We start from the raw sequence: 109,866 nt of genomic DNA on the forward strand, positions 1-109,866 counted from the left end.
GCCCTTAACTGCAATATTTAACAAATAAAAGTTGAAAACGAAATAAAATTGAATATTTTTCATACCTCTCAGATGAATACAATTGCAATATTTCTTGCTTTAAAATCTAACCCTGAATGGCAATTCAAAACTTTACCTATCTAGCATCGTTTTTACAAAACGTAGCAGCTTAAAAATAATTTTCTACGGATATGAAGCAACTTTTCCTAGATCCCCGATATACTTGCCTTCAATTCGCTGTTCACATATAGCGCCATTGTCTTCATCACATTCCTTTTGTTCATACTTAAAATCTAGATCTGGTTTAGTTTTGTAGCATTGTTTGCTGGAATCGAAATACATGTGATTAGAATCTTTAAAGTAAACAAATGTTGAAAAATTGAATGGTGTACAATCCTGCCATTCCATGCCAGAGGCTGTATTGGTCAAACCGATCCAGGCATAGTCGTGCCTGAAATAAAAAGGACAATTAAAGGATTATTATTTTTCTATATTTCTACCAACCTGGGTAAGCTTTAAAATTAATATCAAAATCTTATTCAAATGATATCATAATACTCAAATCATTAATATAAGTAAAAAAAAAATGAAAAAAATCATACTATTTTTCTTGAATATAAAATGTTTAAAGCAAGGTTTATCCTTAATTATGCACTTGAGAAAAAAAAATATATATAGTACTTTATTCTAATGTGTTTATTCAATAAAATGTAGTCCTTTTTAAATCCACCATGTGCTTCTTGTCATGATCGGAAAATAACGGGGAAAAAATTGTAAATTCAGAGTGTAAATAATGGAGGATCAATTAGTATGCAAACTGTCGGTCAGCATTTGACTCAATAGTAAATTGTATTTACTGACAAAACCATTGTATCGACCATAGACTTACGAAATGACGACTTAAAACGAGACTGCTGAAATCCTTGTTTAATCAACTTGTTTGTCAATAATTTACCTCTTTTTAGAAATTGTACATACGTAGAGCATGCTCTATATACAGTAAAAAAATATATGAGAATTATTTTTCATTTTCATCGGTTCTAATTTTTTTTCAGATCTACAATCGTACTTTAATCCATTAGATTTACAACGCCCGCGTGGTGCAATGGTTAGAATGTGTACTGGATATAATTGAACTGCTGCGCATGGAGACCTTTTATTTTGGTTGAGACCATATTAGGTCCCATGTCGCTGTAAAACTTCCTTAGTGCTCATTGAATACCGATTATGGATCTAAATTTTCAGCCTTAACTGACAGGTGTTGACGCATGTGCAAAAAATTCCCTAACAAACAGTACCATTATAGTTAATCATATCTAGTAAACTAAGTTTTACATTAGTAAATCAAAGTATTTTTACTATTAATTCGTTCATATATATATATATATATATATATATATATATATATATATATATATATATATATAAATTATTATATATATATATATATATATATATATATATATATATATATATATATATATATATATATATATATATATATATATATATATATATATATATATATATATATATATATATATATATATTCCTTCAAGTAATTTTCTGATGTTAAGAATTACTATTATATCTATATGTACATTTAAAAAGAAATTCATTGACATGTTATTTCAGAAATATGTAAAGAATAAACAAACTACCCATTAACTTACGGTACATTATCCCAGAACATTGAGCTTTTTTGAAGTCTACGCATTCTAACAAACATCTCCCAGCTGTCCAGGTTTACAAGAGAACCATTCAAACTAGCACACACTTCTTGAGCTTCTTGCCAAGTGTATTTTCTACTTTTGATGTATATGTAGTTTTTTGTGTAGGCTTTATCTGAAAAAAAAATTTTAAAAATCATTTTTCTACATTTTTGTTAATTGTAAATTAAATGATACGCTGTTTTTTTTTTCTTTGAAAGATGAAATGAATAAAGTTAATGAAGTGATCATACAGCATTCATTTTTTGTTTTTGACAACGAAAATGATTTTGCCTACGAGAACACATCGATAAAGAATGCTTACTCTTAATAGTTCTTGTTTAAACCTTTATTCTCAAACATCCGCGTTGGCTTTGTGCATAATTTGTTTTCATGTCAACTCAGTGACTAATTCTAATTTTACTTTGGATTTTTGTTTTAATCTGAGACCATGGTTCGATATTTTTTGGGTCCGGTCATCAGAAATCCAGAATCATGAATTATGACAAGGCAGGAAAAGCACAGTCTTCCAAAAAAAAGAACAAAGTGAGTTCAAAGAGATATGGTAAGGCAATACATGCAAATGCATGTAAATCTGATATAAAAGCTTATTAGGATGACGTGGTTTTAATTACACAAATCATTTACATAATCTTTATTGGTTCTTTTTTTCCAATAATATTCTTAATGTTGCACTGCATTGTAAGGAGCCTGTGTATGTGTGTGTGTCTGTGCATCTTAATCTTTGAATTTATATCTATAACTTGTTATCTTGCAAAATAAATAAATTGACATTGTAAAACAATTTCATTTTAGAAAAAAGAATTAAAGTCTATTTATAACATAAATACAAACAAGAAAATCAGGAGATTCGTTAAACAGTGTTAAAAGCCATGATTTCGAGATATCTGTGGCAGATACAATGACCTTGACAGTAAACAAAGTCTAATTATTAAGAAAAAAGCTGACTGAAATTTTTCATACTGATTGTTATGCCATTAATTTATAAACTGTACTTTAGACGGATTTCACGTTATATCCCGATTATGACAAAGAGCACACGGCGTGTTGGCATGGAATGTCACTCCTCTATGGCGCCTGATCCCTGATGTTTTAGAGCTCTGTGTTTGTTCTGTCCATGATTTGCATTGTTTGAAATCGCTTATGAGCTTGAATGAAATATACGGAGATAACGAATAGTATTCAAGCTCAAAAGTCCATTAAATAATACAAAAAGGAGCAGAGGAAATACGGACCTCGAAAACATAAGGTGGGATCAGGTTCCATGGAGGAGTGGGCATTCCCTTCCTATGGGTCACACCTGGTGTGTGATCGTAAATAGATCGTGAAATAACAGACAAAACTTTCGACAATTCAGTGTGTAAATAATGGTCTAATAATTAGTATGAAAAACGCCAGAGATGAGATGTATCTTTAGATGACTTTAAATGACTTATAATGTTCATTCCTTTTTAAAGCCACTGCAATGAGAAAGCTTTACCAGTACCTTTGACAATTCTGTTGCGAAATTGGAAGGCACTGGGTCAAGTATAATTTAGAATCAAATTTAAAACAGCAGTGCATGTGTACATTTAAGACAGAATGCAATTTAAACAAAATTTTACACTTAAATACTCGGTAAAGCTCTTAAATTGTTCTTTTCTCCACTTACAAGTTTTAAACCACGTCAAATTGAAAATCTCTTCATGTATATTAATGTTTCTTTTTTTATATTCCAGCATATATCATATTGATTCTTAAAATTTGCAGCTTCGGTATTAATTTTCAAGAGCTAATCCATTCCGTAAAAACATTTATTCAATAGGGGAACAATTAAATGCAATTTCATATTAAAATTCATGAGTTTCAGAAATTTTGAAGTGTATATTACCGAGAACATGGTTTTCAAGTTACTGTAGACAAGAAGGCAAACTGCTGATATTTTCATTTTGTAGCAGTAAAATAATCATCATGAACGATATGTGAAATCTTTTACTCTATACAAAACCATATCTAGTTTTTTTTAAATCTATCATTCACTTGTGGGCTATATTCTTGATGCATGCTTTCTCTGGTCAGCCATCTACGCAAATTCATAGAGTTAAGAATTGAATTTGAAGATGTTTCCTATTATTCTACGAGTGTTTATTATTAAAATAAAAATAAAAATATATTTTTCTTATTTTTCACCAACATGCATCATTCAAGTGACGTATTTTTATGACTTGTGGCCGCTGTGTCCATTGTGTGTATTTTTGTTCTGTCATTTTGCTAGTGTAACCCTCCCAGTAAAGCGAGAAATATTGTATTTTTAACGGAAATTAAACATTTCAATGAAAAATCTTTCTACACGAAATTACATTTAAAACATGCAAAGATATTTTAGTCATTCATGCAAATATTTGAATGTTTCATGCAGAGAACTTATTTATTTTAACGACTCGGAGGAAACTGATATAACAGTGGGATGGACAATTTCGGAATGGCAATTTTTACGAACTTGCGCACCTTTTTCCATTAATCAAAGTTATCTTCTTGGGATGTTTTAATTGGCGTGGTTTTTCCATCTAAATTCATTGATGAAATACAACATACATTTTCTGTTAGTTTTGGAAATATTTAGTGACATAATTACAAATTCCATGTATTGATTTATCATAAATTTTTTTCTCATTTACTGATCGATTTTATAGAAATAAAGCTAATGGGTGGGGGATGGTCTGCGGCAACAACAAATTGAACACGTCTTAACTTTCTCCTAATCAGAAAGAATTTACGTCAAACAGCACATACACAGAAATTTTTAGGAATTTTTCCGTTTCCTAGATCAAGATCAAGAGCAGCACATGGCGGATGTGACTGATCGAAAGAGAATGGTTACTCCTTTTTGGCACCTCATCCAATCTCCGTCTGTGTCCATACTGCATTATTCCAATGAACTTTTAAGTCTGATTACTGTTTGTTATCTCCACTTTTTATTAATTTGAGGAAAAAAAAACAAACACTTTACATGTAAAAATATGAATCTGAAATGATCTTATAATAAGTAGCTGAACGACGAAATAAGAAGAATCAGTGAAATTGGAAGGCTACAATCATTGAATTTTTACATCTTCCAGATATTTTTTTTTGTGCGGGAATACTGAAAACATATGCAACTAAACGAACAACAAACTTCTTTTCCTAAACTTACACATACGAACTGTTTTTTACGGTTGATTGCAAATTTCATCAAATGCTTGTGTTCGTATATCAAATTTGTTTTGTACTGCATGCAGCATAATATATACAGTATACCTACTAGTACCCCTGTATATCTTTTGTTATTAAAACAGGTTGATGATATAAAAAAAACCTTGATGGAAAAATTACAGGAACATGCAAAAAGCATGGTAAGCTATCGTTCGTGTCGTGTTTGGAAATTTTTTTCTAGTCGTTGCGGGATGAAAGCAATATTCAATAGCCGAAGTAAATTACAAAAAACACAAAATATGAGATTAGAATGAATAGCAACATATTATTAAATATTTAATAAACCTACATATGAATTAGTACCTAGTTAACATGCATTAGTAGCATAAGAGTATTGTATTTATAATTAATTCAACTAGAATAAAAAAATAAAACGCTTACCTGGTACTATAGGTTCAACATAGAGATAACATTTTGCATACAAAAAGATTGAAAACATAATCAAAATAGAAGTGAAGTACATCATTTTAAAACGCAACAGCTTCTTCTAGTCAAATAACATTGCGTGCATATTTTTCCTCCATCAAAATGCATCTGTAACTATTGGCTGAAGAAATAATCGATATAGGTATACATTCCAGTTTTTTTTTTCAGGACTTTATATTATACCTTTTGACTGCTTAAATAAGCTGAATGTAGCTTGCTGCCATTGTGCAATAACATGGTTATAAGATATATCAATGTTAAATGCAAAGATAAATTGTATCTTAAATGACATCGAGTTGCAATTGTGCAATATACATTGTGTGCCTGACCATTCCCTGAGATAAAAATAATAATGCATGAATTTCATCGTTAAAGGTGGAAAAACACGTTCATGCTATTATGATTCAATATCATTGTGTAATAATTTACCATAGGAATGCAATTTACATGTTCAAAGACACAAGTATAAAGTTTATTGTAATAGTAAGATATTTTTTTATCATTTACTGATATACAGCATGCTTAAAAGGAGTAAAATAACTTTTTCAAACTCAAAAATATGTTTACTAGTATTTGTGATCGGTCAAGAGGGCTGCTTGCTCAAATATGGCCCCTGCTCCCTACCCTGATTCCTTAGTAACAAATTCTATTGTTGCATGTATATATTTTGTTGAAAGTTATATCTATAATTGAAAATGACGGGCATTCTCCCCCTTCATCTAAACAAATAAGTTGATGGTTTGCCTACCTACATAGCATGACAAGGATAATAGGGTAGTATTAAGGTTAGAATTTGCATGAAGAAGAAAGCTTTTGACATTCAAATTGCCATTCTTTCTCGTTCTATATTAATCCATTTTCACTGAACTCAAACAAATCTAATCCAATAATCCAATATCGACACAAGTGTGTTTTTTATCATGAAATGCCATATCATATTGATATTAGGGGATATCTGAAAATGTAATACTTTCATATAATATCATTTATTATTATAACTTATATTAAAATTTCATTACCATTTGTCTGAATCAAAAATTATTGAATAGAAATATATTTCGTGAAGGAATATTAAATTATTAAAATTGATTATAAAAATAAAAATATCAAAGGCTGTGGAAAAAATAGAAAAAGAAATCTTGAATATTATTAAACACCGTCCATCGAAAATATGTTTGATTTTGACGTAGTTTATTTTTAAAACTAAAAACACGCTTATAACGAAGTGCTTGCGATGGAATGTTTTGCTTCGTTTTAAGCGTAATACGTTATATCTTTAAGTTTAATTATATTTTGAAGTCACATTGAATGAAAACAAATTCGTTGAAACCATTCTTTATAATCGTGTCCGCTATAACCGTGTTTTACTCTAGTACTTTGAAAGCAGACCCAAACTGTAGCATACTATTATCTCAATTTCAACAAAAAATTCAAACAAACAGAAAATTATGGTCTTAGATTTTGTCCAAAAGAATGTCATAGCCAGTGAATTCATTGTTTCACAAATGGAAATCAATTAGTAATCACAAATTTTCTACAACTTTAAAAACTCTTCAAATTAATTCAAAATGATGGTTTTTTTAATTAAAGTCATTTGTGTTCCGGAAATTGGAATGATTACCACAACCTTAAAAGAAAACATCATTACTGCAATTGATTAATATACAATTACATGCATAACTATTGGTCTCGCGTATTTTCTTTCCAGAACATTCACAGCTTAATTGCCCGAAGTGCCAAGTATAGGTCTGAATTTGAAAACCTACACCGGAATATGGTGACGTCTCTACATGGATGAAGAAAATTCTAAAATACAAATTAAAGCATTATAACGTCAGCCAATGTCTATTGTTTTTTTTTCTTATCGATTCAGTAAATGTCGAAAGATTTCAGAGTTTCAATATATCAATTCTCATTTTAACGTTAAAGGTAGGAGGATTGCTACTTTTACTTAAGATCTGCTGAGGTGTAAACCAAGGCCATGGTTTTTATTAACAATGACCTCGGAAATGATGTATATATCCAGTTTTCAAATTTCATTGTATGGGATTCTACATATAATGTCTTTGCTAAAGGTCAGCAAGAGCATATGCAGTTATGTGTATTGATTTTGTGAAAGCTCACTTCAATTTAATGTTATAACATGGTATTGCATATTATAAAGAGGCTTTCCACTTTACTAGGAGTTTTCAAGCTAGACTAGGGTATGAGCCTTTTTATACTTCCGAGAGATCGACTTGTCTGGAGTAAATGTTGCATTCAAATTGTAGAAGACCTTGAAAAGTTGAGGCTATAAAACACCGAAAAGGCATTAGTTAGAAATTGTTTAAAGGGTTATATATTTTTAAACAAGGGATCCATGGGTCACAACGCCATACATTGATTTCATACAACTTAGGTGTATTTTTCTCATAAATACATGTACCGGTATATGATTAGGAATGGCCTTAAGCTTGCCACTCTGGGGATTTTTGCCCTGTACATTCCCCATGAAACTCATTTTTAAACAACAGTCCAACTCCAAGGCCGTAATTTGCACAAACTTGAATCTTTACTACCTGAGGATCTTTGTGTTTTAATATGACTTACCATGTTTTTGCAATTGGTGCTCATTGGAGGGAAAATTTTTACGATATTTTCCACTCCTTTCTGGACCATCCTACGCCCAAAGGTCATTATTTGAATAATAAAAATTGAATCTAAACTATCGATAAAGGTGCTTACAGAATTGATGTCGTCCGATGGTGTTTCTAGTATTTCTGTTAAAATTAGCATTTTTCGAATTTTATGGTCGTTATAATGTCATTGTTTGCGAATGAAACATATTTTGGGGTAATACATTGTTTGATATGTTTCATACAGTGAGGTTGGTTTAATCTAAATTCAACTACGTATTACCCGGTCTACCTGATCAACTCAAAGAGCTCAAAGCGGTTGTTACTGGTCGAATAGGGATGCTTACTCCTCCTTGGCACCAGATCCCAATTCAGGTATTTTAGGGGATCTGTGTTTATGCATTAGTCGTGATCTGTATTCCCTTTATTGTTGGAAGAATTGATCAATGTTCTTTGTCTTTAATCTCTGTATTCTGCTTTGTGTATAATGATGCTTCATTTAAGTTTAATTTTTCCGACCCGATGGTTCTTTAGAAGATGTGAATGATTTTTTTTATTTGCATGTTCCTCTTCAGAGCGATTGGTCCTTTAGCATTCTCTTTTCATTTTTTTTTTCGAATGTTATTTTGAATAGAAAATGATATGCCTTACGTATATGTAAAAGCATTATCACACACACAGAGAGAGGGGGGGGGGGAGAGAGAGAGAGAGAGAGAGAGAGAGAGTATGTATGGGCGTTTGTCCGTCCGTCTGTCTGTCTGTCTGCCGTGTATTGTCTGTTTGTGTTATCTGTAAACATTCTCTGTCTGAAATAATTATAATGAAAAGTATTGAGATAAGAACAATATTCAAGGTCAAAAGTTCATTAAAGAAAACAAAATTGGATCAGAACAACGGACCTCTTAAACATCAGAGGTGGGATTAGGTGCCATGGAGGAGTAAGCATCCCCTGCCGACCGGTCCTATTTGCAGTGTGCCCCTTGTCATGGAAATAACAGGAAAATCAGTTAACAATTTAGTGTATGTATATATAAACTCCAGTTACCATGCATTTGACTTGATAATTTTACTTACCCTTCTACAAGAATGACACGTATGGAGATAACGAAGGATATCAAAGTTTATAAAACAATACAAAATAGGAGCAGAGCAAACACGGAAATCCAAAACATCAGAAATGTGATCATGTGCCATGGAGGAGTGAGCATCCCCTGCCGACCGGCCCCACCCGCCGTGTTCCCCTTATCATGATCGGGAAATAACGGAAAATTCCGTCGTCAATCCAATCTGTAGATAATGGAATAACAATTTGTATGAAAAGAGTTAGTCAGCATTTTACTCACTGATAAATGTATTTGCTGACAAGGTCATTGTATCGACCATAGAACTTATGAAATAATGACTTTAAACGAGGCTGCTGATATTCTTGTTTTATCAAGTTGTTTGTCAATAATTTACTAATTTAATTGTTCATACATGAGCATGCTCTTGCGTATCGAATCAACTAAGATTTTTAAACACCGTATGCAGGTGATGAAGGTATATTACTGCATAAGTAAGGGAAGTAAAAGCCACCACGTTTATCACAGAGCTTAATTTGTTGTTAGATTACCATAAACATCTTTTTCAAGTATAATATCCAAATAGGAAACAGATGTGTCAGACTCTGTGGTGTCTTTTATCTGGAGCTCACAATTAAAAAAAAAATTCCCTACCAATATTGTTGCACTGCGTTAATACTTATATGGGTTAATTGTACATGTATTTGTATTTTTGAGCACAATCAGGAGTGTTTGTCTCTTACATTCAGAGTTAGATATCAGAACATGCTAATTTATTAAATTAATTTAAAAATAATAATTAGTTACGGCTAAGGTACAACAAAAAGTCGATTGTTCTGTACAGGAACCAGTTAATCCTTCTTAATTAAAAAAAATTAAGACTGTATAGATTAAAATCAGATATATCTTTGTTTTCTAAAAATACTCATCTTACAATGCTCTACTGTTGTAGACATATAAAATTGTCATTTCCTTCTTAAGATTATTAAATTGCTCGAGAATTTAAAAAAAAAAACCAATGCGCATTTCTTTTCAAGGGGATAAAAAATTTTATGCATGTAATTACAGAATTTCTTATAGAATCTGCTTCACAGGTGTCCATTTTCCTCATTTAACAAAAGAAACTAAAAGTGCATTGAAAAATATCTGCTAATTCGCTGAACTTATGACACAGGGTGTGTAAATATTACTTATAAAGTAGGAGACAGACAAAACATTTACAAGTTCTAATAGTACAAAAAATAATAATAAGATATTGGCTTAACTTCGGGTTAATCTTAAAGTTTGATTTTACAATCGTATGTGAATATTGACGCATTCTTTTCATGAAAAAAGATTTTGGAAAAACCATTGTTTAAAATTCTGATATCCATTCTTTATATCCGAATGATGTGGAAATTTCTGCTACTTTGAAAGTAACACAGCAAAGCTAAACAAAAGGTAAAATCAATGTACCATTTTAAATTATGGAACTAAACAAAACACCATTCCGTCTTTTCAAAATTATTTTAAATTTAGTAGAGTTCAACCGTGTTCTCAAAAATGTACATATTGATAAAACATCACGATGGATTCAGCAGCCGAGAGCATTTGTTTGTATTCAAAAGTCAAGAAGTCGTCTGCAAATTAAATTAGATTAAATAAAATCCATGTAAAAATCAATTTTTTTTGTTCACTCTTTTCTTTTTGGACAAATTAAGTTTTTTTTTTGTTTGGATACGTCAAACGTAAAGTCCATGTGTCGATTCTGCATTAAATTCTTCTTTCTTTAAAGTATTTGGTGTCAATAACTGGATACAAGTACACTTTTCCAAAATTTAAAGTATTCATTTTGTATTCATTATTTTAAAGATTTTTCAACGCTTTGTTCCAAAAAAATGTAACTATAATCGTTCCTGAAAAAAATGTTTTAGATCGACAATGTTATTTTTCTTTCTTGTACGTTTTGATTATCATTTTTAGATTAAATTTATTTCGGTGGTCAACACGAAGCTGCACATTTGAAGATCGTTGTTGTCAAAATGAATACATCAAATTAACCAAACAACCTATTTTCCAAATAACTAATATTATGGTTTTTTTAATATATAATTTTTATCACTCACAGCAAAGAAACAAAATAAGCTGAAATGACAAATCGTCCTGTGCAGTAATCTGTTAAAGAATGAATCCTGCAGAAATTATTCATTTGGAAGTTAGCATTTGAGAACAGTGTCTTTCTGATTCGTTTTCTATTTATATATCAATAAAAATATGCATATTTTCATTGATAAATAGAACATTTATCAGAAAGACAACGGCTTTGTCACCCCAGATTAACTAGACATTTACAATTCCTATTGTGCCACTTCAATGAAAAAGGGAAAATGAAAAAAGAGAAAATCTGATGTCTTATCTGCATGACACAAACAAATCACACCGAAAAAAGATAAAGGTTACAACTTTAAAAGTTGAAATGGAAAGACAGACATACAGAGAGACCTGCAAAACAACAGTACTAAAAAGTATACCTGACCTTCCTTAAATCAAAGTACTGAAAGTACTGAAAAGCGGTTAGCATGCTTTCATCTAATATGTACCGGAAAAAGTGCATAAAATGATGATGTTTAAGTATGCATATCTTTGTCCAATGTCATCAGAGAAAAAAACCCAGACATTCTGTTTTTGTAATACTTTACTTAATAGTAAAACCAATAACATTTCAATCAGATGTCACAGATGGATGCAATCTAATTAAAATTAGATGTTCCGAATCCGCTACTGCTTCTCAAACATCTAACAACATCCTATTTGGGACCATGTAAGAATGAATCTTCGATTTCCTCCGAAAACTTGGCTTATATTTCAGATGGGTTTTCTTGTTTTTACCACCGAACCAAAACACCCGAGGATCGAGTTTAGTAGTAAACAAAATATGCATTGCAAAAGCTGTGTTATGTATGACGTGTGGGGTATCTTGTGTAGTTTGCGCTCTTTCGTTTGCATTATTCACGTTCAGATGTCAGACTGTAGACTATACATAAAATTTATTCCAAAATTACTTTAATTCAATGTAAGACAGTATCAATAATGATGATACATGTATGTAGCCGTGGAATTAATTTGAGAATTGTTTACCGAGGCTTGAATCTACATGGCCAAAGTGTTTGTGTTTACTTGTACGTGTATTCATAATCGAAAGGTCGCTCTGATGTGACCCCAAACGGGATGTTAGATGTTTCAGAAACGGTAGCGGATTTGGAACATTTAAATAAATTTTAATTAGATTGAAATGCATGTTTCAAAATTTAAACATGAGATTTCTTCAGTTTGAAAGACAGGAAGTGCATTTTTAACTGTTCTCTCTTGATGGCATCCAATTGTTCTCTGGATGAAAACAATTATGTTGATGTTGAAAATTTAATTGTCTTTTATGCTCTATTTAATCTGAAATAAGGTAATTGTAAAGCCTACTATAGCAAACAACTAAAAAAATGACAAGTTAAATTCTTTAGATTAGTGTAGATCTACAGCTGGCTAGTCAGAGAAAAAAGGATGGCTGAGCAGAGACTTTGTAAATGAATTGATATCAGAGAACTCCAGTTGTGTAGGCTCATCGCGGCTATATAATTAACCTGTCAACGAGGGATGCTTACTTCTTCTAGGGAACGGATCCCACCTCTTGAACTTTCAGGAGTCAGCTTTTCTTCTTAAATTGATCATTGATCATTCTGTATTTTGATACAGATACTGAATACTGCCGTTTAGTAATATTATAAACTATTACTTCTACGGGAAGACTGGCGAGTAAACAAGATTATCAAGCTTTATGGAATGTACTTTATTGACTTTCAAACAAGTAAATGTTCGAATAAAGTAAATGGTTTAAGAGAATCATTTAAAAGAAGTCTTGCACAATATGCCTAGATAAGGACAGTCATATAATGTGTATTTGCCATATACTCTTCATGCAATATTGTTCTCAAATAAAACGTGAAAAGGAAAGTTGTCTAATCAATCAATACTAGTATTTAAAAATTCAAATATACACTAAAAATCAGTGCAACTTAAGAAGTTATCAGTGTCACTTTCTTCAATATGTCGGTTAAACAATATACACTAATTTCTTTTCTATCAATGTGCCTCTAAACACCTGTATTTTAATTTAATTCTTCTCAAACGCTCAAAATAATAATCGACAAATTGAACAAATTCAAATTCAAAAAGTATTTTCACAGCTAATAATACGTTCCTTAGGAATCGATCAAATTTTCAAAACTTATAAATAAGCAGTAAGTATATATTTTAAATTTTTGCTAATTGCCAAGATTTTTCAAACCTCATTCTTCTGTGAATAATAATATCGGTTGACTTCTAGAAGAGGATCACAATGCTGATTAAAATTAATATATATTTCTCCATTTTTTTTTTTGAATTAATTTTACTACTTTAAGTGCCCCATTATTTTTTCTTTTCAAAACTAAAAGTAAGTGATCCCTTGTGATCGTTTGTAATAGATTATCAAAGACGGTGTAGAGAATTAACCCCTGGGAGCAGAGCTTTTATAATCTATTTATTAGACAGAGAAGAAAAGAAAGGAAAAACAAACGTTTCATTGTGGAGGTAATCCTATTGTTTCCATAAAAACGTTACAAAAAGAGTAAAACTTACAGATGCTTTCGGTGTTTTTATAAAAGCGTTTTTCAGTTATTACTTACTAGTAATTGGCAAGGAAAATCAAACTCGATCGAGAGATTTGCTGATGTTTTTGCAGTTTGTAATAACCTTCAACCTGCTGTATACTTAACCGTATCGTTCAACTTTCGAAAATAAACAGACGTCTCCATATCAGTGAAATATTCTGGAGAGGGACGTTAAACAATATTCAATCAATCAATCGAAAATAAACGAACAGTTGCTATAAATCGCGATCGCACGATGTACATGTAATAAGGACCTAATTCTCAGTTCTTTGAAGTAAGGGTTCTAAGTATTGTCAATGGTTTAGTAAATACTAATAAGAATTCGATATAATCGTTATACCACTCTTGTTCATACACAGCATATTGTCAGTCTCTCACCAGGGGTCATATTACGCCAACAGTGTACAAATCATAGGAAGCGCTTTGCTGAAGTTACCGTTGTCGATAGGCAGCGCCTTGTGGAAGTTTCCGGTTTTGGTTGCAGAAGGATAAGGTTACGTGCGATAAAGCGATGTCGATAGGTAGCGCCTTATGGAAGTTTTTTGAAGCCCATGCCATGAAGCGGTTAGCTAGCTAACCGCTTAAAAAGGGTGGATATTTTAAAATAAGGGTAATGATGCAGTTCGATAAACTGCCTTGTGTATTTTCTCCATGTAAAAACAAAATACTTAGAAATGAATGAAGACGAAGGGTTTGTGTGTTTGAAAATAAAAGGTCAAATGCTGTTACATGTTATGTGTTTCTATACAAGTAAACACAAAGCGATCATTCTCTATGGTTGATTTCCAGCTCTATTGAACCTGAAGCCCCTGTTACAAATCCGATCTCTTACAGGGATAAATCAGAAGCAGCAATCGAGCGCATGAAAGCGTTCCAATACCCCCTACCTTTGATTCTTTGAATTGTTCTTTAGATGGTTAATATAAAATTATGGGTACAAGAAATAAATCAATATTCAATTAAAATAGTCAAAAGGAAAAGCTCAAATGAAAGCTAATCGCAAATTATAATGTTTTATTTTGCATTCATTCGTAAAATCCAATACAAACCTAGTGATAAAATACTGAAACTTATTTAAGATTCTTGTCCTATTTTCTAATAAAGTGATAATTTCTAATCACTGTTGATGGATTAATCTGTCTTTCAGTATGAGCTTATGTTATGTTTTGCTACAAACATTTTTCCATCACATTGTAAGTTGTTACCAATGTCAAAGACATCCTCCGATAAGAATTGTTTTTGTAAATTATGAATAAGATTAAGTAATTCGAATGTTGACTTAATATATCCTAGTGAACTCGAAATAACAGACACCACACAGTCTACAACATCTTTTTTATATTCCAATGTTTAACAATGGTTTAGACCAAATACATGTGTATAACTGCCAAGTAACAAGTTAACTAATTTACAAATTCGATGATTTCAGCATTACCCTCTTTTAAAACTTCTCCTATTTATGTAAAGTGCACTATTACTGCATCATGTGTTTTAAGTCTCGAAGCTTATTTGGTACGCAAGAGCAGGTTCTCGGGTACAATTAATTTTTAAGTTGAAGTACATGTAGTTTTACAGACAAATAAGTTGATGAGTACAAGTTCGTTTAAAGGCTGCAAAACGTATGGTCGAATTAATGGCCTTATTTGCAAATACAAATACAATCTATCGTTGGATCGTTTTGTACTTGTATAAATACTCAGTATATGTACACATAAATCCTTCACACCGATTGTTTTGCTGTCATTTTTTAATTGTTTGATTTGTTTCCTATTATTTTGACAAGGAATTTCCCTAATTTGACTGATACAAAGGATTGTGGCTTGCCCAATCTTGATCTTGAATGCTGTTCGTTATCTCCATACGTTTCATACAGGATTCAATCCTTGCGCGACACAGGATTTAATAATAAAAAAACAGTGTTCACTTTTATCCCTTCTACGGCAAATTTGGTGAGCTTATTTATATAATGATCTGGTGAAAATAATAACCTTGAGTTACAAGTCATGATATCCTTTTCATCTTCCAAAATTCATTAATAATCATCGTAAGATACAGTTTAACAGAGAAATCCTAATGGTCAAATTTACTGAGCGGAAAGACTTCCAAGAGAAGAATGAATTATAGAAACTATATATCATCCTCTGACATAATAATAATTATAGAGAACATTACTTTAAATTGAACAGTTTTAAGATACTGTAGTTCAGGCTTGTAATTAACTTGTGACAATAATGATAGTAATCTATAACCTCAGTTTGACGGTGAGTTTCATTTATATCTGTATACATGTATTAGCATCCGTAACACACTGTCGGTTAAATATTACTTCCCAACATGCTAGACTGGTATTCTTCATAGGGTGTTCCAGTCACTGAGCAGGCATATTGAAATTGGATATTAAGCCCAACATAAAAGATATCAATAATTTTTAACCTTTTTCATCATTGATATGTGAAATGCAAACAATTTCAAAAACCCAGTTAAACCTAGACCTAATTACAATTTCCGTGGAAGCACAAGATGAACAAAGTGTAAACATGCATAACAACAAGTCATCATTTGCCATTGTTATTTGCCTCACGCTAAACCTCTCCATTAAAATAACGTTTTCCTGCAAAACAATTATTTCAGAGACCAACTCATTCATAATTTAGTCCTCAAAACATTGGCATTTTCAAACGCTGATACGAAATACGGAAGATGTTCCTGAATAAGTGACAATGTTTGTAAAGTTGAAAATGAAGACTAAAATCAAGCATCATAAAAGGTCCTAAATACTGGGAGCGACAATCTTTCAACGGCCGAAAAAAAATCATTTTATTATGAATTCTTTCAAAGATTTTGTCAGACGAAAACAGGGACTTGCTTATACAACAATACCAAGGTACAAGTTTATAACTTTATCACCTGCATACGGATTTTACATCTCATAGTTGATTCCACTGATGAGGGACGTGGAGACTGGTCCTTCGGATGAGACCGTATAAACCGAGACCCTGTGTCGCAGTAAGTGCTGGTACGAAAAAGACCCCACCCTGCTCGATGACTCTGATAACATTTGCAGCTCTCCAGCGGCAAGTGGTGGCGTCTCCATGTGAGTGAAAAATTCTCGATGGGGACGTTAAACAACATATAATCAATCATCTATTGTTGATTCGATAAACAAGGGCATGCCTCTACATATAAACATTTTCTAAAAAGATGCAAGTTTTTGACAAGCAAGTTGATGAAACAGATGACGAAACACATGAAAGGATAGCAGCAGTCTCGTTAAAAGTCGTCCTTTCGTAAGTTCTATGGTCGATACAATAACCTTCACTTTAAGCCAAATGCTGACTGAGTTTTTCATACTAATTATTATGTAATATTTCCACTTCTAGTTTTGTTCTCTGTAATAACTCTTTGAAAGTAAGCAGAGTTGATTTCTTGATAATTCTACCGGAATGTAAATTAGGCAGGTCCATAGGCCAGGAGCTAAGGAGGCCTAATATGCATGAAAATCTCGTGCGGCTGCCTTTGTGTTTGACGTCAGTGGGCGAGGACTGTTGAAATAAGCATAGGAGTCCTTGTATAATTTAAATCTATGTCTACATTTTTAAAGTCTAAATCTACAATTTTATTTCACAATGAAATGGAAATATAAGGAATCACTGTCTAGTTAGTATAGTATGGCAGGGACATCAACAATAGTGGGAAACATGGGATAATTTACGCATAACCGGTTGGCAGGGGATACTCACTCTTCCATGGCACCTTATCCCACCTCTGATGTTTAAGAGGTCTGTGTTTGCTCTGCTCCTGATTTGGTTTGTTAAATGGACTTTAAATACTGTTCGATATCTCCATTTATTTCATTTTTTTCAGTGGATTAAGTGTTTTAGGAATATACTAAAGAATAGCAAAAGAACTTTGTTTGCTTGTTGTTTATAAAAAGAAAAAGTCACTCTCGCGAATTTTTCACCCTTATGAAGACGTCACCACTTGCCGGTGGAGGGCTGCAAATTTAGTCTTATATACTCAACATGCACACTCAGAGTCATTGAGTTGTGAGGGATCTTTTTGTTCCAGCACCTACTGCGACACGGGACAGTGATTTATACCCGTCGCTCTTTTCCATTGGACCGATCTCTGCGTCCTGCAGTGAAATACAAATCCACGACGTATTAGGATCAACTCCTTACTCAGCAACTCAAAGCACTGCGTCATGGCCATCCAGGCGTAGGAATTCGGGATTTGATATTAGGCAATATCGTTATTTTTACAATGCTCATTGCTCATTGTAATAACTGAATTGTAAAAGCAACTTTCTCTCTCTTTCTATAATGAAAAAATTACACCTTCTGCATTTGTTATTCATCATTTATTGTATTAAATAACAGAATGTGTAAAACAAAAATAAAGAATTATAAAAAAATATATATTTACATTATACATATGTTTTTGCATATAAAGTGAATGGAAATCTATTTCATTCAAAACACCATAACACAGACAGGGTACCAAGACCTTAAAGCATGCGTTTTAGTTTGACGACATAATCGTTGAACGCAGAGGAAGTGCGACGTCACGCCACAAGCGAAAATAAAAAAAAATCACGCTCAAATTGACCAGAAGCTTTTACGTTGCATGGCTGATCCATTATAAAAGTAGCTTACACGAAGGAAAATACATACGTTTTTAATTAGAAATCACATTTGCAGTTAAGGTAGACAGTTAAAAATGTAAATATAAGCAATGAGTCAGTCTTTTTTGAAAGATATATAGTCTCATAACTGCAACGGTGTGTGCAAATAAATTGAGTAACGCGCGTTACTCAGTTTGTTTGCACACACCGTAGCAGTTATGAGACTATCTTTCAAAAAAGAATGATTCATTGTTTAATAATAATTAAATCCCTAAAATATCGTTTAATTTAGACTTTAAACATATCAGATATGATAAAAAGAAGATACCCATACTTTATCCACATTGAATAAACGACGAATAAAAGACAGAGGACTTGGGTTTTATGGTCACCATGCTCAATCTGGAAAAGGATATCATTATCCATCCAAACTATTGCCGAGATTTGGCCATTTCTGTCAAATGGACTGATTTTATGTTGTTAAAATAACGTGCATGGTAAGAAATATAAGAGTCGGAAAAATCTTTAAACTTCTATGACAGAAGTGACAAAACTCTATAAGGAGCTTGACACGTGACTGCCTATATCACGTGATCCGCGCATGGACAGAACGGTTGCAGATGCGCATTAGAATTGGAGTGGACTACTTTGAAAACTTTTCAAAACTGAAACCCTATATCATTTCTTTTTTTTTCCATAAAATTATCACGCATGCCAATCAATTGATCACCTTCATGAAATCGAAAAACAAGACAGTGGAAAGTACATCGTCGTATTCCTTATATTTACATGCTTTTGATTCCGCCAATGCACGTGCTACAAGCCCTGCTTCTGTCTAGCTATTCGTCCGTGCCTATTGATGAACCAGTACATTCATATACAAATAAAGTACATTAACTATATATTTGTAATTCTATCTCGGACAAAGACACTGGAAGTGTAAATATTGTAACACAAACAGATTTCAACAGCCAAATGCGGTTTCAAAAGGAGATAGTAGTATCTATCAATCAGAGACCAGATTTTGTTATTTGGTCTCCCACATCCCAGCTTGTTATTATGCTGGAACTTACAGTACCGTGGTAGTGCAAAATCGAAGAAGCCCATGAGCGGAAAATGAATAAGTACCAGGATCTAGTTGCAGATTGACAACAACGGGCCGGAGGGTGTGGTGTCTCCTGGTGGAGTTGGATGCCGTGTATTTGTAGGGCAATCTATATGTGGAGGGCCTTGCGGATTGTCGGTGTAATAGGCACCGAGAGACGATTAACCACTGGACGCCTGGACAGAGAGGCAGAAATGGCATCCATGTGGATATGGAAGAAGAGAGAGGAGCAGTGGAAAGTGCAACACTAAGACTCAGTGTGTTTGCTTGTGAATGAACATTTATTAAGTAAATGTGTTGCGCTGTAGGCGGAGAGATGAGTGGTTCCGGGCTTGGACTTGATCACTCCAGTCAGCATACCTCTGGAGATTGTAGAGGACAACGCCGAAACAACCAATGAAGGAGGATCCACCTGAGGACGGGACCATATGACGCATCATACATACACTATGATGGTTCCACGATAGGTTGTTGGAGATGTTGACCCCTAGGTACTTGGCCTTGGTGGTAGTGGCTAGCTCCTTCCCATGGATGTAATATGGGGTTATGCGTTGCTTCCGTTTGGTGGTGATACGGATAACCTCGCACTTGCCTGGGTTGAAATGCATTAGCCAGTCTGTTTCCCAATCTTGGAGGTTGTCAAGGTCCATCTGGAGTTGTCTGGCAAAAGAGAAACTTTAGTATATGTTGCTACAATTAACAAAGTCCACAAGTGATGTTCAAATCCGCTTAAAGTACAACCTTTAAAAATGATCATTCCAATCATTTAGTGAGCTCGGTGCTCACAGTACCTCTTCTTCTTCTTCCGGTAAAGTGAAGGGCCGCTGCTGCGGCATATTCTCACTATGTTTAAAAACGTGTATGTGAGGGGGAGTCCACGCATCTATTTACAATATTAAAAACTGATAAAAACATGTCCTGCATGATTTATGGTGTTTTATATCCCTGAATCCTGGTCTTAAAGGACTCCAGGGACATGGCCGTGATGGTGTTTTCTGGCAGCTGGTTCCATATCCTGATGGTAGTAGGAAAGAACGATTCCTTGTAGACGTTGGTACGGCAGAATGGGATCCTGTACCGGTGTTGGTGTCCCCTGGTGGCTGCTCCTGTTTGGCAGAATTGGGGAGGCAGGTCTATGGCAACAAGGGAATGGACAACACGGTACATCATAATAGCCTTTGCTTTAATTCTGCGTTGTTGTAGACTTTCCCATTCTAGCCTGTCGATCATCGTTGTGACACTACTGGTGGTGTTGTAGTTATTGGTCACGAACCTAGCTGCCCTTCTTTGCACAGCTTCTAGTTTGTCGATGTTTTTCTTTGTGTGAGGGTCCCAGACAGTGGATGCATATTCTACCTGGGGTCTGACCAATGTCTTGTAACACTTGTCCTTGATGTTGCTGGGACAGGACGAAAGGTTCCTCCTTAAAAAGGCAGTGGTGTTGTTTGCCTTCTTACATACACTATCAATATGATGGTTCCACGATAGGTTGTTGGAGATGTTGACCCCTAGGTACTTGGCCTTGGTGGTAGTGGCTAGCTCCTTCCCATGGATGTAATATGGGGTTATGCGTTGCTTCCGTTTGGTGGTGATACGGATAACCTCGCACTTGCCTGGGTTGAAATGCATTAGCCAGTCTGTTTCCCAATCTTGGAGGTTGTCAAGGTCCATCTGGAGTTGTCTGGCATTCGCCTCTGTAGTGACGGTCCTATACAGAAGGCAGTCGTCCGCGAATAACCTGGCCTTGGACCTCACTCTGGAGGGTAAATCATTTATGTATGTCAGGAATAGCAGTGGGCCGAGGACTGTTCCTTGGGGCACTCCAGATGTTACCGGTGCGGTTGGTGAAAAATGGCCCTCGACCAATACCTTTTGTGTTCGTCCGGACAAGAAACTCCTGATCCAATTGAGTACGTTGCCTCGTACCCCGTAGTGGTCTAGTTTGGCTAGCAATCTCTCATGTGGGACCTTGTCAAATGCTTTGGAAAAGTCCAGTAGCACTGCATCGACCTGGGTGTTGTTTTCAATACTCATGGCGAGGTCCTGGATTGTTGTTATTAGTTGGGACTCACAGGATCGCTTCTTCCTGAACCCATGCTGGTAGTCTGTTAGGATACTGTGATGCTCGAAGAAATTCATCAGGTGGCTGTGGATGATGTGCTCTATTACCTTGCAACACACAGAAGTCAGGGACACAGGACGATAGTTTGCAAGCTTGATCTTATCACCCTTCTTGAATATAGGAGAGACATTCGCGGTTTTCCAGTCCTCAGGTGTTTGACCTTGGTCAATGGATGCCTGGAAAATCTTGGTGAGTGCTGGTGTAACAGGGTGAGCCATCTCTTTCAGAAATCTAGTGGAGATCTCATCCGGTCCAGTCGCCTTATTGGGGTTGAGTCCTTGCAGGAGCTTCAATACGCCCTTCTCTGTGACTCTAATGTCAGGTGCCGATGGGGTGGAACTAGTGCCTAGGGATGGAATATCGGATGTATCCTCTGTGGTGAACACTGACGAAAATTGTTGGTTCAGGAGAGAGGCTTTTGTTTGTGGATCTCCATGAAGGTTCCCGTCAGATCGAAGTGGAGCGATCCCATCACTGTCACACTTCTTACCCTTAATGAAGGAGTAGAGTTTCTTACTGTTGGAATCCTCCTGCACCATGTCTGATACGTACGAGTTATAGGCACTTTTGCATTCATGTTGGGTTGATTTCTGCAGGCGCCTGTATCTCTGTCGATCCTTATCCTTGCCTGATCTTTTATATGTGTTGTAAGCTCTTCGTTTTCGTCTTGACAGTTGCTTGATCTTTCTGTTACACCATGGCTGGTTAAATCTACTTGAAGTCCACTTTGTTGGTACGTGCTTCCTGATTGTGTTGAGGCAGACTGTCTTGAAGGTGATCCAAAGGTCATTTATGGGGGTGTCATGTGTAGAGCCATCAAGGAGGTGTGCCAGGTCGCTGTCAAGGTCTTCTGCCATCTTCGCTGTGTTTGCTTTCTTCCATAAGTGGATGAGGCGTCTGACCGGTTTCTGTCTGGAAGGCACTATGTTTGTGTCATGACCATGTCATGGTCACTAAGGCCCGGGCAAGGTATGCACCTGTTTAATAAGGAGGGGCGATTTGTGATGAAGACATCTAAGGTGTTGGTACCTCTGGTAGGAAAGTCTACCATCTGGTTCTGGTATTACTTCCTGAACTGTATCAGGGCGACCAGGATGTAGAGTTTTCAAATTTCCCGCGGAAAAAACTGAAAGGCTAATTTAACATTCCGATGAAACTCTTTTTATTAATAATATTTGTTAAGCACGTTCATAAATTTTTATTTATTTATTTTATTCCCATGCTTTTATTCAAAAGCACACATGATTAATGAATTCAAATTTTTTTGATCAAAAATTTCAATCTTTTGTGCAAAGAAGGTAAAATTGGTCTGTTACTAGTAAAAACAACATGGCGTCCGCATGGATTGAGAAATTGAAGACGGCACAGAAAACGTGCATGATACAAGATGGTGAGAAGTAGAATATTTTTAAATGTCCCATCACTTAGCGAAGGAAGCTTGGTTAAAGCTAAAAATTTTATTACATTATTCATGATATGATGTCTTTTGTTGTGTGTGTGTGTTATTATAGTCAATGTGACATGGAAAAGGAGCTTAGTTTACTTGTAATCATTGTTAAAATGATTTATGTCAATTACTTATTGTATAATTGTTTTGTTGTTCATTGGCTTATCTTTTCCTTATTATTATAACAATCTCATACTTGTCTGTTATGGGCTCTAAATTAGAAATAAAATGTTTTGTTCTGTTCTGTTCTGTAATCATGTCTTGTCGTTCTTATGTATCTCTCACCTGTAAGACAACACCTCAGAGTGGACAGAAGAAGTTCAGCCGCCGGGTTGACAACTTTATATCACGACAAATAAAGTCCAAGACATTATATTTCTCTTCTGATATTTTTAGGAAGAAGAAAAATTCATTTCGTATTTCCAGACGGTACAGAAATGGCAGAAGAATATGACCTGAAAACATCAGAACTTGTTTGTATGTACTATTAAACATGAGTTAATCTTTGGATTCTTTTAAATTTTTTGTTAAATGATTGATTAATGAAAATCTGCAAAATTATTTTTGTTCTAAATTGATATTTATTTTTTTCTTAAAGTGGCTTTCATAAAAAAAAAAAAATGCTTCAAAATGGTAGAAAAAACAAAGAGATTGAATTAACTCTAGTGACATGTATGCAACTATATATAGTGTCATGATATGTTTTTCATTTGAATATTTTAAAGAACTTTTATTTTCAAAACAACACAATAGCAATCTATTAAGCATGTTAAAAGTTATATGTTCCCAATCCACTAAGTACTTCTTATCCTAATTTTAATTTGACTGAACAGGAACAATAATGGCATAATATACAAATCAATGTAACATAATACATGTACAGCTGTAGATCACTAAATTTTCGTGACACCTTATTTTCACGAGATAGCCGTCGACTCTTTATTAGCGAAAACATATTTTTCACGAATTGTTGTTTTCCTCTATATAATCGTAAGGAATACTTTTATACACGAGAATGAAATTTTCGCGAGGTCATTGTCTCGCGTAATTACGCGAAAATAAAGTTCACGCAAATAAAACATGATTTACAGTAATGTTGGAATTTTATTTTATTTTAGCAAGAAAATGGAGAAGAAAAGCAACACTGGGGGTGAAGGAGTCAAAATGGGAGTTTGAAGTTGGAGAGCAGCTAGTGCCAAGGAACTTGGACTCAGAGGGCTTGTTGGAGAGTGCAGCAAATGTTAGTATCTAAGAAAAGGATAAGCAAAGAGTTATAAAGTAGGTTTTCAGCACTGGGCATGTGTGTAGTCCCTGCTCATAAAACTTTTAGGCTATCTGTAAAATAATGTTTGCTTGCCTTCTCCATGTTCTCCCAACACAGGTTAAAAAAAAGTTGGGTTGGTACGTAGGTGGGAAACTCTTTTTTTTTTCCCAGAAAATTTCAACATATATGTTGATGGAATCAAAAATTGAAGAGCAAAAAGGGGGAGAATTATGATATTAATTCCTGGAGGTTGAAAAAAGTTAGAGTCAGGCCATTTTTAGCCAGTCAGTTGGGAGAGGGCAAACAAACCATTTCTTTTTGTGTTACAAACATGTACGGTTGCACCTCTAAATAAAATGATACACTGGCACTGAATTTGACTGAATTTAAAAATGAATACTTGAGAAAAGAAAACTTTTACCTTTGTTTTCAGCCTTTTGATTTGTAAGATATTTAATTTTTTTTTTCTTTTGTAGCCAATTTTTGCCAGAAAAGACACAGCTGTATCATTTCAGTGGAGAATCAGAAACTTACCCTACCCAATAGAAACATACAATGTAACTGTTGACCCTGAGAATAGGACAATTACCATTAGAACCACTAATAAAAAGTAAGTGATTACTTTCTAAACAACGAAAAATGTGAAAAAAGAAACATAAAATAGGGTGACTTTTGGTAATGATTAAGAGTATTTATTAAGACAAATTGTGTGCAAAATAATAATTTTTATAACTTTTATATGATGGATATATTTGAGTACAGTATGCATTGTAATCTCAAATGTTTTCCTGGGAATTTTTTTTAACTTTTTGATGTAAATATATAATTTCACTGCAAATTGTAGTCATGAAATTAAATAAACAGCTGCAGAAGTGGGAAATGAAAGCTTATTTGCATCTGATTAAAGAATTTATTGAAGAGGAGAGAGAATTTCTCACAGTAGAATATACTTGTAGGTATTTTAAGAAGTTCTCTATACCAGACATGGACAGAGCACAGCTACCTCTTGAACAAAAAGCACTGAGTATAGCACATGCCAACAATACCCTCATAATAACAGTAAGTTTCTGTACAGTTATATTTACATACTGAATATAGCACATGCCAACAATACCCTCATAATAACAGTAAGTTTCTGTAGCATTTATATACTGAGTATAGCACATGCCAATAATACTCTCATAATAACAGTAAGTTTCTGTACAGTAGTATTTATATTAATAGGTTAATTTTTCAATTCTGTTCAGTTGATTGGAATAATATGGTAATACCAGAAATACTGTAGATCACTGGGCTGAGAAACAACACATTTTTTGTGCACAATAAATGTACAGTTTTTTCAATGGGTGGCTTGTTACTTAAGCTCTCTGGTCATCCATCCCAATTTTATCAGACCAGCAAACTACTAATTTGCAGCCATGTTTAATATAATGTATTAAAAGTACTCTACATAAACATGATAAACTGAATAGATAAAATGGATAGTGGAGAAGTTTATTTTTGTGTATCAAAATATTCACACATTAAAACTGTAAATGAACTATTTATAGTACAAGAAGCCTAAGGAAATTCTACAGATGGAAAAAGAAATCCAAGAAGAATTCAAGAAGTTAAAGGCAGCAAAAGATGGTGATGTAGACTGCACACCTAGTTGATCAAATTATTCATAGGCCAAAGGTCAACTTCCAAGTCATGTGATCTCAGAAAATCTGTGATGCATAACAACTGCTGATGAAGGAAATAATCTGAAAAAAAACTAAGGACTGTTTCGGATGATTTACTCCAGTAAGAAAAATGACAGCTGACCTGTCAAACTCATTAGAATTGCAGGCCAAGATTAATGCAAAAAAAGGTTGAATATTTATTGATGCATTTTGTTTTTGTTAATGGTCTATTTATTCCATGTCTATATATTTTTATTTTTTTAGAACTGTCAATTCATTAAAATTTTGAACTAATTCATCTTTGCAGAATGCAAGGACATTTGCATGTACTTTGTCTTAAGTGCTTCTGAGAAGAGAAAAAATAAAATGTTAAATCTCCCAACTCCTAAGGAATTGTGTGTTGTATTGGAAAGTAGCATCACCAGCATTGTTTGTGAAATTATAAAAGGTGATGATAATGAAGTACAGTTATCGATCTCAAAAAATATATATAAACAATACTAATATGTAAAGAGCGCACAAAACATAGACCCCTTGAAATTTAATTCCAGAATTGGGATGAAGTGCCTAGCAGGAGAAAGCATCCCCTGTTGACCATTTTGAGCCCTATGTATTGAACAGGTAGACTTACCTTACCCTAGTCAAATTCCACTTTATTTCTGCTCTTCCTTGATGACAAAGGTGTTCCAATGTATGTTCAATCATATGTTGATAGTTCATTAAGAACTAGTACAATATTAAATATACTTAGATTCTTATTGTAGAATATAGTATCCCGCATGGTCCTGATATACAGGCAATGTTTCAGTGTTTGTGAGGCAGTATGATGCAATACTGTGAAATTACCCATTTTTGTAAGAGGGAGGGTTGATTTTAGTTGTTTTCGAGGCATGGAGAGACCGACAAATTTAATACCACCACCAAATTTTAAATTTCATATGCATTACACCGAAACATTCTCTCTCCAACCATAAAATCAAGTCTACAAAATTCAATATATATATTTCCTTAAACCTCCAAACAAAATACAATGACCTTTTCAGCAAATACAATTTACCATTGAGTCAAATGCTGACTGACGTCTTTCATACTAATTGTTAGTCTATTATATTTACACTTAATTGACGATGGATTTTTGTCATTTCCCAATCATGACAAGGAGCACACAGCGGATGTGACCGGTCAGCAGGGGATGCTCACTCCTCCATGGCACCTGATCCCACCTCTGATGTTTTGGAGGTCCATGTTTGCTCGACTCCTATTTTGTATTGTTTTATTAACCTTGAATATTGTTGGTTATCTCTATATGTTTCATGTAACTTGTTTACCCAACTGTGCCACTCCCACAAGCCCAGCAGACCATAATCTAAACAAAGTAGTGTTGGCAACGAGTACCCGGTTAACCGGTTAACCGTCGAACGATGCGAGTATCGGTTAGTAAAACTGCTATTCGGTTACTCGCATGAAAAAAAAAATCTACAAAGAAATGCATATAAAATGATTGTTTTATAATTTATAAATGTATATACTTACACATTTCCCTAATTTTAGTTACCGTTAGACTTGATCTAATACATGGTTGCAGTAAATCAAATTGTTTTGATTAGTTTTCACAGTTTATATAATAGCTTTGATTGCTTGGGGGTATACAACTTTTGAAGGCCTGAGTTATGATTACCTCATTTGATAATTTAATGAGATGCCGCCTCAGACAAATTAATTATTGGAGTGTAACTGTAAGAAAGAACAGTTGATTCAAAATCTCAACAAATTAAGTATTAATTACGGAGTATGTAGATAATTATTATTCTCCTTGATAGCGACATATTTCGGGGGCTGAAAAGGAAAGCATAAGGAAAGCAATAGTGAGACCGTGATTGACGATGTCTTTATTTGTCTTCTTCATGTGTCAAATTTCTTATTTTCTTTAATCTAAAATCAAAATTCGTTGACAATATCGCATGTGTTTATTGTAAATATAATGCCCATATATATACAGTTTTTTTGTATATTACTACTACCGATAAGTAAAGCATAAGATGAATAAAAGATGTGGTTGCTTTTACGAAAAATCATCCGAGTAACCGGGTACTCGATCGGAAGATGAAGCGAGTAACCGGTTACTAAAAATCGTCCGATTTGCCAACACTAAAACAAAGTTGAATATGCATAATGTGGGAATGGCTGAATTTACGTCTCCATGTGCTTCTGTGGGAAAACTTTTTTGCAGACACCAGCATATCTGTTAATAAAATTGTCATGTTCATATAAAAAAAAAATCAAGAGGAGGTTCAGATGAAGAACAAACAAGGGCACCGCAAAGTGGAGTGTACACTCACAAAGAGCATGTCTACATTTCACAGACATCTGACCAATCACAGGAGTCTGAAGTTTTTATCACACAAAAAAAAAAAAATCTGGAAAAAAAAATTCCCACCCCCAACTAACAAAAACACATGTTTTTTTTTAGTTGAGGGTGGGAATTTTTTTTCTGCATTTTTTTTTTTTTTTTTGACGATAAAAACTTCAGACTCCTGTGGACCAATGCATAATATTAAATTAATAGATAAATCTCTAATTATTTATGACAAAATTTTACAAAATTAAAATATTTATTGTTTTAACATACAAGTAACGATGTATCAAAATCTTGCAATAAAAAGCAGTACATCACTGTAAAACCAATAACTCAGCAACAGCAGGAAAAAATAAGTAAATAATATCATATTATGCCAATATGTCTAGGAATATAGTAACATCAGTTTGAATTACTTCTATGTTTGATGTGGGAAAAGTCTGTTAGGTATTCTAAAGACAGGAATGAGTAAACAACTGTGTTTGTGAGGCTTGGTATAACGTCAATTACAGCCTCATTGTGAATAAATCCATACATCAGCTGAACGGGACGCGCCACCAAGATCCCAACACCCATGTAAAACAGGACTATCTGAACAGTGTAATTCATTTTATGGCAGCGATTGCAGAATGAGTTGGAATTAGCACAGGATTTTAGAATGTTTATGTTCCAGAATGAGATTCCTGAAAAAGAAAACAGCCATTTTTATGCATACATATATGTTCAAAATACTTAATTTTTGAAGGTTGTATTCTAAGGGAAACAATCCTTCTGCTCTCTATATACATGTAGACATGAGGAGGATGGTTTCAACAAGGTTGAAGATAAAAAAAATTAGGCAAATTGTTTTAGTTTACAATGCTGAGCAAAATTAGAAGATGCACTTCAAATTTAAATTTATCAACTTAAACTCAAGGTCCACAGACCTCTAACAAGGGAGATGACTTTTACAATGAAATAACTGTCAAATAACCATCACTTACAACTCTTGGAAAATTAAAAGCAATAAAGTATGGAATGATAAACCTTAAAGTATTGTCTGTCATTGCTTGGTCATTTTATTTTATGTATGTGAGCAAATAATGAGTGTATACCTGTGTCACTGGTAGCATTTATTACAGCAATCCAGAAATAAAACAATGCAATTGGAAGATAAAACACTGCATACTCCATCACAGTGTATAAACAATTTATAACCACGTCATTCCTACATACAGTAAAATAAACTTGTACATCAGTTGTCAAGTTCATGGATGCCGTCTGTTGCAGAGATTTTTCAGGATTTTGCCATATAAGAAGAGAAACAGATAACAGTGAATATAAAATCACAGCCCTTTTGATGAGCTTTTTATATGGTATTAAGGTTCCAGTGGAGATGACATATTTTGTAATGATGGTAAAAAATATAGCGTTGGCAATTAACGTTGGTACATAAAAGTCCCGACATCCATCGTCCTTGGGTCGAAGGCTCGAGATCTGCATCAAACGCTTGAAGTACCCTAACACAGAGGCGCAGTACAGTTCGTGTACAAGACCAGTTGTGACAATGACTACAGTTATCACAGTGTGTTTACAATCATCCAGCATCAGGAACAACAACACCAGGAAACCCGCCGAGAGAGTCCCGAACAGCACCAAAGACTGCAGAATCTCCACCACAAAAAATGTCAGCTCCATGTTTGATGTTTACTCTTCCTCCTCATACCATTAATTTGATTTTTTTTCAGGGGTTGTCTGGTCTTCTGCTAAAGAAAGGAATACGGAAAAGCATAAACAATATGTATAAGGTGATTGGAGTTTTCTCTAGTTTTATGGACTTGTAAAATTCTGTGGTGATTAAAAATAAAGATACTTTAGGCCATATAAAATTAATCTTTAGATTCTCATCCCCGCCCGCCCCTCTCAAAATGTCCCGCCCCGATGTTTTTTATTTTGATTTTTTGGGTATTTTTATTCAGTAAGAATTTGGGTCAAAGTTTAAGAGTTATCTCCTGTCTGTATTAACTCTTTACAACTTACTGAACTGTTATGCAACATACACTTAATGTTCACGTCATAGAAAAAGAAATTTACCATTTCCCCGCAAGCACCTTATAGCGTGGTGCAAGTTTCTCTAAAATTTAGCGTAAATTATGTTATGACGTAGAGTTTTAATACAAATATGACTTTTCTTATTTTATAAGATTTTTGCAAGAATAAAATAGAATGAAATTAGCATTAAATTAAAGCTTATATGAACTTTTTAAAGTGCGTGAAAAATGCGTGATTGCGGGGAAACGGTATATGCGTGATTTTGCGTTAGAAATAGGAAATGGTATATGCGTTAAAATGCGTGACTGCGGGGAAGGGGGTTAAAAGTCGTGTGCCGCTATTTATAGCAAAAACGCCATGTGAAGAATGGAGAAAAATCGGCAATAAAAGCAGTTTAAATGTGTAAGGAAAAGATAATTTGTCAGTATAGAGAAGACAGAGAAGAAAAAATAGCATAAACACATATAGATACCATCACTGGCAGGAGCAAGTATGTAGAGAGATTGTAACTACCTAAGTAAAAATAGACGAGGAAAATGACACCTGGTCAAGTTCTATATGAATAACGATCTCCAGCTGTGTGACTTAGCTTTGAAATAAAAAAAAATCTACAACATCGTACAGGGTTCGACACTAACGCTAGCCCGCTGGCCCGGGACAACTGAATATTGAGGTCGGGCTACCAAACATGTCTTTAAACTAGCCCTGCAGGGCTACAGTAAATTTTAACAATTACTAAGAGCAAGAAAATAATTATAATTTACACACAACATACCTGATAATTGTTAAATTTATTTTCAAACATGTTTTATCATCATAATTATTATTTTTGTAAGTCAAAATGTAAACTTAAAGGGTGAATCGAAATACCCTAAATGATTATAAATATTGAATTTTTTGAATAGAAAAATGTCTTAGGTACAATCATAGAGTGACATATAATTTTTACCCAAAATACAGCCAGCATGCAGGATATTGCATCTCTATTTTCAAAATTTCCCGGGGGAGGCCCCCCGTACCCCCACCAGCAGGAGGGGGAAACCCCCTCCCGCACCTACCCCCTCGTCGCTTCGCGACTCGGCCACCAGCCTTCGGCTTTTGGACAAGTAATACATGAACAGGGCTAGTAGAAATTAGAAATGGCTAGCCCTGCTGACAACTATGGTTTTAAAGTTAGTGTCGATCCCTGTCTTAGACAGACTTAAGAGAAGGCCTATATTTTTCAGTAGAATAATTATTAGAACATTTATATAGATTTTGCAAAATAAGAAGTCACGCATACACAATTTATTGGTATCCCCACCTCATTTTGTTCAGGGTGTGCCGTATAATGTGTACTTGATAATTTGTTAATTAACAATAAACATTTAACTTTTAAAGCAAAAATTTTCTTTAAATATTTAAAAGAATATGAAAAGAATTAAATCTATTCATATTTGCATTAAGGTAATGAAAAAAATGTGTACGGGGCGTCCATTGTTTTGTTGATACTTAGCCTATATATATAAATTAACAATTATAAAAAATAAAAAATAAAATCCGCCCACCCGCCCCAATTTTTTTGCAAATTAGGATGAGAATCTAAAGATTAATTTTACCTGGCCTTAAGGACCTTCAGTTCATACAAAATTTTAAATGCACTGATATCAACATGATCAACGTTAAAAAAAAGAATATATCCAACTTATTCAAATTTTTGAGCTAACAAATGCTAACAACTGAATCATTTTTATTGATACCAAATGTAAAACATGCATCTCTAGCAACAACTCGATCAATGTCATTAAAGTTTTCGCCTTCCACTGATCGTCCATAACATCTATCATATCTACAATATGCCAGGATAATAAAAAAGTTTATAAAAATACAGAGAAACTTCATTACAATACACAAAGCAAATACCTGTGAGTCCACATGAATCTACTTTCATTTTCAAAGAGCGGTTGTGAGGTAACTTTTAGATACATGTATTTCGGTCCGTACTTTTTTTGAGTTGTCCTAATTGTCAATTTCGTTTATGTTGTCAACATGCTTATTTGATGACATGTGAAAAAATATAGTGGGAGATCTTTTATTAATTTTAGCAACAAATTACATTTAAAAATGTGATGGGTCCGAAATTAAAGAGAGACTATACCAAAGAGAGACCCGCAAAAAACTGGTTCTTCAATCAAAAAAAGAGAACCAAATTTTTGCACAATGGAGAAAAAAGAATCAAGTAAGTATTTTACGATTCTTCAAAACTTAACTCACCAGAGTCTCTCAAAAAATATTTTTTTTTAATTAATAATGTGTGATTTAAGTTATTGACCAAGTGAAACACATCATTAAAATTAATATACTATGAAAATCAAGATTTAAAACTCCATCAAATCGAGGAAATTCGAAAGTGGTATGGTTTTATTGATGTGTAAAGTATTATTTTATAGATTATGAGTTTTAAAATAGTAGATTAATTTATTTTCCTATAAATAATTAGAATCTTGTAATATACTGAATCTGAAAACCCACTGGCTACATTTATACCACCAGTAAGATGACGAAATAAATACATAATTATTATTTGTGTGCATGTGTTTTTCATCAAATTTAAGCTGGATAATTCAACCTGATTAAGGTGCATCTCTGCAGTTGAATCAAGAGGCAGTAGCATAATCATTGCAAATATAAGTGACATCACAATGTTTTTAGAACACCGGATTACATGCACAAATTTTGTTAGGGCATTGACCAAATAAAGCTTTCAAATAGGTTTATTAGGTAACCTTTATTGGGTCAACATGGTCAATGCAAGAGGTAGCTGCAGGATAAATAAAATTTCACATTATTATTAAATTAATCCACGATTCCACATTGACATATTTTGTATAAAGGTAGAATTAAGGACCTCCAACAGAAGCGAGTGCTGGATGACGCGGCCCGCAGGAGAAGACAGAGGAAGGCGCTCGAGGCCCTGGAGCAGGATAATTTTCAGGACGACCCTCACGCTGACCTCAAAATGAGTAAAAAGGCTCCCAAGTTTGAGGAGTCGATGGAATCACCAGGTAAACAATGGCCGAGGCCAAAAATGTGACTTCACAATGTCCGATACCATTCATGATGAGGTCAGTAATCCACTAAGGATAATTAAGAAATACTTTTCAAGAGTTTTGAAAAATTGATAAATTTAACTCATGCAGGGAGAATCGGACGTATTAGTGTTGGATAATCGGGAAAATTTCATAATCGATAATCGGTCAAAATCGGAGAAGCTTAATCGATCAATGATCGACTTAATTGGTAATCAAGTACAAAATTCCATTTCTTTATAGCATTTATCATTTATAGAACAAACTAAAAATAAAATTTTATCAAGTTTATTCTAAAGACAACTTTTTGTTGTATAAGTAACAAAGAAATAGAAAAAAAATCAAATATTTACTCATAAAAACGAAAAATGTTTGTCATGACATCAGACTTTGCATTCCGCAGTTAGAATAATCTAACTGTGTCTCGGTACAAGTCCTCACCACAGTTAAAATACGTCCCATATATGTACTTGCAATGTAGCAAATCGGAGCGAATCAAGCTCCGAAACGATTTTGAAGAATATGAAAGGATTTGCACTGGAAATAACTTCCAAATTAATCAAAAAAACCTTTTTGAGATTGCTAATTCCTTTTATCCCAAAAAAAAATCCATCTAAAGACGAAAATCCAATGAATGTTCTCAACGTTTTTCTCTCACTTCAAATTTACCTGCCATGTTTACATTCGGAACTCTCTAGTTTGTCCGTAGTAAATGCACTGAGAACGAGTTATTGCCCGTGTTTCTTTTGCTACATTACGAATGGATAGAATAATCTGAATTTTATCGTTAAACCGGGTCCGTAGGACAATATTATTTTAATGATAGAACGTTCTATCTATGCATTCACTGGATATGGGTAAATTTCTAATTGATTGTTGTTAATTTCGTCTTCGGACGCCATTTTTGTTGACCACCTTTCGTTTTACATGTATTTTTAATGTGTACGTATTTGTTTTGTTCAAATAGTACAAGTTTATTTAGGCGAGTTTATTTGGGCGACAATCGATTATGAAAAACGTAATCGATAATCTGAATCGAACACCCAAAAACGATCGACAATCGATCGTCGGCGACAGTCGTTTCATCACTAGGACGTATTGTTTTAGTTATATAATTTTAGTTATATAACTAGGCTAGACTGAGTGCAACACCTGAGTGAAATACAAAATATACAATAATCATTTAGTTGTTGAATAAATACTATGCTTTTTCAGTAGAATAAGTGTCCTAGGATAAGGATACATAAATTTTCTTTGTTCAATATGTTTGTCTACTCGTCTAAATTATTTTTTTATATCTGTAGCACCAACAGGAAAGAAAAAGCGTAAAAGTAAAGCAGACAACTTCAAATTTCGATACAAGAAAAGTTTTGCTGCATTACTTGAAGAGGAGGTAATTTCAAAAGAGATTTAAAAATTCTCTTTGATTTTTTGGCCAGGAAATTCGTAAATACATGTATTATATTGTTTTGGTTAGTAGAAAATAATTCTTATAAAAATATTTGAGTCCAAATTTCAAGAGAATAAAATATGGAATTATTATTCATGAGGGATCAATGTTTGTGGATTTCATTGGTTCATGTCCAAATATGTTTATTATGTTTATTTTGAAAACATATTAATTCATTAAGTGTATAAAGAAGTTATACACAAAATAACTTCCCCACTAACAAGTAAAAATTTTGCTTGACCATAAAAATTGACCCCCACAAACTAAAATGGTTCCACATTATTTTAATGCATTTTACATTTCTTGTGAAACTGATATTTTTAAGGAATGTCTGATATTTAATTTTGTAATCTTCATGATTTTATCATTTCAGCACATGTTGAACAAAGATCCTCCAAACTACAACACAGCAGGGGTTCCCCCCTCGCGATTCCCCGACAGAAAGTTCTGTGCCGTTTGTGGATATCCTTTTTTATTTATCTGTGTTATGTATTAAGGTTCATAAACCCTCTGCTACATGTGTAACTTGTATAAATGTTGATTTAACCTTAATGATTTTCTGAGAAATAAATTTTATAAGTAAATTGCAAACAATTATTGCATAGCTTGTGGGGTAAAATTGGACATAAAAAAACTTCAACTTGGCAAATTTATAAACGAATAATAGACATTTGTGTCATCAAGAGTTATCTCTCTTATCAGAGTATCAATGAACCTTAAATGCTTTAAGCATCTGAATCAGTACCAAAAGAATAAGGTATTGCATGAAGAATGTAATCATAATACATTTCATCCACATGAATTTCACATGAAAAGAACAGATGAAATATATGTGAATTTTTTTTTTTACATGAAATTCTCTTTAAAGGTTAGGGATGTTTGATGCTTGTTATTATGACAATCTTTTAGTGACAAATATGCAATGAAAAATAATGCATCTAAGTCAGTTCTGAAAAGTAAAATTTTAATAAATGACATAGTTAATTAATTTTAAATTAAAGTACAATGAATATTTTTACAGTTTTTACCTGTCCAGACATATTGATAACAATATGAAGGATATTTTGTTTGAATTTTTCTTTGAAAAAAAAAGTAGCTTTTCAATCTTATAAGGTAGCTTTTATATTTTTATATTACTGTACAAAGTTTTTTCAGTTGCAAATAGATTAGCGATTTACAAATTACAATATACAGTTGTGTTTTCCTTAATGGTCTAACTTTTCCCTCTAATTACATGTGTGTACAGTGTACAGTTGTCTTTTCCTTAACAGTCTAACATTCCCCTCTAATTACACGTGTGTACAGTGTGGGGCCAGGTACTGTTGTGTGAGGTGTCTCGGCACACATCAGGATACAAGGTAGGAAGCTTCATTATATGTTGTTTGTAATTTCTTAATCGCCTTAAAAAACATCAGCATGTCCGGACATTTTAGCTATAGAACTGTAGCACTCTGGTTGACAAAAAAGGACATTCTGAATTTTCTCAACAGTCTGCAGAGCTAAATTAAGTTCTGCAGCCAAGAGGTCTTTTAGGATAAAGTCAGAGTTCATAAAGTAGATGTGCCATGATTTTTAATGCTAGATCTCTGGAAGTTCAAACTCTCAAACTCGGTACCCCTGGTATGTGGGTTTCATATAGGGGTTATAACCTTTTGTTTTAACAAGGCTACAAAGTTTAATTTGTAGCATAATTTTTTGCTAGATGGCAAAGTTTTTTAAAGGCTATTTCATATGTGCGTGGTGCAATGGTTCGAGCATCTGCTCGAAATTCGCGAAGTAAGGAGTTGATCCTTACTTAACGGGTTCAAATCCCCAATGGCCCTGAGTACGTACATATGTACAAGCATATGACAAAATTTGCAGCTTTCCACTGGGAAGTGGTAGCATCTCCATATGAATGAAAAATTCTCGAGAGGGACGTTAAACAATATACAATCAATCAATCATATGTGCTCTTTCTATTGGCATTAACATCAGATTTGATTGTAAAATTTAATATATCAGTGTACATTTTTTTTTTATTTTAAGGTGCCTGAAGTGGACGGCCTGATGATCTCTTTCTTTCTATAAGGAAACTGTGCCCTCATGGAATCAGTTGACTGAAAATATAAATGGATGGCAAAACACTGCTGTGATAGACAAGACATGTGCTTCACAAAATCAATCCTTGGAGACCTATCGTCACAGAAAGAAAGCCATTTGGTGAAGCATGTACAAACTGAGAGCTGTTCACATCTTGGACAGAGTCAGAAGTGGGGCAGTTGTTTTTCTCATTATAATATAGTGTGTCTATATGCCCTTAACTGAAAGTGAAAATCAAAAGATAAATTATTGTAATTGATTACTTTAGCTGACAGTTTATTTTTATGTAGGTCACTTTCAAAGACCCATTGGCTACTGTGCTCACCTTAATCATGATGAAAAATAAAAATGTAATGTTGTGACTAAGCATATGCCAAGATATGTAAAATTGTCATGTTTTGAATAATAATTTTTGCATATAAATGTTGCAAATCACAAATTTAAAGGTCATAGTGTTTTTTTAAAACAATAATAACATCCCTAAATATCTGTATGTGTGTGATTTATTTCCACGGGGGGGGGGGGGGGGGGGGGCATGCTTTATGCACTCTTCTCATTTTTGTTTTGTTTACAGAATGTTTTATATCAACCACTTGTAAATTTTACCTTTTGCATTCTTCTCATGTAGAAGCTTCTAATGAACTCTGCTTCATGAATGTACAAACAGGTAGGCAAGTAAGTTAGCACAACTAGTGCACATTGGGATTGAATCCAACAGTTTGGTTTCTTTAAAAAGCCAAGTGCCTGTGATTCACCTATGAAAGCCTTCCTTTGAGAAATATATTTTGTGTAGGCTACATTACAATAATATAAACTTAGATGAACATTTTGTTTTAAAGGCTGTGCTATTGTTACTTTGTTGTTACAGCTTCATGGTGAACAATTTACATGAAATCTATTTTAAATTACACATTTTTCCAATACAGCCAAGAAACTTCTCTTCAGGTATTTCTTTTGTATTTTTATTAGAACACATGCATATTGCTTTTTCCATATTCTGATATTGATAACTTTTGAGCTCACCTGAGCCTTTGGCTCAAGTGAGCTTATCTGATCAAAACATATCCATTAACTGTTGTCATCATTGTTGTCATCTTCATTGTCATAAACTTTTGAAATTTCCTCTTTTCCTCAAGAACCACTGGGTCACTTTCAACCAAACTTGCCACAAAGTATCTTTGGATAAAGGGGATTCAAGTGTGTGCAAAAGAAGGGCCACACCCTCTTCCAAGGGGAGATAATTATGAATTAATGAAAAAATAATGGCACAATTTCTAAAATTTTTCTCAAGAAACACCGGGCCAGAAAAGATGAAACTCATGTGGAATCATCCTCTGGTAGTGTAAATTCAAGTTTGTTCAAATCATGAACCCTGGAAATTGGATGGGGCCACAATGGACGATCAAAGTTTAAAATTGGAATATATAGGAAAAATCTCAAGAACAGCAAAGCCATGATTGGTGATATTATTATGGAAGCATCCTAAGGTAATGTTGATTCAACTTTATGATATTATTATGGAAACATCCTAAGGTAATGTTGGTTCAACTTTATTCAAATCATGACCCCCAGGGGTAGGGTGGGGCCACAATTGATGATCAAAGTTTAATATAGGAATTTATAGGAAAAATCTGAAGAAAAGCCATGATTGGTGATATTTAAATGGAAGCATCCTCAGGTAGTGAAGATTCAAGATTGTTCAAACCAGAACTCCATTGGGGTAGGGTGCATCTGCATGTAGTTAAGATTCTTATTTTTCAAATCGTGACCCTCGGGGGAGGGGCCACAATGGGAGATCAATTTTTAGAAAGTAATATGTAGGGAAAAAAATCTTTTCAATATTTGTATGCTATTCATGTATTGATATGGTGGCATTTTCAAGTAGTATCCCCCCTTCCTCTCCTATAGCTTTTAAACTTTTCAATACTGAACTGATTTGCGCTTTACAAGCCCATGTGCTCAGGTGAGCGATGTGGCCCATGGACCTTTTTGTTTTAATATCTGCATATACATGGATGTTAAAAGACGTAAAAGATTTTTTGAATGAAACTCTGGTCTGAGATTAGGACTAAGGGCGCTGTGTTTATATTCATATTATGGAAATTAATATGCTGGCGGCAGATTAGGCACAGGCATGTAGACAAACAAAAAAAATAGGAAAATTGATTGCCCAACTCAAACATCCTGTTTGGAGGGCTTGGGTGCCCATCTTCTTTTGTAAGCAAACTTTATTCACACATTGCCACATTATCCTGATCCTGCTGTAACAAAAGGTGTAAGGGAGACCAGCCTTCCATAACAAAGTATTGCCCCACCCCCCCACCCCTTCACCCACTATACCCCCCCCTTCACCCACTATACCCCCCCCCCCCCCAATACTACATGGATGAAGGTTTTAGAAAATGGCGGTTAGCAAGCTGTATATCTGCAGTGAATGGAAGAGATTAAATCAATCTAGGAAGAAAACAATATTGATGCTTTGTGTTGTATTATTTTCAAAATAATGTAATGTAGATCAGATAAAACAAAATCTTCACCAGGATGTCACTTGTGCATTGATAGAGTCCGTCGGTACGCAAAAGAACAGCATATGTTTAGGGAGAAAATACAAAGCATTATTAAGGCTAATTATAATTCCTTACGGTTGACTATTGACAACCAATTTTATTTGATATTTTAGCATTCTGTCGACTGACATCTCTTTTCTCCTTTTTTCAATGAACGTGTTCTAGTTCTTTCTCGCTGTTTTTCTATTATTATTTTTTTTTTGGTTTGAGGGGTGGGGTAATCAATGATAAATAATATACAGGCACGTAGCAATTTTTTATATATTTTTTCCCTGAACATTACCTTATCTATTGAAAATGTTAATTTAATGGTTGGTTGCCCCACCTCCCCCCCCCCCCTACTTTTTACCACAGTAAAGTGATATCAAGGAAATGTAGTATTAAATGTTAAAAAGAAATTGGAGGTGAAAGGAAGTTGGCATTGAAAAAAGTTTGCTTGTCAACTTTTACATGTACGTAAAAAAAATTCTTTGGCTGCCCCCCCCCCCCCCCCCCTTTCAAGAACGTTGCCACGTGCCTGGTATACACATGTAAATGACTGTTAGTATTTTTTTTTTAAATTTCATTGAAAATTTAAACAGAAATCATCCTATTTTTATTAATTTCGAAATATGCCTTGGGAAACACGTATCAATATCCTCACGGTTACATAGGTTATTGAGGGGAGGATATTGACCTTGTGGAAAATAACAATTAAATTTGTTTAAAACTAGATCTTTGTATATTTTTTCCTCAAAAGATATGTAGTACAAAGTTGGGTTTTTTTTCAAATGGGAAGGGCATTGCTTAACAAGGAAAAAAGATCAGTCAAAAAAAGCCAGAAAATTAATGTTTGAACCAAAGAAAAAAAAGAAAGAAAAAATTAATTAAAAACTTAAAATGCATGGAAAACCCAATTTATTGGCAGGAAAAATAATCCTTTAAGTGTTTTCCTATGGTATTATGTTACATGGTGTAGTGATATGATGTGTGATACATGTATATGTTTTCTAATACTTAAGAAATTATTGGCGATTCATTACTACCAAATTTGGATATGATATGACGTATAGTAAAGAGTTATATATGACAGCGATTTTTCCGAACAACCCTCGTTTTTATATATAATAAAATGGAATTACATGTTAAAAAAAAAAGATATGCCTCTAAGTTTCACAGATTTTACAATCTTATTGATCAACCAATCACGTGATGACAAAAACAAAGTCAGCGAAAAAGGATACGCGTATATATATATAGTGATAAATTAATACTCCTATAGAAGCTAACGAGAAGACAGAGCGTGGTAAGGGTATAAGGTAAGGATTTTATTAGTCTCACGTGAAATTACAAGTTCATTTTTTCCCCTAATTGTATACCGGTACTGAGAATCGAATAGCCTTAATATTATATTTGCAGAATCATGTTACCTGTAAGATTTTTCAAAAATAAAAAAAGTCATTTAATAGGTATGATGTATATGCGAGGGGTTGTCCCAGAAAAACGCGAACATTTTCAACATCTTTTGCTTCTTTAAGACTATCAAGGTAAATATTGGCATTTAGAAAAAAAATTGAATGTTGCCTGAAAATTTCAATGAAATATCTCTATATAAACATAGGCCTATGACGTCCTGCTCCAGTCTTTTCAGTTAGTCTTCATTTTAGTGGTCTATTCTCTTCTATCGGAAACCAGTCAAATCAACTTAAAACCCTTTTAACTAGATATAAATCTGTTTCCCATACTTATGTTTTTTTTATCGTTAACATCTTATTTCCTTTTTTTTTATTTCCCTTTTTATTTATTATGTACAGGAGTCATATCCCGCTCTGACAATATGATGTTGTTTGATAGTTTGGTGCTCCACATTACCACCAAACGTCACCATTTTTGACAATGTCTAACTTAAAATGCTTTGGTACATATCGATATCGTTATATATTTTGTCATTAATAATGTCATATGACAAATAAATGAATTTTTAAACACAAGTACACCAAATTGTAGAATACTTTTGTCGATAAATTTTGTGACATTATATTTCCGTAAAGCCTGATAACAAAGAAAACTTCATGAATTGACAATGCTATTTGTAAAGTTCAAAAAATTGTCATGCGCCGACCACCGATATTCAACACCCTTTAAATGTTGTGCATATGACATCACAGACCCATATAGTATTTTGTCAAAATAACAAAAAGACCATTTTCAAACAACATGCTAAAAATTATGTTTTTGTTGAATGGTATTTGATATATTCAAAAAGTTCGCGTTTTTCTGGGACAACACCCCCCCTCCTCCCGATATGTATCATTAATAGTAATTTAGGTCCTTAATGATCAAAATTCGAGGAAAGCTAGGTCATCGAAACGCACACACATCTATTCAATCTCAAAGTCGTGGTTAATGCTCTCTCTCTCTCTCTCTCATTCAAACGCTTTCTCTCCACCGTCCAAGTTACGAGGCCGCGGTTGAATTGCTGGAGAAGTAATATGTAATTTGTTCGGAAAGTTTGCAGACCATGTTATTTTTTGATACATCATGTACTAGTATACGCGGTTTTGAAGAAATTTAAAATGAGCACATTATCATGATATTATGTAAAAATATTTTTTGTGTGTAAAATGTGTATGTTTTCATTCCTTGTAATTTGATAGAAGGTCAAAAAAAAAAATCCCTAATACATTTCATTCAAAATGGACCAATATCCACACATCATGCATGGACAGATAGTAATCGCAACTTCACGGGCCTTTCCGTCTAGCGGAAAAGCAATTTTTTTTCCGACCTCTGACGGAAAGACCCAAGATGATGCGACATTGGAACACATAGGTGACCTGCAATAATGTTTGCCAGGCATAAAGTGGGAACTTTTTGGCGTCTACTAAAATCCCTTATTTGTCCAGATAACTTCTCCAGCAGCTTTATATATCCGAAATGTTCATCTTACTTGAGTTTATTTTTTTTGGACAAAATATGAAAAAAAAAATTAATACCCATTCGGCAATCCCCATGACAAAAATTCCAGCAAGTTTACGAACTTTGTTATTTTTAGGCAAAATATTGCAAATAGTGTACCCCATCGTCGCAAGCCACGAGTTCTGTGTCCATTCTATTCCTACAAGTAATAGCTTGTCAGTTGCAATTCTGTTTACATTGGGAGGAGGGGGGGTTAAATTATTTCACAAGAGTGAATTATGTATATAGATATTGCACAAAACATCATGCATTCATTTTAAGTTGTATGCTATATACTCAACAGAGCAAATGGAAAAAGGACAACTTCTAGGAATTCGTGCAAGTTCTAAGTCACCGATAGAAAAGGATAAAACCCTTGTCTGGACTATATTTTTATGATTTGCGTTAAATAAAAACTTTCTCTAGCTGATCTACTGCACAAAAAATCTGAAATCTATTCATTATTATTTTTTTGTTTTTGAAAAATCTGTTCAATTCTTATATGCTCATGCACAGTTTTGGTCTTTGTGTATAGTTGGAATTGTCGAGGTAATGCAAAATACATTTTCATTGATTTCTAATTTGTTTTCTGTTTCCTCTTTTCTCGTTAAAGGTAATAGATTTTAATATTTTAATTATTCAGACCACTTTGCAAATATAGAACGTCAAATACTGTTTTTTTTTCTTCTCTCCATTCTTTTCAATTGTAATGTACCATATCACTTTCAGATACCAGTACTATACGTTTTGAAAACAGACATTACAGAACAAAATTTTACAAAATATAGCCAATTATCACTCCCTTGAGCACAGTAATTTTTATATTTCAAAAGACAAGTTACATGTGGTATTCAGCAAGCAAGAATACACTGTAGCTATTTTATGAAATATTTTACATGTAATGCACATCAATAGAAGCAAATTCGGAAGGTAAACAAACTCAGTGTCGGGGGAAATCCCAGCCCCTTATCAATGAGATCTTGCGGCTCTCACAAGCAGCAAAAGAGATTAAGTTTCTCTGACTGGAGTGTGGTATCTGCATCATGCATTGAAATTTGGTTATATTCATTTGAAAGAACCAGGGATGAAAAATGTAGTCTGACATTTTGGAATCTGTCGCATAACCAATATGTGTTTTTTCTGTGTGTATGTGTAAAAAACCACTAATTAGCATGGAAATACGAAAAGGTGGGTTCAGAATACAGATGACAGGTTGACAAAGTCAGAACGAAATGTGATAATAGAAAGGATGGTGTCAAACTTATTGATTCAGTTCCTGGAACCAAACTGACGTTTTGAAACGTAATGCTAAGATTCTATGTGTTAGAACAGATAATGGCGGCTGAAAAGGCAAAGAAATTCCAGCAGGAGGGAAACCAGAGGGATGTAGCAGCGTACGCCCAGAATTATGGGGCCCACAGAGAGGGAATCTCGATGAAGGAAGTAGCCGATTACTACACAGAATGGGCCAACTCTAATAAATATGACGTGGTAATTGTTATTTCAAAAGTCTGTTCATTTTGGGTACATTTTATTGAATTACATATGTAAAAACATTCTGTGTATAAAGTGTAATGCAATACTCAAATATTGTTTCGAAAATATTTATCTTAATATAATGTATTTAAATTATATGTATAAAAGGGGTATCATTATTATCTTATTCATTAATGTACATGAGTATGATTTTTCTTAGAATTTAGCGAAGTGTAAAATTAAAAGAAACCTTTCATGAAGGGCTTTGACCCCATAATTCCGTCATACATGCATTCATAAGAGTTTTGGTTGTGCATAGAAAAATTATTCAGATAAAAAATGAGCATTTGGTTTTTCCTTTTGTAAAAATTTCAAGAATAATAAAAATTTCTTCAGATCATAACTTTGGTAAAATTTGATCGTACATGCAGCTGTACAAGAATAACTAAAGTTCGAAATATCGAAATATCTGACGTTTCCCTGGCTTTTTTGAACGATTTTGATATTTAACGTGCGAGACACAGACACTTGTTTCGTATATGGGGCACCCCCTACTTCTTTGTGGAAAAAATAAGGTGGGGGTACCCCGGAAACGAAACAAGTGCCCATGGTACAAAACCCTCCATGTAAAAATCCAGGGAAAGTTAAGATATTTCGGATACAGAATGATCTGTATGCCTTTAATTGTGTATAAGTATCTAGGACCAGACCGGTATACCAGTATGACCTGTATGACTTTTATTGTGTATATAGGATCTGGGACCAGACCGGTATCAAGGACCAAAGCTGGCCGCTGAAAGTCTCTGTGACCTGATTTCTGAACATCGTGAGAGTGTTAGAATTCTAGACATTGCTTCTGGAACTGGATTTCTTGGACAAGAGGTTAAGCACAGATCTAATTTTGTTTTCATTCCTAACCAAGTTATTTTTCGAAATCTGTGTGTTTTGGCATGGTATCAAATTTAACAAGTTTGAAGGGGATAGAAATTAACTTTTTCTATTCGAGATTTTCTGCAAGAAATCGTATTGTTTATCAAAATTATTTTGCAAGTAAATATATCTTATTTTTTTATATTGAAATAAATTTTATTTCATTTTATTAAAACATGGTGGGTGCATTATGCTTCTCAAAAGAGAATAATGGTGTTGTCCTTTACTTAGAGCATCTTTTGCTTTATAGCTCTGGGACAGAGGGTTTCGCCTAATTGACGGCTTAGACCCTTCAGAAGGAATGATTGAGGCGTCCAGGAAAAGAAACGTATATTCCAAGCTCATCTGTGATTTCATGAGTGACAAAATGCTCAATGTTCAAACAGGTATTCATAAAATATCACGGAAAGTATACCTTAATACATGTATGTTTATGATAATTTTGGATATTCTTGAATTTGACGAAAAAAATAGTACATTTCTCGGATTACCTTGGACTTTCAGGAGGGCGTGGCTTTCTCGACACTGCGTAATTAGTGTCTCTCAAATGGCGAAAAGATTCTCATTGGTTTAGAAATTAATAACATCAACAACTTTAAATTGCTGTTGACAACGATGAGAAGACTTAAGCCCCGCCTCTTTGTCATACGAAAAACTATCATTGGATCATTTCTACAGTCGTTGACATTCGCCGAAATGTATATTTAGACCGTGAGTGTAAGGCTATTTAATTTCAGACGCTAATTAGGTAACGTCGAGAATACCACGCCTTACTAAAAGTCCAAGGTTGATTGAGATTTGTACTATAATTAGTTTTTATCTTAAAATGAAGCATTTCCCCTCCTGTAGATACTTATGATGCAGCTGCCATTGCAGGCGGTATGGGGGAGGGACACATTCCATGCAATGCTCTGTACGAGATGATTCGTATTGTAAAACCTGGTAAGTCGTTCTTCCTGGTTCAAAGCAAAGTCCAGTTGGTAAGATGCAATCATTGGTTTATTAAATATAGTAAATTCACTCCATTTGCAATCACTGGTTCAAAGTTAAACCGGTGAAAGATTCTTCATGGAAAAGTTTGGAAAAGGTGTCTTTTTTAGTTCATGTTGAAATATGATATTTTGCTCTTTATGAAAATCTGATAGGTTGCTTTTTTGTGGTGAATTCTGGAGAGCATATTACTAGTTTATTATGAAAAACTGCTTTTTCTAATTGCACGTAATAATCAATTGAATGGGTTATATTTGTAAAGTTTTTAAAAATAAAATATGGAGTTAAAGAACGAAAATTAAGCTCTAAAGTCCTTTGAAATACAAGAAATTTGGATGAGAGCAAACACGGATCTCTAGAAACACCAGAAATGGGATCAGGTGCCATGAAGGAGAGAGAGTCCCCTGTGGACTGGTCTCACCCGCCGTGAATTCCTAATCAAAGCAAATCTGTAGACAATGCAGTGTGTAAACAATGGCCTAGGATAACGAACAGTATAAAAAAAGATGTTTTCTTCAGCTTACTATTGTTTGCAGCTGACTGTAAAGTTTCACGTTACGTCACGATCTAGTTGACAGCTGCACTCAAGGTAAATTGTACACGCCTCCTAACCGCAAGCTTTACGACTGGAACTTTCTTTTTGATTGGTTGCTCGTGCAACAGACTATTTCCCTATCAATGTTGATAATTTGAGTTGACCAATCACGTGAATTGTTTACGCTGGATGCATCTGATAAAAAAGATCGTGACGAAACGTGAAACTTTACAGTCAGCTGCAAACAATTGTAAATTGTAAACAGAGTGCCTTTTTGTTTTTTACGATATTTTACTGATTTTTGACATTTTCTGTATTGGTGGAATTGTAACTGTAAAAGCTTTATTTGGTTTGTGACATTTCTAAGTGCTTACCTTCTTTCTAACTTTGTAATCTTTGATATTTTCAGGTAGTTACAATATAACTGTAATCTTTGATATTTTCAGATTGATTTATTGTAACTTTAATGTCTGATATCTCTACGTGGATACATTGTAATTGTAATCTTTGATTTTTTTTCAGGTGGTTACATTGTAATTGATATTTCTGTGTGGTTACATTGTAATTGTTATCTTTGATTTTTCCAGGTGGTTACATTGTAATTGATATTTCTATGTGATTACATTGTAATTGTTATCTTTGATTTTTCCAGGTGGTTACATTGTATATTGATATTTCTATGTGGTTACATTGTAATTGTAATCTCTGATATTTTTATTTGATTACATTGTAATTGTAATCTTTGATTTTTCCAGGTGGTTACATTGTATTTGTAATCTCTGATATTTCTAGTTACATTGTAATTGTAATCGTTGACATTTCTATGTGGTTACATTGTAATTGTAATCTTTGATTTTTCCAGATGGTTACATTGTAAATGTAATCTCTGTGTGATTACATTGTAATTGTGAATGGTTACATTGTATTTGTAATCTCTGATATTTCTAGTTACATTGTAATTGTAATCGTTGACATTTCTGTGTGATTACATTGTAATTGTTATCTTTGATTTTTCCAGGTGGTTACATTGTATTTGTAATCTCTGATATTTCTAGTTACATTGTATGTGGTTACATTGTAATTGTAATCTTTGATTTTTCCAGATGGTTACATTGTAAATGTAATCTCTGAAATTTCTATGTGGTTACATTGTATTTGTAATCTTTGATTTTTCCAGGTGGTTACATTGTAATTGTAATCATTGATTTTTACAGGTGGTTACATTGTAATTGTAATCTTTGATTTTCCCAGATGGTTACATTGTAATTGTATTCTTTGATTTTCCAGGTGGTTACATTGTAATTGTGATGAGAGAAGAATATCTAGAACACGTGCAGGACTACAAAGACAAACTAGAACCATTAATGAAGGAACTTGAAATTTCCGGAAAATGGAGTAAACTATCCAGAAAAGTCGTACCAAATTACTCATTCCAAAATAATGGTGTCATTTTTATATTTCAAAAATGCTAATTTAAAATCAAAAAGATGGTAAATATCAAAAGTTTATATATTTGGAGGTATATTATTAAATATTTTTCGTTTGTGTTCAAAAATTTTGAGTAAAGACTTTCATTACAAAGTATATGTTTTATTGTATAACATGTATCAACGGTATATATTTTACTGGTTTATATATCAATAAATGGTTGAATACGAGTATTTGTCTTATATCCACACTATTGTGTTGCAAAATAATATTAGTGATCTCAGGATCTGTTGCCTTGACAACGGAAGCGACTGCATGCTGATTGATAATTACATCTTTTCTTTGTTACCTTCTATGTACCTTATAAACGATAAGAACACGTGTAATCTCCCAGTAAAATTGATTCAAACGACAAAGTACTGCAATGCTCTTGTATTGAACACGTGGAAACTAAAATAGGGATTTTATTTTTTTTTTTTTAGTTTTCAGCGATATTGAGAGGTCAATTAGAGGTCTTTTGTGACGAAGAGTATTTTTTCCCTGTTTTTCACATGATATACGTCAATTTCTTTTTTTTTTATATAGTAATAGTCTGTCATATCGACTAACAGTTATTTTTCCTTCATTATTTCATACACAAGTTGAAGTTTTGTCATATCGACTAGCAATTATTCTTTTCTATACTGATTATTTTATGAACAATGTCAGGTGGTAGTTTTGGTAACATACAGTACAGTAGTTTATCTAATTTCTTTTAATTTCCCACAAGAAAATCGAGATAATTATATTTGTATTGAGCTGATCAACATCATTAGTACATGAACAATGATATCATGACAAGGAGTGTCGAATTTCAAGCTAATTCTGAGGTTTTATATATACAACGGTTTTCTTACAGAAGAAACTGTCTCGTGAACAAAAAAATTAAAACAACGGCTGTACATATGTTAGATAAGGTTCGATAAAAAATAATTATGTTGACTTTTACCAGCATCTGTCAGCTACGTATTACGTAATACATCGCGTGATTTCAAACGAAGGAAACTGCTGAGCATCGAATAACAATAATTTGCATTAAGAAACCAGGAGGCATGATAGACATTCTGTCAAAAGAAGTAATAGATATTTTAAAACTTTTTTTAAAAATTGGTGTTGTCATCTGTTACATAATCCCATCTTTGATAAGTTCAACATTTTTTACTTCTGATAACCTTTGAACTGAAACCCGTCATCTGCTATGCTATATAGTTTCATATCTTCGATTATAAGGATTTTCTTATCATGCACATACGAGTAGTTTTTTTTTTTTTTTTAAAAAACTTAAAATATTTGAAGGAATATAGTTTAGCTCAATCTGATTAAAATCCTTTGATCCGCTCACAATGATCGCAACCTTGTGTACTAGTGATCTACATGCGGGTGGATCAAAGGATCTGATTTTAATCAGACTGAGTTCAACTGGGACTAGCTTTGTAGATTTCTGAGTTTTTTTCTGTTAATTCAGGCACAGTCTGCTCTACAGGTTTATGTTTCAACCAGGCACTTGATTCGCGGAAATTATACATGCCAGATTAAAACTTTCATTACAAAAACAAGTGCGCCGGTGACTGCAACTCATATAGCTGTGTAGAAAAATCACACACAACCACACACACATGCACACCCTCTTTAATAATAGAGATTTATTTTGATAATTATGATTTCAAGAAATTTAAATTGCTTGTTTTATTTACTTGTATTTTTATTATTATTAAACGAATTCATTATTTTTTCTTACTTAGTAAAGATTTTTTTAATGTAACTAAAATCATCCATATATGCTTGACATTTGAAAAATTAATAATTATAAAAACCTTATGTTTACTATATTTTTGTTCGTCATTTAAAAAAAAAGAAATATTAAAGCTGACTTTTGGAGAGAAAAAATATACCACGTATCAGGGTGAAATTATGTAGTATCTGATTGCCCAGTTTTAAGCTTACATGGAGTTCTTGATCTTTGAAATACCAAAAACTCTAGTTTATTTTAATTCGATTCAGAAGTAACCCGAAAGGGTACCATCGTCACACCCTCACAAAGGCTTGGAATTAAAAGACTGGGTACTTTTTGGCAATATTGCATGCGCGGATCTAACGGGGAACCGGACACCACCTCCCTCTCGAATTTGCAGAATTATTAAATGTATATAATAAACCAACCGAAAGTGACCTTGGATCCCCTAGGTAACGCAGACCTCACCTCGAAAACACAGATCTGTTGGTATAAATATGAAGCTTTAAATGACAATGAATTAATTCTCATAAACTGACAGAAGTACAGTGTTCAGAAAGATTACAAGTATAGTTAAACATATGTGAAAAAGAAAAAAGAGTACAAAGTAACAAAACTAACAATGAGCTAACCAGGAGAGCCAACTCTCTCAAAAATAATTTTTATAAATTTACACAGTTTTGTAAATTTAACTGAATTTTTTGTAAAAGTCAATGACAAACCTCCCACCCCAACCCTGACAAACCTCCCACCCCAACCCTGGAAATAGGTTTTTAACTACTGGAAAAGGAGTTAACTTTTTTGTTGCTACTCTAAGATGTATAAGGTGACCTTCAAGACTTTGATTTCAGAATCAGGTCGCGTACGCGTCGTAAGACAACAGTGCACTTCATTCTAAATGGTTATCAAGTTAAACCCATAAACCCAAACACAATCTCATTTTTTTCCAATTCATTTTGTCATTGCAGATTTTTTCCTTGGCTGTGTGATATTCCGTTTTTACATTTTTCATTGAAAGTTTATAAGTGACGTTAACTGAAAAAAGGGAAAATTAATTCAAATAATGAGTACACAATTCGAGAATTTTGTAACTCCAAAAGAGTTATTCTTCTTTACCTATGAGCAGATGTTTTAAGGATGTAGACCGCTTGTGGGGATCGATTTTATTACAAACAGATTGGGTATTTAAAGATAATAGCGACTACGGTTACAATTCAGGACCTCCTTGCTTTAAAAAGTTTCTTTTTTCCTTGATTCATTGAACTCTGAATAAAACTGCAAAACAGCACCCACATAGCTACAATAGTTACAGAGTAATTTTCATGAAGCCACTATAGCGATGCTTAAATCAACCCAACCCCTTAATAACGAATAAAATTTTCTTTTTTAAGTAATAATTTGAGGACCAATTTATTTGGCCCTAATTAAAATAAAAAGAAACACAAGATTTGTTTGCATAAAGGGCGATGCCACCGTATGGCAACAGTGGCAACTCATTGCCAAGGTCAAAGTTTTTCAAATGAAGGTCAACCTCCAAGGTCAAGAGGTCAAAATGTCGATACCAACAGAAAAGTCTTGTCACAAGAAATGCACACGTAAAATATAATAGCCAGTGTAACAACTTGGAAAATATGAGCAAGGTTAACGATTTTCAAAAAACATCAGCTATGAAAAACATAAAGGTACCAAAGGAAAGGAATTGTCACAAGGAATGTCTATAGGTGATTACTGAAACACGAATCAGTGAAGGCCCTGCCACCATCCAATCAAACAATATAGGTAAGATTAAATTAAGATACATGTCTCTCCTTTTCACCTTCTTGAAATTCAAGTTATATTTATAGTGAGGAAAAGAAATAAAGTATTTGATACCAGCAGCAGTTAAATCTAAAGATATCTTTAAATTAAATACATATAATAAAAAGTAGACATTCACATGATTTTTTTCTGCTAAAGTGCAATAAGCTTATAATGGGTGTCAATATTTTTTTAACACCTGCGTGTTTGTTATTCAAATAATTATTTTAAAAATATTTTAATCTATCAATATTTGGGGGGCTTGTCGGTCCGATAACATCAACAACTTCGAATCCGACTTTGACATGAAAAAAAAAACGTTGACGCGAAGCAGAGAATGCAAGTGACAAAATCTCGATAATTAAACACACAATCTTTTTTAAAAGCTCTCCATTTTTTAATGATCAAGTGTTCTTGAATGTCGAGCTTTGTACATTCCACGTTTCTATTGAGAAAACACCGGGTGATCGGCGTGTGTGAATGCAACTGTTTACAATTAAAATTTCCGTCTTTCATCCCTTTTGAGCCTCTATTGAACTTTTCCCCATTCAAACTGGAGAGAAATTTTGTTTCTTCATCCGTGAACACTTCCCTCACACTCTCGATGTGTTAATGCTTTTTGTCGTCAAATGTCAATAAGATTGGAATAAAAACGCCAATCCGGTCTTCTTAATCATGGAGGATTTCTGAAATGAAATTTGGAAACGCCGCGCAACATTCTCAATAAAAGCATTGACAAAAAAGGGGTTAACTGCATTCTTTGAATGTAGTGACTGCATTTGGGATCGAAAACCGATATTTAACCCATTGGAATAACTTTAATGGCTTCCGAAGACGTGTTATCCGAATTATCCCTATCCAAAGCAACGGTTTTGTAAGTATACTGACATTTAACATTCTCTTTAATTTGTATCGTGTCCTTCTTGTTCTTCTGAGGAAGATTTTTTTATTTTTTATATTTAATATTTTGAGAAAAAAAATGTAAACTGTGATAAACATCTTTTCTTCTTTTGATAATTTTTCTGTATCAATTTGTTTCCAGCTCAGGGAAGCAGAAAATTAAAACTACCTTAATCTAAATTCTGAACAGCATATTAAATTTTACTCAAATATTTAATATCCATGTACCATATATTGACAAAAATTGATCCCCATGTTATTGTGAGGTTCTCTTCGTATGAATAATACATGAGATTTTAATTGTATTGACCATACTAATTCAGGGATTGAAAAATGTTTTGCCATTTAAAGAGATGTAATACTTTTGACTTTTCAACCGTTATGTAACAGTGTTTTCCATTAAACATCCCCTTTTTGATGTGAGCATCTACTTCTTTAAAAGATTGTATAAAAAGGAAATGATCGGTGTGTTTGGATACATTAACTTCATGAAAAGTTTTCTCCGGTGGTAAATATTTTGTATAAAGAATTCTAAAGTCGGCATTATACTTTTGCTGTGTCCAATTCATCAATTTTTCAATATATCATTGATGTCAAAACTTCTCCCAATCTTAATTCCTTTTTTCCTGATATGCTTTTAGGTTGGCGAAAAGAGAGTAACTGTTTCTACTAACAGGAAGCCATTCCAACAGAGTCTAAAGGTAGCGCCATGGTTCAGCGAAAAATAACTCAATTTCCTGTCGGTTCACATTAGGCACTTTGTAGATAATCAGCCCGAAGAACAAAGAATGGTAAAAGACTAACTGTCAAATAGAGGGCCTTGTCCGTAGAAGTTTAGCGCTACAAAGGAAAAGAATATTGTGAAAGCTGACGGGGCGAGCGCGAGCTAGACAAATTTGATTTATAAAGCGGGGGAAGTTAACTGCAACTCCCCACGTGCAGTATAACACAAACCATCTGAATGCGCGTTACCGAAACTGCAGCAACGAGAATGGCGGAGCATTGGCATATCAGAAGTCAACTCAAACTGCGTCTTTGAGTAGCGTGGAAATAAGTTGTCAACATGGTAGTGCTAAAACCTAAAAGTAGCAGCTTCAATTCCTTGTGGTGTATCGTGTACTGTGTCATTGCCGTGGGAGTGCAGTGTTTTATTTCCTACAGGAACATTTCCGATTATCAGGAATCTCTCCGGAACCAGTGGAATCGTGACACTCCGTCAGGGGTCGGGGTAAAACTAGGACTAACTATTGTGTCTTTCATTATCCTTCCGTTTTTCATTTTATCCTCTGTGTTTAGGACGGGTAACTATGGAAATGACGGGTTTAAACTTGGCCGGGATCATGCCATCTGTCCGGCCTCTGTGGGTATATTGGAACACATAGGGTCTGATTTGGGGCGTCGTCTGTGGAAATACGCCCCACCCTTCTCTCCGACCCTACACGTGTTATCAGCATTTTGTCTTCTGTTTCCTGACGTTTTGATAACAGCAAAGGAAATCCAACTCTATATTCAATCAACAGGTATGTACTCTCTCTCTCTCTTTCCGACAGTTTCTGTATAACCTGTCTAAAGCAATCAACTACCTAGAAGCGATATCAGATAATTTGATAATAACATAATCAAATTTTGGTCATAAACTAGATCGTGTAATCCTGTTGTGAATTTATCTTTTAAATATACATTGATGCTGTATCAAAGATCTTGATAACAATTCAAAAATCACGAATGATAATGATGTATTTTCTGTTCGTGATCAAATGTTTTATGCCATGTATCCCTTAGTTCGGATCACCGTGAATTGGGAATTACGATCTCCTGAATAGTACAGAAACTTTATACATCTGAAGCACAGGTATAAAAAAAATTGTGTGTGTTTTTTTCACTGGGTACCTAGTTTCGCTAATAAAATATTTTTTATTCGAATAAAATTTATTTCATAAACTATGTTAATGTCAAAGCTCATTCCGAAATTCCATATATTTCTTGAGATATTCTGAAATCAATTTCAAAAATGACCTACTTTCTTTTACTCGACAATTTGGCCATTCACATGTAAACAGACGGTGTTTGAAGTGCGGCGAAGAAAGTATTTGCAAAATCTTTCAACAATTTAAAGTTGATTTCTTACTACAGATTGTAACGTTAAGTCCGTAATAATATTCCATTCACGAAAAATTAATTTGAAAACGTCTACATCAACAACTACCGCCATGTTGATTACGAATGTAAATGAAGCCATGGTAGAACGAATTTTTCCCGGAATGCATTATATACCTTTCGATTTTCAAAACAATTAGACCACTAAAATGTTGTTTATGACTTAGTCACACTATATGTTCAAATTAAAGAAAAACCTTGTAAAGCTTGAATGCAAATGAGCAAATATTCATTGAGTTTAGATAAATTGGGGTCAGCTTTACAATTAGTGAAGGCCCAAGCTGATGTCGAGTAAAAAAATTATTGTCAATTTGGGAATTGATTTCAGAATATCTCGAGAAGTATAAGGAATTACGGAATGGACTTTGGTAGTAATGAAGATTGTTTAGTTTTGAATAGATATGGATAGAAAGTAAAATTGTAAAGCATTTGATTTAAAAGAATTTTATTGGCGAAAGGCTCCCATGAAAAGAGTTCCATACCTTTATTTTTTTTTTTCAACACCTCAACAGAAAATCTAAAGTATAATTTTATCACCCGACGTGCAGATCAGTTTTATTTCACTATGTCAAGGCATTCAATGTACATGTATAATGAACAGGTTTTGAATGATTTTAAATAAATTAGTTGCATAATTTAATAAAGAGAGGGTTTATGCATATTTTCACCAAGAGATTTGTTTGCTATTCAAATTACTTTTACAATATTTGGTATGTGCTTATATTCAATGTGTTGCAAATAATCAAAATTTTGTAAATTCCTTTGGTGGAGCATTTTTATTTGATAACATCTTCAAAATGCTACCATGATTAAAGATATCGGATCATTCATTTATTAGATACAAAATATGGTTGTTATACATTGAATACCTTAATGTAAATACAAGTATCACGCCTGTTCAAATGCTGGTATACAATCTCCATAGAGATAAAAAGTTTTTTTTAAATTTTTTTTTCATCAGCCGCGACCAAGGATCAATACCCTATGATATCTACCAAGCTTGTCTTACAAATCTATACATCTCGGGCGTACTTAATCAGATTTGGGGTCAGGATTTCTCGCACCTGCTTGTCTTCAGTCAGTGACCAGTGGTCAGACTGACCAGACACAGAAAATAAACAAGTGGTTCTCCTTGATGGCAATCTCCTGGAAGTCGTACATTTCAAACAATGTGGGATATGATATTTTGTGTTTGCATCTTTGCATTATATTCTTTGTTGCAAATATTCTTTTTTCCCCCTATTTTGAGAGGAAATAATAATTTTATAAAATCATTTTTATTCGATTTTTTATTCCATTAGATTATAAAGAATGTATCACTGTCACCCAGTTTTAGCGCCCCTATATGCTTTTGTAGATTTAACATCATAATCCCATTTTGCAAGTTTTATAATGTTTTTCGCCAATTGCAATGTATGACAAGAGAGCACAATATGAAATCTAAGACCATCTTTCAAATTATACATTGTATCATATGACGAAGGACTCTTGGTCTCTCACAAGTTACAAATTAAGAAGATTTCATTCGATAAAATAATTAAAGAAAAGTCTTCAGAAGATTTTCAACATTTTAAAGGTGTTTTGAAGTTAACGACAAAAACTTTTTATCAGGAGCTATTAGAAGCAATTAAGCAATATTTCCTTTATCTAAATCATCAGTAAAATATTTAAATATGTGACATTTTTTGTTACGGGGTTAACTTTTAAATTAAAGGTATGCCATGTGTGCGTCATTTACTTGTTAAACCTGTCTGAAATTTGATTTTAAAAACCCACACTTTTTATTTTGAAATCTAAATGTGAGGTGTTTTTTTATATAAATAATTTTCTTTCTTCATTTCTTTCTTATTACTAGAATGTACATACTACATGCACTGGGGTATCTAAATTGGAGGTGTTTCTTATTTGTTGAACAAAATAAATACATGGGACGGAACATCTAAGTTTTATCAATTGATGTCCCAATTCAGATCAAACCCAAAACACACAGAAAAAATTACACCTTTGATTCATTTGTGTTAGGTTTTCTTAGTCTTGTTCCTCTTTCTTTAAGGATTCGGTTGCGGAGAATTAATCAATAATCAAAATACGCCTTTAATATTTACCTGTCCCCTAACCTTTTTTCCCTCTGCGTTTATTTTTTAATTAGCGAGTACACCTTATTCACAGTGTTTTCTATTCTGAATGAAAAGAGATTATTGTTCCATGTTTGCTTTTTGAAATGCACATGATAAGGTAAAGGCTGGTTGAAACACAGCCATTACAGAGTAAATATAATATTTCTTCATGAATATATTCCTGTCAGCAAATATTTCTGCCTCATAAATAAAACTCAGATAACGAAAATAGTTTTGAATAGAAGCAGTTGTAATCAGCATTGAGAACATGTGATCTTTCTCAGTTTTTTTGCCGATGTTAGCTCCAAGAATTCCAGAGCGTCGGATTGTTCTCTTATTTCTGTAATCACAAAAGATATAGATATGTATACAATAGAACAAGGTGTATTTTCGCAGCCCATCACCTGCCTTGGTGAGAAAACACAAACTGCTTCTTCTTCTGAAAGCAAACCCTGGGGTAATATAAACGTTTATGGGAGCCTGACCCTAAAGATCGCGAACATGTTTGTAAGACTTGGCACGGTAGAACACAAGCCAAGGTCTATACGGATTTGGAATTTTATCATTTTCTGTATCTTTAATGATTACATGACACATGTTTTTTACCCTTCCCATGCTGCTAATTTTACAATTTCTGATTTGCATCAACAGCTTTTAATTTCGTGAAGTTATTAAAAGGTAACAGACCCTTACAAGATTTTGGGTTTTATGGGTTCATTCATCTCTTTGTAGTTTTATTTTCGTTTTAATCTTAGAAAATCTTATTACTTCAAGAAATCAGGAATAAGCCTCTGAAATTGGTGTTTATACATATGTATATAATTGGAAAAGAATGATTTTTCCGACTGTAAATAAATTCTGTTCTGGTATAGAAAATGATTTACTAAAATACAATGCCGGGCACTGTAACTTCTTTCTTGGCTTAAAATTGACTTTTTGAATTTATCAGCATGCCCTTTTGTCTCGTTTATTTCTCTAGAACCTCCATTTCCAGATAATTTGACTGATCTATGGCCTTTTCTTGATACACTTCGTTGACCTTAAACTGTTCTGGCAGCTATTTTGTTGCGATAAATAACTCTATCACTGATATGTAACGTCCTGGAACTTGAAGCTGGAAAACGGAACAGAAAAAAATATTACTGTACAATTTTATTAGTGTTCATGCAAAATGTTCTAAAACTGATTAAGTATAATATACAGCGATTTTTATCCTTAGCTGACTCCGCTTGCATATGATAATGTTTAATTTTGATGTTTCTCTTGTATTACGGTCTTGTTATAGAGAAAAATATTCCGTAAATAAAAGCAAAAACAAACAAACAAAAAATGCTTCTCATGTATCATTTGTAAAATTTTAGATTCATTGGTAAAATTTAAATTCACTTCGTGAAAAAGACATTTGTCAATTTCATATTTATACTTTGTTCAATAACGTGAAAATTCAAAGTTCACAACATGATCGGTTCATTTTTAGGTGAAATTGCCTGGAATCATTGAAAAACAGTAAAAAAAAAACTTTACTGCACTATAAAACAGAAACTGGCGTTACGTAAGGTGTTTATTTATCCGCTAAAATCTCGTGAAATGGGAGATAGGTTATGTATATCTTGAAGAAAATAGATAACATGCTTCATCCATGCCATTCAAGAGAAGAGCGATCTACTGTGTGTTAATCAGCCAAAGATTCCTACACGTGGCCTGATGAACCGCTAAGACATATTAATTGTTTAGTCACAAATTTTGCGTTCTTGCAGGTATTTATAGATAAATAAAACAGATCATAGAAAGTATTTTTGACATATCTTCACAAACCAGTCTAAACTAAAGTTTTAAAAGTGCCTCGCCAGGGTTGTAATGTTAGTTAAATGTTGGCTCCTCGGAAAATTTTAAGAATATGCTTTTTCTTCAATGAGATACTCAGACTGACACATCGATGGGTCTCGCCAGATCACATTAAATAGGCATGATAAGAATGTTAAAACAAGGAAAAATCACTAATGTATGAAGTATAAAGAAACGCAATCTTGCATCTTGTGGTTAACAAGAGGGAACCGATTGGCAGGTATCCATTTCTTTACGAGGATTCTTGTAGCAAATATAACTTTCTTCGGAAATATAAGTAGTGTGAGGAGGATATACATATACATGTATCTGAAATTTAACGAAAATACTTTTATGGTCATTTATTCCTCGAATGGAAGTCTTAGTTATAGTATATATAGAAATAACTTTTGCGATATATTTCAGATACTTTCAAAATATTCTTTAAAGGGATACAGTGAAATATGGATAATCCGGATATAGTGTATTTCGAAAATTTTGGCTAATACGATTTAAATATCAGTTCCCTTTCAATTAATTCAATAATTATTTAAAATGTTTTCTAAACCGAATGTTCGGTCTGCAATCTGACCAATTTCTTTGGAATCAGTGCCGTCCAATTTAGTCAATTTTCATTGTATTTCTTTCCAACGTTTTACTCAGCAAATTCAGAAGAAAGATCACACACGACTTTGAAAATAGATAAACGCTTTATATATTTATCAGCAAAGACGGCACACTAAATGTACCAAAACAAAAACTGAAAGCTTTTAAACACGATCCGGTTGCTTTGCTATGTGATGCTCTGCTTATATTTGTTGAGTAAATACAAACATATAGTGGTAGATATTGATTACTAAAGGGTGTTTTGAAAACTTGTTAAACGATATCTTCATTGTTTGAACAAGGACTCGTTCATCCCTGAAAACAACCATTTACAAAGAATCGGGCGCGGAAAGAGGATTTCGTAGCATGGCGCCTTTCCTCAGCATTCCTTGCAATAAATATGCAGTGGATTGCATACAGAGATGTTTATCGCTCGACGGAATTCCATGTTGCTCTGTAATATTCTATTGTAAATTTTCTACTTCTGGTTTTACTTTCAACGCTTGAGGAATAAAAAGATTCATCTCGCCACAAGAGTAACATATGATAAATGGAGAAGTTTGATGTTTCTTTTGACAATTAAATATCGATCATTGACTTTTTCCCTTTTTTGGCTTCAATTTTGTCTGAAGTTTGTCATGAATTTCAAAAAAGACCAACTTGGATTTACTTTCTTTCGATGTTCTTTCATCTCATATAAATACATGTAGACGCATGGTTCAAATAAACGAACAAAGGACACGTGCATACATCATGCTTAGTTCACTATGACACGTGACAAACGTTTGTTACCATCACAGCTGCCGTATTACGTAATAATGTCATCATTTACAATTCCTAGAATTCTATAGTGACTGCAGTCAACGTTTACTATGTAATGATATTTTCGACGAAAATGATACTAAATGTACATATTCACTGATGCAAATGCTCCTGCAAGTTACTATCTACAATGTGCAAAATATTATAGATTCAGAAAAATAATAGAACAGTACATGTTTAAAAAAGTGTACATGTATTCGCTTGTAAATTGAGTAATGAAATATTCGTAAAGGGATAATAAATTCGAATACGATATTTTGTCATAGCAAATAACCTCCACATGCCATCTTCCAGTAGTACAGTACCTATTACTTAGCAGCGAAACGCTATTCGCAGCGACCAAAACCAAATTACATCCTAGAATTACAGCCTTGTACTTTTTGGCACAGGAAACAATAAGATATACATGTAGTGGTGTTTTTCTTCTTCTTGCTCATATTTTATGTACAGTTACGTTCGGCTGCAAGCATGCATGCATTGATGAATATAATATAACTACCGCTAAATTTATCATTTTTTGTATAAAGAATATAGACAAAGTCTAGTCACTTCTTGAAAGAGAGCAGGGATTTATAAAGAACCATGATTCAATAATAAAATAACTAGACGTTTTACCAAAGAACGTCTTCCATTTGTCACAATTAACAAATGAATCGAACATCGTTAACATATAATTAATACATGTACTTCGAAAAGATCAAAGTCAATCTGACCATAAACTTATTCCTTTATTTTAAAATTGATAAGAGTTTCAAAATTTAACTTTTGATACGATTTAAAATTGTATGTAAGCTTTAAAAGGAAATATGGAACCTATATTCAACTCAGAAGTAAAAGTACTTGTCGTTTGACCTAAACAAATCCGCAGCTGACCAAACAAGTATCTCTGAAAATTCGGTGTCAAGGAGGAGTGAGCATCCCCTGCCCACTGTCATGATCGGGAAAGAAAGGAAATCCGTAAACAATTTAGTGTGTAAATGGCCTAACAATAGTCTGAAAAAGTCCATCAGCATTTGACTCAGTGATACATTGTATTTTCTGACAAGGGCATCATGTCGACCATAGAACTTGCAAAATGATACCTTGAACGAGATTGTTGATATTCTTGTTAAAAACTCATATTTTTCGAGTTAATTTAAAAATAAACTTTTACCACTCTAACCAGATAACAATATGATGAGCTTTTCGTGTATTTTATAACTGTAAAGGGCTGTGAAGCCTCGGGAATCTTAGACAGGTTCAAATACACGCGTTACGTACAAACAAAACATTTCCTGTGATTCTTCGCTATCTTAAGGAAAACAACGGGTTATTCTGGTTATTAAATTAAGGTTTTTCCCCTGAAGTTTGTTATACAATATTATCAAGTTCAACTAAGATAGTTCAAAGTATTTAAATTTAAAGACATTAAAATCTCCATAGGATGTAAAATGTTCAGACATTTTGATACCTGCTCAAGTGCTTTCAATTTCGTTTGTAAATTTGTTAAAAAGTTTTTTCGTCGCTTTGAGATAGGGTGGTGTGTAAATCAAAATTTAACAAAGTTAGTGGTTCCAATTTGTCGTGGCTCACGTAATGTGTATCGCAGTAAAGCTCTACAACTAATCGTAATAAATGGAGCATTCACAACTGATCTACAAGAAACAATCCAGACCTCATTTAACAGAAATCAAAATAGAAAGTTTAACTTCGTCGTGTGTCTTAAGTTATCTGATTGACACGTTCTAATGTAATCGGTTATTTAAATTCAAACAAATCTGTTCCAGTGTACTGACATACACTTTGTTGTAGATGCACTTTCCAAAATAGTTAGGGAAAACTTTAAGTTTTTACCCCTGTCGTCCTGTATACTAACTTTTTCCTTAAACTTTTTTTACAGTAAGTTCCATCAGTTTAATCTTTGGCAGTATATTTTATGGTGTCCTTAACATGCACAATAAAGGTTTTGAGCTCATGTGTCCAGTTCTTTTACCGCTGAAATCAATTGGTGTTTGAAAACAAATGTTTTCAATTTGTACCAAAAAATCAGGTTCTCGGAACTCCATACATTTCACATAGAAGCCAAAGTAGCCTTTGGAAATGTGATTGATGATTTCCTGTAGGTATATGCTATACGGTTTTTGGAATTTTTATACAGGAGCTTGATCGGGGGCCGAAAAGGACGTTTTTCTTCAAAACCCCATTCATGGAGAACTTCTATACATTTCGCACAGAAACAAACTTTACTTTTCATATATTACAATATAATTGATGTGTTCTCGCAGATGTGCAGTAAGTTTAGGAATTTAATTTTCATATTCATCTGGGAGACCAATATTAACCGAAAACAACGTTTTCCTACCCCAGAAAATGGCCACGATTGATTATATGGACTTTTGTCCATTTTGTACGAGGTCCAAGATCCACATGCTCACCTGAACATTTTGTATTCAATTTTCACATGTACATGATATAATTTCTATTGTGGCTTCTTTGTTATAGCTTAGCTAGCTTAGATGGTCCACCTAATCGCTGGTATTAGTGACAGCTTCTAAGTCCTACGGAGTTTATAACTATTGTGCCGCAATATGAATCTACACTTAAATATTTAAGTGCCAAATCCTGTCTTCTTGAAATATGAAGCTATTTGGAAGGGAAAAGAAGTCTTTGAGACACCTGTTCTTTCTGAGTGCCTTACTCCAGACAGGTGTTTTCAATGACTTTGTTCCGATGATGTGTGCATGTATGTACGGATGTTTGCTTTTACAAACCTGTTGATCTGTGAAACTGAGAGAAACTGTTTAGAATAAGCAAAGTTTATCTGATCACCGTAAAAGAATCTGTTTGATCTGAAAAAACTTGTTATGTAATGCCAACATAAATATCCCGACCACTATGAAGTTCTATCCATTCCCATTTGTTTAATGAGTAGGTACATGACTTTTCTTGTTTGTTTAAAACTCGTGTCTAATCTTCAATTAAACAAAAAAAGATTTCAAATGTCAAATTGCCTAGAACTTTTCAAAACAGCTAAATTACTTGCCGTATATTGGAATATTGAAAGTTACTTTAAAAAATAATAAATTATGCTGAGTTGCCCATTTCCTTTATTTTTCATTCTCTCTTTTTATTTTGCAATATTTCTAACCAAACATATAAACACCGTTAAAAAGGGTGAAGCCTTGGCACAAATTCGGAACACCCACTCAGAGGGACCATGTGTTCTATTGTTTTTAATTGATTTTTCTCACGTTTGTTTCACGGTTCGTTAAAATCCTGACGATCCGTCACATGACTGTTCAGCGTAACCAGAGGGGCTTCTCTTTCTGGGTCTTCCCCCCATTGTCTTCATGTATCTTTGGCAGATTCCCATTCCTTATTAACGAAAATGTTCGTCGTCAAAACAAATCTGCAGATTTTGCAGTACGCTCGGCTTGTTTGAGTGGATATCGACAAAATACAATACAGACGGATTGGTCTTAATGAATTTGTAACCTACCGTATCAGAGCCTATCACGATCTCTGCTGATGGACAAGCAATCATTTCCAATCATAGTTTCAAGGGGGTTAAACTATATTCATACTTTCTAGTGCTTTTGTATCGCATGTTGGAAGTTTTTGTACATTCATTTTCTCCAAAAATCAATTTAATTTACTCTCTAATTAGTATTTAGAACAAACACCCATCAGAATTGAAAAATGAAATTTGCAACCTATCTCTTTATATTTTCGTTCCTGCTATTTGCGAGGTGAGGAGAAGACATAATTTATTTGTGTTGCATGTGGTCCTGGTGCCTTTCATTAGAATGAAAGTCATCGTGTTGGAATTCGGTTTATTTTGGCCAAGTGTTTTTTAAACAAATTAATGTAACAGGTGATATGTTGTTTAAAGGCAGTCTGCTTGAATTTCTAAGTAACATTATTAACAATTTTATTCTTTAAAACGGGTTTCTATATCTATAAATGACTGGGCTGTTTAGAATTATGCAAAATTGTGGCTATAGTATCTAGTTAACCTTATATTCAGATAAACATTGTGTTTCTTTGAACCATTATTTCTATCTGGGTCTCCGTAGAAAGTGTTCAAAATTGCTTAAATTGCCGAAATACCGGTAAATAAGATTCAATTCACGAGCTTTAATTAAGAAATGGTTCTTTCACTTTACCCATTCAACCTTTTCAATTAAGGACGACCAGGAAATTTAGATTTAAGCTTCATCAGCTGTTCATTCATTTGCTTGTAATGGTACTGTATCACTGCAGATGTTGCTCCACTGATGCTGAGTTTGTCAATCGTGACGATATCTGAGCTTTCGCAATAATAACGTTTTATTCTTCATAACTACCCAATGGCTAAAAAAACCATATAAATTATTGATTTTGAGGTCAAAGGTCATCACAAATCCATACATTTTGTATGTTTGTATCGCTTTCATTTCAAACATTAAAGATATTTTTTTAAAACTTAATTTTAATATCATGAAATAACTTTTTTTTACCTCAAGGAGAGCCCATATTTATTTTGTGTAAAAATAGCAAAGGTCAAGGTCAGAGTTCATATATAAGATCAAGCTTTCAAAGTTCATATATACATTCTGTCAATGTGTAACAATTGTTTCCGGAAAGCCATCCTTAAAAGCCTTTGAGGTTTTTGCAATGAAATTTGGAATTTTTAGTAAATACTAGTACATATTTGAAATTTGGAATGTTTAAAATGACATATATCTGTTAATTTTAATTTTTAGGTCAAAAAGTTAAAAAAAAAAAAAAACAGGTCAAAAATTTGTATTTTGCATATAAACACTTCATATTCCTTCTCGTTCAAAGCTTTTGCAATGAAACATAAGGTCATGAATTTCTTTAACCTAAAAGATTTTTTTCCTGGACCGTGGATGGTGCAGAAATTTTCTGAATTAGCTTGTATTTTATTGATTTTTTTAACATTATAAAAAAAAATTGCACATTAAATATTTGTGGCATCACAATTGGTATCGGAACTCTCATTTGTTATGAACAAACGTCTTGTGACCGATATAAAGGGATAAACAAAATTATGAAACGATATACATATTTAGGTAAATATATACACAGATGGCTTTATTCAATATCTACTCCAAAGTTTTGAGAACCTGTCCTTTGTAACAGAAATAACTTGTATTATTCATCTTATTTTCAGAGTCAATATGGAGGACAGAAATTGACTTCCTGTATTCTGACGTCAGATCATTAACCAGTGATTTCCTCGCAAAAAATATCAGCGCCGTGGGATTGGCCAACTTCACGGGTTATTCTCCAGAAACTGCTTACATCACTCCGAATTTCCTCAACTTTGTGTTCGCGTTTGTGACGTTCGCAATGCGTTACTCTGCAGTTTTCTGGTATACAAACAAAACTCTCTCATTTATTTTCGCCATTGAGCTTCTTTTCATGACCTTTGATTCAATTTTTATGTATGCAGGATTTTCTATTTTGTACAAATTAAGTTCATCATCAAACCGATTCGAACACCCCCTTGACCTTATTTTGAATTCAAATGGAATTCTGGGATTGTATATTGTGAGCGGTGTCGTTGTGTTTTTCTCGTCGTATGTTGTGTTTGAATACAGTGCTTATCATTTCATGGAAAAATTCAGGAAAGTGGACAGAAAACACAATCCAGATAATTACAAAAACGAATCTGTGATTTCAAAAGGAACCTGTAATGGGTATTTCTCACATTCGAGTGCTGTTGTGATTTTTATTTTACTGGCGGTCTTCCGTGGTCCTATTTATTATGACGTTATAGCAGTTTACCGTCTGACGTCAGACGGCTGTCTTTTGGCATGCCTGGTAGTGGGTGTCTGCTACTTAGTCACGTGGATTTTCTTGTGGACTTTATTAACAATCAAGCAGGAATGGATGTTCCGAATTCTTGACTACGCCAACGTTGGTCAGCCGATATTTGTGATAAAGAGCGACCGACTTTCAAAAACGAACTCCATCTCGATAGGTTCGGTTGAGCTTAAAGACATGAGTCTGGACAGAAGGCGAGGACCAGGGTCTGTGCCGAGTATTGACATCACGCCGAGTGAGAGTGGATTTGATGAATGTGAGGTAGGATTATCATCAGAGGACGATCGCTACGGAACAGCGTTATCTCCCGTAAATGAGGACAGTATTGAAAATGTCTTCCCTAATGACGTTATAGTGCGCAGAAATCGACACAGACGAAGCGGACCGCGTTGCGTCACATTCCACGACCCAGTGCGTCATTCTCTTGGAAGTTTGTGTGACAGAGATACTGGGCGGAGTCGATCACCGGTTCAGGGCGATAATAAAGTTAACGTGGTGGCGGATGTTCACCGCCTCGGGCCTCGGTCTCAGTTTCAGAGGCGGAGCTCGGATCCGGAAATGAAACAAGTATCCAAAAGACGCCATAACAACATAATGCTAGCTGCCATGAGAAACAGCACAATAAATTCTGAAAATAAGACTAATGCTGACTATTTGACAAATATAAATGACTTGTCTACCAGTTCAGATGATATTAGAAGTAATGCATCAGAGCCTCTTTTAAGTCGGCCAATGAGATCGTCCGAAAGTCGAAGGTGCGCTAGTCAAATTGGCAATAAAGCGCCATCTGGTGAACTATCTCCTTACAAACCTTCAAATATAGTTACAGCGGAAGAACTCACTTCGCCAAAGAGGATATCACAGAGTAATGAAACGTCGATGGACACGTCGCTATCACTGACAGAGAGTGGGATGGCGCAGTCAAATGTAACAGACATTACAGCAGTATTGTCGGAAGACGAGTATGAAAACTTTAAAGGTGCTAAGCAGCCTGATATAGTGCCAAACCAACATTCTGGGTCACCCCACAGGGTTTACCCTAAACCTCAGACTTTCATATCGAACACGAAGGGAGTGTCGAGACGCGATTCGGCGAACTACTCGATGACGTCATCACAAGATACGTCTTCCAACGATTCTGACCCCGTGCGACAGCCCGCTTTGTGCAGCCAAGTATGACAATTTTTTTCTGCATGGTGGTGTGAGCATTGCGATCATAGCTGTGTTATTTATATAGAACTGTAGTGAAGCAATTCGCGAGCATGAACAAAAATTATTGTTTATTGATTGTTTTATTTATATATAACTATTGCAATAGTTTTTGCATATTCAATTTGTAAATAAGTTTTGAGTCTGAGTAATGTAGTGTTTTGTTTTATTTTCAGTGACTGAGAACAAACATGAAATTTTACGTTGTGTGACTTTCGTTCACAAAATGTGAAAGTAGAAAAAATATATATCTATAGTTTCTTTTTTATATGAATACATAAAAGTAACTTCATTAATGATATGATAAGTTCTTGTTTTTTTTCAAAGAGTTAGCGTTTTTGATACGTTGCTTGTAAAGTTTTTGTGGATTGCGCATGTGTAGCGTAGTTTGGAGTGACATGCTGCATTTTGCACGGAAGGATAGTTTTCATTATGAAATATTTCATAAATTGAAAATAAGCCGAAAAGGTATTTTTATATAGAAGAACGTATATGTCATTCCAGTGTGGATGATATACCGGGATATGACATTTCCAGCAATGGTTGGACTTTCAAGTATTGCTGTCAGAACATTGAAATGAGGTCAGACATCTCTTAATCGTAGAAAATTGACGATGCACAGATAGAACTAAAGAAAGGTTACCATATGATACTTTTTATTGTATGCTACCACTGTTTGCCGGTGTTTGGCTATAAAGAATGACGTTGATAAAAGAAGAATGTCTCTGACAAACCAGTGAAATAAGAAAGACTTTGCACTCACCATTTTTAAGTTATACTAAAGATTTTCAAAAGCAGGTCAAACTCAAAGGTCTTGGATCAAAACTGGTGGTTTTCAAATTTGTTTGTTTGTTACAAAGTACATAACATATTTGTACACAGGCGCGTAGCATCGTTTTTGAAAGTGGGAGGCCAGCCAGAGAAAATTTTCTTTTTTACTAACCTGAAAAAGTTGAGAAGCAACAAAAAAAAAAAAATTCAAAATCTTAGGTCACGGAGCATAAAAATAACCACTCTTCTGTATCAGTTACTACTTTTACTCTGTGTTTTACTTTAAAAATAAGAATCGTCTTTTAGTGAAAGGAGGAGGGTGTTAAAGAGTACATAAAGATATGGTCTATATATATGATAACATAGATATCAAAATGGTAACAAAGAAATAAGGTAGAACGCCATTGTTACGGTATAGTTTCAATTTTCGTTTATAAAACATCTTTAAAAAATTCCTTATTACAGTATATATTCTTATGATCGCAGATTCCGACGGTTGTAGTTAGCAATTTTCTCCAGAATATTGAGAATACTTATTCTTCTTCTAGATCAAAGCGTACAAGGTTTTCAGTGCGATTAGAAAACTTGTTGAATGACGAAAACCGCAGAATGAGAGACTATTTAACCACTAGATTGATAGCATCACAGAACCGACATTACATGCTGCATTGAGTTACACCCAGAGCAAGCTAGGATACACTGTAATTGGTCCTTAATCAAAGAGACGTAACCCAGATTCCACCATAAAACACAACAAAGCTAATTTCTGGAGTAATGTTTTGTGACAAACAAAATTAGACGCAATTTGTATTGACGTTTATAACCTAAGAATAATCCTGTTTTCTTTCATAATTCCAAAAGAAAAAACGGAAATCGGTGACCTCGTGTCTGACATAATAACTCGGGACTTTTTTGTTACGCCATCTTTGTAACATCCGAAGTCTGATTGAGATGGCGGTATTATATGACAGTGATGGATACATTGATATGATAGTAATTTGTTCGTGTTCATTGTAAGCCAAACAATTAAATATAAGGAATCACACCGTCTGGAAGAAAGTTGTATTTTTCGAGACGAGACAACTTCGAGTTATCGACATTCATTTTCGTTAATCTGATTTATGACAGGAACTGCTCATCGTATCTCGGATAGTTATGCTGTTATTGATTGGGAAGTGTGTGTCATAACATTTTATACTTAGACTAATTTGACACAGAGGATACTTATGTTTTAGGGCGGAATTATGATCGACTTCACTACTTTGGTCCACTCTTACTACAGTACAATGTACTCTTTTTCAATGTAATATTGACTGTTTCAATTTACTAAGGAGAGGGTTTAATAATAATGTGGAATAGTTGATAATCTCTTACATTGTTTGTTTCTTTTATAATACGAAAACTATTTTTTAAAACTTGACATAAAAAGGAGTAGATCGTTATTTTTTTTTTAAATGTCCCTCGTAAAAGATTAAGGATGCTCTCTCTCTCTGTCTCTCTGAAAAAAAAAAACAAAATGTATGATTAGCTATGGATATGTATACTCACCGTCAATGGAAACGCAACACCCTAAATTTAGGATGAAAATTATATACAGGTTATAACTATGTACCAAAAAAGTTAGGACATCTTTTACTTTGCCAAATCAGTAATTTAACGCTTGAATGAATTTCTTTCCATTACCGGAAGTTGCTTTTTAGCCCTCTTAACAGAATTCAAAATTTTCCATTTTTAATAAAATTTTTAACAATATTTTGGGTTTTCAAGGCTTTGAAACTGTTAATCATAAGTATTGTTCTAAAAGGCCAGGAAAAAAATCTTTCTTTCTTTACCAAATGTGATGCCTTCATTTCCTCAAAATGACTGATTTTCATTGCTAATGCTAGAAATTCTCAAAATAAAGAAAAAAAGAGATGTAGATGCAAATATACACTATATAACAACTCATCAGGTTCATGTGTTTCAATAGCATAAATGGCAGTTTCTTGACCGGAAGTCAAAAAGTTGCTACACTACGCAAGGTTAGAGAAAATTCGACCGCAATATCTGAAAAACTTGTATTTAAAAATGCCCAAGAATATTAATTTCGCTTAGATTAAGACATTAATAAACTTAATGCATGGTAGAAATCGGGCTGCATTTGTTGTATATGGCGGTGAGTATATATTCTTTTAAATTTTCTTTGTTTAGCCCAATGGAGAATGTTACATACTTTTGACTTGGCTTGCTGGTTTGTATCCATCTAGTAGACTAAACTTTGGAGCAAGTGATGAAGTTAAAAAAAAGGTCGGAGACCGCATCGATTTGAATTTCTCATTTTTAACAAAACATCTTACTAACCTACTCGTTGTTTATGTGTTCTGTGTGTTTGTTTGCCTCGTTAGTTTTTTGTTTGTGTGTGAGGGTGAAGGAGTAAGGGTGTGTTGCTGTGTGTCTTAAGTTCTGTGTTGTAACTTATATAAATGATATTGGTGATGTTACACATATGACAAATAAAGTGCAAATTAAGATATAGAAGTGTGACCTGCACCCTCTAATGAGGGACGAGAATACATTTCTTGCAAAAGTGAAAAAAAAAATTTAATTCATATATAAATTCGCGAAAAAGATTAAAATGAAAATAGCCATTAAACCTCTCTCTCTCTCTCTCAGCTCACACACACACACAATACTATATAGTATATTGACATCCATGAATTTACAGCATGAATTATTCAATTAGAATGAAACTTTTTTTCCTTAGTCCCTGCTTTGTAGATATCGATAAGTTCATGTATCGATTAGTAAATAAGGTGTACTGTACTTGAGAATGACCCCTCTTCTTCATTTTTTCTAGGCTCCAAAAACATCGGAATCTTGACAGGGAAAACGACTAGGTATTTTGTTATCCAGTGAAGATTGAGAGAAGAGGCAAAGATTTCTACAAATAATTATACCTCAAAAAAAATCATTACTTGTATCGTGACATAATATTACTCATTCAATAGCGCGTCGCATAATTGACTGACTTTTATACAGAGTTGATGAGAACGGAACACGCCCTTTTCGTGTTTTTTTAGGACCCCCCCCCCCCTGATGTGGGGTCACGTCACTTTCAATTTATAATTCCTAAAAATCGTTGAAATATTCATACATTCAATCAGGAATCTTATCGAATTTACGATGAGTTTAATGTGGCTAAAAAATGCAGTTTTAAAAATTGGGAGAATGAAGTTTTTAATTTGAACATTGCATTTACTGGACTACAATTAGAGTCCGAAAAAAGTTTACTATTCATTGTTTGAAAATTGAGTCCTTGTGTTACAGATGTTTATATATTTCTTAAAATAAGAAACATAATTTATCTTACTTTCATTTCATTTTTTTTTTTTCTTTTCTCCCTTCTATTTTCAACTGACATCTTATATTTTTCTCCGAGTTTTATGTATTATGGTGACTTTTAGTAAGATTTTTATAATGAGACAATTCCATGTGAACTAATTTACACTTCGATTTTTTAATTCAAGGTTGTTACGCGTGTAAAATAATAACGCACCTGCAACTAAGTATGGAGTTTTTCAGTCTCTGACAAGAGAATCGATTATTATAGTTTTAAAAGAAAAATCTGCAATAAATATAGATAAAATACTTCTTTGTGTTTGGTTATTTTTACGATGACAATGTGTTTTTCTAGAATAAAATTTCAGAAAAATCTTTGTACATATGTGTGTGTAACAGAGGTTCACTCAATGATCATCTCAGACGTGTCATTTTAATTAGGAAAAATCAGTTAATCACTCCGTCTGTCGCCTGTTCTCATTAATGCTCTTGGGGTGTCAATCCCATTAACAGAACGTCACCGACTAAATTTTATATACACAGACAAAAGAAATCATATGAGGTCTGTTTGAAATAATCTCTGTTACAAGTAGAATTCACAGTATTCATGAAAAAAAAAATGTAGAATTTACCCAGATTAAAAATTTACACTATGTTTTATTTAATATATGTTTTGTATCCAATGTTCGCCCATAACATAAGTTGAATGTTTGCAATTTCGTTGTTCTTGGTTTCCCATCGTTTTATACTTTGAATGACTTTGTTTATATATAATTGAATTAAATGAATTGCGAAGAATTTTTATTTGGAATATTTTTTTAAAAAATATTATATACATGTATGTATCCCAAACATTTTTTTAATGATTTTGTCTTTTTTTTCAACTGAACTAAAGTTAAGTTTTTCTTTTTAAGTTTGAATATTACGATTTCCTCATCTATTGTTTTTCAAAAGAAATATTTAGCTTAGAGACATTATTTATTGGGAGTACAATGTATGTTTAACATAATATTCTTATATAAATAAATTTGCACAAACTATTTTAAGAAATCGGTTTGGTTCAATTATGTTGAACAACATTTAAACAAGTCATCCATAATCCTGTATTGTAACAAAATAGTGGCAATTTCACATCTTTCATAAATCGGCCATTGTTCGAACTCCGTGGTCGATCGGTCTCGCTTCAGAAGCGAGGTCGTCGGTGAGTTACCAACGATGTAAATCTTGATGCACTTCTTGGAGAATGTTCGACAACTCTACGAGAGAAAAATGGCATGCTTTCACTTTTAATATGAATAAAATTTGTATACATTCATACATTATACAAAAGAAATCGATTATTCATTTTAACAATTATCGTGTCTTTTTGGACCATCATTGTTTTGCAATAGTTAGACTTTTGAAATTAAATATTTATATATATATACATCTTGTACATGTAGAAATTTTGATTAGTTTTCTTTGTACACCTTCTTTCTGCAATTTTTCATATTACTGTAAAACTAAGCCTAGTCCTAAAACTCGTCTTCTTTCATTAAGATTTGTTCTGTATTTGAAATTACAAATAGTTATGCTTGAAGTAAATAAAATAAAGGAAGTAAAACCACAACATATTTCAGATTTTTATAAAATATATTTATTCACATTTGGCACATAAAACACGCTTGTGATTAGCAAATATCACACATAAGTTCTCTCAACAGAGTTCAGAAATTAGCAAATATCACACACAAGTAATGTTCAGAAATAAATAAATTAAATGTTCAAACACCACTCTTCTCCTGCCCTCGTGGGATCTGTCCTAGTTTTGGTGATGGAAGATTTGGCGAGAGGCTCATGTACGGGACCGGATGTGGATACGACTGTCTCTGTAAGTAGGCAGGGCTGACAGGAAATGACGCGTGGTGAGGAAGCACTGCTGGAAAATGTCCCGGAGATGACGTCATAGGATACTGAGGGGAATGATGTGTGAATCCAGGAAGTTGTGCGAAGTTTGTGGCACTCATGTTGTATGGTGGCGGGCAGGGCAGGCCAAGAGCGGTCAGTTGGGAGACATCCACGCCACCTGTTGGCAAGCTGAATGTCCGTGCGTGTTCGTCGTCCCTCTTCTGTCTCTTTTCCTTCATACGTCTGTTCTGGAACCAAGTCTTGACCTAAAAGCATAATAAAAATATAAATACTATATCATATGAATAAAAAATTAATTATTATGTTTTTTTATGATCAAAATATTTTTAAATGTTATACTAGTATTTTTTTTTATGTAATATTATGAATTTTGTAGAGAAAATGAACTTTTGAAATAATCAGAACATTTTGGTTCATTCATTATAAGAGAATACGTTACCTGCTGATCTGAGAGGCCTAGTTTCTCTGCTAAGGCTTGGCGCTCGTTGGCGGGTAGGTATTTCTGAAACTGGTATCTCTTTTCAAGGTCGTTAATCTGTTCTGTAGAAAATGCTGTGCGGGCTTTCTTCCTTTTGTGCAGATCGTCACTATCATCGAGATCTAAAATAAATATAGAAAATTATTTTTAAAATGCAAAAAAATAATAATAATAATAATAATAATAATAAAAAAATAATTTTAAAAAAAAATTTTCTAAAAAAAAATTTGTAACAAAATTTTATAATATTATCAAATTAAATAATCTTATACTCAATAGTATGGGTTCATTTTAATGTATAGTTTCCAAAGGTTTTTGTTTTATACCTGAAATATAGGAACAGTTGCTGGATGAGTTGCTAGCCTCGCTGATGTGACGAAATCGATCTGGGGAGGGACTCTCTACCCCGGAGTCGCACGAATCCTCCCGCTTCCTCTTTACAGATGAATTTGTTGGCGAGATCAGAGGCAACTTTAGAGGATAACCGTTTCCCATGGTATGTGGCGACACAGTTTTTGTATTTGTAAACCTCTCTGGAGTTAAAAAAGGTGAACCAATCAAGTCCGATCTCTTTATAGGCTGAAAAACAACATCTGAAACAATCTTTGGGGACACGAATTGTTGAACTTTCACCTCCTCTTTCTCCTCATCATGACTGCTTCTGGCCAGGAACTCAATCGAAAACGAGGCCCTCTTCGGTTTGGATTCGGACAACATTGTTCGATTTGTATTTCTTGTAAATCCCAAATATATTTTTAAATGTGTGCTTTTCAATGTTAGCTCAGTGAATGACAGTGAAGGAATGATCTGCTCTTGGTCTGAGATGTTATTAAATACCCGGGATTTTAATTTGTTTAATTACTTCCGTAACTTCGTTCATCCCCCAATTGACACTTAATCCTATTGTTAATCTTCAATGCTGTCTTAATGAGTGGAAAGTATCACCCTTTGTTTAATTTGGCTTGGCTAAAAGGCTGCTTAAACAAACACAAGCCGTGTTTGTCCTATAATGGATAATTACCACGGCCCGTTGATTTTGGCCTTTTTCTGCAATTGACGGTGATTAAGCTAATTTTTCTACACTGTTGTTGTGTAAACAACTTGCTAATCGGTGTTACAATGGGTTCACACTTCTCGTCTTCGATTCCGTTTGAAGTAGCTGATCACGGATTGTTAAGCAAGCCACAAGATTTCAATTATAACTGCTTCATACAATAGATATAATTTACAGGTTTTGAACCATTAGAGCAAAATTATCACATTTTTTCTTAAATCCATAAGAAATTTGTCAAATCTTGTAAAAACTATGTTTATCGAGGTCTATCGATTATTGACTTCACATTCCAAAAATAAAAAGGAAGAACTATAATTTAACAGATAGACGATAAATATTTTCAAATTAAAAAAAGGTTTAGTTAAAAAAAAGCTTATCAGTGGCATTTGTTAGCTCATTTAAAAAAAAAAATTAAATTGGATTTTTCTCAAAGCTTGTGAGACATATTAAATGTTAGATAATTCATTTTCATACAGATCAAATTTTTATTTTTAAATGAATAAAATTAATTTTATTTTCTTCAATTTCAAAATTTAAACTTACAAAGGAAAATTATGAAATCAAAGAAAATATACATACATTTAGTTCCTATTTTAACCCCTCTCCCCCTCTCGATCATTTTAGTAATAAGTATCATGCACATTAAGCATTATTTTCAAAATTAGATTTTTTGCAAAGAATTGAAATTCTTTACTTTTTTTATTTTTAAATTTATTTTACTTAAATATTTTATTGATTTTGAAAATATTCTTTTATCTTAAAATAACAGTTTTTCAACATTATATACTCTGAAAATAATTAGTTGAATTTGGTATTCAAATATATGCATAGTTTGAATAACACACGGTAAGTATATAAATTCATATATTTTCTCTATAAGTAAGTAAGTAATCATTTATTGTAGTGACATTGTGCATTATGGACATTTCAATATACATTGTAAACAAAATACGTCAAACAGAATCTGTACCCGGTCCACTGGATCGATAAGTCACTTTTTTCATTAATAACATTTATATCAATTTACAGAATATCAATTCTTTGTCTCTAGCTACAAATGTACATGTATACACAAAAATAACTCAAAGATTTAATTAATGTGTTTGATGCTTATACATCTGATGGTATAGATTTTGCATTGTATTTTTTTCTTTTAGATATTTTATTAATTTTTTGATTTTTTAAATTCGTTTTACGCTGTAATATACGTATTTTTAATTAGTTTTTTGAGGTAGATTTCAAGAAATCCCTGAATTATAATCATTGCTTCAAAGAAATCTTAATTAAAATAATTCAGTTAATTCCTCAACTGTCTTCATACCTTGTTTATCGGATGATAAATTCTTTAATGAGTTTAAAATTACACTTGATTAAACACCCAACAAGATTATAAAACATCAAAGAAGCTAAGCCAATTGTGCTAATGTCTTTACGCGGAGTTAACAATCGTGTCAATTAGTTGCTAATCATATGTCAATTATTCAACAAAAATTTCTCACCTTTCACCTTAATAAAGTGATAAAACAGCTTTTTAAAAAACCTTAAACCAATAGCACGTAAACTTGAAAATAAATAAAATGTAGCGCAACCATTCAACACATAGAATGTCAGATAAAGGGGGATAATCTGTAACAAAGGGGAGACAATTAGTCTAAATCTGATAGGAACCTGTTTATTGATTTAGTTCTGAAAATATTAAATCACGTTAGTCAATAAACTTGAGTAAAACCTCCAGTATGCGACTTTGACCCGCGAGTAGAAGTGTGAGAAACAAACAGTAGGTGTATTATTGTAATAAAAACACGATCAAGTGACATCAGATGTTTTATTGTTGACTCTGATTATATATTGGCTTGTGTGTGTGAAGAAGAGGGGGTGAGGGAGGGAGGGGGCATGATTCAATCACTGTCATTCTCTTTTAAAAACAACACAGTTTATTTGACAAAAATATTCTCATTTAGAAAAAATAGACAGAATTCTTCAAATATTAATTACTGCATAACAGCGATGATTTTTATAAATAAATCCGATAGCAATAATCAAATCGACTGTTCAAAAAACAATAATAGCATATTGTTTTTTATTGTCAGTTGATTGCCAAATTATTAGGGTTTATCTCATTAAACCGGAACCCTGTGTTTAGGATTTCATATGGGAAAAAATATTAAATTTTCTTCGGATAAATCAGATTCTAGTTGTTAATGGGGTTTTCCCCCTTAAATTTGGCTGCATTTCATTTCCGGAAATTTAGGTAATTATCAATTTTTCATTTCCGACATTTTTTTGTTTTCATTTCCGACATTTTTTTGTTTTCATTTCCGACATTTTTCATATACCGGTACATATGTAGTACCTATAGATTTAATAGCTTTACTTATGAAAAATTTAAAGGAATAAATCATAAATAAATCATTTAATTCTAATTTTGTAAATTAATCTGTCAGTGACTTGGACATAAGTATGATGCTGTCACTGACATTTAATTTAGTGCACATTAAACGTGTTGAAAATTATTTATACTCATTGAACTCTTTTACCTAGACTTGGTGCTACATGTATGCATATATTATGCATAGATGATTTTATTATTTTTATTAATATTTTGGTATAAATACTTTCAAAATTCCATTTTCTTTTACTTAGAAAACATTGAATTGTCGCACGGGTAAATTCCGGAAATGAAAAAGAAATTATGTCGGAAATGAAAACAAAAAATGTCGGAAATGAAATAAAAAAAAATGTCGGAAATGCTATGCATATTTCCGGAAATGAAATGCAGCGAAATTTGTCCATGCCGAACTTGCGTCTGTGGGTGGGGCGGGGGAAGGTTTTTTGTTTTGTTTTGTTTTTTTGTTAATAATTTTGTTTGAAAAAAAAAAACGGCTTAAGTAAAATAAGTCTAGATAAAATTTATAAATTTTTTCGCCTGAAAATCACATATTTTGACCAATAATTTAAAACCTTTTCTTTCGTTTTTTTTTTAAAGTACTCAATAATTGTTACTGATTAGCACTTAAGTCGTTAAAATCTTGATTTAAGGAAAGGTTTTTATTGCTTACTAAGTATTTATTTTTTTTACACCCCCGAATATGTTACTTTTTAGTGCAAAAAGGTCACGCAATAACCTATGCGCATTGATTTGCAGGATTTGTTCAATGATAAATATTATTCAAACTATATTTATCACCATGGTAACATCTGATAAAATATGATCAAATTTAACATGTTTAAAGTAATTTACTAAAAAGTTTAAGTGCAAAAAGATCAAATTAATTGTACCCTAGATAAGTATGATGCACACTGACCCCTTATTTTTTTCTACCATTTTGAGTCGCATATGAGTACTTAAAAAAAAAATCTTTAAAAATCCTTGATTTAAAGAATTTCACGAGTGACATATCTTAAGGACCACTTATAATACACGATTCAAGAAAGTTCGAACACATGGACAATTAGATTTTATAATGCGGTCCGTATTTCAGTAATTTGTACATAAATATGGGAGTTGAAAGGAGATTTAAAAAAAAACAGATCTTATTTCTCATGATTTCTCGAATGTACTATCACCATTGGCGTAGTCACAGGGGGGGGGGGGGGGCAGCGGGGGCACTAGCCCCCCTTTCAATCTTGTTTTTTTTGCTTGTCAAAGAATTTCAGGAGTTGAGCCCCCCCCCCTTTAAGTTTGTGCTTACGCCTCTGAGTATCACGCTGATATAATATTCCTCCAAACATTAAATAAAAATTAGAAAGTAACAAACACAAGATGAAATAAGGAAACATTTTGAAAACACAAGTACTTGACATGCACCTAAAGACTGAATCTTTATTTTGAAATACACGACACTGTATCTGATGCATGCCTTTATTATATCTATACATAAACAGTAAACAAATTTTAAATCAAATAATAGTTTAACCCCGGAATCCGGTGACGAATTGATAAAAAGTGGAGATGTCTGATTATTCCTCAACGTGCTATTCATTTGATATCACTGGGTGTAATTTCTGACTTATTGTGAACTATGGTGTATACGATAGGCTCCCTGTTAATTCTAGCCGGATTTTCTACGGCATTTCGGTTAGGGAGCCGAGATTTATGTACGATCAATTTTTGGTGAGTACGTTTAAGTTGTTGGCATTATATCTATAATAAATATAATTCAATAAATTCAGGGCTCATTCATCAAAATACATGTATACTAGTACAAGCACGGATCCATAAATTTTTCAAAAAGGGGAGAGGGAGAAGAAGAGAGTTATCATATCGTACAATTAACATTTATACATGTAGTTAAAGCAATACGAGCTGCATGTTTGACATCGGAAAAAAATGTTGCAAATTTTGTAATGAACTATTTCAAGGACAGAAAAATAGAACATTTATAAACTTCTGTTGGTCATTTTTGCTATGAAAGAACTTTTTATACGCGTCGATTAAAGTAAAATTGAATTATTGTCGTCCTGTACAATAATTATTTCTTATATAATATTGTATATTCGATTATACAAAAAAAAATTCTTCTGAAACATTTTTTTAACTTTATTTTGGTTTTATTGATCATAAAGGTCTAGATTACATACAGATTAATAATATAATAATACAAATAAATTCTCAAAGCAGCTCATATTGCTTTTTAAAACTAACTCAATAGGATGCAGGTTGGAGTGTGGACATACCAAGAGATTTCAATATTTTATTATCTGGTTATCATGTAGTCTATTTCATAGAGAAAATACGTTTTTCTTTGACCAAGTTCATTATTTTATTTAAAAACCACTAAGAGATTTAAGAATTTGAAAATATACTAAGTCATGTCTTTCAATTGGCTGTGTATATTACATTAGACTTTTGCTGAACATTCTCTATAGTAAAAATACCGAAAAAAATTTGGAACATTCTTCTCTCTCTCTCTCTCTCTCTTTCGCAAATCCAAAGAGAGTGGACTGCAATTTTTGTTCGCCTCCGGATCAACCACTGCTAGTATATACAATTCAACTTCAAATCAATCATGTTCTCTAATTTTTTATACTGCAAAGAGTTTAGTAATGAAACAATATTTACCGGTCCCTTTACGCAACACATGCGTGTTCTATAAAAAAAACAACACCAAAATATGATTATTTATGTAAGTAAAATAATAATATAAAGTATATGATTGAATTTATTTTCCAGGAGTAGTAACAATCCTCTAACTCGGGGTGTGCAAACAAAGAATTCGACCTGCACCTCTGGTAGTATACTATGGAATTATCCAGAGGGACGTATTCGAGTACATTTCTCTGACGTCCCGGATCAACTCTGTATCACACGTGGTATAGCTGCCGAGGATGACGTCATCACAAATGTTTATTACGAAGATGGAGAAATAGCCCGGGACCTTCAATTCAACGCCGGTTAGTACACCCCAATTCTATTTAAAAACAATTGGCGTAAACGAAGGGTGGGTTGAAGTGTGCCCACATATTGAAAAGTCGGAATATTTAATATGTAACTTATACTTTCTTAGGGCGTAATAGTAAATGTATGGGTCAGCGCATTTAAATAAAATATGAAATTCATCTCCTATTTCCTTATATTACAAATTCTTCTTTCTCTTGCAATATCATACCATCTTCCTGCTTCAATTGGAAGCTTAGCATTTCCTGTTCTAAAAATACAATATTTCATAGAAAGTTTAGAAGGTAAATTCTACAAATATTTCTCAAAAGTTATTGATTTTGAATTCCATTAAACATATCTATCTTTCATTTTGTTTGATTTTCTTTTCATCGACCACAACTCCATTGAACATTGTACTCAATCTTGCTGACCAAAAAGTGTTTTATTACATTTTGCGTTCTTGACTTTTGCAACAACGCAAAATGTAATAATCCAAAAATCGTGTCATTCCTACTTTCAATTTGCTTCCGACGCCTATGCCCATTCTATTTCCATTGTAGACATAGTGGTATGTCACGTACTAATCAAAACTTGTTTCTTTATTTTTCTGTACACTACAGATGGTAGATCCTGCTTCAATCCCACCGGTATGGAAACATCAGTAGTGTTTGAGGGGCCTACAAGAATGCGCACGTACATGGCATCATTTGCGTACGAGTTGATCATGACCTCAAGTGACCTCGGTTTAGTGGACAGAATGCAGTCTATGTTAAACAATTTTATTCACACAGCAATTCGTCCATTTGGCAATCTTCTACGAAAATGGAATATCCAAATAAACATTGATCAAATGTAAAATTTGAGATGATAAAAGAAACTGTTCCCTTGGTTGAAACCGTTAATAATACTAATGATTTATGTATAACAGTAATATAGGTATTCACAAAAATAATAATTTTAATGGCTATTTTTTGTTTTGTTCAAATAAAAAATACATATACTTCATATAGTTTTTGTCCACTTTATTTTTTCAAGTTCAAGCTTGGTTCAAGCATGATTAAGTTATCTGGGAACGGATCTGCTTAAAAACTGTTTACTCACCCAGAAAATGTAGGTCAGAACCAACATCTACAGCAAGTCTGGTATTGTCTATCCCCTATTTTCATTACCCATGTCGGTTTAATCACAACAAATATTATCTTTGTCATTTATCTTGAAAATGTAGGTCTAACTCAGCAGTCAAGGCTCATAAGTACATCTTCGCTAGCCAAGAGTTTCTGATACGCTACTCTCCTCACAAACCCTTGACCTACGGTGTTCATAGAAACGGAATTTTTTTTCCAGAGTTCTGATTGGATTTCAGTAGACCCAGGTCGACCAATCAGCAATCGTTTTTGGTAAATGACGATATTTGCGTTGGGGATACATCTTCACTCTTTAATCCCGGAAATGAAAAAAGCAAGTAAACAACGATCCGTACGAAAACATTCAATTCTATGAATAGCCATGGTGTCATCCAATATCTTCTAAATATGTTATTAAGAATCTATATTGAAGCTTCAGTTTTGTTCTATAAATAATAAATAATCATAATTCAATTATTGATTGATTGATTTTATATTGTTTAACGTCTCTCTCGAGAATTTTTCACTCATATGGAAACGCCACCACTTGCCGGTGGAGGGCTACAAATTTTGACCTATGCTCGGCACTTAGGGCCTTTGAGCAGTGAGGGATCTTTTTCGTGCCAACACCTACTGCGACACGGGGCTTCGGTTTATAGGTCTCATCCGAAGGACCGGTCTCCACGTCCCTCAATGGGATTCGAACCAGCGACGTAAGGATTGACTCCTTACTTCGCGACTCTAGAGCAGACGCTCTAACCACTGCGCCACGCGGGCGACTAATTCAATTATTGCATGCTTCTTAATTTTTCTTGAAAAAAAAAACATTGATTTAATTTTTTAAACACGTGTCTTTATTTTTGGCGATAACGTAATCTGTGCGTACCTGGTAGATTCGAGATCACGTGACGAAAAACAATCCCGTCTTTTGACTTCACCGTATGCCAAGGGTTTATATGATGAGAGGAGCGTATCAGAAACCCTTTGGCTAGCGAAGATGCATAAGTAGAAACGCCATCTTTACTTATTTGGTTTAAATGTGGCTAAAATTTACTATTCTACTTTGACCTGGTTACTCATCTGGAAAATGTAGGTCAGAACCAACAACTGAAGCAAGTCTGATACATGTAATATCCATCCCTAGAGACATCATTTAGGCTAGTTTGTTTTTTTTTTTTTTGGGGGGGGGGGGAGAAGCTAGAAAGTATAGGAGTGTTGTTTTAAGCGTATGGGGTATAGATTTTCACAGCTTCGGAGTTAGAAGCGAATTAGGTCAAGTCTTTTTTTCGGCATTTGAAAGATGTAGTATTCCATCAGCACGGAGGGTAGCAATAGTTAAGCTTTGTATCGATTCTTTGTCCAAGTTTCATATACGTCTTTTCGATAGATTACATATATACTGAGTATTTACGGTGACCGAGTGGTCAAAAAATGCATGGTTCTGCTTTGCACAATCTACGACTTGTATGGGGCTTGTTACTGTTAAAAAAGCGAAAGAAAACGTGTTTTATTTAGATCCTATAAATAAAACTTAACTAAACTTGTTTAAAATGTAAACATTGTAATTCCAACATTTTCCCATTCAGTCTGTAATTGTAACGGGAAACACACGGCATTGAGGAAACGCAAATTAAAATCAAATGTATACCTGGGTTTGTTTTTTTGTATGATTTTCTAACTTACCTGAGCTTTAACCAATCTTCAATCAACAAGTAAACTTTTATAACTTTGCAAATTAAACCAAAGTCAAGAAAATTATTTACCACAGAAGTTGTGAAAGGAAAGGATTTTTTTCCCCAAGAAAAGTACATCTTTCAGTAAGAATGAGAAGATATAACCTGATAGTAAAGAAAATAAACTGTAGCAGGTCAAGTCGTCTCTAGAGATATCTCCCTGTCTTGAGTTTTTTGATCTGCTGATAGAGAACAGACGAGCCTTTTGACTTGGATGAGGATTGTAGCCCAATACATCGGATATGTAGGTTGTCTATTTCTGTTTCTTAGCAATACATAGGAATATACCAAAAGAGAAAAAAATCTTTTGTTTAAGAGCAGCAGGGTCTACTTAACTCAAATGAACATGGTGGTCCATGGGCCCATTTTTTATGAAAATGACATGGAACATGAAATCTTTTTCTCTCCTAGCTTCTAAGGATCTTAAATGAAAGTACACAGTTTGGTGGCATTATCTGCAAAGAATTTAAGGTGGACCAAAACCCCTTTTGCCAGCAAAGATCCATTCCTTAGGACTAATTAATGCTATATATATTGTCAAAAAGTAATTCAGTGACATATTAATATACATATAGTGTAAAGCAACCTCTATCTATTTAGATTTATTAACGCGCACCTGACTGCTCACGTGCATATCATGTAATGTGTTATCAGACAAAGTCCAAATAACATCAGGGTATAAATACCTTACCTGTACATCTGATATAAGTCATAGGTAGGAGGCTCCCAACAAAAATGGCTGCCAGTAAACAAAATATCCACTGGGCTCTCCCCAAGAGCATATCGAAATGTGTAAAACCCACGATCTACCCATTGATATGTTATGTGAGGATTGTGATGAATTCATTTGTGGTAAATGTGCTAAAACAGATCATAATGAACATGAATTGAGCACTATACCCACGGCAGCCACCAAAAGGAGGAGAGGTTTGCTTTCATTTCTGAAGAAGATCGAGGAAGAGGATCTGCCTGGAATTGATGAGAAGATGGAGGAAGTGTCCGAACAGATAACAGAAAATGAAGAACTATGCGACTCTGAGATAAAAAAAATTCAGAAGCATGTTGAAGAGATAATTGCCAAATTGACAGAAATCAAGAAAAATAATGAACAAAGACTGAGAGATAATTTGGAGGGAAAAAATAAAAATTTGGATGAAATGAAATATGAGCTAAACAAAAAGAAGAAAGAAATAGAAGAGATGGTAAAGTTTATGGAGGAAAACAGCAGCACCATGTCAGATTACGGCTTCATGGACAGCCACAGGGAACTGACAAAAATGCTTTCTGATCAGGATGTCGATATAAAGGACTGTAAACATTCAGTGAGATACGTTAAAGGAGAAATCAGTGATGAGGTACTGGTGAAGATGATTGGGAAAACTCTGGATTTTGATGATATCAGTTTGACTGAAACAAATTCATTTAAATTTGAAGATAAACATATAGGTGTATTGAGGGCATTGTGTGAAGATCAGTGTTACATACAACAATTAGGGTCGGATAACATTGAACAAGTAAATAAACAAGGTGAGATAAAACAGAAATATAATATCAAAGCTGCTAACGACATTTGTGTAACTGATACTGGTGATGTTTATTTCACTGACTATTATAACAATTCCATCGGCCGTCTGTCACCATCAGGATCTGTGTCTACAGTCATCAGTACAGATCCACTGGAACCAGTAGGAATCTGTCAGTCAGTGGACGGTGGACTATTGGTCACCTTGAAAGACAAGGAATCGGCTGAATGCAAATTAGAGCCTCAAAGTAGACGTCTGGTGAGACACATCACAATGACAGGTGTCATCCATGAGTATGAGTACCAGGAGGACGGTCAGACCAGACTGTTTACATTTCCATACAGAGTCACACAGAACAATAACAGTGATATCTGTGTTGTGAACATAACAGATATTTTAACTGGTGATCTACCGATTTTGTCTCCCTCTGGTCGTATGAAGTCTGTCTACCGTGGACAGAACCCGGCAGAGGTCTTTTTTCCAGGTGATGTGGTGTGTGACTCCCTCTGTAACATCCTTGTTACTGACGAAATTAACAAACAGATTCATCTTCTGAGTCCCGACGGGGAGTTCTTGAAGTTCCTAATGACGGAAAATGAAGTGAACCATCCAATCAAATTAACCTTCTGCAAGTCTACACTGTGGGTCGGATATGTTGAACAAGTTGTCAAAGTGTTTCAGTACAGAGTATAATGTACGTGAATTGAAGACCGAGTCCAGGGAATTTTGATGTCAAGTCAATGAAAATCATTTAAGAAGCCTGATCGGCTTGCTGAATACCAAAATTATACACATTCAATGCAGTATATATAATCAAACTGTCTTTATTGCATTAATTTCATTCATGTATTATTTTTACTTATCGTAACAGATGGTTTGTTCAGTAGTGAGTATTTGAAAAAGTTATTGTAATGTACCAGTAATCTATCAGTCTGGTATTGTGTTAAAATACTCATGACAGTTTATGGAGGAAAAATAAAACATATATATTAATGCATATAGTCTTTATTCATTCAACGCAACAAATGAAAATAAATTATAAGTTACATAAATTTAATGATGTATAGGTAAATATGGTCTCAGATATTTCTTCCTCGGACTTGCCTAAAATTTACTTTTTAAGTCCTGGACTTGACCATGACAAAAACAATTTTTGAACCCCTGTTTCATACCAATTGTTAGTCCATTATTTATACACTGAATTGACCACGGATTTTTTTCCGTTATTTCCTGATTATGACAACGAGCACACGGCGGGTGTGACCGGTCGGCAGGGGATGCTCACTCCTACATGGCACCTGATCCCACCTCTGATGTTTCGGTGGTCCGTGTTTGCTCTGCTCTTATTTTGTATATTTGTTTAATGGACGTTGAGATTGAATACTGTTCATTATTTCCATATCCTTCTCATAAAAAGAACAAGCATGTGTTGTCAAATTGTATTGCAATGACCTGGGGCCCGTTTCATCAAAAGTCGTACATTTAAGCCTTAACTTAGGCGTACTTCCGGGGCTTACGCCACAATTTAGTCGGGTGTAATTTGCGTTTCACCAAGTGGCGTAAGTCTAGCCGTAAAAGATACGCTTAGTCGCAGGACTAAGTCCTTGACAACGTGGCATTGCGTAGGCGCAAAAACATGTACATTGCCCAATGCGTACTTAAATTGTAGCACGTTCAAAGTACAGAATAGCACAAATTATAGATAAATGAACACTTCAGCATTTGAAACATGCATGGAGTTATAGTTTCAAGTAGGAGACTTGTATCTTATAAGAAATCTATAATAATTATAAAAGTCCTTTAAATTGAAAGGAATAAAAGGACAAAACATGTACATGCATTTCAGAATTAAGCCAAATTATTTATTTTGGAATTTTTATTACAGCCCACCCATCCCCCTCTTCCCGAAATTGATACAAGTCAATGAATTTGCCTTTGATAATAAATTTCATGATTCGATTAATACTGATTCAACTGATAAATACTTAAGAAATAAAGTCCGCGTTTTCGTGAATATTGCAGAATAACCTCCTCGGTCTCGAAATGTTGTTTGAAATATAAAAGTCGAGGCTTTTATATTTCAAACAACAGTTTGAGACCGTGGAGGTTATTCTACATCATTCATGACAACAAGGACTTTATTTCTATTCTACTAAGGGCGATAAATACGGCCGATTGTTTCCTCTATAGAGAAACGAATTAGGTCACCATGTCTCGATTACGCTGTTCTATTTAACACCAGAGAGAAATTTTGCTGACTTACCTATATATAGAATGCAGATGATTTCAGCTTTCGTTGCATTAAAAACAGTCTTGTTTAATTACAAATTTGTTTGTTATATGTATTGATCAGTTAAAATGAATAAACAAAAACAAACAAAATCATGTTCTTGTTTTACTGCTAAAATCCATAGGCACTTGGGGTAAGGACCCCCCCCCCCACCTTTCCATTTTTTTTCTTTTTAAATCAGGATTCAAGTCATCTTTTTCCTCTTTTTCTAATCTAATATGCACTATATGTTATCAAAAATGCAACTATTTTGTCTCTACAAGCTGTTTTTAAAAATGCCGTTTTCCACTGATACATATAAAGAGAGAAGGCTTGCAACTCTTTTCTAGTCATCCGCCTCACCTCGCTCAAACTTTATTTATTTATTTATCTAAATCAGTATAAAACATGGGATATGCATACATCAATAAATTTGTTATACATTCCTCTTCCTTTTCATATTTCGATTTAATTTTTATATGCCCCCGATTTGTAAATATTTCGATGAAATCACCCGCATCTAGGGTAAATTTTTTCATGTGCACCAACCGGGACGGAAGTACCCGGTATTTTAGGGCGTCATCATAATGTGTAATGTTATTCGGAACATTAAATTCGAGAGGGATTCAATCCCAAATTTTCTCGTCATGTTACATGTAACGGTAAGTTCGATATATCACAAGAAAGCTGTAACTAGTAGATTCTGATGGATACAGATTCACTTTCAACACACGATATAATCAACCAAATATCGCAATATTGTTATTACAAATCCTGAATTTTTTTTAATACAGAACATTTGTAAAATAGAGTTATCGTTCTTTGGTACTTCCGTCCCGGTTGGTGCACATGAAAAAATTTACCCTAGATGCGGGTGATTTCAATGTGTTCAATGATATTGAGTTCAATGAGTTCAATAAAAGATACCCCCACCCCACCTCCCATATCAATATAGTGACATTGTCCATGTTTTGCTATGGGAAACCCAAAATATGTGTCGAATCAAAAAGTATACAATAAGACACAATGGCAATATGCAATAAAGATGATGTGAAAGTTTCATCAAATTTCAATCAGTGGTATGAGAGGAGTTGCGAATTGTGCATGCCTTCATTATCTTTGCATGTTACTGTATTTTACTTGATTATTTAAGAGTCAAATAAGCACTTGACATAGCCATAATTGCACACGATTGTTGGAGTCATAGAAGTTGTTTTCATCCCGCCGCCATCTTATTTGTATTAGCCAGAGTTTCGTATTTGATTAAGTTGTATTTTGTTATGCGATTCTATGTTATAATTGCTTGTGAATAACCACAAAATTAATGTTTGAATATGTTTTACTAAGATTTATCAAGGGTTTTACGTCAAATGGAATTTTGTGGTAGTTACACATTTTCACTATGACAGAGCTATTTGAATATCGTCTGCTACACGATTGCAGTTTTCTATCATGAAATACGGATTTAATTTACATGCCTAAATGTTTACTTACTAATTATAAACACATCTTTGTAATCCATATTTATTGGGTTTTTTTCTTATATTAATTCCGTATTGTAGTCATTATCCTCATTGTGCGACAGCTTTTTAATGCCAAATCAACTTTCTTACCATTTTTTACCATAGGGCCAAAACGAATATAAATTATCTATATGTATCCAATATAGATGTGTGTTTATCTACTGTTATTTTCTGTTGAATGACCAATTTATAAACCAATTATTAAACTGATACCATGTTGACGTAAAGTTACTATAAAACCCCTTGGTCAACACATTGTCATCAGTTTTGTGACGTAAACCAGGTTATTGTGACGTCTTCTACTCTTGGGAGTTTTCGTTCAACGAACGAGAACTATATTGCGGGAAAAGTCATTTGGTGTTTCGAATAGGTGGAATATGACGAAAAGCGTACGTGCCGACGACGGGAAATATGAAGGCACGATCACGTGATAACCTTAAACCAATCAGATAACGCGTTGTGTAGAATATTTATTTTAGAAATAAGGTATCATTTTTTAAGATCTATCGGGATATAAATACGGGTTGGTCACGAGATTAAATGAATGTAATCTTGTACCAACCCGTATTCATAGCCCGATAGATGTTTTAAAATGATACCTTGTTACTTATATTTACATTTGTGACTTATTCATACTTTATATTTACCTGATTGTGACTTTTAACCTGTGAAATGCATTATTTTTTAAACCAAACGGCATGTATGTTATCCACTGAACGCGCATCGACCCTTTATGACGTCACTGAGAAATTACGTCGAACTATTATCTATACGCACATCTATGACCTCTTGACCCCCTACTTGTATTTATACACTTATAGATGCGCATTGCTTTCATTAGTGTTATATACAGGAAAACATTTGCAAATGTAAATATGATAAAGTATAATAATAATTTTTCTGTATTTTTATTTATTTCCTGAAATATTTTTTTTCCTTTGTTAACAAAAAGTTAAAAGGGCATGAAATTCCAGAATTGTTTTCATTTATTAATAAATTAAAAATACTTTTTAAAAGAAAATGCTATTATATTTTCAAGGCGAGTAAATCATTGTCAGGGCCAATTACCTGAAGTCAGTCCTTATTTTCATCAACTATTAGTCTTTTTACCTTCGGGTCAAGTACAAAATAAGACGAATATAGTCTGATCCACATAATCTGCAGTAAATCAGTTTTGTTATTATAATATTTTTGTAAGATCATAAATATTTATGTATAATTATAACAATTATATTCTAATATAAATATATGAACAAAACATTAAATGCAAATTACTTTTTAATGAATATTAAACAAATGAAATTGTTTTCAGAACAACAATTTGAAAGGTCGACAGGTTGACAGGTCAACAGTTCAAAGTAAGAACAACAATTTGGCAGGTTTGACAGGTCGACGGGTAGACAGGTCAACAGTTTGAATGAAGAACAACAATTTGACAGGTCGACAAGTTGACAGGTAGACAGGTTATAGATACATGTATATTGAATGCCTGAAAGTCTAAATTTTATTCTCATTATATATGCGCAATGTCTGATAACAGTTAGATGTATATACATCTCCATTTGACACAGAAATCAAATTACCTCAACAATGTGTACATGTATTATGCTGACTTATTTTAGTATAATTGAGCAGAATATATAAATATTGTCAACACGTCTTATTGTCAACTCAAAATACATATGAATAATGTTGTCTACCTGTCAACCAGTTATAAAAGCACATTTATAAGCAAATTTACTTTCAAATTTCACAGTATTATTGATGTCAGCCTGTCGACCTGTCAACATGTCTACGTGTCGACCTGTCTACCTGTCAAGCAGACGTATAAGGATTTTTTTGAACAAATAATATTTTCTGATTTCGAAATATATATTTACACTATTATTAAATAATAAGGAATTTTGGTGCTCTCTGATTGGTCTAGACGTCATTTACTGGTGTGTACCTCAGAGTGAGATCACCTCAAATGACGTTCTGGGAGGTTTATTCGGGTTTTTCCTCTCGACCAACCATAGATTTGCTTACAGCTTTTTTGACCAATCAGATTGCATGTTTCAAAGCATGTGTTTGTGTAAATGTAAACATGTCAGACGTGGACAGAATACAGTCAATGTTTAAAGGTACTTGGACACAGATTTGAAGTTATTATTTTCTCTATAATATTACGACTTATATATTTTAATAGCATTTCACACAAAAATTAATGAAAAATCTTATTTCGTTTAAAAGATATTGAAATTTCAAATTTTTCGGCGGGTTTGATTGACATATCCTTGCACTTTCACAAATTTAATTTTATTCTTAATCCTTAGGAAAAGTGGCAATCTCGTTTTGTATAAATGAGAAATATTAATACTATAATCCAGAAAATTCAGAGTAGACACGTTCTAAAGCAAAACAAACACACAATATAATGTCAGTCCGTGCAGTTGTGGTAAGCAGACTGTGACGATTAAACGCACCTGGTGAATTCTAAATAAAAACAATAACAGAACTCGAGCCCTGTTTACAAAAACTGTGTACATAACACAAGTGTGCTCGATTTGCTAAACTCTGGACGCATCTCTTAGTCCGGAATGACGATACTTGTGAAGGTGTTTTGCTTTCTAACATTTCTTCTCTGAATGAAATTATTTTTCTAGATAAACGTTTTAATATTTCTCATTAAAACACATCAAAATTGCCACTTTTCATAAGGATTAAGAATAAAGTTAAATTTTGTGAAAGTGCAAGGATGTGTCAATCAAACCCGCCAAAAAATTTTAAGTTTTAATAACTTTTAAATGAAATAAGATTTTTAATTAATTTTTGTGTGAAATACTATTAAAATATATAATTCGTGATATTTTACAGAAAAAATGAGAAAATATTAACTTCAAATCTGTGTCTAAGTACCTTTAACAAATTCATTCACACGGCAATTCAACCATTTGGCAATCCTCAAGGAAAATAGAAATATCCAGATTAACATTGATCAAATGTAAAATTTCAGATGATGAAAGAAACTGTTTTCTTGGTTGTAACTGTCAGCTGTTAACGCACAGCCTTTATATATACTGTATTGAGCATTATTATGTCGCCCCGAACGAAGTCGGGGACGACATATTGATATTGTACGCATGTTTTTTTTTATCCAGGCTGTTTCTCGGAGATGGCTGGGGCAATCTTTCTGAAACTTTCCTCAAAGGACGATCACTGGTTGTAGTTGTGCATTTAGGTTGTTCAGTTCCAATATGTCTACCGTTGTCATGGAAACCTGTAAAAAGCGACAAATTTTGTCCAAGAGTGTTCTCTCTGGTCCCTTTAACGTTCCTCATGAAACTTTTCTTATGTTAATGATTAGTATCTGTAGTTGTGCGATTTGCATTTAAAATTTTCAAATAATCGATTATTGCCATGGAAACCAGGTGAAAGTTAAAATTCTCTTATTTCGATTTTCTCAATAACTACGCAGGCAATCGTTTTGAAACTTTCAATGTTTATTCCTTGCAATGTGTCAAAGTGATTTCTACTTTTAAAATAATTGTAATAAGTCACTCATAATTGCCATAGAAACAAAACAGAAAAAAGATTAATATGTACACATGTGTTCTCCAAGAACTAGGTCAAAGTTCGTCATATCCAATAAAAGTTCTTTTCAAAATGATTACATTCTTGAAATACGAAAGCCCTATCACTTACCGTTCATACGTTATGGCTTAGGTACTATGTTCAAGTCGACCCCCCCCCCCCCTTTTAAAGCACACAGCCAGGTAGAATACACAGATATAACATATACATCTTACAAGTAACTTTTTAAAAGTTTCATTCATAAAATACAGTTCCCGTCATGTGATATTTTGCCATCATTCATTCTCCTTCTGTTTTGTCTCTTGAATTTATAATTATTTTATTTAATCTATATAAAAAAAATAACGATTGTCAACTGCATTTATTATCATTTAGCCTTTTCTTGTATATCTATTACTTGTATATTATTCAATTCATTAGATAGTGCAAGTAAAAATAAAAAAAAATGGTACGTCATTTCCATAGTTTTTATTCATTCATAAATCCCTGGATCCGCTCCTGCGGGTTCGCGAAGCTTTGATCACCACTGTATACAAAACATTCATTTCGCCGAAAATGTCATGATTCCGCTAAACTGAGAAAGTTTACACATGATTTATCATCTTATAACAAACATCAGCTTTCTGCAATGCACAAAATTATTCGGCTGATCTTCTTCATAAATCACATTTGCCAAGCTTTTATAATAGGAAAGATACTGCCAATTAACAAGTATGAGGCTCAGTTCAGTACATCAGCCAGATTTCTTTTATGCAAGTCTGCAAATTAAGGAACTTGTAATTTTCCTGCACTACTTTCTTCTCCTACCGATTCTAACAAGCATTCTGAGAGTATTGCATAAGCAATACATGTCCCCTACCGGGCTCCTCTTTTTCTTCAGGATGTCATTTTATAATATGCAAAAGTCATGTCCAAGGTGAAACTGAAAGATTTTCAAGCTGTAAATGCCTTAAAACTAATAAAATAATCCACATTAAGACGAAAATTCAACTCATTTCTCCATTGTCTTTTTTTCCTCGCTTCATATTTTTGTCGACGATCGGGAATTAGCGCAGTTCGAACCCGATCTAAATCAAGCGATTATGAAAAATATTCAAAATGCCATAATTCTGTAAAAAATCAATGAAGCGAAGCGAAATTCAAACTTGATCTGTAACTCATTAAGATACACTCACATACCAAAATTCAGCTCAAAAGTGTGGAAAACCAAGTGGGACAGACTGACGGGGACAGCCAGACGGACAGACAGACAGACAGACGGACGGACGCAGAGGAAACCTATAGTCCCCCCCCCCCGGTTTCACCGGTAGGGGACTAAAAATAATTAGTGGGATGTACCCAATTAAGGTCTTTCGTTTCCAATGGAAAGGACTGATACGACTTGATGGTTGTTCAATTGTTAGCTTATGGACTATTGTTTTAGTGATGATAAAAATGAAAGTCTTGTCCAGTACGGGGCGACATATGCTATTGCTTGCATAGCTGATTTTCTAGTTATGCTTCCTGTCAGTTTGTCTCTATATAATCCATACCCTACTATTCTTGCACAGTGTTCTAAGGATTTATATAGCGTAAGCATACTATGCCGAAATAATTTAATTTTGCTCGTATTCTCGCCTCTCATTTGTTGATTTTCAAAAAGGAACGCATAACATTTTGTATAATCTGGTTTGGTATGGGGACACACCCCATTGACAACCAGCTTAATCACCATATCCATGCAATCCCCTCATTTCCAGTCCTCGGAATCCGTGGAAAATCACAGATTTAACAAATGTACCTTCACCTTTAAACAATTACTCGATCTTACCTCATGTAAACAAGCATCATGGCTGCTAGATCTATGTATCAGTTATTACCTCCCTTCGCTTCAAATCACTTCCGTTACTATGGTTGTATTATTGCGCGGTAAATTTGAACTTATAAAAAGCAACACTAATTTACATCAAAAATTGTTTAAGTATTTTTAAATTAAATAATAAGGAATGACTCTAATTCTTGGCCATATTATCGAGTATAATTAAGGAATGTTTTTAAGTTTTGTGTGAGTTATTGGTGTGTGAATCACACAGACTTGTCACGTAGGCATATTTCATGAAGTGCGCTAGCAATAATTCACACCAATAATTCACACTTATTTGAAAAACATTCCTTATATTTACATTTTACATGTTGGGATGCAACTAAAATATGCTAAATATTTGAATATCCCGCTGCCCTATTTCGTTGCATTTTTACTAACGTCGCTGCAGCCTCATTGTGACGTCACATTAACGCACGTTTCTCTGTGTAAATTTCTACGCGTGAGTATACACGAAAATGGTTTTCAAATCAATTTCACTGTTGGCTTACTAGAAAAAAACAGCGAATGTAAATACCGTATAAGTGGAAATTTTAGCGAGACGCAAATTTAGCGATTTGTTCTTTTAACTGGTATTTTATTTTTAGCAAAATGTAATTTTAGCAATTTGAAATTGATCCCTAAAGAACTTATTACAAATAAAAAGCGATAATTTTTTAAGCGATATGTAATTTTAGCGATCTCAGCACCCTCGCTAATAATGCCAAAATTAAATCCTCGCTAAAATTTCTACTTATACGGTAGTTGAAAATAATTTTCGTGTATAATCACGCGTAGAAATATATACGGAGAAACGTGCCTAACTGTGACATCACAATAGAGCTACAGCGACGTTAGTAAAAGTATAACAATATAGGACAGCGAGAAATTCAAATATTGAGTATATTTTCGGTGCTTCCAAACATGTAAAATGTATATTATATAAGTAATGTTTTTAAATTTAGTGTGAATTATTGGTGTGAGAATCACACAGAGTTGCACGTAGGCATATTTTTCATGAAGCGCTAGGGCGCTTCATATAATATGCCTACGTGACAAGTCTGTGTGATTCACACACCAATAAAACTTAAAAAACATTCCTTAATTATACTCGATAATATGGCCAAAAATTAGAGTCATTCTTTAAATTGTGCATAGCCTCCATTTTTGAGGAAAATCCGACAACGCCCATACCGGGTAGTGAACTCACGACCCCGAGATTGTCAGTCCGACGCGCTACTGATTATACACGCCACAGACGCCGTTATCTATAGTATTTTACTATAATATATATATATATATATATATATATATATATATATATATATATATATATATATATATATATATATATATATATATATATATATATTAGTTTCAAATATTGTATTATTAAAAAATAAACAAAATAATTCTTCTAAAATAGTTTCTTGCAACCCCCCTTCCTTCACTCAAATAATATTCTCTAAAACTAACTGTAGATTATGCCTAAAGCATGGAACGTTCAAAATTAAAGAAAATATTTTGACGTACATGTTGCATAAGGTGACGTCATAATAGAGTAGACGAATGTTACATTGGGAATGAAGAAAATATTGCCGTTTTTATACAGTAACAACAATCAACATAATAATAACAATAGTGTTGTGTTTTGCGTGCACTATGCCTAAATAGTAGTCAGGGTTTGACACATAGTGCATTCGCCTCCGGCTCGTGCATCATGTGTCAAACCCTGACTACTATTTAGACATAGTGCACGCAACACTATTATATAAATATAAAATTAATACTATTCACAAAAATAATTTTACTTTTAAAACTTTTTTTCATTGGATAAAAATTATGCTTGCAACATGTACTTTAAATTTATGCAAGCTTAGGTCAATTACGATTTTAGTTACTTGGGAATAGGCCTGGGGGTCATTAAACTAAGACGAGCTCACTTTTGAATTTGAACATATTTTATTATGTAAAATACATAATTGGATTGGGCAGCAGGCATAGCCTATATGAGCCCTCTCCAAAGGTACAAGGTTAATTAATACACATATAGTAACAGGTTTATATATGACCAATAAGTTGTATACAGACACAAATTTAAATAGAACATAGGGGAAAGAAAGATACATGAGTAAAGATAGAAAAGGAAAAAAACAACATATGAATACCGGTTTATAAATGTGGAAATGAATTGATCGAAAAAATGAGAACTACAGCAATTTATAAACATACAATGAATGTGTATTTAACTTAAAACATAAACTGGAATAAGTATTACATAGTTACACTTCATTTATGAAACCTTTTGGTTTGTGATATATAATTGTGAACACAATCAAATAATTTCATATTTTTTGCATATGATATACTACTATCACCAAATAATAAAAGATTAAGGGAAATAGGAATAGGATTTTGCAGGTCTATACTAGATATACAGTGAAAAAGAGTGTTTCTTTGCTCAACATAACATGGGCATTCAAAGAAAAAATGATATGCATTTTCTATATGAAAATCACAATTTTCACATTTTGAGCTATCACTTATATAATCTTTCTGTAAATCTGCATTTAAACTACTAGCATTATTTCTTAGCTGACATCGAATAATATTTTGACTACGATTTCCATGATTAAAAAGTTTATTGGGTGTTCTATAATGAGTCTTTTTAATAGCATTAATGAAAGAAGATAGTGTTGGTAAACTCCTAATATGGTACGGTAAACTATTCCATAATTTAATTGTAGATGGGAAATAACTATTCATATATGATGTAGTCCTCGTCTGAGGAATAAGAAAAGCAAGACCGTCATTGTTTCTTAATGAATATGTTGTTTGGGGTGGAATACAAGGTCTTAGAAGATCTTGAAGGTACTGTGGTGCTAACCCATACACAATTTTGTAAAATAATATTAATTTATGTACTTTCCTTCTGTCAGATAATGTATTCCAACCCAATTCATCATATAAAAGTGATCTTGATGAGTTCACTCTCATTCCTGTAATAATTCTTGCAGCAGTAATTTGAACTTCTTCCAATAGAGATGACTCCTTTTCATTACAATTATCCCAAACAACATCACCATATTCTAAAACTGGTCTAATAAATGACATATATATTTTTATTAGCGCGTCTCGACAAAGGGAATGTTTTAACATTCGTAGAACATTTAACCGTTTACATGCTTTTTCATAAGTAATTTGTATGTGAGATTTCCAATTTGCATCACACTGAAAATTTAGTCCCAAATGTGTGTGATTTTCCGATGGCTCAATTAAGGGGCCATTTAAACCAAATTTAACATTGGGATGAGAAAAATGCTTTCTGGAAAAATTTACATTCACTGTTTTCTTGGGGTTAAAATCAACTTTCCATTGTTTTGACCACTGATCCAACTTTTCTAAATCTTTTGTTAATGAGTTTGCAGCACTAACAATGTCATTATCAACAATAATGTAGAGTGAAGTATCATCAGCAAATAAGCGGACATTATTTGTTAAATTTGAAGAAATATCATTAATATATAATAAGAATAAGAAAGGACCTAGAACAGATCCTTGGGGGACACCTGCACTAATTGGTCTAAGAGTTGATGTATAACCATCAAGGACCACTCTTTGTCTTCTGTTTACTAAGTAGTTTTTGACCCAATTTAGGATTTGATCTGATATTCCAATTTCCTTTAATTTAAATATAATTCCTTCATGCCAGACCCTATCAAATGCTTTAGAAATATCACAAAACACAAACCGTACATCCCGGCCTTTATCAAGATTGGATATAATAGTATTATAGATTTCCACCAACTGATTACTGGTTGAGTGCCAGTTTGAAAAGCAGACTGGAACTTATATAGTATATCGTTCTCAAGTATATAGTTGTGCAGATGCTTGACAATAATTTTTTCTAATAATTTGCAAACAACAGATGTTACTGATATTGGTCTATAGTTATTGACATCATCTGCATTTCCTTTATTTTTATAAACAGGAGTAACTTGGGCAATTTTCCAAATATTAGGAAGAGTTCCATTGTTTAGTGATATATTAAATAATTTTGTCAGTGGTTTGTAGATTGATTGTGCAGTAGATTTTAAAATTCGAGGTGAAACACCATCAGGACCTGATGGCTTACATGTATTGATGATTTGTAACTGGTCTAAGACTTCATTTTCTGTAATTCTAATTGTTTCCATATGATGTAAGGGGGGACCTGGTCCCTGGGGTGGTAAATCAGGCTCATCGTTAATGCAAGAGATATTTGTAAAGAATTTGTTTATAGCATTGGCCTTGTCTATGGGATGAAACAGCGTTTGGCCATCGACCTTAAGAGGAGGTGTTGGCTTATGTTTATTGTTTAGTTTGGATAATGATTTCACTATTCTCCACCATTTACCAGGTGGTATTGTTTTATTTATCTGCTCTGTAAGTTTTTTGTTATAATTTTGCCGAGAAATTCTAATTTCATCAATGACCTGATTTCGCAGGTATCTATACTTTTCCCAGTGAAGTGGATTTTTTGATTTGACAGCTTTACGATGGATTCGATTTCGTTTTCTCATCAATTTTCTAATTGTACTATTCATAAATACTTTGTCCTTTGGTCGAATTGTAATTACTTTTGTAGGGATGTGTTTATTTATGCCTTTGGTTAATACTTCTGTAAAATTAGAGTACATTTCATCTACATCAGTAGTATTGAAAACTTCTGAATCCCAATTTATATTTTCTAAATCATTATTGAGGTTATTGTAATCAGCATTACTATAATCAAAAATTTCTCTCTTATATGCATGTTGTTTGTGTATATTGAATTTCAGGTCCAGTCCAACAAGGGAATGTGAACTACAAAATGGGGCTGAAACAAATGTACTATCAACCAAAGTTGGATTACTAGTAATTATAAGATCTATGCAAGTACCCTCAGTTTTTGTAAAATTGGTTGGACAATCGATTAAATTTGTTAAATTTAATTTTTGTAGCATTAGTTTGAAACTGCTACTTTGATTTGACAAAACATTAACATTAAAATCTCCTAGTAGGAATATTGGGAGATTACATTCAAGTGCCTTTTCCAAATTTGAGCTAAATAAGTCCCAATAGCTAGCTAGTGAAGATGGGGGCCTATAAAGTACAGCTAATAAAATTTTTTTGTTGCCATTATGTATTTCTGACCACAGAATTTCTAATCCATCAATTAACAAATCCATTCGAAAATGGTAAGCCAATTGGTCCGAAATGTATATAGCAACACCACCGCCATGTCTATTTCTATCTTTTCGAATAGGTGGGTGAAATCCTTCTATTGAAATATTTTCATTACTTATGCTATTATCTAAATGCGTTTCACTAAGGGTAATAATATCATATGTTGATAACTCTGAAGTTATGATATCCAATTTTGGTAGTAGACTACAAACATTGTTATGGACTATACTTAAAGGTTTGCTACTATGGCTACTTTTAATAAAACTGGGGCCAGGATTGGTCTCTATGCACCCTAATATTAACAGTATATATATAATAATACGACGAAAATGTAGATTTAAACATACACAAAAATCTAACTGATAGTTTATCCATGACATCCTAAAAATAGTTATAATCACCTTAATCATTTGTGTCAAAAATCATTATATTTGATTTGGATGGCATGGATTCACACATCGGATATGCTGTGTATAAAAGTAAAAATGAAACCGGTATGGTTGGAATAAGACAAAACGCATAAGAAACAAGTTTGGCTTTCCAGAAAGCCTGAAATGTCATCTCTTTGGGCTTCATTTATGTCACAGAATAAACAGTTAATTGAATGTAACTTTTTTCAGCACTATCAAGATTGAATAAATGGAGAGGTACCCTCTCTGATGACACGTGTCTGTAATTCTAAATTTATGTGAAAAAATGTTTTAATTTATTATTACAAATATTTTTTTGTTTAATGTATTTAGAAATTGTTATTGTACAACTAGCTATAAGCAGTATTCGAAAAATTTGTAAGCATTTTTTTTTTTACAAGAAGTTGGAAAAAACCCTTAGCGTTCCTTTTGACCTTACATATATATTTATACGTACTAGTATTTCACAGCTTCTTACTCTGACAGCAGACAAAAGCGCTAACTTTATAATTCAGACCCTTTCCTTTCCAAAGATTTTCTTTAATCTTCTCATTCCTTTAAGTGACATGCTCATCGAACACCAATGGGATATAAAGGAGAAAATGAATTAAACTTACGTAAAAAAGTTTACTTTTCAGAATTTTAACTTTTAACAGCACTGGCTAATTTGAGGGGGGGGGGGGGGGCAGGTTCACCCTTGTTGTGTCCAAAATATACATAAGATTTCATAATTCACATTTTGTGTGAGGCTGTATGCCCCTACCCTGAATCCTCTTTTCAAAGATTCCTGTATCCGCCACTGTTAACGCTTTATAAAATATAAGCACATGCACAAGGCCCTGTCGAAATATAGCATAGGATAGAGAAAACTGCCATCAACGTAATTAACTTGAAAGCACATACAATATAAAATCTACATTAACACACTTTTATATAGCTTATCCAAAGGAATAACACCCACATGATGTTAAATACAGGTAAGTAATAACATTTAACATAAAATTAAGCATTTATAAATTATCTGAAAAATTTGCCAACTCTGAACTTAAGCTGTTTTAGGAATACAGGTGTTGTACCATTATACTGATCGTCAAAATTCACGTGCAATGCGTTTATTTCTGTGTTTTGTTTTAGAAAACTTTATTTGCATACTAAAAATAAACAATTACTTTTGTAAATGTTAAAATAAATTTGATTTGATTTTGGTTTTTTTGTGAATTCTTGGATCCACGCCTCGGCTGCAGAGGATATTTACACACGCGCTGACCTAGTTAGAAGATTCTATCTTGTTCTGACCATCATTTACGCAATAGCCAAGAAGACTACCGGGGTATATATAAGAACATACAGTGTATATTTTGAAGTCAAGACTCCGCAATCCAGTCGATTGTGTGTGTCTAACTCTCTCTGATTTCTGTGCAGCTTGTTTTCTTTATCGATAGAAATAAAGTAGATCGCTCATTGTTGTCTGACGTCTTGGCGTCAGACAGTACTAGATTTAACCAGGGCTTATTTATGCAGTCGTTCCATTAATTTGTTTAGATAATTCGATGATGGAAGTTTCGATACATACATCATCTCCAAAGGCGCATGTAGTTCGGCCAAGGAGGAAATGCGCTTTTCTTCTTTTATTTACTTAACTGGGTACGTAGTGCAATATTTTCTATTGGTTGCCCTGCTCCCTTCATGTGAATGCAACGATTATATTTTTGGACGATTACACGTAAATTAGTTTGCGTCTTCTTGGTTCTTTTCCTACAGACTTCAGAATTCCATCCATCAATTAACATGCGTGTTAAGTAGAAAATCATTTGTACAGTACATCAGATGGTTTGAGAAACAATGTTTTCAAGAACAGCAGGGGGAATGGTCAACGTGTGTAACGCTCTGCCGAGATTGTTATCGCTGTTTACAGCTGGTTTATACGCGGCATTTAAGTGATCAAACAAAGATCTTCCAATTGATATCATTTACAAACTTCATTTTATTTTGTTTGTTGAATGAAGAAATCAGTATAAGGTCCCGGATTTCCAAAGCAATGGAGTCAATAAAAGTGCAATTGATGCAAATCATCCATATTTTTTTTTTTTGGTAATTTTATTTAACATGTTACATGTACAAATCCCCTCTTGTAGAGAAAAAAAATGAAATAAAATAAAACGTAGTATTGATAAGAAAAGAAAGGTGTTGTTGCAAATAAATTGTGCTCAGTAAATTTATCTTCACCATGATTTAAAAGAAATTGAGTTGCCATGGCAATATTGTTTACACATGGTCTTTTAAAGATAGATTACCGAACAAAAGAAACTATGTAACATATTATAATTATTGATTTCTTTCAGCTTTATGAATTTAAGCAAATCACGTCAGACGAGCTTTTTAGGAAAGCTAATACTTGTTTACATCTCTATATTTAGAAAATAGCATCAACTCGGTGTTCCTTGGATGACCTCGCACTGTTTGGATTCAACCGAGGATTGCCGACTGTTAAATGGCAGCTTACACTGGGACTTCACATCCGGAAATCAAACTTAATGTGTGTCATCTCTCGAGAGAGATGAAAATACGCATCGTATTCTTTTCTAAATTTTTCTTGGCTTTCAAATAGGCCAAAACCGAAAGTAGATCACACACTTCTTAGCTAGTTCTAAAAGAAAACCAGTTTACAGGCTACTTGGAACTCCTTGTGTAGATTCTCACTTGAGATATTGAAAAACATCGAGGATTCCCGAAAGATTAATGGAGGCTTACACTAGGACTTCACTTCCGGCATACAATCTTAATATGTCATCTCCCGAGGGAGATGACAATGAATACGAACTGAACAAAAAACATATATACAAAAAACACAAATTTGACTTGTAAACACAAGAGTATCAGTAAACTGAGTATGAAAACGTAAGAACACATTTACAAAAAGGTACAGTATGGGATTTGGTGTATTAAGCCATACAAAAATATAGTGTTTAGGTAAACATCTATTTATAGAAAAGTATTTACCCTAGTATGGGAAAAACCCTTACTAAAAATAATACATTTAAGATATTGCAGAATAGACTTCTGAAACTTATGAAAGATGGAGTCCAGTTATATCCAAGTGAGAAGAGAGGTATGTGTGACACAAAGTTGTCTTATATTTATTTGAACACTGCCGCAGCTGGAGTAGAGGTTTGAGGGCCGCGCATAATGTTGCCCTCTAATTTTTCGATGTCCGAATATCGCGTGATCGTCCATCTTTTCCTGCTATGGGTTTTCGCAATGATTTTTCCATCGTACGTCCACACTGACTCGACAAGATGGTCTTTGAGCAGTTTTTTTGTGCTTATTAAGAGGCCCATTCGTCGTTTTGTCAGGGCTTCATTTATGAAAATTTTGTGTTCATTCATTTCATTTTTGTTGTATTCTTTCAGATTACTCTTATTTGCATAGACAAGTGCCTTGTCTCGATATGAAGTAAATTTCACTATGATATCTCTGGGGCGGTTCTCTTGCTGCTTGCCTACACGATGGGTTCGATCAATCTTACGAGCTCACTTTTGATCTCAGTCTCACTTTAACCAAAGGAATCAATTGTGGAAAAGTGAGACTGAGATCAAAAATGAACTCGTCTAAGTTTTATGGCCCCCAGGCCAGATTTGCTCAGATAGCCTTTTTTCTCAATATATTTTTACACTTTTTACAAAATACATGTCGGTCCCAACATATTAAGCATACCTGGCATTGTCCATACTCACGATCCTCATATGAATTATCAATGAAAGTTAATCAGAATCATAAGCAAAGTAGATCACTCCTTTTTCGGTATTTGTAAGATGTTTATTAAAAAAAAACAAATATCCCACGGAGGATAGCAATAGTTGAGCTTTGTATTGGTCATCTTTCCAAGTTTCATGTACGTCTAGTATATAACACTCCGAAACTATTCGACATATCACATATTTATGGTGACCGAGTGGTCAAATTATGCAATCTACGACTTGTATGGGGCTTGTTACAGTTAAAACAGCAAAAGCAAATGTTTGTCTTTTATATCCAATAATTAAAACTTGACTAAACTTTGTAAAAAAAAATATACATTGTAACTCAAACAATTTCACATTCAGTAATTGTAACGTAAAGGGGGGGGGGGGGGTAATTTCTTGGAAAACACAACACATGGGAGAGTTGCAAAATAAAATAAAATTAGGGATGTCAACGAGTACCCGGTTAACTTTTATAAGTTTGCAAATTAAACAAAGTCAAAAAATTTTTTACCATAGAAGTTGGAATGGGAGAGGATTTTTCCCTGTAATGTACATGACACAATTAGAATAAGAATATATATACACTGATAGTAGAGAAATAAAATGTAGCAGGTCAAGTAGTCTTAAGAGTTATCTCCCTGTCTTGGGATTGTTCTGATCCGCCTCATTATGTGGGAGGGGTGTATCAGCAACATGGTCTTCTTTTACCAATGCTACTTTCTTACCCTCCAATGACTCAATGCAGGGATGGGATAATGGTAATGTGTAATGGTAATTGACTGTAATTAATTACAAAATTCAATGTAATTGAAAGTAATGTGTAATTGACCAAATTTTCAATTACAAGTAACGGTAATTTAATTAATTACTTTCCAAAAAGGCATGTAATTCACAATTACTTTTCAATTACATTCAATTACACTGATTTTAAATAAATGAAAAATAGTCTCCTCTCCCTCAGTTTCATAAGCATTTTTTATGAAAGGTTAATAACTTATATTTTGGACCAAAAATTTTAATAGTAAAATTTCTTGAAAATAAATTCCCTTTTTATGTCAATTGTTGTTTAAATACAATGCCCCTTTCATTTAAAAAAAAACTTTTAAATCAAGTTAAATTTTGTAAAGTTTACCAATAAAATTCATATTTTGATTATTTTAATTAATTAATCCATATGAAAATAAAAAGTCCAATGGCTTCTAATCCTTTTTGGCCGGTTGCGTATCTATGGCTCAGATAAGTACAGCTCAGTGGTTGAACTGTGGATCACGTAAGCCGGGTTTAAACCCCAGTTGAGTCGGGTTTACCTGAGTCGCGTTTCTGTTGCACGCTGTAAAACTGAGTAAGGTTTAACTAATCTTGACTTACTTATATATAATGTTGAAGGATAATAGGTTTTCTAATATTACAGCACCTCAAAACAAGTTTTAATATACTAGTAACTGGTTGAAAATTAAAAGCATACTAGTATATTTAAAAGCAAAGATATATATTGATGTTAAATTGTAAATTAAAAATGCCGAGAAATACAATAGAATTTAATTCAAATCACGACATCTTTCATCGAAACCTAAATCATAAGAAAATATGAAATCGCAAACAGAATAAAGCTTTGCAAAAGACTGAATAGAAGAAAACAGAGATGGGGGTCTTTGGACTAAGTAATTTAGAAACATTACCAAAACACAAGATATAGGTAAATAATAAAGCAACAATGTATAAATTTAGATTTTTTTAGTTTAAAATCAAATTTTAAAAAAAAATTATAATACATTACTTTTTAGTAAACACATATTAGTTATGTTTTTGAGAGAATTTTATAAAGCTGCAAACTTATAAGGGACGGACATGCCTCCCCCGGCCCATTTTATACGGCCATGTGGATAGCCTAATTAATCAGATAACTGAAAGACTTTTTATCTCTAGAAAATTCGACATTATTAGAAATAATTGGAATGTGTATCATCAGCTGTTCGAAAGTGTAAAATTCGTAATTTGATTTAAATTTGGAACATGTATATTAGAAAGTTTCTATATAATTCCTGTTCATGAACATTAATGTTTTTTTAAAAGTATCTTCCAAAACTTTATACTACAGCTACATCAGTGTTAAAACGGCACATTGAACAGCTGTTGAAGATTTGTGTAAAAAGAAAAAATCCCCATGTGATATGGCCATAAAAATTTTTCTTGTAGAGTAGCTTTTCTAATACTGCAAAATCCATGAATGCAATTATTACCATAAAACATTTCTGCAACATCGAAATATTTCAAAATATCGAAATATACTATCCAAAAATCCATGGAAACATTATTAAGCTGGGTTTAAACCACCCCTACACCAGGTTCAGAATTTACCGTAATTCTGAGCCGTACTCAGCCAATCCTTACATGTGTGCAACGCGAAAACTTGGATTTAAACCTGGAATCATTGATCGTAGGTTTAAATCCGAGATACGCAACCGGCCATTTGTTGGCCATATCTTCAGCTTGTGTTGGAAGTTATTAACAGGTGCTAATTAGTGTCTTGGGGTCATATACTTATTCGGTTTGTTCCCGTTTTGCACACATTTGAGTTACAGGTAATTAAAAAATGTGTGAAAAACGGGAGTATGACAAGGTGAAATAATTACTTAATTGCTATAGTCTATACCATACTTAGTATGATATACTTAGTATGTATGTGAAAGGTGAACTTATATTGAAAAAATAAGAGAATAAATACAAAGTTAATGTATTTGATATTTATTGAGTATAATTAATTCTTATTCTCTATTTTCTTTATTATTTTTATATCTTTAATTCATTTAGAATTTTATTGAAAAGTATTCCTTTTTTTTAAATTGGACTTAATAAATAATATTGAATAAATATTAATAATTTATTAATTTGTAATTTATTAATTTATTCAATAAAATAAAATATTTTCCCATAAATATATATAGAATTTTAACAAAATGCTCATAAAATTGTAATAAACCTCTTAAGAATACATTATGCTAAATCAGGTATTCACAGGTAAATCCAAAACAAAAATCGGACTATAATTGCTATCAAAACACTCTTCACACCTATTGTCTATACCTAATTATCAAATGTGTGCAAAACGGGAACACACCACTTATTCCTAAATAAACATTTTTCACACCTTTGACTTTGTTGGTGTTTTTATACATACTCTTTGACTTTAAATTGTAGTTTGGCACAGAATAAGTCAAATACCCACATGTTAAGGTAAACCTATGTTGCTGAAATAAGGAAATATAAAGGCAAATTAAAGCATTTAAAGTACATTTAGCATAAATTTATCACTTGTTGTATGGGAAAGCTTAAAAATGATTCCAAAATTTAAACAAATGAATTAAGGTAAAACCATCCGTAAACTTTCTACTAGTCAGTATCTACATGTGTGCATTTTTCTCACAAATACCCCAGTGGAAAGAATCTTCAGCATGGCAGGAAAATCTTCAAATTAATCGAAGATATATATAAGGTTACGGGACACGGTATTTGAAAAATGTATGAAGCTTTTAATAATGTTATAATTGTAAAAATGTTGTAAAATAATCTGTTTTAAATGTTAAGGCATATACATGACTATTTACTTTTATACGTGTATTCTTGAATGTAATTTGTAATTTAATTAATTACATTTGCAAAGTAATTGTAATTTAATTAATTACATTTCAAAATCCATGTAATGGTAATGGTAATTTAATTGAAGGTTTTGGGAAAGTAATTGTACTTAAATTAATTACTTTCCTATGTAATTGACCCCATCCCTGACTCAATGATTAAGAAGGTTAATATATGGGGGAAATCTGCTGATGGAAAACAGAAGAGCAATTCTGACTTAAATGAGCAGTGTGGCCCATGGACTTCTGTTTCTTAGCAACAACATATACAAAGAAATTTACCATAGGAGAAATAAATTTGTTGTTAAAGAACAGCAGGGTCATATTGGCTTAGGTGAATATTGTGGCCCATGTGCCTCTTGTTTTTGAAAATGACATGCAACATGAAAGTTTTTCTCTCATTGTGTACACGTGTTGTAAGGGTCTTACTTGAAAGTACATAGCTTGATGGTATTATCTGCCAAGAATTTTGAAAGGAGACGAAAACCCCTTTTGCAAGCAAAAATGAATACCACAGAACAAATGCATGAAATGATATATTTCCAAATTGAACTTAGTGACATATGAATAAACCTAGTTTAAAACTACCTCTTTATATCAGGACTTATTAACGTACACCTGTTTGTTCACTGTGCGTATCATGTAATATGATATATCAATTTAAAGTCCAAATCACTTCACAGTGTATAGCTACCTTAACTTAACCTAAAATCTAGGTCGAATTAGGAGACATTCAACAAACATAGCCGTCAGTACACCCAAATATCCACAGGGCTCCCCTCAAGAGCATATCGAAATGTGTGAAATCCATGATTTACCTGTTGATGTTATATGTGAGGACTGTGATGAATTCATTTGTGCCAAGTGTGCCAAAACAAATCATAGAGATCATGATTGGAACACCCTATCCACAGCAGCCACTCAAAGGAGGAGAGATCTGAACAAATTTCTGAGGAAGATCAAGGAGGAGGATTGGCCTAGGATTGATGAAAAAATGGAGAATACGTCAAAACAGATGACAGAAAATGAAGAACTTTGTGACTGAGATTAAAAAGCTTCAAAAGCATTTTGATGAGATAATGGCCAGGTTGACAGAAATCAGGAAAAATAATGAACAAAGACTGAGAGATAATTTGGAGGAAAGAAATAGAAAGCTAAACAGTGTGAAATCTAAGCTAGACAAGAAGAAGAAAGAAATGGAAGAGATGGTAAAGTTTATGGAGGATAACAAGAGCATCATGTCGGAATACGGCTTCATTGACAACCACAGGGAACTGTCAAAAATTCTGTCTGTTCTAGATTTTTATGTGGATATGAAAAGTTGTGAACTTTCAATGAGATACAGTAAAAGAGAAATCAGAGATGAAGTACTGGAGAATATGATAGGAAAAAATCTAAATTTAGACAATATCAGTTTGACTGAAACGGATTCATTTAAATATGGAGATGATTTAATAGTCGTATTGGGGGCATTGTGTGAAGATCAGTGTTACATAAGAGAATTTCAGTCAGATTACATTGAACAAGTAAACAAAGAGGGTGAGAAAAATATAAATATAACATCAAAGCTAATGATATATGTTTGACTGATACTGGTGGTGTTTATTTTACTGACACCAGTAACAAGTCCATCAGCCGTCTGTCACCATCAGGATCTGTCTCTACAGTCACCAGTACAGATCCACTTTAACCAGAATATGAATCTATCAGTCAGTGGACGGTGGACTACTGGTCACCTTGAGAGACAAGGAATCAGATCCTTACAAATTTGAGTCACACAGCAGACGTCTGGTGAGACATATCACAGTAACAGGTGATGTCATCCATGAGTATGAGTACCAGGAGGACGGTCAGACCAGACTGTTTACATGGCCACTTAGTGTCACACAGAACAGTGACATCTGTGTTGTAAACTGTACAAGCCGCGCTACAGGTGAACTAATGATTATGTCCCCCTCTGGGCATATAAAGTATGTCTACTGTGGACAGAATCTGGCAGTAAGACAATCTGATGTAGTATGCGACTCTCTTTGTAACATTCTTGTTACAGACCTAGTAAACAAACAAAGCCATCTGCTGAATCCTGACGGGGAGTTCCTGAAGTTCTTACTGACAGAAAATGAAGTGAACCTTCCAGTCAGATTATCACTATATAAGTCTAAACTGTAGGTCCGATATGAAGGACATGTCAAAGTGTTTCAGTACAGAATACTAGTATAATATACTTGAATTGTGATTAGTTTTACTCAGATGAAATCATAACAAGACCATTAACTGAGAGCAGACTCAAGTAATAATTTCAAACCAAAATAACTTTTTAAAGTAATACACGCTGATGTATTTTTTGTGTGAAACAAAATGATTAAATGATTTGAAACACATGAAGTGTAAAAAAATAAATACTTTCCACAAAATTTTACTAGAGAAGTCGTTGCACTTCAAATAAATTAAGCAATATCTGCAATTAAAAATATAGTCTTTTCAGGAATAGTGATGAAGGAAGTGATTATTTCTTTAAGTAAACATATCTGTTTAAGAATCTCCTCAATGTACATGATGTAATGTTTCATTATTTCCTTTAGCTTTATCACACATATATTTTCCAACATTGTACTGCGATATTATTCAGTGTACTAGGCTGGAGGAAAATTAATTAAGTAAAGCAAGGTTTTGGGATTTTATTTATTTTGTATTTTTCAAATTATTAGATAAGATTATAGATTCTTAGAAATAAAAAAAATCTTTTTAACAAATATAAAATCCCCCACCCCACCCCACCCCTTTCATTCTCAAATTCAACCTAATCTCTTTTTGTGACACTTCATAATCTTAGAAAAATTCTGTTTCTGTTACCTTTATTCATAAAATTCTAAAGAGATATTTTATGTAAGAAAGGATATTTTGCCATATCGAAAGTTAATTTTACTTAATACACACAATTATCATTATAGGGTTCGTTAAAATTTATTGCTAAAAACTTGTTTACATGTGCATGTTGCCGGAAAAACTCAGTTTGCGATCGTTAAATCAGCATTAACAGTCGAAAATACAAAATTAAAAGATAGCTATTCCCTAATTTAAATTTAACACACTGTAGAAGAATGGAGTTTTCTAAGCCTACCACATCCCTAACTTTGCTATGTCATTTCTCTTTTTTTTTTAATTTTGTCCACCATTTTGGTTATAATTTAAAATTAACAAAATTAGAGGTGTCAGTTTGACACAACTGCCCCCTCTGACATGCAGCAAATGTTCAGTATGTGAAAGTCCAAGGGTGTGAAAATAATGATGGTTGGAAACGGCATAAAATGATACATTTGTTTTTATTTATTTATTTTTGAACAAAATCTAAGCCACATCATACAATGGAATGAACATGTACTCACTTATAGGCAAATCAATAAAAATACCAACAAGAGGCCCATGGGCCACATCGCTCACCTGAGTAACTTTGGCCATGCTGTTCTTTACCGTATTTCTCCTTTGAAGTATATGTACCTATTGTGATCCCTTCCTATCCCTGGAGGTCAAGATTTCAACA

At 33.4% G+C, this 109,866-nt stretch overlaps 9 protein-coding genes across 11 annotated transcripts; 7 read left to right on the top strand and 2 right to left on the bottom strand.

The window, feature by feature from the left end:
• Positions 1–22,900: 22,900 nt before the first annotated feature.
• LOC134230885 (protein DPCD-like) lies at positions 22,901–26,345 on the top strand. The gene is made up of 6 exons (XM_062712757.1): positions 22,901–22,986; positions 23,440–23,520; positions 24,162–24,283; positions 24,784–24,917; positions 25,264–25,366; positions 25,858–26,345. The coding sequence occupies exons 1-6, from the start codon at positions 22,926–22,928 to the stop codon at positions 25,960–25,962; spliced, it is 606 nt and encodes a 201-aa protein (XP_062568741.1). The 5' UTR covers positions 22,901–22,925; the 3' UTR covers positions 25,963–26,345.
• Positions 26,346–28,570: 2,225 nt separating this feature from the next.
• Positions 28,571–30,069, bottom strand: LOC134230789 (uncharacterized). Its single transcript, XM_062712645.1, has 2 exons — positions 29,422–30,069; positions 28,571–29,010 (listed from the first exon to the last, which is right to left on the bottom strand). Exons 1-2 carry the CDS (start codon positions 30,002–30,004, stop codon positions 28,730–28,732), a joined length of 864 nt encoding a protein of 287 aa, XP_062568629.1. The 5' UTR covers positions 30,005–30,069; the 3' UTR covers positions 28,571–28,729.
• Positions 30,070–32,477: 2,408 nt separating this feature from the next.
• LOC134230897 (zinc finger HIT domain-containing protein 1-like) lies at positions 32,478–37,403 on the top strand. The gene is made up of 6 exons (XM_062712762.1): positions 32,478–32,576; positions 33,232–33,402; positions 34,731–34,819; positions 35,250–35,338; positions 36,154–36,234; positions 36,905–37,403. The coding sequence occupies exons 1-6, from the start codon at positions 32,558–32,560 to the stop codon at positions 36,924–36,926; spliced, it is 471 nt and encodes a 156-aa protein (XP_062568746.1). The 5' UTR covers positions 32,478–32,557; the 3' UTR covers positions 36,927–37,403.
• Positions 37,404–40,743: 3,340 nt separating this feature from the next.
• On the top strand, positions 40,744–47,969 carry LOC134230802 (methyltransferase-like protein 27). Of its 3 annotated transcripts, none has more exons than XM_062712670.1 (6): positions 40,744–40,823; positions 43,790–43,953; positions 44,692–44,820; positions 45,119–45,254; positions 45,718–45,810; positions 47,681–47,968. In XM_062712670.1, the coding sequence occupies exons 2-6, from the start codon at positions 43,798–43,800 to the stop codon at positions 47,863–47,865; spliced, it is 699 nt and encodes a 232-aa protein (XP_062568654.1). In that variant the 5' UTR covers positions 40,744–40,823; positions 43,790–43,797; the 3' UTR covers positions 47,866–47,968. The 3 variants fall into 3 exon arrangements, with proteins under 3 accessions (XP_062568654.1, XP_062568640.1, XP_062568647.1); XM_062712656.1 differs by lacking the exon at positions 40,744–40,823 and adding an exon at positions 43,426–43,650 and having other exon boundaries at positions 47,681–47,969; XM_062712663.1 differs by lacking the exon at positions 40,744–40,823 and having other exon boundaries at positions 43,657–43,953; positions 47,681–47,967.
• A 3,979-nt stretch (positions 47,970–51,948) lies between these two features.
• On the top strand, positions 51,949–67,083 carry LOC134230912 (uncharacterized). The gene is made up of 3 exons (XM_062712778.1): positions 51,949–52,263; positions 52,931–53,809; positions 64,971–67,083. The coding sequence occupies exons 2-3, from the start codon at positions 53,353–53,355 to the stop codon at positions 66,803–66,805; spliced, it is 2,292 nt and encodes a 763-aa protein (XP_062568762.1). The 5' UTR covers positions 51,949–52,263; positions 52,931–53,352; the 3' UTR covers positions 66,806–67,083.
• Positions 67,084–72,564: 5,481 nt separating this feature from the next.
• LOC134230822 (homeobox protein ceh-30-like) lies at positions 72,565–74,027 on the bottom strand. The gene is made up of 3 exons (XM_062712682.1): positions 73,637–74,027; positions 73,272–73,432; positions 72,565–73,077 (listed from the first exon to the last, which is right to left on the bottom strand). Exons 1-3 carry the CDS (start codon positions 74,025–74,027, stop codon positions 72,688–72,690), a joined length of 942 nt encoding a protein of 313 aa, XP_062568666.1. The 3' UTR covers positions 72,565–72,687.
• Positions 74,028–78,386: 4,359 nt separating this feature from the next.
• LOC134230844 (uncharacterized) lies at positions 78,387–80,663 on the top strand. Its single transcript, XM_062712699.1, has 3 exons — positions 78,387–78,478; positions 79,538–79,758; positions 80,365–80,663. The coding sequence occupies exons 1-3, from the start codon at positions 78,387–78,389 to the stop codon at positions 80,598–80,600; spliced, it is 549 nt and encodes a 182-aa protein (XP_062568683.1). The 3' UTR covers positions 80,601–80,663.
• A 3,137-nt stretch (positions 80,664–83,800) lies between these two features.
• Positions 83,801–84,817, top strand: LOC134230852 (uncharacterized). Its single transcript, XM_062712711.1, has one exon. It carries the CDS (start codon positions 83,801–83,803, stop codon positions 84,815–84,817), a length of 1,017 nt encoding a protein of 338 aa, XP_062568695.1.
• A 22,587-nt stretch (positions 84,818–107,404) lies between these two features.
• LOC134230857 (uncharacterized) lies at positions 107,405–108,461 on the top strand (the record flags this gene model as incomplete). Its single annotated transcript, XM_062712726.1, has 2 exons — positions 107,405–107,851; positions 108,036–108,461. Coding segments are annotated over exons 1-2 (873 nt in total), but the record flags the coding sequence as incomplete, so codon positions are not given.
• Between the last annotated feature and the right edge of the window lie 1,405 nt (positions 108,462–109,866).

Source organism: Saccostrea cucullata, unplaced genomic scaffold, assembly GCF_032062105.1.
Source record: "Saccostrea cucullata isolate Sc308-1 unplaced genomic scaffold, CSIRO_AGI_Scuc_v1 ctg1919, whole genome shotgun sequence".
Taxonomy (NCBI): domain Eukaryota; kingdom Metazoa; phylum Mollusca; class Bivalvia; order Ostreida; family Ostreidae; genus Saccostrea; species Saccostrea cuccullata.

Excerpts from the sequence above, each read along its gene's own strand:
- LOC134230852 (XM_062712711.1), top strand. The coding sequence starts at position 83,801 with ATGGTAAAGTTTATGGAGGAAAACAGCAGCACCATGTCAGATTACGGC.
- LOC134230802 (XM_062712656.1), top strand. The coding sequence starts at position 43,611 with ATGTGTAAAAAACCACTAATTAGCATGGAAATACGAAAAG. Across the intron at positions 44,821-45,118 it reads CTGGATTTCTTGGACAAGAG|CTCTGGGACAGAGGGTTTCG; the intron begins GTTAAGCACAGA and ends TTTGCTTTATAG. Across the intron at positions 45,811-47,680 it reads GATTCGTATTGTAAAACCTG|GTGGTTACATTGTAATTGTG; the intron begins GTAAGTCGTTCT and ends TTGATTTTCCAG.
- LOC134230885 (XM_062712757.1), top strand. The coding sequence starts at position 22,926 with ATGGCGTCCGCATGGATTGAGAAATTGAAGACGGCACAGAAAACGTGC. Across the intron at positions 22,987-23,439 it reads AACGTGCATGATACAAGATG|GAAGAAGAAAAATTCATTTC; the intron begins GTGAGAAGTAGA and ends TGATATTTTTAG. Across the intron at positions 24,284-24,783 it reads TGTTGGAGAGTGCAGCAAAT|CCAATTTTTGCCAGAAAAGA; the intron begins GTTAGTATCTAA and ends TTTCTTTTGTAG.
- LOC134230789 (XM_062712645.1), bottom strand. The coding sequence starts at position 30,004 with ATGGAGCTGACATTTTTTGTGGTGGAGATTCTGCAGTCTTTGGTGCTG. Across the intron at positions 29,011-29,421 it reads AAATGCTACCAGTGACACAG|GAATCTCATTCTGGAACATA; the intron begins GTATACACTCAT and ends TTTCTTTTTCAG.
- LOC134230822 (XM_062712682.1), bottom strand. The coding sequence starts at position 74,027 with ATGTTGTCCGAATCCAAACCGAAGAGGGCCTCGTTTTCGATTGAGTTC. Across the intron at positions 73,433-73,636 it reads CAACTGTTCCTATATTTCAG|ATCTCGATGATAGTGACGAT; the intron begins GTATAAAACAAA and ends TATTTATTTTAG. Across the intron at positions 73,078-73,271 it reads TAGGCCTCTCAGATCAGCAG|GTCAAGACTTGGTTCCAGAA; the intron begins GTAACGTATTCT and ends TTATGCTTTTAG.
- LOC134230844 (XM_062712699.1), top strand. The coding sequence starts at position 78,387 with ATGGTGTATACGATAGGCTCCCTGTTAATTCTAGCCGGATTTTCTACG. Across the intron at positions 78,479-79,537 it reads TTATGTACGATCAATTTTTG|GAGTAGTAACAATCCTCTAA; the intron begins GTGAGTACGTTT and ends TTTATTTTCCAG. Across the intron at positions 79,759-80,364 it reads GGACCTTCAATTCAACGCCG|ATGGTAGATCCTGCTTCAAT; the intron begins GTTAGTACACCC and ends TGTACACTACAG.
- LOC134230912 (XM_062712778.1), top strand. The coding sequence starts at position 53,353 with ATGGTAGTGCTAAAACCTAAAAGTAGCAGCTTCAATTCCTTGTGGTGT. Across the intron at positions 53,810-64,970 it reads ACTCTATATTCAATCAACAG|AGTCAATATGGAGGACAGAA; the intron begins GTATGTACTCTC and ends TCTTATTTTCAG.
- LOC134230897 (XM_062712762.1), top strand. Across the intron at positions 33,403-34,730 it reads GGAGTCGATGGAATCACCAG|CACCAACAGGAAAGAAAAAG; the intron begins GTAAACAATGGC and ends TTATATCTGTAG. Across the intron at positions 36,235-36,904 it reads GGCACACATCAGGATACAAG|GTGCCTGAAGTGGACGGCCT; the intron begins GTAGGAAGCTTC and ends TTTTATTTTAAG.